The following is a 144,179-nucleotide window of genomic DNA, read 5'->3' on the forward strand; positions in this document are numbered from 1 at the left end:
CAAAGTGTTTGCCAATGGGGAAACTCGCAAAAGACAAATACAGCGAGCATACACATTGGTTGGGTATGCCAATCGCAGAGATACTGCGTAAGAGTTGTGGTATATACTTAGTAAAATCAGTAGTTACATGAATTATAACAGAATAAAAATGATATGAGATATAATATATGCTCTATATATATATATATATATATATATATATTTTTATTTTTTTTTTTTTTTATTTATTTATTTTTTTTTTCCAAAGGCTGGCCTGGCTTTGATGCTTGAAAGCTCTAAAGCATTTTGAATTTTGACCTTCACCATTTGATTATGAAATTATTATGAAATATCGAAATAAATGTAAAAAAGTAATGCATAGTTTTATCGAACTTCCAGTTCATTTGCTTATATACTTAATTTATTTATTAATTATTTAAAGATTTGTTGCAGGTTTGCATTATTCTATACTTTCTATACTTTTGAGCTATAACTAATCAACAACAAATATATGTAGCTCAGTGGCGAATCTTACATTGCTTCTTTTTATAACAGTCTCTTAGCCCATTACAATTCCAAGCATGTCCGTGCGCACAAAACATGTTCTCGTCCAGGGTATTTGCAGAATTGACCGGATGGCGTGGCTGAGGGTCAGCCGAGCGCATTGTATTCGACCCACTGCATCACCTGCCGTTGTAAAATTCGAGCTGAAAATGCATTTTTCATGCGTTAATTTTTCATTTTTAATTATTCGATTATAAAGACCTTACATAATTGAAAGGCTGGCAGGCAGCACGTGCCATTGGCAAGAAGAGGAAAAAAAAAACGGCTTCGAGATGCTTTAAAAAGATTTTTTTTTTTTTTTTTTTTTTTTTTTATAAAATCAACAATAATTCCTGTCTTTATGCGACATGTAAGGCATTTAAGTTATACATTGTATAAAATTTGTTATGAATGTTTTCATTAATCCATCACGATTTTAATAAAAGTGAAATTTCACAGAAAAAGTTGAATTATTGGCTGACCCAATCAGGGTGATATTTGTAGTAATTATATTTCATATATGTATGTAATGGAATCATTATACCCTGTTTTCATATGTAATGATTTTCTGATGATTTTTAAGCAAGTTTTGTTTGGTTTTAATGTATATATCACAGTGTATATTTATTCAGCAGCAAAAATATACATAAAAATGAAATATTTAATTTTTAATTTTTCGCATTCAAAGTCAAAGAGAATAAAATGCTACTCATTGCAACAAGTTAGTTACCAACTAAGTATTTATAACTATTTGCTGGTTAAATAAGTTTGCTTAAATATGGCAGCTATTTGTTAACGTTTATAAACTAAACTAAACTTCATGTTTGACTAAAGCCAAGCGAAAGCAAAGCGAAATGCTAACAAAAATGTAGTTGTAAACATTATTTTTATAAAAATGTTGCTAAAAATGCAGCACAAGGCAAAGCACACACTGTCTGGGTGTGTGTGCGTGTGTGGGTGAGTATGTCTGTGTGTGTGTATATGTGTGTGCTGTTGAGCTAAACTATGCTGTTGCCGTGGGCGCTTGCCTTGAATATGTTCTGGCTGCTGCCTGGCGCTGCTCTCATACAGAAATAGATGTCAGGGGAAATCTTGCGCCAATAACTTGCAACTGCTTATGACTCGAGCGCGAGTCGCATTGAGTTGATTCAGCGGTGCGACAAGCGCTGAGCACAGCCAAACACAATACATAGATATATGCTTATAGCATATATAGAATGTCGTCGAGTTTTAACCGAATTTTTATTTGTTTTTATTTTTTTTATTTTTTGCGCCACTATGTGCATTGTTTTGGGCGTTGTTTCAGCTGCCAGCGCAGCAGCTGCCAGAAAAGCGCAAGTTTTCTTAGTTTTTATTTATTTTTTTTTTTTGTGCTCGTGTTTATGCTACGTCGCACTGCATTTATAAGCCAAACGGCAAGCTCGTCCAATTGCCTAGCAGCATAGGAAGCGCTACAACTGCTACGCCAATTGGCCAAACGCTGTTGTAGCTCAACTGTCTGTCAGTCCGGCTGACCAAACGTTGCACTGAAATCTAACTGACAAAGCGCCAAAGCTGAGTCTGAGCTGCATTATGTATAAACTCACCGATGACAGATGAATAAAACTGAAACTGAGTTTGAGTGGTCATTTAGTAATTTTAAAGATTTAGATAACCAAATTAAAGCAATGTATTTTATAGAGTTTGTAGCTAATAAAGAACAATAGTTTTATGTACATTTCATTCCAAGCATGAAATAATATCCGTTTAAATCAAATTTGACAAATAAAAATCTTACATAGAGAGAAAGAGTAAGCGAGATAGTTAAAGAAGTGAAATATATAAAAATGACTTATTTTGATTTTGACAAATACCTTACAGCTCATATCCTCTTATCCTCCTACCCTCCTGAGCCTTGTTTTTCAAGGTGAATAGATTCTTGAAAGGATAATTGTACTGTACTTTGGAGTAGATAAATACGGTATGAGAGGAATAGCCGAACAAGATCGTAAAATAGGAATTTTTTGAAACGCTTTTTGGGAAAACGTTGAGCGTAAGAACTCTAATGAATCTGATGGAGAATACATTGAAACAAAAAATACATATATTCATGAATAAGAGAGAGGGGCAGAGAGTGGGGCAGAGAGAGGGTTAGTGACCTTGAGGGGTCAGATGGACAGACGGACAGACAGACTGGTCTAAATCGACTCTGCTCGTCACCCTGATTTAGAATATATATACCTTGGTGGCTCTGCCACGCCTCCTTCTGCCCGTTACATACTTTTAACAAAATCATTATACCCTGATTTCCCATTTTCAATAGGTTCAGGGTATTAACAAAAACAACGGCATATGGTAAATAAAAAATGCATGTCAAGTGAAGATTGGAGAACTTTGAGGGAAAATCAAAGAAAATCTAAGCATTTCATTAACATTTCATTGGCGCTGACTAAATGCGCCTTGATTGATTGTTTCGTGTACTTAATTTAATGAATTATTTAAGTAAATCTAAGGCAGCCAGCGAATGCTTATAAACTTTTTGTTTTGCCCGAATTTTTAGAGAATTTTTCGGAAAAAGTTTTGCCGGCTGCCGAGTCGAGTCGAGTTGAGCATTAAAAGAAAAATACCATTAATAAAATGTTTCATTCATTTATTTTGTGCTTCGGCTCCTTTTGCCTTTTATCTGCGCTCAAGTTGCGTGTCTCCGTTTTTCTGCTTGATTAACATAATCCACCATTTATTATAAGTTTTACGCTTCTTACCAAATGCCAACTGCGAATGTGTGTGTGTGTGTGTGTGCGTGTGAGCGTCTGTGATTTAATTATGTAATAGTTTGATTGAAGTGGACTTAATGCGGACTTTGGCCTAAGCCTAAGCTGCCATCTACTCTGCGCATGTGTGTGTGTGTGTGTGTGTGTGTGTTGTATGGCATTTTAATTGATTTGTTTTGCTCTGCGCCTCGTTTGGCCTTGGCTCCAATCGGGCAAGTTCAACGACGCCTCGCCTCGCCTCGCCTCGCCTCCCAGTGCAGACAGCTTAGTTGACTGATGCGGCCGCAGACGAATGGCATAATGAATGCTCCTTTAATAGGATATGACGGCGGTTGTGCTCCACTTAAGTTGTGGATGATATATGTACACATATTCTAAATAGTATCGATAATGAGTTGCCCTAATCGCCTTGATTTGCCCATTGAAGGGATTTGTAAGCAATTTATGCATTACATACGAATGTCCTTCCACTTCCACTTGAGCTTGCATTTAAATTACAATATAATATAATATATATACATATTTCTTAAAAAGTCACATAGAATATTTAAATTCAAATACACTCGCTCAGCTCTGCCAGGAAAGCAACCCTTTTTCTATTATTTATGCGGGAAATGCCTTAAAATGCAGCTCAACGGGAAACAATGTATTTCGAAACTTTTTATTTTACAATATTTCATTTGACAGTTGTGGCAAAAGCTCTTCCACTGCCTCTCGCCAAGGTCCTTGCGCAAAGTATAAATGAAAGTCACGAAGATTTCGTCCTAGTCTAAGGAGGGCCAACTGTCCAGACTCTCTAAATACTTTCGACTGCTCCTGCTGCTGCTGCCGTTTCTGCTGCTGCTTTCAACAAAAGAAACGTAAGGCAAAGAATAAACAATAAATAGAATAAATATGTAAGGCATTCAAAGAAATTAGCATATTGCGCCTGGGCAACGGGCCCAACTGCTCGCCGAGACTGAGTTCAAGTTTCTAACCTGATGCCAAGTACTTGTCCGGCACTTTAATGTCCGGTGTTTGAATTGCGCTCAAAGTTTTTGATTTTTCTTTTTCTTGTACTAACTTGGCACATAGCACACACACATACATATATATAGATATATATAAGTATCTTTGGTGCTGGCCAAAGTTTTCAGTTTGCTTATGGTCCCGACGCATAAGTCAAACACGTGCCCGAGCAGACAGACGGACAAAAGTTGCTGCAGATGGGACACCTGCTAACCGGGCTCGGTCAATTTGAATTCAACGCCTGCAACAGCGTCCAATGGGTGTAACAATTCACTTCACACACTCACTCACACTCACACACACAGCATTGGCAATTTGAGTGTAAGTCGTAGTGTTGTGCTTGCTCTGGTTACACTGAAATGAATAGCTAATCTTTAGAATAAATGAAATGAATTTTTCTTTGGCTCGTGCTATTGGCAGCGCAGTGTTTGCTCCCACACGCTGCCCGTATGACCACCCTCCCAGCCACGCCCACACCTTGCTCGCTCGCTGTGCGTGCAGTAAATCGCATTAATTTGGTATGCTGACCACAAAACTGGGATTTATTAAATAGTCAACTGAAACTCGCACCAACAAAGGCGCAGCGGCATGAGGCAAAGTGAAACGTGCGTGACACACACACAAATGCGATCGACACACTTACACACACGCGCACACACTCATAGAGCTGTACATTTATATTCTCTTACAGGGCAAATCAGGCATTCGAAAAAGTTAAGAACTCTCTCACACACACACACACACACACACACACATGGGCAACAACTACTATTCGACCCGACCTGACCCCTTGCCTTGTTCACAGTGTTCACAGTGCGTTCCTTGGCTCAGTTGGTGTGGCATTTGGCGTGCGCAGCGGATGGGGCGGGGCCTGCTGCACTGCGTGTGGCACATCCGTATCTGTGCTCACTTTTCCGCTTGCCATTCAATTCTACAATGACACTGTGTAATTCAAACAGTGGTAATCATGTCATGTTGTGTGAACTGAAATGCTAATAATATAATAATAATACAAATGATGTCAAATATACATATTGAGAGTTCATTCAGTGTCAAAAAGCAGCTAATTACTTATGTGCACTGTGTTTATAAAAATAAGGAAAATGGAAGAGAGTAGGTAAAAAAAGAGAAGGCAGGAGAAGGAAATCAGCAAGATTTCTCATACGCACTGTTGACGGAGTCTAAATCATAAGTTGGTGTATATGCGGGAAAAGATAAGAGAATGGTGCATAGAAAGAAGAAAACGGAAAGCTGAGAAAGAAAAAGAAGATAAGTAGATGGAAGAGTAACTTTGTATATGTAATAGATATATTTAACGATGCAGTACTTAGAAGAGAAAAGAACAGATGTGAGCTATACATTAAAGAAACCAAGGAAATGAAAATAAAAGAAGAGTTGATTTTTAAATATCGTTCACACTCTTTTCTACTATCATTGTCCATATTAGACTTTAATAGGTTTTACAGCTTCTTATTGAAATGCAACTCAAGGTAAAGTAAAGTAAGAGTAGAGAACCGAGGAGAACAGATAGGAGGAGCTCCCTTAGCTTCTAATCTGTTCTGCTTCCTTCCTCCGGTCATCTGTTCTCCTCTATCGGAGAAGAAAGATTCCCATCTGTTCTCCTCGTTCTATAGAGCCTTCTCAAGCCTTCTATAGAGCAAATAGAACAACAAATATATATAAAGAGTAAATTACGACTGTTTTGAGAAGTATATTTTTTATAGGATTTCTGAATTATGATTTACTCAGCTATCAATCGTAACTAGTGAGTGTCTTAATAATAAAAGCTCCTCAAATATTATAAATAATCTACTGCATATTGACCTGACAATTCAGCAGAAATCTCGTGCTCGTGCATTACAACATTTAACATTTGCTTGTGCGTAGTTCTAGTTATCCATTCAACGTCTTGCATTTACCTCTCATTATAATCTGAGCTTTGTGGCCACTGTGTCTATGGGAATAAAGCCTGAGTGCTGGCTGGCTGCACTCGCCTTTCATTATGCAGACTGAAGGCAAGTGCTTACACATCCGTTGCTGCCGTTGCTGCCGTTGCTGCCGTTGCTGCTGCTGCTGCTGTAAGGCAGTGAGTCAAAAATCTCTCAACTGGAATGCAAATGCCGCCCCGGCAAGTCAATAAATAAATTCAAACAATTTGACAACTTGCTCAATGGTGTCCCAAATTGTATTGGCACCCTGGGATTGCGGGCTGCTTCGGCTTCTGGGCTGTGATTGCAGGGTGATGGTTGTGGAGAGGGGGGGGCCGGGGGGGTGTCCTCAACAGTTGCTCAGTTCCTTTGATTGTCAACCGGCGACGACAGCTGGAAATCGAATGGGTCTGGGAGGAGGGACTGGGGCTAGTGCGTGCCCAGCAATTGCGTTTGAGCGAATTTAAATTAAAGTGTCATTGAAATTGGCATCCCTTCAAACGAAATAAAATTTATAGTTTCGGCAAAGCTCTGGCCGAGCTGTTTATTTCAGCATCTTACTGCTACTACTACACTCGCATGTCCTTTTCATTTTCATTTTCATTTCTCGGTTTTCGCATTTCAATTTCTATAAGTGTTGAGTGCCACACACACACACACACACACACACACACACACACACATTCACACGTCCAGTTTAGATTTATCACTTTTGATTTTGGGGCAAGCGACTCACACTCCTCAGTGAGAGGGAGTCCTCACCCATTCGCCCCCTTCGGGGCAAAGTCCTATTGATTTAATACATTTATTTGCTTTCGACCCGCCCGACTTTATGCGAATTCAATGTCTGTTTCGACTTTTGTTTGTGCCAAAAAAGTTTTAATTCAATTTTTGCCATTGCCGCTTTATCACATTAAAAACTTACCCACGCCCCCATTGCCAATGGCCCCAAGTAAACCAACCGCTCGCTCGGTTCACGTGTCATATCGTTTGAGCCAAAAATATTTGCTGTGTGATTTATGCAGAGTGGGCAAAAGTTTTCACAGTTCACGTGCTTCTAAAAAGGTGAGAGTGAGAATGAGAGAGGGAAATAGAGAGAGGAGAGAGAGAGAGAAAGAGATTGAGAAAGACTGAGTGGAGAGAAAATATTGGAAATATGGAGCACGACAAAATACTTTCCCTCGAAACAATTAAGAGAGAGAGAGAGAGTAGAGAGAGAGAGAGAGAGAGAGACAGTAAAAAGAACGCGATAGAGATAGAGAGAATCAAAGAGAAAGTGAGTTAAACGCAAAGAGTGAGATGCAGAAAGTGAAAAAGACAGAAACAGATAGACAGAGTGAGAGAGGGAGATTGACGAACAATAGACACAAAGTGATTAAAAGGATAGAGAGTTAAGAAATAAAGCAAGAAAGAAGGCGAGAGAGAGAGAGATAGATAAATTTCTATAAGTGATAAAGATATTGATATAAGATATTGAGAAGAGATGAAAAATAAAAGATTTAGAGAGGGAGCTGACGCGATAGAGATTTATAATATGATATATTGAGAGACCTAGAGAAGCATCAAAATTTGGATAAAGAAAAAATAAGTGAATGTGCGGGTATGTTGTTTGTTTATTGTTTATTTCTAACGTACTGTCCTTACTTAAAATATATTGCTAATTATTAATCTAAGTCATTCAACAGCTTCACCGCAAACGAAGCTCATGGAGATCATTTTTATTTGCTAACCAGACAAAGTCTTACTAACTCTTCGATGTTGTTTAAAATGCTGCATGCTGCAGTCGATATTAAAAGGAGATAATCACGTTTAGCGTAGCTGCTGAGCTTTATGTGCCATGAAACAAATCACATGCACTAAAAAAAAGCCATTGAAACGTATCTCATTACGAGCATGTGAACCGTACGAGTTCGTTCATGTTGACCAGCATTTCCATGGCCAATGCCATTCAACTCGTTGGTGTCCTCTCTCACTCTCTCTCTCTCTCTCTCTCTCTCTCTCTGTCTCTCTCTCTGTCTCTCGCTATGCACTTAATTCCATAAACCTTTCACACTCCACCTTTTGATTTCCCGGCAAAGCGGAGTACTTACAGGAGTCAACAGTTTGGAAAATGAACGCAGACAATGGAAGAAGCCAAAGCAGAAACTATTCTGCAAATGCTTCAATATAAACGCACTTTGCGTAGTATTTACGACTAATCCTAAATGATGTGTCTGACTTTCAGCTTTCAGGAGGAGGTATTTTCTCTCTACTGCATGCAATGACCGTTCGCATAGGTCGTCGTCGTTGTCCACTTTCATTTCACCTTCAAAATGAAAAGTTTTCGCACGTGTCTTTCATCGTTTGTAAATACAAAAAAAAAAACGCCTATTTTTCAAGGCGGAAGTCGTATATTTCATTTATGAGCTACAATAGCGGAAATGAAAATATTAAACCATAGAAGTGGGCGCCGACCAGGTTACAAAAAACTGGACCAAAAGCCAGCTGATTGCTCACCCTTCCTGGATTCACATGGCGCTCGTATTTGTGTAGCACTCGAAGGCCCGACTAAAAAAAAAAAAAAAAATAGGAGAAGTAAATAAACAAGTTAGAAAGCGCTAGTGGGGAATGCCTGACTAGGAGATGCCCTGAATCCAGATTGATAAATGGCAGCTCGAACGAGTTTGCAGCTGGTATAAAATTGATATTTAATGTAAACTTAAATTTAATTTGTAAATTTAAGTATTTGTACAATTTAATTTAATTTTTTTTTAACTTTTTATGAATTATTGAATGCAAGATTCATAGACTTCAGTTTAAATATAAAGCGGGATATAGTTTAATAACTGCATTTTAATTTAGCTTTGATGTTTCTTACAATTTTTAAATATAGAGTCAATAAAGATATATACATAAATTGATATCTAAGTTTTGATAAGGCTTTTAAGCAATAACATTCAAACGAAAATAGTTATTGATTTATTCAAATATACTCGATATACTGGCTTTATCGTAAATGATCGACAAATTATAATATATAAATTATAACTCATAGAAGCTCTGAGATCAACGAATTTTTCCATATAGATGCAGGCACAGACGGACAGACGGAGAGGGTTAAATCGCTTAGCCTCGTTTTAATCAAATACTTTATGGGAACTGCCACGCCTCCTTCTGCCTGTTACATATGCTTTAAACAAATCATCATACCCTGACTTCCAATTTTCAATGTTGTCAGGGTATCCTCAATTTATCTAGAGGAACACAAAGCACAATAACACACACCCACACACACACACACACACACACCAAGCCGGACACTCGCATGACCAGCCGTAATGTTTTTTACCTTTACCTTTAGCTTTGCCTTTACCTCTACTTTTACCTTTGCCTGTCTATAGTTTGCTTGAATGGTTCTCAATGAGTTGTTGTCGGTGCTTTTGCTTTGCTATTGTCGTTGTCGTTGTTGTTGTTGTTGTTGTTGTTGTGCTCCTCCTGCAATTTTCTTATAAAATTATAATGTCCAGCAAAAGACTTCTTTTTTTTTTTCATTCTCTGCTGCTTTTTTAATGCAACAAAAATTGAATAAGTCTCAGTTGTTGTCATTGGTGATTTTTTGCTTGTCTTCGTGTTGTTATTGTTGTGACGGTGCCGCTGCTCCTGCTCCAAGCTTTCAGTGTAATATGAAAGGTAAACGTGATTTGCCAGCTCTCTACCTGTCATCCTTACATCCTTTCATGATGCGATCTGCCGGAGTAACCCACACACTCTCACACACACACATACACACACACACATGGTCAACAGGCCTGCAGCCATCTTGGCAAAATTAAAATACCCATTTTTGCTCCCAGCCTTCGGCCACATACTTTCCATGAATGCCAATCAATGGTAATTTGCTCTATTGTCTTATAGTTTGTCCCTGTATGTGTATGTGTGTGTGTTTGTGTGTGTGCTTGTGTCTCTTCGAGTAGTTCCTTCCATTAATTTGTTTGCTTATTAAATTATGGCTTTTTATTACATTGACCATCGATGTGAACCTTGTTCCTGGCATTCCATAATTACTTCAACTCATCTAATTGAACTGCTTGGAATTCTTGCCCTCGGTCGTTGTACTGTAAACCATTATATGGTAGCTCAATCAATACGCAATTAACATTAAAATTAATATAATGTAATCAATAGAGAATTATTAAATCATAGCCAAGAATTTGCTTGGGGCTAATTTGCATTGTGTGACCCAATAAGAGCAGTAGGCAAACAAATTGTATCCCGTCTAAATAAGATTTAAGGTACAGTAGTGTCTGGCTACAAACTCATATGAGAAAACTTATATGGTTATAGGTATTCCGTATATGATGACGTGCTCTGAAGCTTCGTTATAAGCGGATTCTACTGTATTTTATTGTCACTGTATTTGGGCAGTCCAACCATGAAAGTATTGGCAGCACTTTGTTGAAAATGCTTGAAACTTCAGCTATTCGAATCAGCCTTTTCGACTTGCTCTCAATTCTAGTTGTCAATCTCTGACTGGATAAATCATTTTACATACAAATACTAAAAAGAAGTTGAGTATTATTATAAATTGAAATACAACATATATAATATCTATATATTAATAGATAAAATATATGTATATATTTGTAATTTTATTTTTTACTTATTTCAAATATTATATATAATATTTTACTTATTTACAATAATTTTATATATTATATTTATATATTATTATACATGTATGCATGTACATAGTTTTAATTTAATTTTTTACTTATTTAAAATAATTTTATATATTATATTTATAGATATTATTATTATATTTATATATTATTATACATGTATGTATGTACATAGTTTTAATTTAATTTTTTTCTGATTTAAAATAATTTTATAAATTATATTTATATATTATCAGACATTTTCATACATGTCTTTACATATATACACAAATATTTTCTTTATTTAATATACATACCTATATATTTAATACCTCTTCATATTGTGTATACGCCCTCAGCAACCTATCAATAAATGACACAAGCTTGACTCGGAACAACCTGCAAGCAGGTGTAATTATTATTTTGGACAACTATATTTCGGTTAGCAGCTGGAGATCGGGAGTGAAAATATCTCTATGGACTGCGCGCAGACATTTGCAATATTTTGGGCAGCAGAGGGCTGCAAACAAAAGCAAAACACAAAACGGCGTCACAGACAACAGACAACAGCAACAGCAGCAGCAGCAACTGAGCTCGGGCTGAGGGCAAACACACAAACGCCATTAGCTAGTTGGTAGCGACAACTTTTCACATTGTAGCCGCTGGGCGCACAGACACGGCTCGTAGGGCGCAGAGCGCAGCAGGCAGGTCCAGCAGGTGGGGCGCACACCTCAACGGCGCGCCGTAACGAGCGAGGCGGCAGCCACAACATAATAAACACCAAGCTGGGCATTCGCATCACCATCAACATCAGTAGAAGCAGCAGCAGGAGCAGGAGCAGGAGCAGGAGTTGCAGGAGCAGCACTGGCAGGAACTGGAACAGGAGCAGTGTGCTATTATCAACATCATCAGCTATTGTCAAAGTTTGGCGCATTTATTTGGTTGCTCAATCAGCGCCCAAAGCGCTTTCGCTTTCGCGTTCGCTTTTGCTTTTGCTTTTGGCTGCCTCTGCCGCTGCCGCTGCCGCTGCCTCTGCTGCTGGCTCATTTTTATCAAAGCATCGAAACTCCACCTGCGCCACAGCCGCCATTTACAATAATTACCATCAAATGAACAAACAAACTTTTGTCCCGTTTGTCCGGGACTAGCAAAGTGGTGAGCCCCAGCTCCAACAAAAAAAAATATGCTCACTCTTAACCTCCGCCGACTCCTGCCAGCCAGACACCAGCCAACAGCACACAAGTTGTGCGGTAACTAGCTAATGTCAGCAGGGATGCCTTAGATAAGTGAGAGCTGTAATTAAAATACAGAAATCGATTCTATGAAATTGAAATCAATTCCAATAAATTCAAATGAATTTAGCACTTTGTATATTGATGATCAGGTAGGAGCTACATTTATTATCGATAGCTATATTCGAAAAGTTGTTTAAATTCTTGGTAATATTTGATAAGATTTGCCATTTAAATATAAATTATATTATTGTTGTGGATCCTTTTGAAAGTTTATAGTTTATAATTTTAACTGAAATTATAGCTTCGTTGAACGGGAATCTCATTGGGTTCTTGGTGCTTATTATGGCTTCCATATCACATAGCAGAGATTAGGATTTAAGCATGGAAAGACTCTCTCAGATCTACATGCAGATAGCGATTGGCAAGGAGGAAAATATTAAAGCTGCCAAGGTAGAGGAAGAGTCGGAAATGTAAATCCCAAGCCCAATCATCATAGATAAGGCTTCAGAATAAAACAAAAAACAACACCATCACATCTCAAATCATTTTGGTTCAATGACAATCTCCAACCCCATTGCTCTTGCTGGGTCACCCCCATATAATGCATAAAATAAATAACTCCTGCTTCTATTACTCAGTCAATTACTGTAACTTCCCTCACTTTTGTTGCCCAGTGTAAAATGTAAAGAGGCAATGTCAAAGGCAAAAGAAGAAGAGAAAAAAAAAAACACACACACACACGCACAGACGACGCTTTGGGAGTTAGAGCCTCATAGCTGGAGCGCTTATCGCGCAGCAAGCATCACTCAAAAGTTTCCTTTTTATATTTCTTACCACATTGCCGCCCGCGCCTCCTGCCCACGCCGGGCTGTCGGCTCAATTTTCCAACATTTGAACATTAGGCCGCTGAGGATTAACAATATAAGTGGGCAGGGCAGGAGCTGGGTGTTGGCTGCTTTGCGTTTTAGCTGTAGGCTAAGTGAAGTTAATGATGTTGGGTGAGTGGGTGAGTGTGGTTGGGGGGGTTGGAAGGAGTGGTAGGTGCGGGAGTGACGTTTTAGTTGGGAGTACGGAAATGCTGCAGCTTGTCAACTCTGGTTAATGTTGAGCCATTGAGCAGCCACTTGGAAGTATTGCAGCCATTTGGAAGCAACTTGAAAACGCTCAAAAGCCGCAACAGTAGTGGAAATACAACAAACGAAATGCAAACTAATTAAATAATTAATACGTACATAACTGTGAAATATACTCTCATGCCGCTGGGGAATTGAAGTCAAGCCGCAAATTAATTAATAAATGCGCATGCAGCCACAACAAAAATCTTGGTAAACTCGAGGAGCGAGAGAGTTAACACACACACACAGACACATACTTTCTTCGATTGCAATTAAAAACCACAACAAAGTCAACTCGGCTTGACTGCGCCGCCCCCCCCCTCCCCCCCCAGTCCAGCTTAGCTGTATATACATATATATGTGTGTGTGTGTGTGTGTCTGTGTGACTTTGACTTCCTAATTACATCTTAAGATGCTGCGACTGCGAAATAGACAGTCGAACGGCTCACTGCGAACAGCTTGGTGCAATTAAAGCAGGCCAAACGCTGTTAAGTATATTTTCGTAGTTGGCAGTGCTACCTGCTGCTGTCAAGGTAACAACTTGCTTAATTAACGCGATTAGACCCAATGATAACTCATGTTGAAATTAAAATCTCAAAGGGGACACATGACGCCCCTTTTCCAACGACTTGCCACGGCAAGTGTTTGCCCCTCCATGGTGCACGTCGCATTGGTGCATTGCTGTAAGTCATATTCAGATGTGTGTGTCTGCGTGTGTGTGTGTGTGGATTTTATGTGCCTTGTAAATATTTATGCAGCCGTTAATGACGAGGCGAGAAAGCGCTACTCCAAGCAAGGTGCTAACTACCAACGAACTGCCAGCCGCCACCTGCCAACCGCCAAGAGGCTGTTTGAAGGTCGAAATTGTACGGAGCGATGCGAATTGCAGTGTACCTAAGGGCGTTCCGCCATATGTGTGTACGCTGGCATGGGTTGATTTAAGATCTTAAGTCGTTAGCTGCGCAGTAAAGTTTACGACTAAGAAATACATTTCAAAGTAGTTGCAAATATCTTGTTACATAGTTAAAAACGTATGTGAACTTTAAGACTTAAATACGAAAAACCTTAAATGTATTTCAACTATTAAAATAATAAAAACTGAAAAAGAAAAAGAAATAATTTTAAAAATCTCAAAATGGCCTCCCATGGCAATTGCATGTGAGAGCAAGCAAGGTAGCAACATATTAGTACTTTGCAATATAATTGCAAGAACAGATAAGTAGAACTTTATAAATAAAAGCTAAGCTATGGCTACTCACCAATGGAAGAGAGAGAGAGAGTGTGAAATATAGTAGAGGAGAAGTTTTACAATTATGTGCAATGCAATTGCGCACACGACTGAGAGAGCAAGAGCAATTGAGCTGTGCAAAAACTTTAAACTTACTCGCAATGCAATTACACTCACGATTGAAAGAAGCAGAACGATCAGCATAAATATAACTGTCTGCAGAAGTTGAGCGTAAGCGCTCAGTCGGTCTCGGGTGCGATGACCAATCACGATCCAGACTAATTATTGCATTGAGCATGTAACTTTCTTCTGATTGGTCTATACAAAGACGTCGAACAGGATGGAAGAGAGCAACTATCTAACTCACGATAGAAAGAAGAAGGGCGATCGATCAATGCTCATGATTGAAAGAAGAAGAACTCGCAGCAAATAAATAGAGCTGGCTTTGGAAGCTGAGCTCCAATTGCAATCGAGAAATGCATAAAGAGTGAAAGAGAAAGTAATTCATGTGAATACAACTGTATACAGGTTGTTGCTGTCAGCATGGTGCTGACTTTTGATTGGTCGGAGTGAGCACATATGTGAGTGAACATATATGTAAAGGTGCAAAGCATGAGGAAGAAGAGGTATCAATATTCATATATGTATGTTGAAGCTTTAATTTAAGCGGAGCTGTTAGAACTGTGATCAAAGGAAATATTTGTAAAACTCTTATATGTATATACTATATAGTAAATACGTATGTATATTTTTATGAGTTTATGTACATGTAAATTCGACTTCACACAAATGACTAAGCCCATATATATACATATAACAGTTTTACAAATATTTCCTTTGATTTTTCTTTGCTAATAAACTGTAAAACAAAATTGAAAAAAATATATATTAAATGACATAATAAACCACTTCATGATTGTTATTTATCAGCCTATTATTTTCTCATTGCCACAGTTCATTTGATTTCAAATTGTGTGCTAAGCTTTTCTTTCAGCTCAATGAGCACTTGTGCAATTCTATCGCCATCTGACTGAAGCATTGGTAAATTTAGACAACATTTTATTAACAAGTGGTCAATTAGGCACATTGTTGCCTGGCAGAGCATCAAAACGGATACACCCACAGCATACGTATTAATATTGAGAGAATGACACTCCAAAGGTAATTGAAACTCATAATCTTAAGTTGGCTTGTTTGCCAAGAAGTAAAGAAACAAGAAAAAAAGCGAGTGAAAAAAGTAGGAAAACTGTAAGCAGCCAGCCAGTCAGAGGAGGCAAAACATAAATTTGGCCGTAAAAGAGCATTTAAGATAAGCTTGCATTTATGGTCGTTAAAATTCAAAATGGCATTTAAAAAACAGCACGACGCAATCCCGTCTCTATGCAAACTGCATGAAAGCTACACTCCGGCTCCGGTTGCAGCGGATGCGCCAAGTAAAAAGCGCGCCATTTGGCTAATACGCTAAATATTCAAAATCACATTGCCAACAGTGTCATGAGAAGAAGAGGAGTGTGGAGGGGGGAGGGGAGAGCGTGAGAGCAGAACGAGTGACTGCACAGCGACAAGCGGACATTAAACAAAATTTTATGTTGGCAGCACCAACAGCAAGTGGAGGATTTGGCTCAGCTTCCACAGCATTGGAGCGCTCCACAATCCGCAATACCCGATACTCACACACACACGCACACACACACACACACACAGAGACAGGCTCACCTGTGCACTTTATGCGCTCTGCGATAGCAGTTTAACGTCGTTGACGTTAATTTGTGCCACCAGGAGGCTGGCAAAAAAGTATGTTCGGTATGTGACATTGAAGCGAACGAACATCATCATAACATCATAACGCTGCACATCATCAGAGGCAACCTCAATTTCAGCTGACTTCCTCCATCTCTCTCTCTCTCTCTCTCTCTCTCCCCCTCTCCCACTCATCGTTACGCACCATTGAGTGCACAATTTCATTAAGCGCTCATGCCTTGACAGGGTGCCAGTCGGGTCACTGTGAATGTGAATGCGAATGTGAATATGAAAACGAATAACCAAAACGAATACTCAAGCAATGCTCTCTGCCATCAAATGCAGTTGTTGACTTAGACAGCAACAGCTGCAGCTTTTCGTGTTGACAACTTTTGTGTGCTGTCTGTCTTGTTGGTCATATTGTTGGCTTAACTGTTAATGCCCTGTAAATGGTTGAGTGATGGGGAATGTTGATCACAGCTGAGCTTAGCTGAATGCTAGCAGACTGAATTTATGCCAAGTTTCTTGTTGACTTTTAGCTGACTTAAAAATTGTTTTGTTTTGTTTTGTTTTGATTTTAGCAATAGCCTTGGTAGCCAAGAGCAGACTCAATAGGTGCCAATATTTGATTACCTTTAAATATTAATACTTTTCCCATACATGTTAAATGAATTCACCTGTATAAGAGGCAGGTAAGCAGAATAATTTACCTCTGGAAAAAATATTCAGCATAATTGCTTTGCTCTCTCTAGGGCAATTTCAAGTCAAACACAATTTGATATGCAATCATGTTGCATTTGCTATGCGAACTAATTTTCAATTGCTCAATAGCCTAATGATAAAACTGATCAATTTTTCTTTGGCATTTTTGGCTTTTGTGTGCAGTTATGGAAATTTCTTTTTAATTAGTTTTTATGGGGTTCAATGCGCTCAGCAAATGTAGGAAGGAACATGAACTCTGTGTGTGTGTGTGTGTGTGTGCGTGTGTGCATTTCTCTGTCATTCACTTATCACACAAGTGCGAGAAGTCTAAAGCCGCCTGTTGGCGCCACCAATGGGCATTTCAATTTTTTTCTTTCGATTGCGCTCAAAAGTATGCCACACATAAAGCTATAAAATGCTTTTGAAGTGCTGGTGAGTAAGTGTGTGTGCGTGAGTGTTTGACTGTGTAGATGTGTGTGTGTGTGTGTGTGTGTGTTATTCATGACAGCAATGCTTTTGCTTTTTGCGGCTTTTGGCATGCCACAAAAGTTATGCACTAACCGATGCCACCACTTTACAAATTTATGTTATGGACCAACACGCCGTCTGTCCGTCCGTCTGTCCATCTCTCTAACTGTCTGTCTGCGCTGGTCTTGGCTGGTCTGGGCTGGCCGCGCTGTAAGTTCAACTGTCTGACTGGGCAGTCAGCGCTACTCGTTTTCTAGTATTTTTGGCAAGCAATTGAAAAGTTGTTTCAACCAGAGCCACTTGGCCAATAACTTTTTAAACGCTCTGGCAAACGCAATGGCAACAAATTTACGGCGACTCCAAGTGGAAATTCAAAATACATGTGTCCAAAATAAATAATCACCGACTTCACACACCCAGCGTGTGTGTATGTGTGAGTGTGTGTGTGTGTTCTGGTCTACATCAACACCATTTGTCCTTTGTCAAGTAACAATTGAATGCAATGACTTTTGCCAAATTGATTCTCAACAGCAGCAGCAGGAGCAGAGCAGCAGCAGGAGCAGCAGCAGCAGCATTCGAAGACGATGACAATGGAGGCAACTATCAAATGGCAAACAAATGCAAGGCGCTTGCCAGTCTGCAAAGTTTTACAGTCTATAAGGCACATCTAGTATATATATATATATGTATGTATATATATATGTATATATAACCTACAGAATGAATACATCTATACTATGTGCCGTATATGTATGTAAGTGCTTAGGTGTGTGAGTCGCATGTGCTCGAATGCGAATGCAATGCGTTTGCTTAGCCTTGGCCTGTGCCAAAATAAATGGCATATTAAGTATACGCTCAGCGGCACCTGTGACTGCAACATGGCTACCAAATTGAATGCTATCTGAGGTATATATTCTATATATACATATATGTATATTTATGCTGCACACATATGTTTCGTATCAAATTTCATTGTCAAATTCATTCAACTCAAAATGATTATGTGCGGATACCTTTTGGTTCGTATGTGTGATTAAATTGACTGAAAATTGTGGTAATACAATAAATTTGTGCTTTTGATTTATTATGCTGTGCATGGCCTTACAGGGTATTACGTTTTTGTTGAAATGCATGTAACAGGCATCAGCAGGCCTGGAGTGTGCCATAAATTCTAGATCGTAAGCCTTCTTAATATAGCTCTATTTGAGCAAGAGAGTTGTACATATAGGTGCTTAGCAAGCGCTCGTGATTTAATCTTGCTTTTATCAACCACTAACTTTATTTCAATGCTCGAGTTTACATATAATTTCATTAGTTATTGATATATTCATTTATTTATTTATTTATTTGACTATTTATTTATTAATTAATTTATTTTTTTAATTTACTTTCATTTTCATTAAATTTTGTTTTAATTAATTAATTAATTAATATTTTTATATATAATTTTATTGTTGTATATATATATATATTTTTATTATACCCTGAACCCATTGAAAATGGGAAATCAGGGTATAATGGTTTTGTTAAAAGTATGTAACAGGCAGAAGGAGGCGTGGCAGACCCCACAAAGTATATATATTCTTGATCAGCTGAGTCGATTTGGCCCTGTCCGTCTGTCCGTCCGTCCGTCCGTATGTATGAACGCGTCGATCTCAAAAGATATAAGATATAGAGACTTGAGACTTTTTTTCTAAGTCCATGTCTATCACGCGCATATCGAGATTTTCTCTAAATATCGATAACTATTACCGATATTTTATTATCGATTAAAAACCTTATATCTCCTACAACCTTTAGAGCGAGAGTCTCCAAATTTTAAATGTATACTTATATGCATTTTATACAATTCCCTATATTCACCTCCTCACCCTCACCTTTGTAAAAGACGTATTTCAAATACTAGAGAATTGTGCTTTGGCAAATGCTTGAATATCTATGTTATAAATCATAATCATAATAAGAAAGTACATCCACAAGAAAACTTATTGAACAATTAAGTTCCCATAGTAAGCCAGCACTGCAGCCAATGCGTATTTATGTGTGCGTGCGTATCTCTATGTGTGTATGATGTGTGTGTATATGTGTGTGTGTATAAGTGTGTGTGTGTGTGTCTTGTGTAAGCAAAAAGACGCGAAAAATGATTGAAACAGCTATTGCTTGAAGGGTTCAGGGGATCTCGTAGTCGAGCAGTCTCGACTAGAGCTTTCTTACTCGTTTTCTATATTCCTATACATATTTATAAGAAAGAAATCTTGAAGTGTATCTCTCAGTCGTTCCACCCAACTCGAGCACTTAAAATTCATTTTGTTATGAAACAAACACCAAGTGGTAAGCCATAGTTTATATTCACCTTTAAGTCGAATGCCGATTTGTGTTATTAATACGCTTTGTCTATGCATATATTACGCTTGAAGGTTAAGTGCAAAATGTGTGGGCCGAGAGGGGTGGGGCGGCAATAATTCTCATGAATTTATCAAGTCATAATTTTTGGAAAACGCGTTGGTAATTTTTCACCGAAATGTCAGAGACAGCGCGCTCAGAAATCGACAATCTATGAAGAGTTATGAAAGTGTTTACCTTCAGGCAAACGGCTTGGCCCAGTCGCTATCGCCGTGTCTTTATCTCGGCCGTAGCCGTAGCCGTCGCCGTAGTTCAGTGTCTGTCTGGGTTTTGGTTCGTTGTTCGGCTGTTGGGGCTGCATGACAAATGGCATTGCCTCCGTCTATTATTAATAGGAATGTATTAGACCGGCGCCTGTGCCATTTATCGCACATGTTAAATGCTTCAAACGGCACTCGGGGGAACTATATAGAAAAATGTAGTCACAAATAGACAGATATAGATATATGCATAGATACATATATCTGGGCATATATATATGGCTTTATCTCGGTCTATCAAGGACACGTGTCCTTTGTGGCATTGTCGTTGGCATTTTGGGTTTATTAATTACCGGCTTTGGCTATGGCTGCCATTGAATTGATGGCCCGAAGCATGCATTTGTCTATTAGCACATATTATTAAACAGTTTGGCTCCACAATTGTTGACGGTAATTTGTGTCGCGTGGCTTGAGAAACTTTCTCCCAAAATGGCCTCAGCATTTCCTGTACACGCACTTTCCAATTAAATTCATTACACCTTCTTCCGAGCAGCACTCTCACTCTCAGCTCGCAGCTCCCACTCTCAGCTCTCGGCTCTCTGTTAGCTGTCCCGTTTAATTTCCAGCAAACACTAAGTCATTTCCGGGCAAACGGCTCGACTGGGCCCGGCCCGGCTTGTCCATTACACAGATTATCATTTGAATTTCGCTGGCCATGGAAATTTCTGTCGGCGTGGCGGCACGTGCAGGTGCTGGAAATTTCTTTTCTTTACTCATTTTTTTTTTGTCCTCCGTAATTTTCTTTTCTTTATTATGCAGCGTTTTTTTTTTTTTTTTTTTTTTTTTTGCTCTACTTTTTTTTGTGTTTGAGTTATTTTGACTTGTGGACCACAACAAAAGTTGACAAAATAACGCGACAAGGGGCCATGGCCAGGATCTGAAAGGTGAATTTCCACACGGAACGCACAGGAAGTAGTCGTCGTCAGGCATAGGCTGAGCTACTGGAGCTGTTGGAGCTGTTGGAGCTGTTCGGGCAGCAGCTGCTGCGCCCAGTGAATTATTTTTCACGTAAATTGGGTGTGTTTTCTATTATTGCCAAAGACTTCCGGCGTGCCATGACGCAGCGGCTGTCAGCGTGGCAACAACAGCAACAACATTAACAACAACAACAAGTACCAGTCGCAAGTCACTTGCTTCAAGTCTTTTAAGTTATTTTAAATTTGAGACGTGGGTCACGGACAAAGTCGCAATTTTTATTTTTCTTAGTTTTTATTTTATATTTTGTTTATTTTTTTCAGCTGTTGTTTCTTGTAGTATTTTCTTTATTTTTATTATTTTTGATATTTTTTATTTGGTTTATATGCTGGTGTCCTGTGCGAAAAGTTAGCCGGCAGCGCGCGACATTGGCATGCAAAATATGACAGACACAGAGAGGGAAAGAGACAGACCGATGGGCAGACAGACAACTGACAAAGAGAGAGGGAGAAGAAGTAGAGAGAGAGAGAGAGCGAGCGTTGTCCAGCGTGCGAAGGATGCGCGGTTAGGTGCAGGATGTTGTCAAGGAAATTAAACGCATTGTAACAGCCGCTTAAGTTTCGCCTTCTTCTTCTTCCACTTTTCGCATTTAACGCCGAAGAGGTTGAGATGTTTAGCTGTTGAAATTTTGTGGTTTAGTCTCTGCATATTTGAGTCGAGCTAACAACTATTTGAATATTAAGATCAATTTTTAGTTTTACTATGGGCGGACCAGTCATAAGGCGGATCAAACTTTTTGCGGTTTTCAAAGTTTTTATTTAATTTTTTTAAATTTTTTTTTTAACTGTAATTATTTGGAAGCACCAGTGCATCTTTTTTACTCTATTATCTCCCCTGAGACATATTTACTATGGATATTTGCGATAGTAATATTTGCAAAAGCCATTGTATTGAACTTCTTTTTTTTATATTTATTTTTAATTTATTTATTTATTTATTTATTTTTTTTTTTTTGTAAATTCAATTCAATTCATTGAATGCACACGCTATGCTTCGGAGATAAACGGAAGTGTATACATGCTCACTATGAGCCAGATTAGTTGTATTCTATCCGTTTTCATCTTTGTGTGAGCGATTTGCTCTGGTTCTCTTTAAAGAGCTTCGTTTCGGGATTGAAATGATTAACGCTCGCTCAAACGAAAAAATCGAATCGTCGGAGCGCGATCGACTTCATTGACTTTTTTCTCAAAGTGTGGGTGAAAGTGCTGTAGGGGGTGGCCTTATATTGGCTATGCAATGGCAGCGAGAGTAAAGACGTTGTGACCGAGCCGAGTTAAAGGTTTAATAGAGAGTGAAAGTCAAAGCCGAGTGAAATGCGAGGGCTGCCAGACATGTTTGCATGATAAATTCCATTACATTTTCAGTATAAATAACTCATTTATGGACTTTGAGTAGCATTCGAGGGATTCCAGCGAGCTCTGTGTTTTTTTTTTTTTTTTTTTTTTATTAAATTTAGTTAGTGAATTAGTTTTATATAGTTACATATTTTATAAGTTGTTTACTTACATTTTTAATTGTACATTTATTTATTCACTTAACTACATGTTCGTTTTATTTATGCTTTCCATTATTTATTCATAAATTAAATTTATTCATTTATAAATCCAGTTGTCTTTATTTACTTAAATTACTTATCTGATTTGATATGGCATTTTTAATTTGTCAACAATTTAGTTGAGCTGGACTGAATTCAATGCAATTTCTCTTCAAATTGTTTAAAATATATCGATTTATAAATATGTAATTTATTAACCATTATTGTTGGCTCATAAATCTTCAATTAGAGTCAACATTTAGTTTGCTCAAGCAGTTCGTTACATCTTGTTTATGTTTTCCCAGTTCTGTCGAGTCGTATTGAATTGAATTCTATTGACACTTTTGACAGTTCATAAATTAAGATGAAACGCAAAGATGGCAGCAGCTTCTTGAAGATGATTGGTCGAAATGTGAAAAAAATGGAGTAGTGCATTGCAATTGGCTGAGTATGAAGGATGCGGATGAGGATGAGGCAGCGCTTGCCAGGTCGAGGGCCAACAATATCCAGCAATATCCATAGTCATGGCAATTTTGTTTAGAAACTTTTAATTAGTGTTGGCAAAGTTTTTCAATTAACACCACCTGCACAACTATTTATTTAGCTGGCACTCGCTGCCGAGACCGAGACCGAGCCGGAGCCCAAGCCGGGCGTTAGCCAGCTTCTTGTGAAATTGCGTCCCCTGTCGCATTGTTGCGGCCATTGTTGTAACTGTCAACTGTAAATTATAAAAATATTTCTGCACTTGCTTTGCTTTGCTTTGTGTTGGTGCTAAGTCGAAAATAATTCAGTGCATAAGCCGACGAGGAATCCATAAATACGGAAATTGTGGCCAGCCGCTTTATGGAATGTTTAATTATTTCTTTCTCTCTCCTTGTTTTTTTTTTTTTATTTTTTTTATTTTTTTTTTTCTAATTGATTTTCACTTGAAGTTGTTGCTCTGGCATCGGGGATTTCGCTCGTAATTAAATATAAATTGCACAACTTTCTGACAGCTCCAACAGTTGGCAGTTGTTTTTAATATAAATTAGCAACACTCGATATAATGCATAACGAGGCTAATGGAAATCAGAAATGGCAATCGAAATGGAATGGAAAGGGAAGTGTTCAGCATTTTAGAGGCGGAGAGCTGCGCCATCAGGCATTAACGTAACGCAACTACGCCAATCATCAAAATGACAATCAACTCACTCTGACAATTTCTCGATTAAAACACCGCCTGCGGCGAGTCCATAATTAACCTGGTCAAAAGGCAGCCCAAGGGCGGGAGCGGGGCGTGGCTGGGTTTTTAACTACTTACGTATATATACATATATATAATTAATGAAAGAATGTGACAGCCGTCCGCAATTGAGTGACGCATAATTATCACCATTTACGTAACTGATTTAAAGCGCCTACAAATCAAATTGCTTTAAATATTTGCAGAAAAATCGCGTGAAATTTCGTTTGTTCACTAATTGGAAAGCGTAAAAAGTTGAATTGGCCATATAATTAATTTAGAAAAAGCCATTAATTGTCTTGAGCATATTGTGATTGTTTACAATTGGGTTTGAACAGCTTTTCGTGTAATTGCTTAGTTTATAGTGCTTGTTCGTCAAGTGAAGAGGGTATATTGGTTTGGTTATGTGTTCCTATTAGTCGAGTGTGTAGGGCTTTGATGAGAGACTGAAGTCTCATTAGGTTTCAGATTAGATTAGAGAAGCTATTGAAGAAACAGACTAGGCAGAATGCAAAGCTAAAGCTACATACTTGAGAGAGTAGAGGGACTGTATACTAAAGACTAGACCATACAAAATCTACTTCTACTCTACTCTATTACCGTTACTACTCTACATGTATTACTGTATTACTATTACTGATACTATTAACATGTTTTCATTGAGCTGAATGTAGCGCTGTTAAACTTTCGTATCGCTAACATAATGCAATGTTAAATTTCAACATCAAAGGCGATGTCCGTTAACAGTTTACAGATTCTCTCCAAGTCTGTTGTGATTGGCTCTTGCTATTACAGTGAGAAATGTTAGCCGAGTGAGCTTGCGCTTTTGTTGCTTGCTACTCGCACTGAGAGAGAGCAGGACAAATATAGCTGTTGCTCACGATTGAATGATAGTGTCTTTTAACAGTGACTGTTGTTAAACCCTGGCTCTGGCGCTGCTGAGTGCGAGCGAGATGGCTACATATGGCCTTCACAGAGTGCCGACAGAATGAAGAGAAGTAGAACGATAAGCAAGGCAGCACAATTTGTGTTCGTTTATGGGCAAAGCTGCATATGTATAAAGCATAACATATAAATATATGCAACATTATATATGTCATATATACATAATTTTATTTTTAGCTTTGGCTTTAAGTCTCATAACTCAAGAGTCTCATAGTAAAAACCTACTTCACCTTCACAACTTTTAATGCTCCATTGCTGAATTGTTTTCATTTAGTTTTTTGCTACAAAATGCGGCCACTTCACTTGAAGACATAATATTATGCTGCATGAGCTGCAGCAAGTGCCATCACACACACACACAGCCACACAAACATACATATGCCTTTGGATGCACTTTAAGAATCTAAGCTTGTTGCTGATCTCGCTCTCGCTCTCGCACTCGACTTGAAGTGTGCAATTAGCAGACCCATTTGATGCTTTTCTCTTTGCTCCCCCCCAACTCCGTTCTCACCGAGGCACACCAGAATAACTAGAAAGTTAACTGGCTGAGCCAGAAATAAAATTGCAGCTAATTGCGAGCAATTGAGAAACTGCCACAGCAAAAGTGCAGCTTGTGAGGACTTCAAACTTTATGTTGTTGGCGTCGCAACAATAAATGTGGCAAAAACAATTTTTCAGCCATTTACAATCTAACTATATATATATATATAAAGAGATACTTGAGCGAATATAGAAAATTTGAAGATTTTCTCAAGGGGCCCACAACTGGCAAAAAAACATGAAGGTTAATTGCGATGCTCCATGGCCAAAAGCACACAATTCTCTATCTGCATCTGCATTTGAGTATCTTTAAGTGTGTGGGTGTGAGTGTGTGTGAGGGGGTATGCATATGTGTATATATGTGAGTGCCTTGCTAAATAAATTACATCTGTGCTGACTGCCAAGAAAATTGAAAAATTCTGCATAGATGGCGAACGTTTGTCCTGCAGCTGCAGTAGCAGTCGCAGTCGCAGTCGCAGTCACAATCGTTGTCGCAGTCACGGCCACAGTCACAGTTCTTGGATGCCGTACAAAATATTGCGTATACTATTTTAATATATATAGACACACGCGCACACACACACACGCTGATATGCACTAACACATAATAAATATGCGATTGCATTTAAGCGGCGGGACATCTCATTCACTCACATACACACACACCCACACACTCCCTCTCTCTCTCTCACACACTCACTTTAAACACTTTTTGAGTCTCCAAATTAATGCAATTTCAGCTGCAAAAACGTAAACTAGAAAAGGAAAATTCAATTGGGGAAAGTAATTGAGAACTGTCGATGCAAAGAAAAGTTTCTTCATTTTATTTAAATAAATCAATTAAACTGCTTTTTTGCATACACTACATGCATAGAGAATCAAATATATTTATTGAAAAAGTATTTAACGTGAACTAAATATTTCTTCCATTGAAAAGAGCTTTGCCATTGCCATTTTCAGCTTTTCTTTGTGGTTTGACACATTCATTTTCAGCCCTCAATATGATGTCCACTGATAAAGCAATGTCGTCTACTGCCTTTGCAGTTTTTGAGACGTTTGCAACAATTCAAAGCAATTGTTTGTCATCAATATGTAAATACTTTCTTCACTTTGTCAACTCAATGCAAAATGCCACAAATTGTTGATTCAATTAGTTTTGTGGTTATTTATCATATATTTTTCAAATTTTTATTTCGAGTAAATATAGAGATATTTAAAGTGAAGAGTTTTTAGTTGTATTCTCGAATTTCATGCGCCTGAAGCAAATGTAAAAATGTAATTCCTTTGCTGCAAGGAACTAAATTTTGCAGCGGATAGGAATATAAAACAAGTAAGAAAGCTCTAGTCGAGACTGCCCGACTACGAGATCCCCTGAACCCTTCGAGCAACTGATATTTCCATAATTATTCGCATATGCACACATACACGCACACACACAGACATACGTACGCACGCATAAAAACGCATTGGCTGCTGTGTTGTCTTACTATGGGAACTCAATTGCTTAATAACTTTTCTTGTGGATAAACTATCTTGATGAAACTTTTATATTATGAATATAACATAGATATGCATGTACTTGCCAAAGCACAGATCTCTAGTATTTGAAATACGCCTTTTACAAAGGTGAGGGTGAGGGGGTGAATTAGAGGTGAGTTGTAAAAACCGAAATTGTATCAATGCATATAGGTATACATAAAAAATTTGGAGACTCTAGCTTTAAAGATGTAGGAGATATAAATTTATTACTGGTTTTCGGTAATGTTTCTAATCGATAACAAAATAACAGGGCAAGTTATCGACATTTAAAACAAAACTCGATATGCGCGTGCTATACACGGACCTAGGAAAAAAATTTCAAGTCTCTAGCTCTTATATCTTCTGAAATCTTCTGAAACATACGGACAGACGGACACACCGATGGACGGACAGACGGACAGAGCTAAATCGACTCAGCTCGTCGCCCTGATCAAGAATATATATACTTTATGGGGTCTGCCACGCCTCCTTCTGCCTGTTACATACATTTCAACAAAACCATTATACCCTGATTTCCCATTGAAAATGGGTTCAGGGTATAAAAATGAGTTGTAAAGACAACCTGAAATGTTAGACAGGAACAGAAATTTAAATATGTGTAAGACAAAAAGGAACTTTCATAAAACAGTTATTTGAATTCAATAAATGTTACGCTTTTTATGCAGAAGCTTCAACTATATTTCAGTTACTTCCGGAAGTTGCTTATATATTCAATTAGTTGTTTGAGCGTATGTTTGTATTTGATTTTATAAGTCCAATAGAAGGCAGAGTGTAAATTAAACTTCAGCTCAGTTAGTAGAGATATAAAATAAAATACTTTTATAGAACTAGATGAAAAAAAAAACTAAAAGAATTTCACCCTTTCAATTTGATGAGATGATTGAGAAAAGTCCACTTTTACTGTCAGAATTTATTGTTTTGAAATCATTTGAATATTGGATTGGCAAAATTGAAGGTATAAAATTTTATCTTTATTTCAAGAACACAGAAACATTTTTGAAGGTTTTATATAAAATCTGCATAAAATATGCTCGATTTTATTTAATTTTTTTTATTTCTATCAAATAATAATATTATTTAGCATAGCGAAAAACATATTTGATACAAAAAACTTTCCAAGATTCAAAATAAAAGAAAAGATACCTGAAACGAAGTAAGAGGGCTCTAGTCGAGACTGCTCGACTAGGAGATACCCTGAACCATCTAAGCTAATATTCTACTCATTCATAAATACGCATCCACTTGCACATATAATCACACGCTCTGCTGACTGCGCAGTTAGCAGCGACTGCGCTTGGGCTGCGCTGCAATGTGGGCAATACTATGAGAATTTACTTGTTGAATAATTTCTTTTGTAGACGTACAATCTTAATGAAACTTGAAGAGCGTAATCATATGGTTGAAATGTGTGTTCATTCCAAAGTACAAGTCTCTAGTACTTGAAATACGTTTTTGTGGTCAAAAGGGGCGTGGTATCTAAAATCTGTAAATTACAAAATCTTCGTATATACACAGTAAATCTGAAATCTTAAGATCTAAAAGTGTTCAAAATAGGCTGAGAAAACAAAATAAATTTTTCGTTAATTCTCGATAAAAAAGTTATCGGATGAGTTATCGAAAAAAATATGATAAACTTGTACTGCGTATGGTACACACGAGTATTTCAGTATTTCAGCTCTCTAGCTCTTATAACTTCTGAGATCGACGCACTCATACGGACGGACAGACGGACAGACGGACAGGGCTATATCGACTCAGCTCGGCGAGCTGATCAAGAATATATATACTTTATGGGGTCTGCGATGATTCCTTCTGCCCGTTACATACTTTTTCACAAAACCATTATACCCTGATTTCCCATTTTCAATGGGTTCAGGGATAAATAGCCAGATCTGACGGGAAAAAAGCTGAAATGGCATCAGTGCTTGCAATCGCTACAATCTTCAGCTGCTGCTCTTAAGGAATAGAAAGCATGAAATGAGCATTTGTTCGCCGTCAGTTGCTGAATGTGTTTCATGTCACTGAGGGATCATTGCGAACAGAGACAGAGAGAGCGCAGAGCGAAAGAGAGAGAGAGAGAGAGAGAGAGCAGTAGTACTTCTGTTACATATTGTGAATGCTGGTGCATTATGTGTTTTGGCCAAAATGAAATGCATTGTTTTTTAAGACCCCATTCACATGCCACACATAAATTATACTTAACAGATACTTTGCGGGGTTCTTGGTGGGGCTAGTCAAAGCAACTTGCGGGTTACCCGTTGCAGGTTGCATGTTGCACGTGCCACGGCATGCCCACAATGGCCGGCAGAGGGCGCGTCAGAGGGCAACTATTCTGCACTTTGCACTTTGCACTGGGCGCCAAAGTTTTATGCCACTTTTATCTAGCAACGCGTAAATATTCGTTAAAAGTTGAAATTTAATTTTATACCCCAGAGCGAGTTGCACTCTGCTGCTGCAGCTGCTGCTGCAACTGTGGCTGCTGCCATTTCGTCAAGTGGAGCATCAAAAAAGAGAGAAGCAGATGCAGAAGGAGCCAACGAAAGCGAAGAAGCAGATAAAGATGCTGCAGCCAAATAAATTTCACGCGCACCTTGACGCTGCTTTGGCCAACTGTTGTAGGAGACGGGTGAGCGGGGAGGGGGGTCGGAGCACAGCTGCTGATGCTGCTGCTGCTGCTGCTGCTGCTGCTGCTGCTGCTGCTGCTGCTGCTGCTGCTGCTGCTGCTGCTGCTGCTGCTGCTGCTGCTGCTGCTGCTGCTGCTGCTGCTGCTACTGCTGCTGCTTCACGACTTGCTTGTTAGCATTAAATTTATGTCTTAACATAAATAAAGCTTTTTCTAAATAGTTTGCCCTTTACGTGTACTGCGTTACATATAAGCGACGTTAGCGGGATTAGTTTGTCCAAGCGAAGCATCTTCATTTGCTGAACTCGGCTTGGCCCGCTGTGAATTAGAAAAGCGCTAGGATTCATTGCGGGACACGCAATTGAATTCGGGATGATGTCGTTTAGATAATTTGAGCCACTGTAATGACATTTAATATTTATGATTATTATTAATCCGCATGCGCCAGCATTGCGTATTCCAAATTCCAGCTTCCTGCTTGCCTTTTGTTTAGCCAAGCAAGTCGTCAAAGCCCCCACCCAACGGACACGCCTTCTTTCGTCTCCTCCCTGGCTGGCAGTTCAATGACTTCATCTGCCGGCTCTGGCCAGCCTGTGGCCAAATAACATTTTATTATTGATGTCTTTATGTTGTTTATGTGTCAACAACAAGCGAATTCGCATAAGCACAAATTTCATTAAGTATATAATAAAAATTGCTAAGCACTATAACGGGCCCGGACCGAAATATTAACAAAAGCCCAAAAATTGGCCCGAACTTCAGTTCGAATGTGGCTTTAATGCCGAGCCGGCCGAGGCAGTATCGCAGGCTATTTGGCCAACAATTCGCAGTCGCAGCGCCGTTTGTACAGTTCCTCAAACTACTTAGTAGTTGTATTACGGCAGTTTTCTCTCTCTCTCTCTCTCTCTCTCTCTCTGTATGAGTGTTTGTGTATGTGTGTGTGTTGGCAAAGCCAACAAGAATTTTTGCTGTATTCAAAAGATGAAAGTTTTTATCGCAATTCATGAGATACTTGTGCAACCAACAAATGTTTCTCTTGAATACGCCTATGAAACGAGTGAAGATGATGAAATATCATCTTATATACTTGTTCGGATATGCACATAAATGTGAAGCATATATATTCATAGAAATTTCATTTCTGTTAAGATTAAAGCTGTTGAGCTTTATCAATAGCAAGCTGAGCCGAGAAACTATGCGCATTAACAATAAAAATAAAAAATTTATTCAAGCTGAAGTGCTGGTAAACTTTCCACTTTAATTATTTATCATAGAAACTTTTTAATTATTATTTTTATTTTTTATTTCTCATTATTTCTAATTTCTAATTATAAACATAAGATATAAAAATTTTATTTATTTTTTTTTAATGTAATTGAAAATGATGTATTAAAATCTTACTTATTAAAATTTTCAAGCCTTTAAAACCTTGGATAAAATTAATAATTTTTAAAAATAAAAAATATATATATATTTTTTAATATAATAATATTTCTTAAAATCTTAATATTGCAAAAAACATTACTTATTTCATATTAATTATTATTATTTTTTTTTAATATTACAAAATATTTCTATTTAGTATAATATTTATTTAAATTTTTATTTATTTTTTTATTTATTTATATGGCACACTTTATTTTTAATCAATTACTGCATACAAAAGTATTGTGTTTAACATTTTTTAGAATTTAAATTTATAAATATATATTATAAATATATAAATATATAAATATATAAATATATAAATATATATATATATATATATACGAAAGACGTTTTATATTGTGGCTTCAGTACATACCTACATACAGTACATACAGTATATATACATATATGAAAATTGCAAAATATTTAAGATCTCTTCTTTTTTTTTTCTACCAATAATAATATTTATTAAAATATTAATATGTCAATTTGGTATGGTTTGGTGAAAAATTTACGTACTGCAGCCCCAATATAAAACGTCTTTCGCCGCAATTCAAATTGCGAGTGACCAAAAAAAAAAAAATAAAATAAAATTAGCAAATATAATCCAATGGCACATCATATTAAATATAAAAATGTATTAGTGGTAGATAGCATTAACAGGTCGAAAATAGTATTACTTACTACTTATTTTGGCTGACTTAAATTTTCATCTTGTCCCAGAAATAATTTCAAATTGAAATTCGCCTAAGGCTAGCTATTAATATCAGCTCGTACGACAAATCCGTTTGAATGGATCTTTTGTTTCCTCTAACTCCGCCAATTTGACTTGCAAACGGTGCCAAAAAATCGCACAATTTTCTTCTTCTTTTTATCATTTTGGCTGCAGCCAGACAAATCTCAGGCTCAAGCTCCGTCTCGAGCTGACAGCGCTGCGTGTCTTCAGCATTAATAAGGAAATGAAAATGGTAAGGAAAATGTTGAGAACTGAGACATGGAGATACGCTTCCCAAGGAGTTTGCTGAAATAAATATTTAGGCATTGCCCAAAGAGTTAAAGCCAAAAACTTTGCCCATGAATTTAAAGCCTTAAAATCGCTCGTAAATCTTTTAACTAAATTAGTTTTCCCACGCGGCTATTGAGCTGCCTCGCCCCAAAAATCGTAGTGCATTGAAAGTTTTGGTAATCGAAAACTAAATTGCAAATACCAAAACAAAAGCCTTAAATAAATGTGGGCAGCTGCAATGGAAGGCTTTGCGCCATGGCTGCCTGCCAATGCGGCCAAAAAAAAAAAAAAATAGAGGGGCGTCAAAATCTCTCTCCCTCTCACACACTCTTTATGTATATATATAGATTTCACATAAAAAGTTGTTAACAACTGAAACAGAGCGTCAGAGCAAACAAATATTTGTGCAAAAAAAAAAAAATATATATATATATTTGAAGTGTTTTTAGAAAATTTAACATAAAAACTTTTCTTTTTCCATTTCCTTTGTTTTAGTTCACAAAAAAAAAAGAATAGAAAGCTTAGTGAAATCCAATGATTATCTAAGACAAGGTCAAAATTTGTGAGCTCGAGGCTTTCAATTAGAGTTTCGTCACAGGTAATTACAGGTGCCACGCCCACGCCCTCGCTCACACACGCATAAACACAAACACATAGTAGATGTAAATGCGAAATAGCTACGCCTCTCTCTATCTAGCTCTACTTCTATATCACACTACAGCTCACTCCCTCTCTCTCTCTCTCTATCTTTCTCTGTTCCTGTCTCTGTCTTAGATACACATAGACATAGTCTGACAAATTCTCAGTTAACTTCCTTGGCATGTTGGCCACGTGCGGAAATTAAAATTCCAGCTGCGTCAAAAGACTAAAAAGTAACAAGAAACAAGAGCAGAGCGAAAGATAGAGAGAGGCAGAGCGAAAGAGATGGCGTGAGTGAGACTTTGACTTGGCGCCAAATAAAAAACTGTTTGGCAAAATGAAGGAAGACTGCTTCTTCTTCATCTTCTTCTTCTTCAGCTTTGCTTTGCAATTGTCTAGACTAGAGTCAAAGGACTGCGCCAAATTGTATGCTACGCTTTGTTACACGTGCATCAAAGTGAAGCTCGAGCCGAGAGGCTAGATCATAGCTCACAGCTGTGGCACACACACTTGCATACTTATATATACATACACACATATACATAGATATACTCACATCTATATGTATATATATATATATATATATGTTATGTATACCTGTATCCATGACTTCAATTAGCTTGTTTTCCTTTCGTTCAGGCATTCAGAACTCAACCCACTCGCCTCGCTCGCAGCTCTCTCAGTTCTCTCGCTTCTCAGCTCACAGTTCGCCTAATTAAAGTCCACGAAAAGTTCGTGTATTTGAACAAGCGCCGTTGATACGGCAAAGGGTCAAGAAACTTGCCAAAAGGCAAAAGTTTGATATATATATTATACATGTGTATATATATATATATGATATATGACTTAAAGGGTTTTTCGATCACGTTTAAGTCTTTAACTAAATTTAAGTTTGGATGACTTTCAAAATGTGTGTCACGCATTGAAGACAATTTAGTCAGACAATTTAGTCGGTAAATAGATATTGAAAATTATAAAAAATAAAAATATATTAAAAAAAAAAATATATTAATAAAAATATTAATAATGCGAAACATAATAATAATCAATTAATTTATTATAACTATATAATAATAGCAATTACATTAATAACATTGCAATTAATATAAAATAATAATAATGACTTAATTCAATTTGACTTGGCTTCGACTTTGATATATTTATTAAATAAATAAATATAATATAAATAAGTTAAAACTGACTGTAAAATACCTATTCCAGCCCTGCCAGATTTTCCTCACAACTAAATTTTCAGCACTTCTGATGATATTTGACAAATTTATTTCGATGTGAAAATATATTTACAAATGATTTTTAAAACTATTTTTAACTATATTATATTAGCATTTCTGTTCCAGTCTCAAGGACCTTTAAACCCTTAACTGTTATCAATGCAATTGGCGTTCCGCACAAATATTTCGTGCGGTTGTGTTGAGCATCTGGTAAGTGCTCCACTTGGCCAAGGACCTCGGCATACGTGAGTCGTGCGAGGACTACACGCTGACGCGCCAACCTGCTGCAGGGCTGAAGTGCTGAGGCGCTGCGCTGGCTTTGGGCAATCCATTTAAGTCTGGCAAATGTTTATCAACATTTCACAGTTGCGTCGAGATATGCAAGGGCCAAAATCATTTCTCAGCCACGTTAGGATTGCAAACATACCGCACTCGCCCTGCCTCACACTTCCCCTCTCTCACACACACACACTTTCGCTATCTCTCTCTCTCTCTCTCTCTCTCTCTCTCTCTCTCTGTCTTTCGCTTTGGCTAAAACAAAAGAGCTTTTAACAGAGCTGCGTGTGTGCGTGCAACCTTTGGCCGATTAAACATAAATCCCTATAAAGCAACAAAGTAAAAAATTGCCAACGAGCCAAGCTAAAAACTTTGGCAAAGTGCTCAACGTCTTTTCCGACCGATACAGCCACGCCCGCACGCTGCACGTTCTTATCCTCAGCCTTGTCGCTGTCGTCGTCGTCGTTGACAACGACGTGCGAGGCCTTTGAAGTTGTGTTGCAGAGTGGCGGCAGCGGGGGGCGTGGCATGGTGTGGCGCGTAATTTATATGCCATGCACAAGATCATTGCTGTTGGGGCATTAAAAACTTAAATAGTTTTAATTCGCCTCAAATATGCAGCCAGGCAAAGGCAGCTTGCAGCACAGTGCGTATACTTAATGCTGCCGCAACTACTCTGATTACCCAATGAGCGAGAGAGAGAGAGAGAGAGAGAGGGAGACCTAGTGGGAGTCAGCTGTGTCCCCATCGCTTATTCCACATTAATAATATGCAATGCTGGTCTTAACTTAAAAAAAAAAAAAAAAAAAAAAAAGAACACGAAAGAAATGAAATTTAAATAAGGATAAGACAGAAGCTGCGGCGCGGCCAACGAATTGATTTGAATGGCCGCAGGGCCAACTGCCAAGAATAACAATAAACATTACTATCTGCTTCATTGGTTATTTGCGTTTGTTGTCGCTGTCGCTGAGTATCGAGGGCAACAACAACAACAACAAGAACAACAGCAACAACATTTTAAAAGGCAACCGCAGAGGGCAGGCGCAGCCAGACGCTGTTTATAAAGCAATATATACATACATATATACAGCAGCCTTGCGGAGGGAAGGTAGCCAAAAGCCAAGCCAAACCACGCCAAGACAACCAAAACCCAATCACAATCCCCACCCCACCCCACGCCACCCCATCCCAGCCCAGCACAACTCAACAACGAAATCGTATTGAATCAATATTTTTGGCCTGCAGTGTTTGAGCTCGGCTAGCGGATTTCTTTGGCGTCCGCGGCCCAAGCGCTGCCTTGGCTGCAGCTTCAGTTCTGCATTTGTGGTGAGTTTCTCTTCTACTTTGTCAGCAGTCAGCTGTGTGTTGAGTTTCCCACATTCAAACAGAGCGCCGACTCGCTGTATGTGAGAGCATTAGCACAGTTCGGTGCTGTTATATGTAGAAGCACGAAGCTATACTGGGAACAGTAAGCTCTTATAATTTCCGTTAACAGTTCAATTTGTGCAAGTGTATGTGTGTGCGTGAGTGTGTTTGTGTGTGTTTGGGGGAAACGGAAACAAAACATGTAAACAAAAAGCCATTGATAGTGCTTATCAAGACAGCAGCTGTAGCAAAATATACATTCGCCGAGTGGTAAGTGAGAAGCCAGTGATAACTGAATGTTAGCGGCTCGTATAAGACGAGCGACGAGCAGCGCTTGAGTGATGCAAGAGAGTTGAGATATAATTAACTATTTATATATATATTGTGGAATACAGCTTAAATATAAGTTAATTATATTAAATATTAAAATTATTAATAATGTTTAAAAATATTTTGTTTAGACTTTTAGTTATTTTGATTTGTAGTAAATAAATATTAATTTAAAAACTCAAAAAAATAAATATAATTTTTCTTTTATTAATTTGTGTTACATTACACATGAAAATGCAAAAATTTCAAGAAAATTAATTAAATGAATTTGTTAACTATTAAAAATAAATTTGTATTTTAAACGTTAAGATAAAAACTTCGTTTGCCATTTTGTTTATACTATATTTATTTTGATTAATTTTTTAATTTTTTATATTTTTTTAATTTTTTTTGTTTTGTTTTTTTTGTTACTAAAAAATTATAATAAATTATTTAAGAGTCTTAAACTATAAAAAAAAGCTATAAAAATATAACTAATAATTTTTTTTTTTTTTTTTTTAATATACAGTTTAATTATTCAATATATTGGAAAGATATAATATCTAAAATTCTGAAATGTACGTAAATTTAGTTCATATCAAGTAAATTAATGTTTTGTTCTTTGCTTAAGAAGTTAACAAAAATATTATACTTTTGCTTGACTTGTTCATAATTTTAGTCAATATCCTAAATAGATATATTTTCTCTTTTCCGTTAATACTGACAAATTACTTTCATATCAAATACTTAAATTTTGTTCTTTGCTACATTTAATATTGATATTTATCGTGGCTAACATCTTTATTTAGTTGCTTAATTTTAATTTGATAACCCGCATTTATTATGCATTTTTACGGCGACATATAAATCACATACCGCAAAGCACTAAAAATGAAAATCAAAATCCAAATAGAAATCAAAAAATAAAAGCCAACTCGAACTCTTTTCGCACTCGTTCGCGCTGAGCGTAAGCTACTATTTCAGCTCTCTGTCTCTCTCTTTTGCGCTCTCTCGAGCAGCGCCGCTGCAGCGCTTAGCACTGAATGCGCCTGCACGTATAACAGTTTTCGAAAAGACGACGACACGAGGAGTACAACGACGAGAAAGCCGACAGCACGATGCCGATGATAACGGCGACCACGACGACGACGACGACGACGACGCTGCTGACGCCGTAGCTCTGCCCGGCTGGCAGGCAGGCAGACGAACGCCTGCTGAAAGTCGTCGAAGCGTTGCGGCCAAGCAGTCTCATAGCGTACGCCGTTAACGACAGACACAGCGAACACAGCGTGAGCCCCATAAGCACGCAGACGGACGGGGTGTTGGCGTCGTGCGTGGTGCAGTTCAGTTGCAATTTAACCGTTACAAAGCGCAAATCCAAAACAGAGCAAACCCAAAAAAAAGGAAGTAAACAAAAAATAGAAAATCTAAAAGTAAACTAAAGAAAGTGAGCACAGTGAGTTGGCAACGCTTCGAATTTGCCTTTTAAAGTGGAAAAAAAAAAAAATAGCATAAATAAAAGTAGCGCAAGACACGTGCTAACTGTTAAACGGGTAACGGTAAACGCGCATTTGCCGGGCAGCAGACAACGCGAAAGCCGTAAATTTCGTGTGAGAGACTAGCGTGGGGAATGCATTTAGCACGTGAATTTCAAGCTCGCAAATTGAGCCAACAACGCGACAACAACTACAACAACAACAAGGAGAACGTCGACAACGACGACAAGATGAAACATGTGTAAATGCTAACGAGCGAGTAAATGGAAAGTGGGAAAGGAGCTTGACAAGTGTAACGAAATTTGATTGATTTTGATTGACATGGCACTCAGCAGCTGTGGCCACCCAGAAGTGAAATTCGAGTGAAAACCAAACACAAATTTAAAAGCGAGCAAACAACAAAACAAAACAAGAAACCGAAAAAAAAAAAAAACAAGAAAACTCGAAACTGAGAAAAACTTCAATTCAACAAGGGGGGAAGACCCATGGAGAATGATATATATATGTATATATATATATTTACAGTAATAAGTGCGAACAACAGAAACCAATAAAAGTACAGCGCTCGCATAAAGTAAGATTGCAATAAAATATATATATGTATATGTGTATATAGTTACTCTCTCTATATATATGTGTGTGTGTGAAGCTGGGCGCCGGCTAATCAAGCGCTGCGGCGCACAATAAAATCGTCGAGCTAAGCAACTTTTTTCTTGAGTTTTTCCCTTTTGCTGCGGCGGCTGTCGCTCACTTTTTTCATTGCCTGCCATCATTTTCCGCATGTGTACATGTGTGCATGTGCGTGTGCGTGTGTGTGTGTGTGTCAATGTGCGTGTGTGTGCGTAAGTCTGTCATATAGAAAGGATAAAATATTTGCGCATTGATTTTCGACCAACGCAACTGTGACAGCAACAAAGTGGATCAACAACAACAAGAACAACAACAACAACAAGAACAACAACAGCAACTTTAACAACAACAACAACAAGTTTTGGACAACCATTTTACTGGGGGTACGTTATATCTAATTTCTGCTGAACATTAATACTAATAGTCCCAGCTGTCTATCTGTCTCCCTCTCCATCTCTCTCTATCTATCTATCTCTCTCTTTCTGTGTGTGTGCATAAAACTGAACAATATTGCGAGAGTTTGGAACTTTTTATGCACCAGCTCTAGGATAATGTCACAAATTCGTCCCCAATCTACAGCTGTACAGTTATACAGTTAAACACACATACATAAATATACATATTTGTGTATAGCTATGTGTATTTGCATTTGTCTAATTATGTCAACTGGCATTGGCTATTTGCTTTTGGCTTTATTGAAAACATATTTCCAGTTTGTTCAACTTTGAACTGTTTGCGAAAAGTTTGGCAATAGGAAAACAAGTTTCGATGGCAATGAATGCTGGTCTGAGCAGCTGCTCATAAACTTGGCTAATTAAGTGAGCAAGTTGATTTATCTGGTCAATATATAAATATATTTCCTTCAAGAGTATGAGGCATATAACTTTGCTGTCTTTATAACTATATAAAGTTCTTGAATTATTATTGAGTAACGGTTGAAGATATAGAAGATCTATATTATAAATAATATTATTAAAATATTCATAAGTAGTACTTAATTTCAATATTCAGTATTCAGTATTCAGTATTCAATATTCAATATAAAATTATATTATTATACAATATTCGCCTTAGAACTTGCAGGGGCAACATGGGAATTATATAAAACCCTCTCTTTGTAGTAAAGTTGGAATAATTGAAAATATATGAATTATGATTTATACCAAATTTAATCAAATTATTCAGAAACTTAATTCAATTTTAATATGGTGAATATCGAAAGTTCAATATTCAATTTCGATTCATTCAATATTAGTTTTATAATAAGCCTAGGCAATGGGCCTCCCATCTACTGTTTTTTATAATATTAGTAATTGTGAATGAAAATCTTGGTAAATATTCATCATTATTTCGGAATTACCTCTGTCTCTTACCTATTCTTAAATCAACCTGTCAATTGGCTTTTTTATGTATATAGCATGAGCTTCATATATTTCATCTATTGTAAAATATAGGGAGTGTATTTCGCATGAATTAATATGTAAATGTATTCACATAATCAGTTTATATGTTTGTTTAATTTGTTTATATAGCAATTCTTCATATATTTGGTATAAAGAATTTCCCATACCAACATTCTTTATCTGCCTCATATTCCATACTCAATAACGATTGGCGCAATGTTTCTTAAGTTGATATACTCAGCTATTGAAAATATATTTTTGTCATGGAATTACAATTAAAAATTATAAAATGTTTCAGGAATCCGGAACTTGATTAGAGTTTTTTAACTGGTATAAATAATATTTTCATAATTCAAATTGCAATTGCCTCGTCAATAAAATACAAAAAAAATTAAACTAGAATAATTTTTGAAATGTAGAAGCAGAGCAAAATAATAATATATTTTTTAACTAGTGTACACAATTTCTATCATAATATGAATTTTAGGAATTTGTCCAAACAATTGAAATCAAAATAAAATAAACTAATTACTTTGGACTATTCACAAAAATCTTGATTAGAAACCATTTGATTTGAATGATTTGATCTAAAAATGTAGAAAATTTCATCGTCCATATATGCGCACATATTTCTTATTTTCTACCTAAAATATTCAATTTCCCAAAACATGTTTCGCCCATCTCAATATTTATTTAATGTAATATGCAAAATAATCCACCCAAATTAAACTTGATATTCGATTTCCCTAAAGTGCTTAACCCATTCAAATATTGTTTATTTAATAATCAAGCTTTAGCTTCACACAAATGGTTCAGCCTCGACCTTTTCAAATTTGCATATTCAATTAAAGTTTATTTTTGGCCAGAGTCATTCACATTTAATTGGGCGATTAATTAAGTTGAATATAAACGTATTTTTAGTGCTTATCTCTAATTGATAGTTTTTTTGTTGTTGCTTGCAAATAATTTTTCCGGGCCGGGGCACAAAACCTATATTTTCGAGTGTATTTGCGACCTTTCCCCCAGCTGAATGAACATTTTCGGGCTCCTTTTCATGCGCATTCCGACAAATTAAAATTCACCGGCCTCAGTCCAGTAAAAGGCAAACAAAACCCTTTTCATAGTAATTTTAATTAACAACAGGCCAAACATACATACATTGAAAACACAACAACAAAAGGAAACAACAACAAAAAATACTGAAAATAAGTTTAAAATATTTGCGCTGCGGCTCGGCAAATTTTTGAAGGTGAAGAAGGAGCCAAACCACAACAAAAGCAAGACGCGGATGGTTTTACCTGGCGGCCCGCGGCGGGGCTTTCGCCACCTGTAAATATTTGGTAATGCCCACGAAAAACTTATACGCCTAACAAGAAAAGCGCCTGCCTGGCTTTCCCGGGGCATTGGCTTTTCGGTATCAGCCTCAGCCTCAGCCCCCGCCTCCTCCGATTCAGCCTTCGTCTCAGCTGAGGCATCAACAACGGCATTGGCTGCTGGCGTGCAAATGAGAAAATTCATTATTTAACATTAATTAAGGCTTATTATGCACATTATCAACACACAGCGCAGCCAACACGCTCACACTCACACTCACACACACAGACACAGTCGCACCCACCCGCACACAGACACAGACATACCGCATTAAATGTCAGCGTGAGACAGCCGCAGACACCCACATAGTGAAAATGCGAGGGTGGACAACTATCACCCATGAAAATTCAGGCAAAAAAGCAAACGTTCATAATTCAGCATGGGAGAGGTGAGTGGCAAACAGGAAGTGTAATAGCAACAACAACAATGCCAGCAGCAGGAGCAGCAGCAGGAGAAGCAAGTCAGCCTATTTAAATTATTCAGTAAATTGTTAAGTAAATAACATGAGAGAGGCACGTTAAAAAGGCAACACAAACAACAACAACAACAACAACAATAACAAAGCCAAAATAGCTTCTCATCCTTGTCTATGGAGCAGACATTTAGTTCCCATATGAAAACACACGTTGCTGATGATGGGTGTTGATGGTGATGATGATGATGATGATGATGATACTAATGCTGATGATAATGACGTTGCCGCTGTACGCCAGGCGCTGCTCTTAATGTACTTGGTACAATAAAATCAACACAAGGTGTGCGTGTCTATATTTGTGTGTGTGTGGGTGAGTGTGTGAGTGTGTGTGTGAGTGAGTAAGCGAGCAGCTGCGACCACATAGTCAAAATGCTGCCAGTTATCGTTACAGTGAAAACTCTGCATATTTATGTGGAAAACTATGCCTTGGCCACCGAGAGCAGAGAGCAGAGAGCAGGGAGCAGGCAGCAGCAAACAGCCAGCAGACAGCTCAGTTATTTAAACAAGAAGCAAACATTTTGCAATTCCAAGTGTACGTCAATAGTAAGCGAACCTGAATTGAAGAATTGCGGTACGCATATGCTGTTAACAATGCTACACTGCACAAAAATGGGACCTTTTAAAACTCAAAAAGTTTTTATAAAATTTATATATATATAAAGGGGTATGAAAAATGAAATCAAAAAAAAAAAAAAAAAAAAACTAATTTATTATTAATAGTTAGTTCTCAAGTTCGATCAGTGCGGCTATAAATTTTATTATATTTTATTGCGATCATTTAAATTTGTATTATGATTGAATTTAATATTATTATTTTATATAAATTTTCATACTCATTTAAAATGGAAAATATTGTTATTTATAAGTATTTAAGACAACAAATATGTATATAGGAATTCAAATACTTGAAGTTACTTTTACATTCGGAAGGCTCAAAGCGGATAGATCCACTATAAGAGGATTTATTCGACAAATATATTCCTATAGTAGAGCTAAAAAGCAGCTAAAAAAGCAGTCTCGATTAGAGCTCTCTTAATTGTTTGTTATTTAATTATTATTTATTTACATTGTACTATTATAGTATTATTTTATTTTATTAATATTTTGTTTTTTTTTTGTTTTTTTGTTGTTTTTTTTTTTTTTTTTTTTATTTTTTTTTTTATTCTTATTTAACTATTTATTATTATTTGCTTCTTTTCACTCATATATTTTATTATTTATTTTGTTCACTTCTGTTAACTGATGCCATGAGCATCTATTGAGATACACCAACATTTCCCCTTTTATTCAAAATAAATTTTCATATTTGCCTAAAATGTCGTCAGAGTTAAAGCCCAACATGAAGCGACCTGCATACATTTCGGTCAAAACAAAACTTTTTATTTACTCAATAAACTCAAATATTTTGATAACAAAATAGCAGAAAATATTTGTCGTACTCTTTTTTTTTTTTTTTTTTTTTTTTTTGTTCTTGTTTTGTTTTCCAAAATTTGTTGAGAGTTTCCGGGGCTGTTGAATTCCCGCAGGCTATCAAATCACACAAATAAAAATAAACAAAAGTGAAACTATTATTTAAAGCATAAATTGGGTTGAAAAAGCACATGGAAGTACGCAGGCTAAAATTTATATTGTATAAATATATATATATATATATATATATATATATATATATATATATATATATATATATATATATATTTGAGAGAGTATAATGAGTATAAGTATAATGAAATGTAATATTTATATCATTTGAAATTATGTTTCAGGCATAAAAAATTGTGTTAAGGCATGCAATTTATGAATATGTGTATATGTGGGGTTCCTGCTTTAGAAAACATGCCTGGCAAATGAATTTCAGAGAATCGTTTGTAGTGAAGGGAAGTTTTAAGCTAACTTCCATTAATCGTTGTAGTTCGGCTTGGAAATTTATATGGTGAGGAAGGCCAATAAGAGATTAAAGGGAACAGCAGGTTGACTAACAATAGATATAAATTCTGTCGATCTAAACCATATCGATGGCTATGAGGCTGTCGACAGTGAGCGTGAGTGCGATGAGCGAGAATAACTTACGTAAGGAAAGAAGAAGAAGGAGAGCGTAATATTTTAAACAGAAAGCTAAAACGATTAGAATTAGAACTGTGGAAATTATATAGCTAAATAATTTTAAAAAAAATTATTATTTAAAATATTTTACTTAACATTTATTATTCTCAATTTATTTATTTTTATTTATTTTATTTTTTTTTTTTCAATTTGTATTCTATTTTGACAGCGTTTGCCATTGAAAGAGTCCTTATAAATGCGGTCCTTCACTATATTTCTCGTATTTTGTACATGTCAAATAGAATGAATTTCGAAGCTGCTGAAAAGCAGTTTTAAAAGGTTTCTTTTCTCAGTTCTCAGTATTCATAAATATAATTAATTCCAGGAATTCATATGGCGTTTGGGTCTTATGCTCAAATGGGGGAGGATTCAATGCTGTCTGGGATTCGTCCTTCTAATAAAATTTCATAATAAAAAGGCGAAAGAGATATCATAACATTCATTCTAATTTCCTAGTATTAATTATTATCTATGGCTTTGGCTTTATATAGGTTTATTCCATTAAAAAAAAAAAAGCCATAATATTTCTGCAATATATGTACATAGAAATATAGATGCTATATATACTGTATAAACATATACTTAGTAGTACTTACTGAAACATTTGCATTTAGGCACATCCACATTCATTGGAGTGCCTCAACCAGCTTTAAGCCACGCACACACACACACACACACACACTCACACACATGCAAATGACATGCAGAATAAACAGCGATTGTTGGGCCACTTTTTGTGGGCCACACCCTTTATATACGGTCTAATTTTATGGCCGAGACAGTGTTCCACAGCAGTGTGGCAAAGTGTTGAGAAACGCCATAATTTATGCGGGCGGGTAAAAATGTTTGCATAAACTACACATACATACATATATGCAAAAATATGCTATGGACACCGGCAGCACAGTCGACTCTGAGCAGAGGAGTCAGCGCAGCAGCAGCAGCAGCAGCAGCAGCAGCAGGAGTAGTAGCAGCAGGAATAGCAGCAGCAGCAGGAGTCGCTGCCAACGCATTCAGATTTGCCAAGCTAGATTTTTGGGCGACGCATCGACAGACTGACGAACGGACAGTCCTATGTGCGGGGGCGTCGTAGCTGCCACATGTGTGCGTGCCACAGGCTGTGTGTGTGGCCCCGCGCAGCCAGCAGCTAGCAGCTAGCAGAGAGCAGAAAGGAGAAAACAGCAAACTTGCCCGGGCACATTAACCAAAATTGATTTTCGATTTTTTTCGCTGGGACGTCGCAAGTTCTCTGGGTTAATATTCTAAAATATCAAGGAAGCGGCAGGCAGCCGCAGCAAATAGATGAGAAGCAGCATTAGAAAATAAAGCAATTTGTTACGAGTTGTTGCTGTTGTTGTTGTCAGTTCTGTTGCTGGCCAAAAGTTTGATAAGTTTGTTTTTGGCCAGGCTAATGTTATTAATGTTTTTATCTAAGCCCAACCGAGCCGACTTCGTTGATCGATCCCAATGGCCACATGGCTGTTGTCAACGTTCGTTGAGTTTGGGCCACAAAGTTTGTGGGGCCCAAAAACTTTTGGCCAAGCGCATGCAAGCCGTGCGAGTGCCGCCAGCCGCTAATGGAGCAGCCAGAATTTCCAGCTACTCACTGGCCCATTGCTAGCTGCTGCAGCTGCACTTTTGACAGCCGTCAAGGGTAAAGGTTGAGTGCTTAATAAGCCAAAAGTGCTCGCAAAGTGCTTCGGCTTAGCCTTAGACAATGGTTTTCGTGTGGCCAATTGGCCCGTCGATAATGTGGCAAAGTATTTGGCTCGAAACGTTTAATGGCCTGCTGCAGCATAATAATGGGCGATTGCCCCTGTTAATTGCGTGCTTTAAATAAAAACTCATCAATATATTTATTTAAAAAAAATTATAAAATTGATGTATTGCTTATTTTAAATATATATGCATTGTATTTATCAGTAATGGCAGCATAAATATTTTACAGCTGCCCCATTAAGTTGCAGCGAAATATTGCTGCAGCTTGCATACAATTCAGGGCCATATTTGCAAATGGCTGCGGACTAAATACCTCAGACATAATGAATTGTTTAAAGAGCATTTACAAATTGATTGAATTATAATTAAAATACTGGAGCTTTGGAGCTGTGGAGCACACTTTTAAATTGATGTGATGGCAATTTTGATGGAGTAATATAAATTTATTGAACATTTTCCAGTTTTGTATTTTGTATTTTAAAATACATATATATATTTAAAAAAATGTATTTCTAAAATATCAAAGATTTTTCAACAAGAATATTTCTAAATATTTTTTTTTATGTTTTTTAAATTTGTATTTATTTATTTATTATTATTATTATTATTATTATTATTATTATTATTATTATTTATTTATTCTTTTTTTTTTGAAATAATATATATTTTTTAATCATTATTATTTATTATTTCAATATTTATTGAAATTTTTTATTCAATATATATAAATATTTAATTTAATTCTCTTAAACCTCTTTTATTTTATTTACTTATTTATTATTACTATTCTTTTTTTTTACCTTAACTAAACCGATTATTATAATACGTAAAAATTTTTATCAAAATAACAAGAGCTCCCTAGATATTATAGACTACTGTTACCGCTTTTTCCCAATTTTCACAACATTTACAAGTCATCACTTGTGATCCCGTTTTTTCCTTTTTCTATCTACGCCGTATTTATTGTTATTACTTCAATTGTAGCACAACGCACGTCCTTTCATGGGCCTTCTCAATTTTGGGAGCCAGAAAAATTCACTGGCGCCAAGCGTTAACTACGGCATTATTAAAGTCTTGTTTTTGTCAAACAATTCGATTCAGATTATTTGCTTAATGTTTCGAAATAAAGAAAAACAACTTCGAAGCAAAATAAATCCCAGCACAGGAGCTGTTAATAATAAAAGGAGGGATCTGAGAATCCACTGTTATTTGAAGGATATATATATATTTATATTTATTATTTTATTTTTTGTATAACTATATAGAAACAAATTTCATTATATATTGTCCATAGAGACACATCTTGAGTTCCCTGAAAAATGAATATAAATAAATAAATATTCGAAATTGAGTAATACATATTTTGTATCTCTAATATTCAAATGCTCTAAGATATGACCTTAATTAGATTCTGCTTGAATTTAATAGATTTAATATGTATAACAAGCAGCTATATTTTAATTTGAATGCCATAAAGAAAATATATTCTTAGCTTAAAACTTTGGTACAAAAATAAAATTTTTATTTCATTATTATTCAGCAAAGTTGTTAATTCTTCACTTCTTCTGAAAAACATTTGTGTTTATGACACTTTAATTACTTTGACATAATTAAAGTCGAGCATATTAACAGCTACGCATCTCTTCTGGATTTTGAAAATTATGCGCATTTTAACATTTTAAGTATTTCACTTGAAAAGAGAATCATAAATACAGGGAATCATAAATATATATTATATATATATATATTTCTGTAGAAATTGTGGGACGGCAGCTTGTCAAATTTTTGTGCAGTTCCATTTCCCAGCTTTGGCCATGTCGAATTCCCAATGGGCTCAATCAACGCGCTGTGCCTCGTTCCTGTCTGCCTGGCCACATCCTGGCGGGTGAGCCTCAAGCTGACCATGACGAAAATAAATGGCCGTGCAAAATGCCAAACAAATCAGTCGCAATTACGCGCCCGCCTGGCCCCTGAAGTGAAAGAGAGAGAGAGAATGAGAGTGAGAGAGAGAGAAAGTGTGAACAATAAAAAGTAATGCACAAAAAATGAGGCCAAGGGTGAAGATATTCTGTGGTATTGCTGCTGGTGGTTCTGGGAGCCATCGAACAAATGTAAAACATTAAATAATTTCATTTTCTTTGACGTAATGCGACGCAATGAGCCACCAGCTCAATCAGAAAGTTAAGCAAACAAATTGCAAAATGAAAACACGCAGCAAAAAGCTGAATTTATATACAGAAAATTTTGTGTTTTGTTTTCTGGTTTTCTCTTTTTGTACAAATTTCGCTGTTGCTCTACGCCTTTGCGCCGACAACAATGGCCAAAGCGGTGGTGGGCAAGGGCAGGCGGAGAGGGTGGGCCAAGGGTATCGGTGCGTGGGAGAATGAGAACAATACTCAGCAAGAGCTTTTACTCCATTCTGAGGCAGCGAAAGCAATTTCCGTTCGTTAAACCTACATTTCGAAATTAAATTTCTTACACTTGAAAAGTTCGCAGCTTCAATATTGCGAGGCGTTTTTCATTTGCCTCGACGGCAGCGCAATTATGCCCTGTGTGGACCCCACCCCCACTCTCGCACACAAGTCAGACCGAGTGGGGGTGGCACACACACACACACACACACATACAGAAAACCACAGTGCACGAGCCAGCCAAGCGCCTAGCAAGTTGAGTTGTAATACGGCGTCGCCTTTCAAAGTTTGCCAAAGCAGGCCGACAGAGAAAAGTAAAAATAAAAACACCGGGAAGAAGTTGAAGACGAAGAAGAAGAAAATCATTAAAAAATATGTACAAGCTGCAAAATATACATGAAAATATTATGTAAACAGCGCAACACGCTGCCCAACACTCACAGACATACATATATGTATATGCAGTGTAGGATATATATATATATATATATATATATATATATATATATATATATATATATAATTATGTATACATATATATATATATATATATAGAGCCACTCATTGCGACCTTCGATCCGCAGCAACAGCAAGAGAAGTTCGACGCTGCTGCGGTGTTTCCCATAATTTTTTTTCGTATACCCTAAACTCATTTAAACTGAGATTTTGGGGTATACAGGTTTGTTAAGAAGGCATGTAACAGATAGCAGAATTCATGGCGTGGTTGATGAGCTTAGTCGATCTAGCCTTGTCCTGCTGGCCTTATGCCGTCCTCTGCTTTGGTATTTTCGTATGAATGCTAGTTGAAATACCACAAATAACGGTCTTTTGGTCATTGAAGATTATTTCCAGTTATGCGTACCTCGCTTTCTATGCATCTGAAATAGTGCACAATATTGCTGCGGTGTAAGGATAAAGACATACATAGATGTGCCATAGATGGGTATAGATAGATAGATAGATAGCTAGAGAGACATACATATAGATAGCTAGTTAGATATAGATAAGTCTATATAGATAGGTATACAGATAGAGAAATACATAGGTATAGTCGTCATTATTCAAAAATAGTCGCAATAGAACAGTAGTTACAGAACGAATCATTTCATTTCGATAAAGAAACCTATCAAAGCCTAAGAGCAGGATGTGCCTATGTGCCTGCATGTGTGTGTGTGTGCATGTTTTGTCTACTGTATATGTACAAAAGGAACTTAAAGTACTTGATATTAGAGTTCTCTGTAGTAGGCAGGGTATCTGGCAGTCGGGCTATCCAGCCTAGCACACGATTACTTGCTATTTCTGCAGAAATTACTGAGTATTAAATATCTATTGAGTCGAATATTGTGGCATAAATTGCGGCGCACTGAAAATACTCGACAAAATGTTGCTTGTTTTCCATTATGTTTTGCGCTCTACACAATTTTCGAATTGTGCTGCCCAAGCGTAATTTGGTTTCTTTGCTTTTCTTTTACTTTTTCATCATTTTTCATTTTTCTTTTTTGGGTTGGCTTAATTGAGGTATTATTTGTGTCATCGATTGCGGCGTCTTTTCAACGGCCCGTGTGCTCTTCTGAGTGCCTTTTAAAGTTACTTTCTTGATTTTGCAATCTGCTTTGCCAGTTTTTATACACACACACACTCACACACACACTGAGTGCTATCTGACTACATATAATCTGCTTAATTTATATGAAACAAAGGGAGACGAAATTGCGTTTCCCTTGCGCTCGATGGGCAAGTGGAGAGCAGATAAGCCCAAACAACAAGCCGGGCCACGAAATTAGAATAAAAAGGGCAAATGCTGCCGAACCAAACTCGAGGCCGTCAATAAAATCTCGTTTTTTATACATTTTATTTGCATGCTCCTGGCGGGGACATGAGAATTATAGCCGGGCTCGGCAATAAAATTGATATAATGCGAATGCAATTTGCTCGACTCACACTCTATCTCTAACTGTCCTCCTCTCTCTCTCTCTCTCTCTCTCTCTCTCTCTCTCTCTCTCTCTCTCTCTCTCTCTCTCTCTCTCTCTCTCTCTCTCTCTCTCTCTCTCTATGCGTATATCAAAGATAGGCGTGTTAAATTTAATACCTGCCAAAGGAGTCACACACGCCAGGATGAGTTACTCGAAGAGTTCCATGAAGCCAATTGATAGACTTAGTGTGAAACAAAAGTTACTCTTAGGACTTCAATTTCAAAGCGCAGAAAATTTACACGAGCCACGTCTACACGACTCCTTCAACTGTCCTTAGTTGGCATACGGCGAATGCCATTAAATAGAATATTTAATTTTATTGTCGTTCTTCTTCTTCTATTTTTTTTTGTGCTTTTGGTGCCGTGTCCTCAGCCCGAAATGCGTCATACAAAGGGTCAGCCTGGGCATATTTTGGGGCTTAGCTAAAAATTTAAATTCCGTTAGCATCCCGAGCACATATTTGCATATTGTTCACTTTACAATTCCAAAAATACAAAAAAAAAAAAAAAAAAAAACAACATTTTTTTTGTTCGCTTGCCGCTTTTGTCTCTTATGAAGCTGTGAATAAGGAAAAGTTATAAACATTTCTAATATGAAACCCGTTTTTTGTGCTCTGCATTTTTTCATTGCAGGTCGCAAACGGAACCCAACGCCGAGTCTGATTAAAGCGATAAAGGTATGTACGAATTTCTCTGCAGCAATTCGAAAGTTTAAATTAACAAGCTCTGTGAGATCAACTGTGAAATACCCCGTAAAAGGGGTGAATACTGCTTTTTTTTCAAAATATTTGCTGAAATACTAGAGTTTTCTTTCACTTCAAGCAGAATAAAATATATTTTAATAGAAATAAAATGTTTCGACTTTCGCCTTTATAATAATAAACGAGAACATGAGTGACCTATTCCGACGTGTAGTGCCTATTAAATTTATATTATTTTATTTTTTATAATATATATATTTTAATCTTTCCGAAAGAAAGAAATAAATTGCAAATTTAATGTGTTGATTTTATTGCCAAATAAATAAATGAATAAGATTAAAGATTATATAAACTAAATTAAAACTAAATTTATTATTTCTAAATGTGAAACTTTAAAAAATATGTATTTCAATTGTATTGAAAATTAAGAAAATTTAATAGTAGTATATTTTTAATATTCAAAATACAATTATTTATTTTAAATATATTTTTGAAAATAATTTATACATTATTGCCAAATTAAATTATTAGCTATTTATAATAAATTTGTATATGTAGTATTTATATATAATATTTTTTTTTCTTTTTTTATAATCATTTTTTTTTTATTTTATTTTATATATACATATTTATTTTTGTTTTTATCATAATTTTACTTAATATTTTGAATATACATTTTTATAAATATTTTGGTGTAGTAATTATATTTGATGTTTAATTACATTTATTCCAAAATTTGTTGTCATTTTATCTAATAATTATCTTAAGCTTATGCTAATTTATTTCGCCTTTTGAGCCATCTTGATCGAAACCTTTTAGAATTCCCATTTATTTAGCGAAAGGTGGCTAGGGTAGGGTATGGGGTGTTTGTTATGTTTGCTTTATGCAAATGGCATTAAATATGCAAATCAGAAGCTGCGTCTGTTGCTTTGAAGTGACTTTTAATTTTTTTGTTCCTTTTTTTTTTTTCGTGCATTTATTCCATTTTGGATCTGGTGCTGGTGTTGGCTTTCATTTGGGTCTGTCATAAATGGCCGTCTGTCTACTATTTGGCCTGCACCTGGCCCGTAGGCTGTGCTCTGTTCTACGTATTTTGGGGCATTTAATTCATTTATTTATTTATGAACATTCCGTATGCATATGTGCTGGGGCAGCGCATAGCCATTCGTCAAAGTTGTCTGGCCATATTTCATTGAGATTTACGAAAATAATATTTATGTACTGGCGCCTCGGCAGCGCAAGCCCAAACAGAATTTCGATTTTGGTTTATTTAATCAACGGCAATGGAAATTGCGGCTGAAAAGCGTTGACCATGTAAAAGGTGCACTGACAAATGGCCAGCACGATAAAAGCCAATTTGATTTATGAACAGCTTAAACATGGCTGCCATGTTAACGCCGCAATTGTGGCCATATCAAAATGAAGTACACACTTTTTGTCAACGCTCCTGACAACTGACTGCCAGAGTGCCACACGGCCAGACTACCAGACTGCCACTGGACAAAAGCTATGAGCCCACCTGCCTAACAAGAACAACAAACAAAACCATATCCAAGTGCCTGCGGGCACAGCAGGTGCTCAAATGTGGCCACATTTTATTAAAGCCAGGACAACGGCAATAAAAACCAACTTCAAATGATTTCCACCAACTTGTTTCACTCTGATATACTTCAGGCTCAGCTGGCCTAGAAACAGGCTCTGACTCTGCAAAATAATTTCATATTTTTATTTTATTTTATGGTAAACTTGTTTAATTTTTTTATTTTTTTTCTGTTTTAAGTTTTTAAATACAACAAATATTTTGTTCCTCTTTGGCTCATGAATTTAATTTTTATTGCTTAACATCAACGGCATTTGGGATTAACAGCAATAAGCAGGCTGAGCTAGGAGCCTCTATTTTCAGCAGACTTTGCATAAGCTGCCTCAACGGGTTTCTGTGTCTGAGACTATAAATAGAGAGCCTAAGTAAATGAAGCCAGCATGAGGGAGAGATGACTTATGAGATATGAATTTATAATCATAGATTTCTATGGACTCTACTAGACCTTTTATATGTTAAAGATTTAATTTAGATTATTGCTTTGAATTAAAGGCTCACATGGGCATCCCGAGCTACTTCCAGTCATTGAAAGCTTTTTATTATGTGTACACAAAATATTCCACCACTCGTGTTCTTCTCTTATGTTACTTGCGTTCTTTTGGCTATTTTTATGTTAGATACAATCATTGCCTGGGTCTCAATTTATTTCTATGCCCAAGTTTGGATAGCATTGTAAAAATAAATTTAGTTTTGAAACTTATTTTATATAAGCAACAGAGGTAAAGTGTTCATTGAAAGGATTAGCTTTTTCAATATATTTAAACTCAAATAAGTTTATTAGTGGAAGATAAAGATTTATCGTCTTAAGCTCAGCTCAGCTGCAAATTAATTATTTTTTGGTAATACCATATTTTTTGTTTAACTTTAATATTAAAAATAATTTTTATAAAAAAAAAAAAAATATTTGGTTTTGTATAATATTTATAGTTGTAAATTTATATACACAATTATTATTTTATTAATATTATTATTATTATTATTTTTTTTTTTTAATTTATTTATTTATTTATTTATTTTTTTGTAAAATCATTTATTATTTATTATTAAATATAAATACAATAAATTTTTTATATATAATACAAATATGTATAATTACTCTATTAAATGAATTATGTCTTTACCATTTAATTTTCTTTTATTTTTTATTTTATATAAAATTTGCATATAAAAATATGATTTTCATAGAGAACATCATTGCGTTTACCTCGAATTTTGATCAAAGTATTATGAAAACAAAAGCAGATTTTCGACATGAAGCATTTTCCTGGAAATCCTCATCTATTCCGGCATATCACATTCCTCAGCTGACAAAATTGTGATGCATTAAATTATTAAATCATTTTTGAATATTAAATTCTTTCCAAGAAATATTACTTATTTAATTTCGAGATAGAATAGAATTATTAAAAAAAGCTTAGTTAATATAGTAAATTTTCATAAACAGCAACAATTTAATTGCAGTAAAAAATCTTTGTTAATTTTGTATAGACAAAGGGAAAATAAAATCGATGGAGCTAGAGGAAAATGAGGATTTAAGTACTTGTGAGTAATTTGGCAAAGACTCTCGCCAAAGACAACAGCGGGACACATGAAGCTGGCTGACAAGGTTCACAGTGTGTGTCGCATATATACGTACATGCATAAGTAAATAGAAACATTCTAATTTATTTTTAATGAATAAAAAACTGAAGGTCTTAACTTGGGCGCAAACGGGCCAAAAAATTAATTATCGTTGGCAAACAGTGCGAGAGGAAAATCATTGCAGGTTCGTTCTATATAAAAAGTGTGAGATGTATATATGTGTGCATATATACATTGTATATGTATGTAATTGTATGCTTGTAAGCTGTCTGCTTAGGCCCGTCCGCGTATTTCATTACAGGCGGCGGCACTTGAGCGTTGTTAAGCTAAAAGTAAATTGCTTATTAAAAAGCAGCCTCAGCGTTTACACACACCATAGATAGAGAGTGATGGGTCGGGGTAGTGGTGGTGGGGGTAGGGTAGGGTGGGTAGTGAGCCACTCATTTACACTTCAAGTGGCAGCAAAAGCGAGAATTAAGTGAGTGGGAGCTGCAGACAACACATGAGCCGAAGTCTCTGGCAGGGGTTTTGTCTGCCAGAGGTAATGACAAAGCGCCAAGCTGAAGCTGAAGTCGGAGCAAGAGCTGGAGCAGGAGCTGGAGCTGGAGCTGTTGCTGGCAGGAATTGTGGGTGTGGAAGAGAGAGAGAGAGAGAGAGAGGGAGAGATTGGTGCGCGTTAAGGTCCTTGAAGCAATCGACTTAATGCTCAGCCTGTTGTGTATTTAGTTTGCATTTACATTACACACACTACCAAACACACACACAAACACACATACACAGACGCAGGCATAAAGAGCTCGAAGGACAGCCGCACACATGACTTGCTGCCCCGCTGGAGGGGCGCACATTTAATTTTCTACACATTGTGCCATGTCCTGATAGATTAACTGGGTATCGGCTTTGCCCACGTGCAAGTGTGTGTGCGTGTGCGTGTGCCAAAGTAAGTTGTGTCCTTGTTACACCAACACACATCCACCTAGAGCAGCATGACTCTATGCTACTTGATTGGATGACGGCGAAACAGTTCGAAAGTCAAGGTAGCTCGAATTGGGCAATGACTGTGCCTCTCCCTCTCCCCCTCCCTCCCTCTCTCACTCACTCTCCTCAATGTGTGTGTGCAGCACACTTCAATGAATTTTTGTCAACGTGATTCGCATTAGAATGTCTATTCAAATGAGTACATAATTTGTTTGTTTGTCTGTGTGTGCAGTTAGATATGCATAAATATCGAGGCGCTGAGCTGTTCGCATTTTATGAGTGCAATTATGAGAGCATGGGGAGTGTGCCTGCGTATGATTGTGATTGTCATTGTGTGTGTGAGTGTGTGTGTGAGTGGGCGTGTGTGTCTCTGAATGCCTTTGATATAAATTTCAAACAAATTGCAAATAAATTGGAGTTGTCTTGGCGTCGCCATTGTCAGCCCAGAGCCCCGAGTCTCTTTAGTGAGCCCCACAAGTTATTTAAAATATGTAAATTTGCTGTAGCTCCATAGTCAAGCCGCCCTCGCTCTGCATCACTTATATCCTTATTCCCACACACACACACACACACGCAATCGTAACAACCCCACAGCTTTTATTGCTGTTTGGCTGTGTGTCGCCAGTTTAAAGACAATTTTCATTGCTGCTGGGGCTGCCTTAAGTCGCTTAAGAGCACCAGCTCGGCATATTCCAAGGCATTTCATTTGCTTAAGTTTACTAAACCCAGCCCCAAATCAACCGCACCTCCTCTCTGCCCTCATCCTCTCCCGCTTGCAACCAGAACCAATCATTTAGCATTGCCTGTCAGTTTTTTAATTAAATTCGATTCAAGCTGCTGTCCATATATGAACCTTGGGTCCTTCTCTGCCCTTTTCTGCGGTTTGCCCAGCGGCCAGCGCAAGTCGAACTGAATTGATTTAAATGTTAAAAATGTAATTTGTTACTTATTTTATTTACACATGCGCATGCACATGCATATGCACATGCACATGCTGATTCTGACTCTGATGCAAATGGACAGCTGGAGGACATGCGCTTATTGCATGCAGTTGCACTGCCAAGCGGAAACAATAAATATGAATCGTTTCGAGTGTTTATGAATGGCTCGCAGCGTATGCAAATAAGAAATCAACAATGATACGGGAAGGCATTTTATTTAATTAAATTACACAGATATATACAAGATCGGAGTTTTATTAGTTATTCATCAATCAATGCAATGAATAAATTTACATGCAGATGATGCAAAAACTATATATATATATATATATATATATATACTTTTTTTTTTTAGTTTTTTTTTTTTTTTTTTTTGTTTTTTGTTTTGTTCAATTTGCAAAATATTTGTTTGCATATTCGATTTATTCATGTGCGTGCCAATAGCATTTCATTAAATTAATATTCATATAAAATAATATAATTGAATTGAATCAAATTGTTAAGGGAACATATTTGATATATTTTATAAAATTTATTTACCATGTATATATGTATGTATGTATATATATTTTTTATTTTATTTTTTTTTTTTTTATATTTATTTAATAAATTCATTCGATTTCAATTTGCAATCAAATAAATAGAAATTAAATCAAATATTTGAGGGGGCAAATATTTGTGCCGGCACTGTAAAAGGTTTTCCTTAATTTTTCGTATTTTCTGTAAACTGATTTCCCGCATGTGAAACATCGTATGATGACGCCTGATGTTCAGCGGGAGACTGAAAACTGAGCCAAGTTGAGCTGAAGCATTTACACGATTTATAGTAGGGGCTGGGGCTGCTGCCACGCCCACTCGTGGCTGCTTCAGCCTGCGAGCAGGCCTGCTTTATTTTCGCGCATTTGCTGTGTATATAAAACAATATTAATAAATTTGCTGGCAACTTAGATGGGAGCGAGCCTTTTGTTGCCATCGCCACTTTGACTTTGGCTATTGTCAGGCGAGGAGCGCCCCGCACAGAGTCCTGCGAGTGCTCGAAGGCGGCCCCAAATTTGTTTAGCCTGCGGCTTCACTTACTGCGCATTGTAAACTTTCAAGATTTCTCTATGTTGCTGTAGCTGCTGCTGCTTCTGCTGCCTCTTCTTCTTCATCTTGTAACTGTTTGTGTTTTGTGGAAAAGTTTTTGCTCTTTTTCGTACAATTTATTTGTTTGTTTGTTTTTGTTCGAGCTGCTGGCGAATTATTTGTGGCCCATTGAACCGGGTTGCCAAGCAGCGCTAATTATATATGTATGTATATACGTACTATAAATTTGAAGCACTATTCAATTGGATTTTGCATAAAGTCGAGTTTGCTTTAATATATGCTTAAACAGCATGATATGTCGCTTTTCTATTGCGACGTTTTCCTTAATCCTCTCTCTCTCTCTCTCTCTCTCTCACTGTCTCCCTTCTGTCTTGCTGAGGCTTTGCATTGATGGCCATTCGAGACGTTTGAGATTGAAGCACAAGATGCTGAGCGAAAGGCAAAAAGGACTCTGGCGCCATTTTGTATGCCAATCACACACACACACGCACACACGGGTGGGAGAATTTGTGTGCAAGTGTGTGTGGCAAAGTGACGATAAAACATTTGCTCCGATTGCTTAAGTATGCCATACCAGTTAGTCTGAGGCACGCAGGCAGCATTCGAATTTTTATACCCTGGCGATAAAGGGTACTCGCTTTCAATGGCTATGTTTCCATTACAAAACAGCTGCGTAAAACTGGGATCGCTTCCGCTTTAAGCCCATACACTCTGTACACTTTGCATACTTTATAAATAACAAATCTTAGCAAAAGCATTCACAATTGCTTTATTTAACCGGCCTAGTCTATTGAGACTGCAGCGCTCTTTTATCATAGTTAGGCATGAAATGGAATTGGCTGTTCGTAGCATCAATGGCAAATGAAATATTTTTGGGTTTGATTTTAATCACATTTACAAAAGTAAACAGATCTCCTGCCATTAACTGATTTGTTTCACTCAATCACAGAAATTTGAATGAAAATGCCATAAGCAAGGAGTGAGGGCTTGAATGGCAAAACTCGAATTCAATTTGAATGTAGAACGCATAAAGTGGGCATATAATAGCCATCAGGAGTCGAGCTTGAGAAAGTTTTTGGGAATTCAGGTCCATTGCATATGTTTAATATGAAAAGTTGCCTATGTACTACTTATGCATGTTTACATATACATATACATATACACATACATATACATATATGTCGTTTGCCAGCTCACATCTTATCTTATAGCTCACACTACTCCTCATGTTATGATACTTCTTACCGTTAAGCCAGCAAGAGCATATCAATTTCGATTTGCTTTCCTCTTTTTCTTCGGGTTTTTTTTTTCTGCTGGCATCTTGTGTATTTACTGGCGTGTATTTCATTGATTTTGCGCTTGGCGTTTCAATGCGTGAGCTTTGGCTGCACATACACACCCACACACATACACACATACACACATACACATACTCAAGTTAATGACTTGACGTTAGTTGAGCGCCCAAAATCGAAGCAAGCTGTTCCGTGTTGTTAATTTAAGTAAAAAGCATTTTAGCTGATGTGTTTATTTGCCACGCCTAGCACACACATACACACACATATGTATGTATACGCAGCGTTACGGTTAGCCTCTGCCCACCGTAGCTGCTTCATGTTAGTGATAATTTAGTTGGTCTCTAATGCTAGCAGCATACATTTATTGTAGCAAGTTTTTGGCCCCAGCACATACATATGTACCAGACCCGACTACATGTGTGTGTGTGCTCTCATTTTTGGCATTTTGCCAGCGCGCCACATTGGCGCTCCTTTAATGTGAAAATGAGTTGATGCTGAAGGCAAATGTGCTTGGTTGTCAGATACATACACAGCTATTTTTTTCCATTATGAAACGCTTCAATGAGCATGTTAATAGAACCACACACACGCACACACATAAGCATATATATATATATATATATATAAATATACAAATACATGCATACATAAATATATGCATAAATGCCCAACTCTAACTGAATTATGAATTGCAACGTGCGATTAAATTGCTGCCAAAAAGTGAAACATTTCTAGTGCTGTTGCCCATTGGCATGCGAAATGGTTTAGAGTTCGGGCAAAGTGGCTTAAATGATTGGAGAGGCTTTTAATATCACAAACGTGTTGGCAGCCCGTCCAAAATGTCAGAGTACATTTCATGTATTTCCTGGTTGGTTTTTCTTTCCTTTTAGGATTTTTTTTTTTTTTTTTTTTTGTGGATTTGATTTCAAAAATGTATGCGGCATAAATAAATAAGCAGACAAAGTCTGCAATCGAGCAGCTGCATATTTGTGCTGGCCATAAATTAAACAGCACTCGAATCGCATACATTTTGCACTGGCATTCAGTATAAATATATTATGGCCATGCGAAATTCGCGTCAGTTGCTAATACGAAATATTAAAAGCCAATTGCGCGACTAACACAGGCGCTATGTACATGTGTGTGTGTGTGTGTGTGTGTGTGTATGGCATATGTAAATGTAGACATGTAAATAAATGCTGCATGTGGCATGCTCGGCGCAAACATTTTTCTAAAACAAGAGAATTACAACTTTGAAGGCGAATAGAAAAAAATCGCACCGCACATAAATTATGGCAAAGCATGCGCCGACAAACATTGTGCGCTCCGACGACAATTGCCCAGCAAACAAACAAACAAACAAACAGACTGCAACAACAACAACAACGACGACGATGAGAATTGCTTGCTGCTGGCCTAGAAAAATTTCCATAGCATACTTTTCTGGGCGTGGCCACACAAATGGCTGGCCATTAATTAGCGGCACGCGCCTGCAGCATCGCCGCACTAATGTCATTTAAAGCCACGATGTTGCTTTAAGAATGTGTTTGCTTTAAAGCTGTTAACAACAAACAATCAACAAAAACATGTATATAATATCGATATGTTTATCTGCCGAGTCGAACTGGAATTTAATATATATATATATTTCATATGTATATTCGCGTTGCGGCTTACGACTTTACTGTGTGAATTGAGTTGCTGGCATTGTGCGCGGCAATTAACCGGCATTGTGCGGTCATAAATAACTGTACATTATGCATAACTCTGTAAGTTACAGCAGGGCCGTAAGATAAACGCAAGTTATTCAATAACAATAAATTGCATTTTGTTCAGTAAGAGATTTCTTTCAATTCGTAATAATTTCAATTGCGTAACATAAAACTGAAATTTCATTTTATTTGTTAAAGTGTATGCATATATTTATATATATTTATATTTAATAATTTGCTTCGTTTATACCTGCGCTTTTGTGGTAGCCATCTGTCATGACATTTAAGTGATAATAAAGTCCATTTGTTGCCAACAGCAGCAACAGCAGGCCGTTAAATTGGCCTGATTAATTGATCTGCAGCTGGCGTTGGCAATTTTCATATATGATTTGTATATGAAAATATTATGATCAAAACAATTCGGCTCTGCACTCGCTATAATTGCCTAGAGTCAGCCTATTGTAGTTGGTCTGCTATGATATAGGCTATAGGCTGACTGGGCTATATATAACATTTTTTGTTTATGAGCCAATGCTTAAGTTACTGATGAGGTATAACCTTTGGAATTGTAAAAATAATTTATGATTGTTTATATACAGTTGTTAAAAAGTGTGATTATTTATAATATCATAATTTTTTTTTTTTTAGGTATGTCAAATATATAAATGATATATACATCATCTAAAAGGTATTCTTACAATCTTTACAATATTTTACCAGTTACACATTCTTAATTTCAATGAACATTATTTGTTTTATTTGCGCTTGAAGTTGAAAAATAAAAAAAAACCGAACATTAATGTTAGACACTGTATATCAATATTTTTTCTCTAGTCATCCTTATGTAGACTGACTGCAGAGTTACTCAAACTAATTCAAGTTTTTTTTTATGTATTTTGTACTTCGTATTATCACTTCGTATTTGCTTGTCTTCGTCTCTCTAGTCCCGAGCAACGAAAATAAGGCACGAGCGCTATTCTGTTCGTTACTCTCGCTTTCTCTCTTCCTCTCTCTTTCTCTCTCTCTCTATCTCTCTCTCTCTCTCTCTCCCTTTATCTCTCCCTCTATCTATCTCTCTCTCTTACACTCCCACTCTCTCTCTATAATATTTTTGCTATGGCATTAGCTCAACTAGAGCAAATATATATGATCAAAGCAGAAAATCTCTCCTGCTCCAGGTGATTAGCTAAATGTGGATTCATTTTGCAGCTTTTGCCAGAATAAAAACAAAACGAGAAACACGCAAAAATAAAAGCATCAATTATTTATTCTCTGCTGTTTTATGAGCGCATTTTCAACATTAAATCGCCAAACAGAGTGAAAGAGAGAGAGAGAGAGAGAGAATGAGAGAGAGAAGAGAGAGCGAGAGGGGGCATGGCGAAATTACCGCAAATCCAATGCCCCCTGCTACTGGCTGACATTTAATCAAGGTACAGCGTAAAGGTAAACAAACGGAAATAAGCGCAACTTCCTGTTTGCTGTCGCTGCTTGTTGTTGTTGTTGTTGTTGTTGTTGTTATTATTGTTGTTGTTGTTGCTGTTGTGTTCGCATACGAAACGGAAATACAATCAAAATTTTGTAATGTTTGCTTGCCAACAGCGAGTGTGTCGATGGCTGGGTGTGTACAGGGGAAGTGGGTGGTGGAGGGGCGACAGCAGCGTGGTATTTGTATTTGTGTATTAGTTTTCCCGTCGGCTGTCAGGCATTTCGGCAGCTCTGTCGCCTTGTGGGCTGCTCAGTTTTGATGTTGGTTTCCTCTCTCTTTCTGTCTCTCTCACTCTCTGTTTCCCACTTCCTCTCCCTTTTTTCGCTTTTTTATTTCCCTGACAGCGACAGCTTGTAACAGTTGGCTGTCTAACGTGCTGCTAATGAATTTTGCGCCCAATAAATGATTAGCATTATGCCATTGAATATTTAACGCGTCCATTCGCACAAGCGCATTTATTGGCAATATTTGTACAAATTCAATATGCAGACGGCAGGTGGGCGGGCCAGGCCAGGTAGGTATGGGGGTAGCTGGAAATTACGCCTGTGGTTAAACGTAACAGGCAACTTACATTTAAGCTTATTGCTTCGCTTTGTAAATGCAAATGGCTTTGCCGGCACTGAAGCTGTAGCAGGAGCTGGAGCTGAAGCAGGAGATGAAGCTGGAGCAGGAGCTGTCAGTTATAATTGATGCTCTGACAAGTCAATTGTCAGTCAATTGAGCGGGCGCATGGCAAGTCGCAGTCACATTTCGCATATGGGGCTGGGCAAATTAATGCGAAACATGCGCCAAAGTGCGAAATTGAAATCAACACCGTGCCTCCTGCTCCAGGTTCTGCTGCCGCTGCTCCTGCTGATGCTGCTGCTGGGTAATGTGATTTCCAAGCAATCTTATTTAATAATTTAAGCAGACTTGAAAGCATTGCAGGGCAGAGTGTCCCCCGTTTAAGCTGAAAAAATGTATATATACAATATATATATATATATATATATATATATATATATATATATATATATATATATATATATATATATTTATTTGTATTTAATATCAAAAGCATCTTTCAGTTGCGACACTCGAAAACAGCTTTAGAGTATTGTCGCGACTGTCAATTGGCTTTGCATAAATTTGCCAAAAGCAGTTCCCAGTATTGTTGACTAGACTAGATATAAAAGCAATTTTAGATCAAGTCCAAGTTATGTGATACTGAATTTTTTATTTGTATTATTTTGACTCATTTTGTATGTTGAAATAAACAAAATCATTTTCAGTGCTCTTCTATCAATCCATCTGAATCATCTGCGACTGCTATACAACTGAGTGAATATTCTTATAATTTTTCATTCATTAGAAACTATGTATATAAGCTTATTTGGAATTTTATTGATATTCTTTTTTATTTTATTTTTTTAGCAAAATAAATATGGCAACTGGGACAAGTTATGGGAGCTCAAAAATTTATAAAGAAAAAAAAAAAAAAAAAAAAATAAAACTTTACATAAATCTAATTTTGCACATATCATACAAATTACAAAACTATGCAATTTTTAATATTTTTTTTGCCATAAACTTTTATTAGTGATAATTCTAAAATATATTTTATTTATTTATTTTATTTTATGTATTTATTTTTTTTTTTACGATTTCTACAAAGTTCAGCATAACTTCTATATATACAAACTTATATTTATGATGATGATAAGCTGTAAAACTAGACTGGCCAATTTGTATAATTTCGACTTTTTAGAATTTATAATTTAATTATAATTTAGACTTTTTAATTGCACTTCAATATGGAAATATTTTAAAATGAAACTTTGAGTATGGCTGAGTCTTTTTGGGAGAGCAAGTTAATCATTATACCACTGCTTATTGCTTGCGTCTTATGTTTCCGATTAAGGTTGGCAGCAAATATATTACAGATCTTACATGTAAAAAAAAAAAAATACTATGATATCTGTTTTTCTTCCGTACTGAATTCCGTACCCAATTTGAAACCTGCCGCATAACTCGATATTTATTGACTCAATATTTATTGTGTCGTGGGACATCCCATTTATTCTGGTCTGGCAATCAAATCTAGCTAAACTATCATATTCTCGGACTAAAAATAGCTTATGCTTAGCCCATGCAGTCGTTGCATTTGTTACATTGGGCATATAAATCGTATATGATTTGTATATGGGCACTGCAATCACAAGAATTTCACATCCATCAACACATTTTCGCAAGTGGTCTTCATCGTTCATGTCAGATAACTGGGAGCGGCACTAGGGGTGTTGCTGGGGGTGTGCGGGCGTGTGGGTGTGGGTGGCACAATTGTCCACATTGTCCATGTGGATGTCAACGGAGCCAACGCCTTTTTATATGCTGCAAAACAATTTTCAAAGTCATATTTTATGCCATCAAAGGCATTTGTCATTTATGCGCAAAATGTTTGGCAATTCCATCCACCCGTTTTCCCCACGCCCCGTTCCGGTCACAGAGCCGCAGGGAGCCAAATGTTCATGCTCAAGCCAAACAAACTATGTGAGGAACGTTTGAAAACATGATGTGAGTGCTTGTCGTAAAAGCATAGGCAAAGGGTAAAACATACTCGTAAAGCGTTGGACATGCTATGCCACTATACATCTAAATATATATATATATATATATATATATATATATGAGAGGCAAAAACGAGGCCAGCGCAGATGACAATTTAGCAAACTTCTGTTATTTGTCTCGGCTATGCAAAATAATATAAAAAGAAATTGTTACGCAAAAAACTTGACAGGACAGGAGCAATTTGATTTTGGCATTAGTTGCCTGACGGCCCGCCCGGCCCAGCTATCCGGCCAGTCGGACTGGCGGACTGACAAATTTTTGTTTTTGCCTTGCCTAATAATAATAAAAAAAAAAAATATGCGCGCGTCAACTTCGACGCAGTCTGTGACAGCTTTCCAGATTGCTATGAATATATAACACTCTGCATATGTGTTTCTTATGTATATATGTTTATATGGATGGCATATATTTGTGTGTCGTTCGATGCTGGGCAACAGCAGAAATACTAAAATGACAATTCATATTTACTGCATGCCCTGTAAATGTTGCGAACATTGTGGCAGATGGAGATAAATGTATATAGATTTCATTCGTTTATGAATTATTGAAATATTGATTTAGATGAATTGCTCGAAAATTTTAAAAATGAATACGAGGTAACAGAGCGCTTGAATATCAATTCATTTGAATAGATGGAGTATACAAATAATTATTTTTTGTTTATAAAAGTAACTTAAATATCAATTTAATTTTCACTTTTTTTTTAATTTATTTTTATTTCTTTATTTTATTGAAATTGTTAAAATTGGAAAATTATATTTTTCTGTAAAGTGTAAGATAGAATTAATATTTTATATTTACTAAAGTTAGGAATTAAATAATTAATTATTAAATATGTAATATATTATTTTTTAAGAACTTATATTATACTAATAATTTTTGAATAAATTATATTATTTACTTAAATTTTTAATTAACTATTTGTATCCATATTATTAAAACATTGAATTCAATTTAATAAATATTTTTAATTTCTATAAGAAATAATTTTAATATATGGTCATTTGCTCCATCCAAATGTTGGACTAGAGGCGTCACTGATAAGTAGAAAAATTTTGGAATTGTGAGTTTCATCTCCTTTTTCGATGAAGCCGCAAGACGCCAAGTAGAATAACTGGAATGGAAGTTGGGCTATTAACAGCTCATAATGCTGTTAATAACATAACACTCCGATGTGGGGGAGGCGCAGTTCTTGTTAATGAAATCTGAAATTTATACTATTTTTAGCTAAAAATATTTAATACTTTCTTATTAATTACAATTGGTTGAATTAGTTTATAGTTTCTAGTACTGACATATTTTTTCTGTTTGCTGGACGTGCAGCAACCCTAGTTACTTTTTTACAGGGTATAAGCATGTCATCCATTTGATTACAGAAATATGTGTTACATTTTGTATTTTTTGGCCAGAGCCTCCCACTGACTCTCTCTCTCTCTCTCTGTTCTACGCCAACTTCCTATTGCCTTTACCATTTTTATCTGCTTCTGTTGTGTTTGTTGGGTTTTCGTTGTCATTGAGGCCCGTCAAAAAGGCTGTCATTGTAAATGTTGCTGTTGAACTGTTGTTGCTGCTGCTGCTGCTTGTCCTGGTTGTTGGTAGAGAGCCAAGCCTGGTCGCACAGCCAGCTAGTCAGGCGTCATGGCAGCCCGGCAGCCCGGCAGAGATACTCGCACTCGCATGCAGTTCGCGTTTATTGTTTGGCAATAAATTTGCTGGATAATAATTTCAGTCTGGCGTCATAGCAATGATAAACTGTAGATGATATATTATTGCGTTCTTAGTCGAGTCGAGTTGAGTAAATACATAACTGCTCCCGCACAGGCAGCCAGCCCGGATTTTGAGCTCTTGCTACACTTTCTTCTTTCCTGCCTTCTGTTTGTGTAGGCAGCCGGAAGAGCAACGCTTAAGTGCGTGGTCGGATTTGTGAGACGCCCGTTGTTAGCCGCCAAGCCGGCTTAAGCATTCAGCTGGGGACCTTTACCACATTGCCACGCCCCCTCTGCCACTGCTCTGCCTCATTGGCTAAATCCTTTCCGCATGCAAAATGCTGCCTTGTGTGTTTCTCGAGCCAAAATGCTGCTTTATAGATGTCATTTTTATGAGTTAGTGCGACGAGTGCTCATAAATTTGATGACTCAACGAGCGCCTCGAGCTTTCCACACATATTTAGGTGAAATTTCTTTAAAAATTCACAAGTATTTTCAGGCTTGCTTATAAATGGGTCGCCTGAAAGGTTTGTGACTGCACGAAATGATAGATGGAACCCAAACTCTAAGAGACTGATTCGCCACGTAGTGGAGTAGGCCAGCAGGCAACGTTTGATGAATGGGCTGTGAAGTATGCGAAGAGTTTTGGTTGGGCTGTTTATATAGCGGGCATAAATCATGTCCAATCTATTATTTATAATTGAAGAATTGTTTAAGATAAACAAAATCTGACTGAAGATAAAAATGCAATTGTGTACAGAATTTTAGTATCTATGTATATTTATAATATGCCCAATCAATTGTGGCTCATTTATGATGCAGCGCCATATCGCTTCATCTCTCCTTCTATTTGCAGTAAAATAAATGCAGCATCAGAAAAAAAAACAACAACAAAATGTTTAAAGCCGGTCAAAGTGCTTTGGCTACTTTGGGTATATTAAATTCGCGGTGTAGTAAAAGCAGCGGGCGCCGAGCTGTTTTATATTTGGCACTTAAAAATGCTGAAATCATGAAATTTGAAGTATTTCATACAGATTGCCTGATAGCGGTATACCCTGCATCAATTTCTGGTATCTGAAATAATTTACTAAGAAAGTGAAAGTGAAAAGAATAAGTATATTTGAAATATGTTTTATATCTCAATTTGAGTTTATATTAGCCGACTTTGTCAATCAGCAGTTGAGTTTAGTCTTCCTGCTTAATAAATACACTGATTTTTAAATACATTTAAAGATTATTTATGTATATTTGATCTGTGCCTTCAAAGTACTCGTCAATAAATATTATAGATATATTGCATAAAATTTTATTAAAATTCGCGAAATCCTCTTGAAAATAATTGAGTAAGTTGATTTTTTCTGCTTATAAATTTAGTTGTAAAAATAAGCATAAAAAATAAGTTAATTAATTAATTACAAATATTCCATAAAAGTTTTATAAAAAATAAAATAAATAAATGAATAAATAAATGATAAAAAATAATAATAAATAAAACACCTAAAAATGTATAATGAATAAAGATTCAAAATAAATAATAAAAATATAAAATATTCATAAAATGACGAAGTACTTATAACGTAAATAATACTTATAATGAAAATAAATTTTTGATAATCGAGTCAGTTGATTTTTTCTGCTTATAAATTTAGTTGTAAAAATAAGCATAAAAAATAAGTTAATTAATTAAATAAAACACCTAAAAATGTAAAATGAATAAAGATTCAAAATAAAGAATAAATATATAAAATATTAATAAAAGTGACAAGAGACTTATAAAGTAAATTTCAGTATTTACATCAAATCCGTTTGTGCCCGCTGTTACATCAATTCTTTTTATCAATTGCTGAAGTTCCTATCTGTATATACCTCTATATATTTGTACATATAATATATTTGTTGTTGTTGTATGCACAAGTGCATTTAAAATAGCGACTCAAAGAGCTGTCTGCAAAATCATTCTGTGGCAACAACAAAGGATATAATTTCTTGGTCCTTTGAACGCATCTCAAAGGGGAGCTCATGTGGGTATTTTCACCTACGTCACACACGCACACACACTAACACACTAACAGGAAAAAAGAAGAAGAAGGCAGCAGCCAGGGGAAACCGCAATACAATGCAAAAACCATCGAAAGACGCATAAGGCATGAGGCTGACAGCGAAATTTGCTGGCTGTCAATTTCAGGAGCCCCAAGAAAAGAGAAAAATAAAAATAAACCGAATATATTTCGTTGAATATGCATTACGCAATTCAATGACTGGGAGGGAGGGAGGCAGGGCAGGAGCTCAATATGCGTGGGCTATTGATTTTCGCTGCGGGGCGGCCGCATCCTTTCGCCGTCGCAGTTGCGTGAGACACGCGTGTGTCTTGAGGATGCGAGAGTTCTGTGATTTCTTTGCGCCATCTCGTCTCAGATTTCGACTTTAAGCTGTGTGTGGCACACATACACACACACACACACACACACTGACACACAGAGAATAAGTAAGAGAGAGGGAGTAAGTTGTATGCCCGCAACGTAAAAAATTAAAAAGCCCAGCGCTGTAAATAAGCAGCGTTTTACCCGCAGTGGGCGTGGCACTGATGGGCCCTGGTCAATGGACCGTGCACGCCGTGTGCGCTGCGACTTATCCGTACTGGACGTTGCTCCTGCCGCTGCCAATGCCGTAACGTGAAATGAAAGCACGTAGCATTTTCATTTCGGCCAGCGTGCGGAATGCCAATTACAAGTTCGGGTGGCCACACGGCCAGAGCGACGGAACAACAAACATCGAAAGAATGCTTAAGGGATAAAGGCATCGAGGGAGTGGCAGAGGGAGAGCGCAAGGGAAAGAGAGAGCGCGAGAGCGAGACAAAGAGTGAAACTGAGACAAGGCAAGGAAAAACACGAAACTCATTGAAATGAGTCGCGCACTGTCTGCGCGGGCTCGCCTCATAACTGATAGATGCCTTTTGGCGAAATTTTTAATAAACTTGTGTGGCTCCTTGCAGCACACACACACACACACGCACATACACAAAAGCACAGACGCACTCATACAGTCATACCGGTCTGGCTCTGGCAAAAATGTTGAGGCCTGGCGCCTACGACGACGATTGGCGACGTTGGCCTCGTCGCTACCTTTTTCTTTATTTTTTCCTTTCGGTTTCCTTATATATATATATTTTCTTCTTTTATTTTATTTTTTTTTTTTTGCTCAGGCTATGTCTGCGGCAGCGACGGCACTTAAAAGTGTTTTATTATTGAGGTTTGCAATTGGAATTTTAATTTTTATTTTATAAGTTATGCGTGCTGAATCTTAAACATGCCACATAGAGATCTCACTCGCTCGCCATTCACTCCCTCTCTCTCTCTCTCTCTCTCTCTCGCATTCTGTGTTGCTCTAAATGTCCTCTTAGCTCCGAGTCTGCCAGGCTCTTGATTTCTTAAGCTGCCATCGAGTTGCTGTTGTTGTTGTTGCGGTTACTCTTGCTGGTTATTTATTATGTTTGTACGTGTGTGTGCCGAGTGTATGTGTGCTCGTATTTTGGTCGCTGCTAATAGCATGCCTCACAGACACACACACGCACACGCAGCAGAGCGCGTCACATGTGACGGCTACTTAATATGCGCACCTGAGCAAACAGAACGCCCAGTCCGAGCCTTAAGGCCCACCACGCACTCGAGTTGCACTGGGTAACCAAAGTAAAAACAAGCTAGCCAGAAAGTAAATGAAACATAACACAGAATCTTGTTACACTTTCAAATTTAGAAGGAGGTTTTAAGACTAGACAGTAAATTTAGAATGAAAAATTAAAGTTCTAATATATATTTGTATTAATTATAATTTTAATTGAAGTCAATATTGTTTGCTTATTAATATAAGTCAAAGGCATTCTTACAATTTCTTCGGATTTCCAAATAATAATTAATTTTAATAATATATATTTTGTAATATTATTAATATAATTAATATAATTTATCATAGAGTAAAATTAAAATTATGAAAATAAGAAATATATAATTAAAAATAATAAATATATATTTTATATGTATGTAAATAAAGTGTAAAATAATAAGTTAATAAATATTTAGATAAATAAAATATGTTTATATATCCCAAGAAACCAAAATTCATCAATTTTAATAATTAAACATTTTTCGTATAATTAATTTAATTTTTATGATTTGCATAATTTATTTTCAAAAGAACTTTCAAGCTTTTTTTTTTTTTATTGTTTTTTTTTTTTTTAGAAAAATATTTAAATATATAATTTGGATAAATGTAAAATAATAATAATAATAAAATCGTTCTTATATAACATAAATATATATATATATATATATATATATATATATTTTTTTTGTTTTTTTGTTTAGGCCTGTGTAAATAATGGATAAATAATACAATGCTAAAGAAAAATTAATTTAGAAGAAAGCTGGTTTTATTTTATTTATTTATTTTGTTATTTGTTTTTTAATTTATTTATTTTTTTTTATTTCCATTTTAATTTTTTATTAAAATCCGACTTTTAAACATTGCCCAATTAATGTTTTATAAGAGAAGTAGTTTGAGTAGCGCAGCATCCACTTGATCCAATATTCTTGGCGCTCTTAGTCAAGCTTGTTTAGCTGGTGTCGAAGCTCCGGCAGTGAGGGTAGAAAAAACTATATATCACAATGTCAGCGCACTTAACATAGTTTATATGTGCGTATCGCTGGTTTAGAGCTCACAGCTCTCAGCTCACAGCTTGCACTCCCAGCTCCCATCTCGCAGCTCGCGCTGAGCTGCTGCTACTCTTGGCCATTATGCACACGTCGCGCATAACCATAACGATTATGCTAATGCTCTGTGAGGTAGTTGGGGCGGATGCAGGTGTTGGGTCTGATAATAGGAATGGGGTTAGCTACTCGCTGGCTGCTTATGATTTGCCTTGGCTTATTTTGAGCGCTCGCGTTATTTACATACCTTAAGTAGTTGTAATGGGCTGCTGCTGTGGTGTGGGTGGGCGTGGCTGCTGTTTTTAGCCCCAAATGTGCGACAAAGTGTTGGCAATGAAGGCAGCTGGCAGCGCGTCCTTGGCTGAAAGACGAATATGCGAGTTGTCTCACAGCCAAGAGTGGCCATAGAAAATGTGAATGTGAATCTCAATCTGAATGTGAATGTGAATGTGACTGTGAATGTGAATAAGATGAGCTAGTTTTTATTATGAGCCCATTTGGTCTTGGCTTACTTTAGCCGGCTTGTGTTTAATGCGAGGATTACTTGGATTAGAGCAAGTTCTACTTGTATTCAGTTGCGTGCCTGGCTTTGTGGCTATAAAAATATGAGAACTTGAGTAGAATTTGCTGCGGCTTCTTCAATCAATTCCATGTGCTATTTTTAGAGTCAACTTTTAAGTCAGACTGCCTAGCCCGTGCTACGGCTCATTGCTCTGGGCCATAAACTGCAGACGATACACAAATATCAATGGTGAGCGTTCGTTGACCCACGTTTGTGGCCCGAACAAACTTTTGGCATATTAGTTTGTGAACATTGACAAGTCAATGGCCCAGTGGCGCCATGCGGCTGGCCAAACATTTACAGCGTGTACTTATTCATTTTTATGTAAAATGCGATTCAGACAGGGCAGCTGCTGCCCTCGGCAATGCCCAAAGTTCTCGGCTGATATCAAACTCAAATTTGTCTTCATCAAAAGTTAGTCGAGGACTTTGATTAGTTTTTCAACTGATATTTGCATGTGATTACAGGAAACGGAAACAATTTCGTATTAATTATATATATATATATATTTTTTTTTTTAATATTATTATGCCAAGTTTTGAGTACTATTGAAGTTTAGTTGCAAAATAAATCAATTTGTTGAAGCTGAAGAGAAAGCAAATCAAATCAATTGCAGACGTTGTTGAGTAGCAGCAGCCAGATGTAAAAACAAACTACAAACAAAAAAAAAAAAAAAAATGGAAGAAAAAGGAAGCAAACAACACAAATAACAAAAGCAAATTAATAGAAAACAATAACAATTCCCTTTATTATTATTACTGCAGAGAGACTGGGCAGAGAGCAGACAAAAGCGAACACTTAACGACTCACAGATCCAAAAGAGTTTCCAAGTGCCCAAGTTTGTGTGCTTTATTTTATTCGACTGTGCTTGGCAGCAAGTGTGTGTGTATAAATTTGTGTGTGTGTGTGTGTGTGTGTGTGTGCATGTAATTTACACAACAAAATGCAAGTAAAACACACAAAATGTTGCTCGAAGGCGCTGGCATTGCCTTAAAGTATGCCACACTTCGACGCCTTCTCAGGGGACTTTGGGGCCAGATGCTTCAGCTCTGAAGTGACATTATACCCTGGACAGGGTATTAGGGCAAGACTAAGCCGAAAGAGACAACATTTATATATATCATATAGGATTTATAAATATATATCCATATAGAGCTAATCGGAAGTCAAGTTGCTGTTGCCTCTATGGCCAATTGCTCGCAAGGGTATTAAATATTCGTCTTGCTGTCAACTTCTTTCTGTTTTTTTTTTTCTTACAACTTCTGATAAACATGCCACAGAACAAGGAATCGCTCAAAGTGCGAACAAACTGTGTGCAGAAGCTCAAGAAATCAGGCCAAACCAAAAACAGAGAAGTAAAAAAAAAACAAAAAAATTTAAGATACGAGCAAGAAAGAAGAAACAAGCGCATTGAATGCGTCTATCACATCCAACTTTAGCCAGGTGTAGGTCCCAGCTCTGCTCTGCTCTGCGCTGTGAGTGTGTTGAGCCGTGTACGTGCATTGCATGTCGAATATGTTTGCTAAAAACCCAACAACAACAACAACAGCAGCAGCAGCAACTTTATCTAAAGTACAACTTTTTGAGCTCAGAGTTGGTCGGCAAAGCGTTTTCCTGTTTTTTGCCTGATTTGTTGCCACGCCCCAAGGGGCGAGTGGGGGGCGCGCCACACGGCTTTGCTGTTGGTGAATTTGTGTTGTTTTGGCAAGTTTTTGCCCGCTTTAAACTGAAAATGAAACTGTTGTTGTTTATTTTACGTACGTCGTAGTTTTCCTTCTTCCCTTCAGAGCGCACGCCTTTGCCTGTGGCTTCGCCTCCGCCCCCTGCCACCTGCCACCTGCCTTCTGCCTGTGTACCTTCGCAGCATGTGCCAATGATTTTTAATGCGATTTAAGAATATCGCAAAAAAACAGCCATTGCACGTTGATGCTTGTGCTTTTTTCCGTATTTATTTATTTATTTTTATTTTTTTTTTATTTTTTTTTTTTGCCTTTCCAGAGGCTTAAGTCTGGCAGTGCAACCTTTTATTTTTGTATTTTTACTTTTAAGTGGCCAGCCAATGAAAATGTTTTCAAAGGTGAAACCAAGCAACATAATGTTTTTTAGGCCCTGCTGATAGTGTCTGTGTGTGTGTGTGTGTGTGTGGGTGTCTCTGTGCGGGTGACTTTATTTAATGCCATTAACGCAAATTGAATGTTATACGCACTTAAGCCCTTTGAGCCATTGCATGCGCAATTGAGTTTTTGTGTGGGCCTCGTAATGCCAACTCACGGTCCTTGAACATGCTCGCATTAAGGCCGAATAAGTGGCCCAGGAGATTGGCCAAGCATTATAAGTTCCATAAATTTTAACTGCTACTGAAAGTATATTGAATTCACTTGCGCTGCAATTTGAGAAAACTATTTGTTGGCCACGATATCTACGTTTAATACGTTTATTCATTTCAGCTGCTGTTGGCTGCTGCCACGAACAGTTCCATCATCTGCCCAATAAACGCTGAACAAACTCGCAGATTCCAAGCAGCTGAACAACAATAATACACAACTCCTTTGCCATTTCATTGGCAGAGTGCAGCCAGCTGTGGGTGGGGCGTGGGGTTGAGTGCTTAGCATAAGCTCGTTTTGGCCTGGCCTATTTCAGCAATAATAAAGGCGAAATGCTTGTGCTGCTGCAGCAATTGCGAACTATTTCTCATGAAATTCCGCGCTTACATAAATATTTAAACTGAGGCATTGGCACGAACGGCATTTGGCTCAGAGTCTCTCTCGGTTCCTCTCTCTCTCTCTCTCTCGTTCACTCTCTGTGTAGATGGAACATAAAAGCCCAGCGAACTGCCAGAGGCCATGATGAAAGTCTCAATTTAAGCCAACTTCTCTGCATATTGCATAGACGAGTAGCTAGCGAAACTAAACAGCTGTCGAATGAGTGCGTGAGTAACTGTGCTGTGTGTGTGTGTGTGAGTATGTCCTTGGGCCAGAAAAGCGCTTTTCAATACACTACAAACATGCACACACATATATGTATATGTGTATGCGTATATGTGAAGGACCAACTGCAAGTATAGAAAACTTCAGAGCTGTTTCAATGAGCGCACAGAACTCGGGCTCATCTACACCTCGGCAGCGCATACTTTCACGACAGACTGTCATTTGTTGTTTGCTTGTACAGTTGGAAAACAGAGCCATAAGCTGAGTATCTATCTTGCATCTTGTTGCTGTCATTTCAGGCTAATGTCTTCGCTCCAGTTTCCTTTTTCGTGTTCAATGTCTGGCTGCTGTCATTGCTCGCAGTGCCATCACTCAAACCACCCACAGCAACCCACTCGCCCGAGTCTGATTCGAGTCTCTTGTCCTACCGCCTGCACGTCAGCCCCGCTTAATGTGGCATCTCTTTTTTCTGCTTTTAACAACTTTCCTTGGCACTAAAACTATTTCCACAATACGACGAGCTTATTCTGTTCTGAGTCTATATATTAAGTCTTATTATTAATTGAATTTATATAAACATTTGCTAATGGAACTTTCTCTTCCTCTATTTGCAGCTTTTACTTGCGAAGCACACAACATTTAGAAGGTAAATATAGAAAATCTATAATCTATGATATTATTTTTAAAATATTAATTTTCTTATATATATAAAATATATCAAATATTGGTCCAAAATATATTTTCAAATTATTTTGGCTTTTTGTATGGCAACATGTGACACGAGTCTCAGTTTTTGATATGAGTAGACAAAGCTTTATTTATATCTGGCTCTATGTGGGCGCCTTGTAACATGCTCATACGCAAGTCCATACAAAGAGCAGCTAATTTGTTCGAGTGTCCGGAGCTTGGCCAATACCAGGAATTGCCAAGCGGCTTTAGGGTGCTGTCACTCCCTCTCTCTATCTCTCTCCCTCAGTCAGCAGTCGGCCCACCGATAAGCGGCTTATGCTGTTCGCTTGAAGTGCCAACGAGCTGAGAGTCATAAATACGATACAGCAACTGCAATCGAGCGAGCGGCTAGGCCGTAGACTCAAGTCTGAGGTTTCCTTTGCTACTCAGCCAAGAGAAATTGTATCAATTATGAAATTCCATTGCCTAGCTGGAGACTAGTGAAGTCCCGAGAAAGAGCCAATGCGAGTCTATTAAGGCTACACCTATGGCAGCAGCCTGGCTGCAATTAAAAACTCTTAATTGCTTATTAATGCGCAACTCCAAGAGAACGGCGTGAAAAAATAAATTAATTTGCTGCTGCTTTAAATATGGCGCAGACGATTTAGCATGTCGCGCCTGCCTGGCATTGGTATTGGGAATGGGATTGGAATTGGAAGGGGGGATTGGGAGTCTGCGTCTGTGGCTGATAAAAATAAACTCCCCTCGGCGACTATTTCGTATGGGGCGGCGCGTGAGACTTTGCCTAATCGATGCGTGTCCCCTCCGGGTGGGTCCCGAACGAGCTGCTCTTTGATTTATGCGCTCTGCACTTGTTCCAAAAAAAGAGGGAGTTGCCGCTGCTGCTGCTGTTGTTGCTGTTGTTGCTGTTGCTGCTGCTGTTGCTTTTAGTTGCATTGAATTTAATTGCCTGCTGGATTTTGGATTTTCATACTAAGTTCATGTTTCCTGCGTCAGCACCAAAATATAAAATAATAAAAATAACACGAACGACATGTAGACTGATGATTAATGCGACAATTTTTATGTCAGAGCTACAGTGGATAAATAATTAATTTAGATCATTAAACATTAGAATTTATGCACGAAGAATTTAAATTAATAGCTTCAGAATTTTATTTATTTTTTCTTCAATTTTCGACAATTTATAATTTTTTTTCCACAAAATCTTTATTAGAGATTTTATTTAATTAAAAAAATATAAATTTTTCTTTAAAGTGAAACTTAATTTTTTTTATTTATTAATAATAAAGAATAGAAAATTTCATAATTTTTAATGTGTCCATATCTTTCCAAAAATTTTTTCTTTAAATATATTTAAAAAAAATAAAAATAATTTATTTTTTCTTCTTTAAAAATTCTTTTAAAAATATTTTGTCTGCTGACCTGTTTTTAGTATTCGTATTAAATATAACATTTTGATTGAGAATTCTAATTGATGGACTGATTTCAGTTTTAGTGATAAATACTATATTATGGAGAATTTTATTTGAGATTAGAATCCTTTTACTCTCCCATCTTCTAATTTACATATTTTACTTGATCAGAACTTAATTTTATTTTGTAAATATATATAATAGAAAATTTAGTTGAAAAGTTAATAATAATTAATAAAAATTTCTAAATACTTCAGACCGTTTATATTTTAGGTTTATTTTCCTGTCTGAGCTGAACCTTGTACAGATTATAGTTGATATAATCAAATTTAATAATAAATAATTAATATTAAATAAATAAATAATATTTATTTTCATAAATTCTTATGTAAAAATCCTTGTTTTTTCTTCAAAAATTTAAATAAAAATTGTTTCAATTTGAATTTGAAGATTTCAATCTTCATGAGTTCTGACACCACTGTGCACAGCAGTCGTCAGTCTTCCGCTACAGCGCTTTGAGAGTGAGAAAGATTTCGTCTTGACGCGAGCGCGTGAATAACACGAATTGCGTTATGAAAAATGCATAACAGACATGGAATTGGGTTGGGGTTGGCCTTTGGCGCTGAGGGTTGGGGCTCCGCTGGCAAGCAGATGGGATTATTGTAGGGGGCTGTCGCGGAACTGTTGCAATCATTACAAAGATGAGCGATAAGCGACGTTGCATGCGGTGACACAACTGACGATTGCAATATGATGTGTGCCCGCTATATGTCATGTTCTCAATCTTAGCATGCAGATGCGCGTGTGTGTGTGTGTGGGTGTCTGCTGCGCTGTTTGTGTTGTGTGTATTGTGGCTGACAAGCACGCGAATTGATGTGCCACTTGGGCAAAATGCCGTTGACTTTTGAGGGATTTATGTGGCGCTCTGCTGACAGCTGCCAAAAATTAGCTGCCTTTCGAGCCAAACTAACTAACTGTCTGGCAACCAAACGGAGAGTTTCTGGTCCGGGCGGCATAATTAGCATTGGATTGCAAACTTTTGTTCCCAGCTCCAAGCTGAACAAAACAGAACAAAGCAAAACAGAACCTAAGCTGACTTAGCAGCTGTGCTCGCTCTCTGCTGCCGTCGCTGCCGCCGCTGCTGTTGCTGTTGCTGCTACAACTATTGTGGTTGCTGTAAACTGCAACTGCATGCTTAAACTAAAACTCAAATTTGCGCACAAAATCCCAAAATGTCAGTGACCAAAAACAGAGCCAGCTGTGCCTCAGCCCCAGCGCCCGCCTGGTTGCCAAGGGACAATGCCAGCCGAACTGCTTTGCTCCAGACTCATTATTCAAATGTGTTTTGCTGCATTTTGTAATATGCTAAAATGGGCGTGCCCCGCTTACCATACTGTGCTACACATTTGCATTCGCCTGCTTTCATTCCCATTGCAATTTTTTTATTTCTTTGCTTGTTTATCTAACACAAGATTTCCTACAGAAATTATCAGATTCGATGGCAGCTATGGCATTCCTCTGTTTCCATTATGCAATCATTCGTTTCATTTTTTTTTTTTTTTCAGCTCAGCTTAGCTGCTCTCTTGAGTTTTTACTGAATTTAATGTGAATATATTATTAAACATGTTAAACATATATATATATATATATATATATATATATATATATATATATATATATATATATATATATATATATATATATTTCTTTTTTTTTCATTTATATAATAATGTTAAGAAATACACACATTTTTTGTAAAGTTAAAAAATTAAATGCAAAAATCGAATAGATTTTTGCCTCTGGCATGTAAGTGATTTCTCCAAGAAGAGCAGAATGCAATGAGTTTATTAAGAGAAGAGAGAATCTGAGAAGGGGCCATTATACAAGCTAGTAGCAAAGATAATAATATTATACTATAATATATTGTTGTGAATAATCTAAATGCATACATAACTGAGCGTACAGTAAAATCCGATTATTACAACACCCAAGAACCATTTTACGTCGCTATATCCGGAGGACATTATAACCAAGCGGAGGCACTCAATAGCCGGTCGAACCGGATTCTACTGTATTTCATTTGTATATATTTTTTATAAATTAAGATTTTCTTGTGAATTATTTTTATTGATTTTAAAAGATGATTTTCATTGACAACACAATTCCAATGCGTCGCAGCTTGGCCATGGTGGACAGTGTATTTTGTATTTGCTGGTAGTTACCACGGCTACTATAACTATAAAAGCGTTAAGCAAGGCACTCGACGACAATATCATTGTAGCTCCAAGAAACAACTAAAGTGTAGATCTGCAAAGAGTATAGAATAGAATGCAATATATATAATTGATGGCTAGCTTTTAATCACATAAAACAAATACGAATATTTACTTAAAATGTTACTGAGTTCGCCTAACTTTTCTTATAAAATATAATAACTCATCTCTCAATCAGCATATTAAATAACAATTAAGCTATGAATATACTCATTCTTTATATAAAAAATCTTTACTTTAGCGAGGTAACTTTGCGTCGATGCCATTTCTGCTTAGTATCACATTAGCTACACATTAATTATAAATTTTCCTCTTTTTTTTTTTTTTTTTTGCAAGATCAATTTGTTTCGCAGAGCATTGCAAGTGTAACAAAGAATTTGTATTATAAAATAAAGGCAAATTCATTTGCCCCATGCTGAATGGGAGATGCTCCCCAAAGGCGGGGCCACACAATGCTTTGATCTCAGCGCGACGCGTGTAATATGATTTCGACTGAAAAGGCGAGGCGACTGAAAGGTCGCTAAAAACTGTTGCACGCCTCACTTACAGCACTTGGGACTGCCAAAGGACCGGCCCAGTCTCTAGGGGAAGTTGAAAAAAAAAAGTCAGGGACAAGCTAATAAAAAGAGAGAACTGAAAGGGAATTGCAAAGCGTTTGATCTGTGCCCCAGGCGATTGTCAAGCATGTTGGCGAACCTGGACGCTGAGACTAATTAGCGACAGATTGTATGCAAAAGTCAATCCCCGAAGAACCTTGGGCATCCATGTAGTATATTGCACATGCGTTTAATTACACAGACGTGGAAATTTGATTTTCACTTGATCGAATTTGAATTTAATGCGTCTCCGATTCGTTAACCAAAACTCACAGTTATTCCAAATTTCCGCATGCTGTAAAAGTGTTTCACCTGCTCCGCTGTTTCATTTTGTTTGCACAAAAATGTATTTCCGCTGCTGTCGTTTATATTTGGCTGCTGTTGCTGTTGCTGTTGTTGTTGTTGTCAGCGTGGCTTGTTTACATGGCAGCCAGAGAGTTTCATTCTGCGGTCTGCGCTCTAATTGCGACTTGGCAATATATCAACGCGCATATAGCCAGATACCTAAATGTATGTATATGTATGTGTGTGCACAAGTACTTAGATACAATGTATGTCAGTGTGAGTGTGTGTGTGTGTGTGTGCTTATGCAGGTATCTTGGGCTGGAGCTTTGCTCTAGCCAGCAGCCGTTTTGACATTTGCTTACGCGTTAAAGCTGACAGGTAAAATGGATTTGTTACGGCAATAGAACAAGCAAAAACGCGTTGCTTTTAGTTCAGGCAGGAGCTCAACCAGGGCCGAGTGAGAAAGAGAGAGGGCGTGAGTAAGGGACAGAAGGAGGTGCACTTATGCCTGTGACACGTGAGCAGATAACACCCCAGCTGCCGGAAACGTAAATTCCTCTTTTATATCACAAAAATTACTTTGAAAGCAAGCTGCTGCTGTGGCACAGAAAACTCCACCTAACTACAGCAAATTATTTATTTATAAAGCAGAAATATTCCTACAATAATCTTTACATCTAAGGGCAATTAACGTAATTGCATTTGTAATAAATTAAAAAAAAAAAATAAAAATAAAAATAATAATAATAAAATAAAATAAGTAATATACTTGCACGTTTAAGAAATAATTAATTTCTTGGAATGCTCATTCATTCTGTTATTTTCCGTAAAATGCTGCATCAATCCCCCATTTGCTATTCAACTTGTTTAATTTACTCTCTGGATTTTCCTTTACCTATTGAGGCAGAGAAATGAAAAAGGTTCTCGTTCGAGGAAAATATTGAGGCAAAGGTTGAGGCAGCACTTGAGAATCGATTTAAAAGAAAATCGCCAGCAGATTGGCCATTGTAGTAGTTGAGAAAGCGGTCTAAATGGCATTTCATAATAGAAACGAGCAGAGCAGAGTGGAGTAGAGTATAGCAGGGTCAGAGTGAATCCATTAAAAGGATATTGCAGCAGAGAGCCAACAGTAATTATCAATGGCAAAATAATTGAGCGAACACTTATCATGCGCAGGCAGCAGTAAAAAATGCGAGAATCGAGCAAAAAGGGCGATGGAGCCGAAGGGAGACAAGACTTTATCTCCTTGTCTGTGTTGGCTCAAAGGGCAGGCCAGAGGACTTAATTGCGTTGACGGTAAGCCCATAGTAAAAGCACTTTAAATGCTAAGCAGTCCGCATAACACTCGCCTTGACCTTAAAGACGTGCTTCAAAATTTAATAATATGCTGGCAAATGAAATTTGCAAAAACTCAGCCTAATTTGATTAGTTTATAAAATCCATTTTGAAGCCTGGTGCTTCAGTGGTCTAGCTGAAAGAAAATTAAGTTATATCGAAAGGTCAAAAGCCAAATGGCAATTCAGCTTCAGCCTCAGCTCTTCAGCTGAACAGTTGAACAGTTGAACAGCCAAAAGGTAAGCGAAGAGCAGTCGAAAAATTCACTTTACAAGGCGCAAGCTTCATACAAAGGCTCAAAGCTTCAGGGGTCCGTGACACAAACGTCCATTCACAGTTTATATGCCAGGTCCTATTTTTTATTTCTTGCCAAGTTTACGCACTAAGCAGCTGTCCGACCGGCCCAGTCACGTGTACGGGTCTAGGCTGGCAGAGGAATACTGCAGGGTAAGCTGGCAGGCGCACTTCAAAGGCTCACAAAGGCACTTCAGCCTAAGAGTGAGCCAGCAAATGTTATTTTAATCAACATTTCTTCAAGCGCACAAATTTCAATACAATGCAAAATTGGAATAGAAATTAAATTCATGCAATTTGAATAGAACCAACAATTGTTGGTAAAGAAAAATATTGACGGCGTGTAAAGTAAATATGTAAATAAATATGATTGCCAGATAGGTAAATATAGTAAAATATATTTAGTAATAAATATATATGAGTAAAATATAAAATAATGTTATTTAATAATATATCAGTAAATATGAATTAAATACTTTTATGTGAAAAAAAACAACAAAAATATTAATATAACAAGATAGATATATCTGAAAATATTTTTAAATATATTATAGCCAAAAAAAAAAAAATAAATAAATAAATAAATAAAAAATAAATAAAATAAAAAAAATCTGAGTAAAATATACCTAATTTATATATAATAATATATTTACACTTGTTTGACTATTTAGCGAAAAATAAAATAAAAATATTTAAGTAATCCGAATTATTAATTACCGAAAAATAAAATAAAAACATTTAAGTAATTCAAATTAACGTAATATGCAAAATATATTCTAATATTACATTTTTAATATGTATAATTGTAATTTTCGTTGCTAAGTTGTTTAATTTGCCTCATTTTAATTATAACTAAAATACGTTTAATTAAAACAAACACGTCTCTCGCAAATATATTATGGTTTTCATTTAATGTAAACAATAGATATTTAAGCATATATTCGCTTGGCACAATCGTTACGTCTGTGTGCACAGACACGGAGGAATTCATTTTTAATGCTGCCCTTACGGCAGATCAGCGTCGCACAGAGAATTTACCCCACCCTCTCCCCCTCCGCTAGACAGGGCCCAGGCAAACGAGTGCAACTGGCACTGCTAATTGCACTCATTCACACGACGAGCGCCAACAAAGGCGGCCAGAAGTGGCCTCTAACAACAACAGCAACAACAACAACAATAACAACAACAACAACAACAACAGAAGCAACAAGAGCAACAATAATAAGTGCAACAACAAGCAGCAAAAGTCGAAGAGTTGTCGCCTTGACGGCGCGGAAACGGAAGCGTTAGTTGCAAGGATATGTTGCACTAGTGCACAATAGTCAGTCCACCCACGCCTTCCTGCTACCCTTCCGCTCTTCCTCTTCCACTCTTCCACTCATCCATTCAGCATACGCAATTCAGACAACTCCCGGCAGCAGCCCATCGCGCGTCTCTCTGTTGTCTGTATCTCTCTCTCCTTCTCCCTCTCTCTCTCTCTCTCACCCTCTCTCTTTCTCTATGTGTGTATGTACAGCAATTATGTGCCATTGAAGTTTCATTGTCAGCATTGCAGATTGCACGTGAAGTCCGTCCGGAACCGGAGGGAGCATGCTTCTTCTTCTGCTTCTGCTTCGACTCTATAAAGCTGCGTCCGACACACATTGTCCGTTTCCGGCGTAATTGTTATGCCAATTTTTAAGAGCGCGGCGTCGCCTGCCTCGCACAAATTAAATGAAAATCAAATAGAGCCCGACATCCAAAATACATAAATGCGGTTAAATTTGTAGCGTTAAATGTTAACAGTCGATTTACAGACACACACACACACACATGAGCACTCAGACACCCACACACATAGCTATAAAAATATCAGCGCGTATTTGCGTGCTACAGCTAGAGCTCTCCTCTCTCTCTCTCCCCCCCTCTCTCTCTCTCTCTTTGGGTCTGCCTCGTTCGACGAGCGATGTCGTTTGGCTTAGACTTACGAGCTTGGGGCGCAAATTGACAATTTCTCAGAAATTGCACAAATACTTATGAGGCTGTGCTCCATTTTTTTTATGGCAAATTACACAGCCGCATAGGAGTGTAAATGTACATATGTGTGTGTGTGTGGCGTCATATAATAAAAACGTTTGGCAGCCTGCTTTGCCAGAGGGTTTTATGATTGGTTTTTCAGCAAAGGGGCAAAAGGAAAGCAAAAAAAAAAAAAAAAAAAGCGAAAGTAACATAAAATAAATAAAATATAAACTGCGTTATGTTTATGCGTCAAAGAGGGAGCAAGCCAGTGGGAGATGGAAAGGGCAAAAGAAAAACCCATCAGACATCATCAGCCTGCGCATAATTAAACATTAGACGACGATAATAAAATTGAAATCATTGAAGATTATTGCCAAGCATGAGCCAAACTGAGTTAAAGGCTGTCATTATCCAAGTGCTGCAGAGTTTCGCTCTCAAAGAAACTTTTCTTAATGCCTTTGGGTTTTCCTTGAGTTGCCATAAATTTAAATGTGCTTTAATGATGCTGCACCATTTCAAAATACTGAAGATATTTACAGCCTGAGAATAAGAGAGAATTTTTTTTAATAATATAAAAATAATAATATAATATAATATAAAAATAATAATTATTATAAAAATAAATAAATATAAATATATATACATGTTTCATATAATAATAGATATAATAAATAATAAAATAACATAATGAATTTTAAAAGTAAAATAATAATTTAAATTAAAATAATTAATTTTAAATCGGTTATTCCAAAATACAATTTTTAATACATAATAATTATAATAAGAGAGAATACTAATTTTACAAAAAAAAAAAAAAAAAAAAAACAAACAAAATAAATAATAAATAATAATAAAAATAATTTATTTAATAATTCATAAATATTAAATATACATATCTATTATTATTTATTGTATGAATAGTTTTTAAATTTTGTGAATTTTTATGAACTTAATTTTAATACAAAAAATTATGTATGAAATTATATGATAACTAATTTAGCTTGCGAATCTGTATTATTACGCTTTATTTATTTCAAAACAAACAAAAAATTAAAGCAATCTTAAAAAAAAAAAATCGTATGTTAATTTAAAAAGTTTCAATATATTTTTCTTAGACTTATTATATTTATTTAAAATACATTCAAACTAAAAGAATATTTTTAATATACAACAAGAGTTTTCATTATATTCGCCCAGCTCAAACTCGTATTAATATTATACAAATAAGCTGACACAGATTAGTTTGAAACTTTTTGCATGATAATCAACTCTTATTTGCTGTCGAAAAACTCATCTGCATTGCTCTTGACTCAGATTTCAACGGCCAAACGGCGCTTAGAATCAGCTTGTTTAACTAATACAGCTGCTTTGGTCAGCCGAACATGATTTGAATATCAGGCGAAAGGTAAACTTATAAAGCAATTAAAAAGTTTTTCCTGTTGTATTTTTTTTTTTTTTTTTAGATTGTTATGATTTTGATATTTTGTTGTGTTCTATGAAAAAAGTTTTCGTGAGCGGAGCACGGCTTGGGCAAAAAAAAAAAAGCAGAGAAATTTAAAGCGGCAGGTGCAAAGCAAATGGATAGCAACATTAGTAGAGCAACATAGACCTGAGCTTGTGTGTGTGTGGGTTCGTTTGTGTAGTTAATGATAATCATAATAAGACGCTGAGTGCCTAAAATTATGCTTAATTTGCTGCAACTTAAAGGCACTAAAGCTGCACAAAGGACAACTGAGGCTGGCCCATCGGACGCTGGCAAACTTGGCAGGGAACTTTTTCCTTCAAGTGGTGCCTTGCTCTTTCTCTCTAACAACATAAGCTGCTAGGCAAATAAAAATGTGTGTATACACCCACACACATACATATATATTTGCCCCCGCCCACTACAGCACACACATCAAATGCTTGCCGAAAGCAAGCTCAAATTGCCTTTGAGAGAGTCGCTAGCGAAATGGCAGCTGCCTCGACGAAGACGAAGACGACGTTTGCCGTTTATTTGCGTTTATAATGTGTGAGCTATTAAAATTTTAGAGGTTGTGCCCATTTCGCTCAGTGTACTGCGTATGTGCTTACGACTAAAATATATGTATGTACTATATGTATTTCTGTATAGCATTTGCTTTGCTTTTTACATACATTTGCGTCATCTGCCTCAGCCTTTGGCTTCGCTTTTCGCACAGCATAAAATATGTACAAAAAATTAGCCGATTTTCTTTTAAAGGCGGCGGCAGAGATGCGAGCGGTTTTTTTAAAGTGCACAGCAGCTGCTCCTGCTCCCGCTCCTGCTGCTGCTGCTGCTGCCGTGGCGCCCAGTAAGCATCTTTTTAAGTGAAAACGCGAGCGACGTGTTTTGCACTTTGTCCAAATGCTTGTGGCGTTGCGCAATGCATTCAGTTAAATTCATATTCGTGTGCAGCAGCCAGAAATTAACATAAAAATGAATTGCGAAGCATTTTTAATGTCAACGTTTCGTTGACGTTTCGTAGGCCATGCATACCCTACAATAGATTGCTAAAGGGTAGGTACATTTCAGAGAGAGAGAAGGGGGGAGAGAGAGAGAGAGAGAGAGTGTGTGAGAGGTAGAGAGAGAGAGAGAGAGAGAGAGTGTGGGAGGTAGAGAGAGAGAGAGAGAGAGAGAGTGAGAGGTATAGAGAGAGAGAGAGAGAGAGAGAGTGAGAGGTTAGAGAGAGAGAAAGAGAGAGTGAGAGGTATATAGAGAGAGAGAGAGTGTGTGTGAGAGGTAGAGAGAGGTAGAGAGAGAGAGAGAGTGTGTGTGTGAGAGGTAGAGAGAGGTAGAGAGAGAGAGAGAGTGTGTGTGAGAGGTAGAGAGAGGTAGAGAGAGAGAGAGAAATAGAACAGAGGTGGTTTGCATTTCATACTTTCTTGCTTTTTCAAGTCCTGTTCTTGTATGCCCCTTTCTTTAACTTTTCTTGCTCAGAATGAAGAACTCAAGTGCCTCATCAGATCTTTTTCCTCATATAAACCTTCAACTCGATCAGTTTCCAATAAAATTCGATGACTTAATATGGTTCAATTCGTTGTAAAAATTTGATACAGAAATTACATTCTTACACTTCAACAACTTAAAAGATACTGAAGAAGAAAATCTTATGATTGATTGAAAAATGCGATAAAGATGCTGAAGAAGAATATAATTAATTTGGTGTTAGATCAAACAATTAACTACATGACTACTATCGCCTTACACTTATTGCTTCTTTATAAGGCCTTACACCTGAAACTCAACCACCTAATGTTCTTCTTTACTTACTAACTGCAATGCACTTATATTTAAATTTCAGCTCGTTTTTACTTCCAGAAATTCCTCTGGTCATTTTGTCTAAATCACAATTTCATTATATACAAATTTATATTTAAGCAAGTTTTTCTCTCTTTTTAACTGCATTTTCTCACACTACAAAATATTTGTGGAATTTATTGCAGGGCATCTGGCAGTCTGTTGAGTTGCGTATTTATGGTTGTTTATATTTTATTTTTAATTTTTTGTTACATCGCTTCGTTTTTTCATTGTGGCATTTGGGTTTGCCTTTTTGTCGACCAGATTCAGCAGCAGCTTATTTTTCTTTTTTTTTATGCATATTTTATTGTTTAGCCAGTGCATGCGTAATTTTATTTGCCGCCTCGCCCTGTTGCAATGTCCACCTTTTTTTTCTTTAGTATTATTTATTTTTTGCAGTTACTAGGTAGCAGCCACTAGGAGTATAAGTTGTATGGGTTGTAAAAAATGCATGCATGCTAGAGAATGGCACTCGTTTGTTGTGCTTGTGGTTGTCCTGCTCAGCCCGTTGTTGTCCTGCCGCCACTCCGGCTGCACCTGCGTTCATTTATTGTTGTTGTTGTTGTTGTTGTTGTTGTCACGCTACCTTGTCCAGCACACACACTCACACACACACACACACAGACACACAGTCAGGGCAACATGCCAAATTAAGTGCTCCTGCTGTTGTGTAGAGCTCTGCCCCTCCACTTTTTGCCCTGCCTCCCGTATGTGCCGCACCTTGTGAATGCCAGCAGCAGAACACAGAACGCAGAATGCCGCTTAAGTTGTCATGTACATTTTAATTTTCGCATGTTATGACATGTTTGCAACGTCACTTTGAAGTTGCAGCAGCACAAATTGCAGCCGCATTCGCCTTGCCCTGTCACACACGCGTGTCTGAGCGCCCTAATAAATATTTATAAATCCAAAGCAAATTAACTTTTTGCCACCACTCACCTGCTCGTCAATCAAATTTCCTTTTTCGATATGAACTTCATTTGCATCTGTGGTGTCATTAGAATTTGTTTGCAATTACTGAAAACAGTTTCATGCTGTTAGAATGAACTATAGGAGAGCATATGAGCTTTAACTAGACGTGAGTATATAAGTATATATATTTATCTATATATACTTAAGTCTACATAGACTCAAGTGTAGTCAAAGCTCACAAAGTAAAAATTTGCTTCCTTTAAAGCTGCGAGGGTTGCCTTTGGTATAAAAGTAGCTAAATTGGAATGAAAATGTGAGCGTGTGTGTGTGTATCTTATCCCCGCTTTTAAAACATTTAAAAACCCAGAGCTGGTATTTTACTTTTGATGTTTGGATACAAATAGGAATTGTTAAATGCTAAATTCGGTCTCAAAAAGTTCTTTTTTGTGAGTCCATATGCGAAAACTCACATTGAAAGTGAAGGGTAAGGATGAATTAGAAAAACTTTAGGTTTCATAATCTTTCTGAAATGTATCAATGTCTCATTAAAATTTGTTAGGTATGCTTGCTCAATTGGGAGAGTGTTTTATTATTATTCTGAAGTGAGAGACCTTTAAAGGTCGTTAATTGAAATTTTGTTAAGGCACTCTATTGATGGATACATATGCCACTATATAAGAGGAACTGCATATGGAGGTAAAAGAAATGGGAAATAATCTATTTTAGTCAGTCATTTTAGAGTCAGCATTTATTGCAAATATTATACATATATAGTATATATTTATTATATACGATATACTATATAGGTTTTATTATATATGGCATGTCCATAGACATATACTACTATAATAATATTTAATTTATAAGCTACTAAGTGTGCTTATCCCATAGTATATCAATTAATAACTGTTGTTTCATTTCGAGTCTAAGATAGATTGCACATGTAATTTTCATTTAAAATCCAACACTGGGACCTTCTACAGATTCTTTTACACATTATTTAACTAATTAATAGACACAAGTCGACAATTGTGTTTAGCAACTGAAGCACTCTCAAAGCTTAATTATTTCTTAGACTTGCTCAAGGACTGGCCCCTTGGCAATTGAATGAATTGAATAGGTATTGCAGCCTTTGGCATTTGCTAATTGCTTGACACATTTACTTTATGTAAAACAAATCCAATTTTGGCTGAGCTTAGAGCAGCTTAGTTTTCTTTAAGAAGCAATTGATTTAGATGGTTTCCCTGATGATTTTGTCATATCTTTTTGGGTGGCGATAAGTTGTCACGTTGCTTGGTTTACTTTGGCTTGAAGTTGTGGTTGCAACAGTTTGGGGCCGGGTTGCCAGAGGCAACACGACTGGAGACAGCCAAATTGTTTACCGCAGCTGTTGATAAGTTTTTAATTAAGTTTAAGCGTATTAGCTGGCACTTTAGCCGGCTGTGCAGCTCGCCAATCTATAAAAGCCACAAGAACTCGGGATTACATAAGCGCTGCTCCAGTCCCATAATGCTAGCAGGAAAATTAAGTGTTTGGTCTGAAGTCGCAGCGGCTTTTGAATAAAGAGAATAAAAAAACCAAAAACGAAGTAAAAAATAATTGAAATACGCAGACAGTCGCTGGGTGCGTGGCCAAAGTCGCGACACGTGCCGTTGGCGTTGCCGTTGCCGTTGCCGTTGCCACAGACACTTGGCGCGCATTAAGCATACGCCGCGTGTTACCAGAACGCGTTGCCTATTAACGAGCAATGAAAACCCCCTGCCCATGCCCACTGCCCCGAAAGAAGGGCAAGAAACAATTGCTTATGTCTGCTGGCAAATGCCAATTCGGTGCGAATGTCTGACAGCCAGAAATTGAAATTATTTTCAATGACAGCAGTTTAGAAGATATCTAAGACATGCCAATGGGCTCAATGAAATGCTATGAGAGATGGAAATAAAATGCTCAAAATGTTTATTTATTAGTGAAGCAGTTGCTTTGCCTAGCTGAGTGATGGAAGGTACAAATCTGTATGATTTACCCAATGTCTCGATCCAACATCAACCCCCACTCACTCACTCTCTCACTCTTTGCTTCTATTGTAACACAAGTGAAGTTTTTAAGGCACGACATGAGATGCGGACATTCAGTTCAACTGCTGGCTTGCTCTTGATTGTCAAAACATTTTGTGATAAGGATATAAGGACAACACGAGCACACAAGGACAACAGCAGAAGCTTAGACATTCGCCCACGCACAGTTCCGTAGTAGAATGAGCACGCGTGTGTGTGTGTGTGTGTGTGTGTGTGTGTGTGTGTGTGTGCGTGTGTGTTTCTCTGTTTCATAGCCGACAAATGAAAATGTCAAAAATGTGTGCAAACTGCTGCCAAATGAGAAATGTCTTGTATTTGTGCGAGCATAAATTAAATTAGAGTTTCGTTCAGCATAAACTCACACGAAATGTCCTTTCTGAACAACAACCCGACAACAAGCAACAGAAATATTTTTGTCTATTTTCAAATTGATATTTTCCTTCATTTTCTTTCATTTTCATTCCGTTTCACAAGCAATTTTCACATCGAAATTCATGCATATTTAAAGAGCGGCCCCATTTACGTTCGTTTGTGAAAAGTAATTTAAAATCAACTATGAGAATGCTCAATATGGATATATTCCGATATATATATATGTATATGTATATATCTCTCTTAATTTATACATTTATATTTCATGCGCAAATTGTTTCTAGTCCAAAAATGTTTTTAATCGCATTTTGTCAAAAGAATAAAAAGCAAGGGAGGAAGTTGAGTAAAGCTCTTTTGTGAGAATGGCAAATGTGGAATGAATTACAAATGACCTAAAAGAAAAATAAATATATATATGTATATATGTAAGCGATTAAATAAAAATAATAATAATAATAATAAATAAAGCAATATCCATTTAAATCTGGTAAATTATTGACAAGCATTAAAGCATATAAATTTACAACAATTTTTTGTGTTTCCTTGCGTAACTGATTGACGTGATTTGGCCGCTTAGAATTGTTTTCCAAGTGGTTGCTGCGCAGCGCTGATATGCAACAATAACTCATTAATTAAACAGTTCATGAATTTTTCGAGCCTGCTCGGCTTTACCTTGAATCTGGGCAACAATTACAAGCTAAGCGCCAAGCATTTTGGCCAAAAGCCAGCCCGGGCCAAGGCAGCTGCTGCGCATAGACAACGACGAGGCCCAGATTAATGCCTGGTTATTAATAATGCTGGAAAGGCTCAGTTCAGGTGAAAGCCGTTGCCAAGGCGAAAGCAAATCAAGTCAATTTGTTAGCCCAGGAAATGATGGCACTGCCAAGTATCCATTACGCATTTGCATTGGCGCCAGCCAACATTCACTCCTGGCAGTCACTCTGTCAGTTCATCAGTCAGTCAGTTCGTCCGTCAGTCTGTCTGCTAGTCAGTTAGCCAGTTCCGCTTGTTGTGGGTGGCTAATGAAGCGCGTGGCTTGCTGAAATTCTTTGCCTCCGCTGGATCGAATAACACAATTGCTGTTTGCCTTGTTTTTCGAACAATTTCCTTTGAGGGCGTCTGACTGCGCTGTCTCTCTCACTCTTTCTCTCCCTCTCTCTCTTCTTCACACTCTCTCTCTCTCTCTCTGTCTGGTTATCTACTTGCAGTGTAATTTATATGTTATTTACCTAAATTGGCTACACTGCAATATGTTGCATGATTTATAGCTGCCATCTTCATTCGATTGTCTGGGCATTTGCTTATTTACATTTTGGTTTACGTCGCCTTTGCCTTTGCCTTGTCCTTTGTCTTCTGCCACTTGAATGTCCTTTGATTAATTTGCGCAAATATAAATGTCAGCTTGTTGCCATTGCCAAAGGTAATTTAAAGGCCAGCCCACAGCTGTGCCCTTGTCAAATCATATCAAGGCCAATAATGAGCAAGCAATCAGCACAATGAGATATAATAATAATATGCCCCAAAGCCCCCGTTCTCCCAGCTCAAGCTGGAAAATTAACAGCTATGTACGGGCAGTGCGCTGGATCGCGGCATTAACAAAACATGAAATGCAATTAAAGGCAACAAATTGAATGGAATTGGTTTTTACAGCTGGATGATTTCCAGCTGATATTTTCGTTTTCGGTTTCGTTCTCGTTTTGGATTTCATTTTCATTTGCGCGCATTTGCATATTTGCTATATGGGATATGGAATATAATTTTATCCGGCTCATGTTTTTGCATTTTCGCTTTCAAGTTGAAAGCGATACGCCGGATTCATTATGGACAGGCGCACGCACTCCGCATCGAGTGCTCGAAATGAAAGTACATTAATAATCGAGTGCAGCTCGATGAAATATTTGCCAACTGTCAGCGAAAAGTTATTAAAAATAAATCACCTGAAATAAAGTACGCAAATAAACAAGCTCACATACGCCTCTACACATGTGTGTGTGTGTGTGTGCGTATTGACACGCGAATAAAAAAAATGTAATTATTGCAATAACAGCGCCAAATAATGGCAACCATAAACAAAATAATATTGAAGCATATATTAAATATTCAATCAAACATTACGAACTTATCATTTATCATGCAATTGGATGTCTGTAAAAAACACGCTTCAAAGGAGGCAACAAATATTACGCTGAAAAGTCGTAATTGCAATTTGTTATTTCACTTTGCTCTTGTATCTCACAAATATTGTGCGCAATAAAATAAAATTATTTATAATTATACTTGCAAATGACTTCTTTTGAAATGTCAAATTTAAATTGACTTTGCGCATAATATATAATAGAAAGAAATTTACAGAGATTCTGCTAATAAGATATATCAAAGAACATGAATATTATTTAATGTTTGGATATAATAACCGCATAAGGGTAATAGATAATGAAAATGTTAAGGGGATTCCACTACTTTTAAAATGTTATATTATTTATTTATTTTTTGTTTACATATAATGATACAAATTATATTATTTTATTATATACATATATATTTATATTTATATTTATATTTATATTTATATTTATATTTATATTTATATTTATATTTATATTTATATTTATATTTATATTTATATTTATATTTATATTTATATTTATATTTATATTTATATTTATATTTATATTTATATTTATATTTATATTTATATTTATATTTATATTTATATTTATATTTATATTTATATTTATATTTATATTTATATTTATATTTATATTTATATTTATATTTATATTTATATTTATATTTATATTTATATTTATATTTATATTTATATTTATATTTATATTTATATTTATATTTATATTTATATTTATATTTATATTTATATTTATATTTATATTTATATTTATATTTATATTTATATTTATATTTATATTTATATTTATATTTATATTTATATTTATATTTATATTTATATTTATATTTATATTTATATTTATATTTATATTTATATTTATATTTATATTTATATTTATATTTATATTTATATTTATATTTATATTTATATTTATATTTATATTTATATTTATATTTATATTTATATTTATATTTATATTTATATTTATATTTATATTTATATTTATATTTATATTTATATTTATATTTATATTTATATTTATATTTATATTTATATTTATATTTATATTTATATTTATATTTATATTTATATTTATATTTATATTTATATTTATATTTATATTTATATTTATATTTATATTTATATTTATATTTATATTTATATTTATATTTATATTTATATTTATATTTATATTTATATTTATATTTATATTTATATTTATATTTATATTTATATTTATATTTATATTTATATTTATATTTATATTTATATTTATATTTATATTTATATTTATATTTATATTTATATTTATATTTATATTTATATTTATATTTATATTTATATTTATATTTATATTTATATTTATATTTATATTTATATTTATATTTATATTTATATTTATATTTATATTTATATTTATATTTATATTTATATTTATATTTATATTTATATTTATATTTATATTTATATTTATATTTATATTTATATTTATATTTAGTAATTTTGTAATACATAATATTATATAATCTATTTTTTTTTTTAACTTCAAGAAAATCTTTTACAATATTAAATTATTTTTTATTACATTGCATATAATACTTGAATTTTATTATTAATTTAATAAATATTTTTTTATATATAATAAAATATAATTTTTTTTGTTTTTAAATATTTCAAATATTTCAAAATATTGAAATTATATTGCATATAATATGCAATTTTAATATTTTCGTTCGTGTATTTAATATATATTAAAAAAAAAAATCTATTGGTTTTTAACTTCATTAAAATATTGTACAATATGAAAAAAAATATATATTTTTTTTAATTGCTTTTAATTGCATCAAATTTAAATTTAAGTTAGCTTTCATAAATTTAATATATATAAATATTTTTATATAATATTTTAAATTAAGTAGACTTAAGCTCATACAAAAACCCAATCCATATCAAACTTATATATTTTTCATAACACACATACATATATTAGTCAACAGCAATATATTTCTATACATACAATATATATAATTATAATGGAATATTTTTACTGAATTTTGAAGAAAATATTTGAGCTTAATTAAAAACTGGCTATAAAAACTAACGTTTACTTTGCTTGCCTCCGTTTACTTGCAGCTTAACGGTAAAACCCAACGCTAACCAGCGGCAGAGCAACGAAAACAATAGCACAAATCAGTACACGTGTCGCATACACAATGCGAAGCATGCGGCAAGGCATCGACAACAACAACAACAACAGCAATAGCAGCAATATCAGCAACAGCAACAATAAGAACAGCAGCCACAGCCGCAGCCGCAGCCGCAGAGACAGCAGCAGCAACAACAGCAGCAAGTGAATTGCGTTATAATTTCATTAAGGACAAAAACCTTTTCAGTCAACGGCTATAATGCGAAGGGCTAAGCCAGCAAAGGAGAAGAGCGCTAGAGTAGAATAAAGTTGAGTAAAAGCAAAGCGGAGCAAAGCCGCAGGACCCAAGAGGCAGCACTAACAAAAGCATTGCCTACTTACAGGCGCTGCCAAGCAAAAATCAAGCGACTGGCATTTTTATGAAATTAATACAAAAGACGCCAGCTAGAGATAGAGTGAGAGTGACAGAGAAAGGGAGAGGGAGAGGAAGAGTGGGACTTGGAGTCTGCAATGACAGCAACGTGGACGTGGACACAATGATGAGCACTCGCACTCTGATTATAATGGCGGCCCAGCCTCACGAGCAGCAGCAGCAGCAGACGCAGCAGAAGCAGCAACGGGCTAGCGGGAAACGTTTTTTTTATTGCCTGACACTCGAGTAGGCAACGTGATTCTGCTGCCAAGTCGAGACGACAGCGACTGAGTGGCTAAAGCAGACGCTGTAGCTGTAGCTGTAGCTGTAGCCAGATCAACGTTATATTCCAGCGACTGCGCTAATGTTATTTGCGTGACGCGGAAGAGGAAGAGCAAAAGGAAGAGGACGAGGAGCTCGAAAAACGTCACCTTCATTTACTAATTTGACATGCAAACGTGACCAAGTGTCGCACATAGACTCCAAATAGAAGCGAAAGCCAAGACAAAGCCAATTCAATAGAGGAATGTATAAGAAAATGCCACGCCTACTGCAATTACTATTGCCCCAGCTGCTGCTGCTGCTGCTGCTGCTGCACTGCATCGTCGCCTGTCCGCCGGAAGTGTGCGTCTGCAAGTGGAAGGGCGGCAAGCAGACAGTCGAGTGCGGCGGACAGCAGCTGTCCGCGCTGCCGGAGGGCATGGATCCGGGCACACAGGTGCTCAACTTCAGCGGCAACGGGCTGCAGGTGCTGCAGAGCGAGCGCTTCCTGCGCATGGATCTGCTCAATCTGCAGAAGATCTACTTGTCGCGCAACCAACTGATACGCATACACGAGAAGGCCTTCCGGGGCCTGACCAACCTGGTGGAGCTGGACCTCAGCGAGAATGCGCTGCAGCATGTGCCCAGCGAGACCTTTCAGGACTACAGCTCACTGATGCGGCTCTCGCTCAGCGGCAATCCGATACGGGAGCTGAAGACGTCGGCGTTCCGCCACCTGTCCTTCCTGACCACACTGGAGCTGTCCAACTGCCAGGTGGAGCGCATCGAGAACGAGGCCTTCGTGGGCATGGACAACCTCGAGTGGCTGCGCCTCGACGGCAATCGCATCGCCTTCATTCAGGGCGCACACATTCTGCCCAAATCTCTGCATGGGATTAGCTTGCACAGCAATCGCTGGAACTGCGACTGCCGGCTGCTCGACGTCTATGGGTGGCTGGTCAGCCACAATACGCCGCTGGCCGAGGAGCCCAAGTGCATGGAGCCGGCACGGCTGAAGGGCCAGCCGATCAAGGGACTGCAGCGGCAGCAGCTCGCCTGCCTGCCCGAGGTGAGTCCGCAGTCGAGCTACACGGAGGTGAGCGAGGGCCGGAACATGTCCATCACGTGCCTGGTGCGCGCCATACCCGAGCCGAAGGTGCTGTGGCTCTTCAACGGCCAGGTGATGAGCAACGACAGCCTGCTGGACAATCTCCACATGTACTACTACATTGACGAGAGCGGCGGCAGCGGCGCCGAGGAGAAGCGCAGCGAGATCTTCATTTACAACGTGGGCGCCGAGGACAATGGCACCTTCTCCTGCGTGGGCCAGAACATTGCCGGGACGACGTTCAGCAACTACACGCTGCGCGTGATCATCAAGGAGCCGCCGGTGGTGAATGAGGTGTCCTTTCCGCGCGACTACATGAACTACATTGTGGCCAGCAGCGCCGGCGGCGCCATCATCTTCGTCGTCCTGCTCTGCACGATTGTGGTCAAGTGCAAGCGCAGCGCCGAGCCGGCCAAGCGCAAGAAGTGCGACCAGGTGACGAGCATTGCCGGCGCCACGGACTCGACGAACGGCAGCAGCCAGGACACCGGCATGATGAAGTGCGCCTCCATACTGAACGACGGCGACAGCCTCAATGGCGGCGCCGGCCTCATGCTCGCCGACAATCTCACGCCCACCAAGGCCGGCAATGGCAGCGCCGGCGGACCCGGCACCATTGGCGTCGGCAGCGCAGGCGGACTCATTCTGGGCGGTCAAATGAAGCAGAATCTGTTGCTGTACGCCACGCCCAACACGCACTCGCAGCAGCAGCAGCAGCAGCAGCAGCACCAACAGCAGCAGCAACATCAGCAGCAGCAACAGCAACAGTTGCAGCTGAACGTCAACATGATGAATGCCGCAGCAGCAGCAGCTGCCGCTGCCGGCTCGCCGCCGCTGCTGCTGAGCAATGGCCTGGCTGCCGCCTACTGCTCGCCGCCAGCATCGTTGCGCAACTACCCGGAAAAGAATCCCGACCTGGTCAACGATGCGGAAAGTGTCAAGCACAAGCTGAAGACGGCCGTCTCGCTCGACGGCGCCGCGGACTACGAAACGGCCAGCGATTGCGGACAGTACGAGGGCTGCTATCAGCTGACGGCGGCCTCGCCCCATGCCCATGCCCACGCCCATGCCATGCTGGGGGGCATGGGCTCGCGGTTCGCTGCCGCGATGACAACGCTGCCGCGCGGCATGCAACTGAAGTCGGTGCTGAGCTCGGCGTCAGCTGCGGCGGCAGCCACATCGCCGCATCAGGTGGATGTGCACCTGAATCCGGTTTGCTTTTTGGGCCAGGATGGCTATGCCTACGACTACAGCAGTGCGCATCTGGTGCAGCAGGTGGCCGCCGCACCGCAGCAGCACCAGCAGCAGCAGCAACAGCAACAGCAGCAACAGCAGCAGCAGAACTTTTACCGCACGCTGCCCCATAATCGCGCCCATAAGCAGCAGCAGCAGCAGCAGCAATTTGCAGCCGCACAGAATGCCAGCCTTCGGTACAGCATGGAGGCGGAGTTTGTGCAGCGCGCGCCCGCCGTAGCCTACGAGAAGTATCAGCTGCCGAATGTGCGCTTCACGGCCGAGGGCTATCCGCAGCAACAGTTGCAGCTGCAGCAGCAGCAGCAGCAGCAGCAGTTCCCCTCGCCACCCGAGGGCTACAAGAGCAGCGATCTGCCGCTGCCAGCCTTTCAGCAGTGGCCCAGCTGCTTGCCCGGCTATCATGCGCAGCCGCTGCGCTACGGCCTCGGCCAGCCATCGCCAGTGCTAACAGCAGCAGCAGCAGCAGCAGCCGCAGGAGGAGCAGCAGCGGCAGCAGGAGCAGCAGCGACAACAGCAACAGGAGCAGCAGCAGCAGCAACGCCCGCGCCCACGCTGGAGAGCAACACCACCATACCCGAGCTGGACGAGACTGAGACGTCGCCCAGCGGCTCGAATGCAGCCATGGCCGAGTCCGAGTGTGTGGCCAGCAGTAGCGCTGAGGCGACGGACGCAGCTAAGCTAAAGCAGCTGAATGGTCCCCTGGCGGACAGTCCGGACGAGGGCTATGTGGGTGATGCGCAGGAGACGAGCGACATTTGACAACGCGGCGCTGCTGCCGGCCAGGATGCTGCCTTAGACGATTCTGTGGCTCTGTAAACACACACACGCATATACACCCACACACACACACACACAGACAGAGACACATCCACACTCATACTCGCACAGAAATAGAATTAGTCTTGTGTTCGTATACGTGTATCCGTATCCTTTGTTGCCCACAGCAAGCAAACAAAAGACCAGGATAACCCCACATCCCAATCCAAGAAGAAGAAAAATGGAAAAAATATTATATATATATATATATATATATATATATATATATATATATATATATATAAAATGTGAAAAGAATTTAGCAAACCGAATAAAATATGCCCTAACAGAGATCAGAAACGAAAAGCAAAAAGCTAGCACAATTAAATAATTTCTTCTCCTGCTCGATTTGCATATTGTTGCCGAAATGGATTTTTAGTGCAATTAGAAACCCATTTGCTGCTGCACCACATCGGCAAATGCAAATTGAAGGCTAATCCAGATGACCTCAGACATATACTTTGCCTTCTGGGCCAGTTCAAAGTTGTTGACAAAGTTGTCTGGGCCCACGGCAAAGGGTATGGCAAAAGGGCAGAGAGCTGGCCTAACCTAATAAAGCCGAAAAACAAAGACGCGCAGCTAAACAAAAGACTAGAGCTTCGTCCCTAGCTCTGACTTCATCTTTGGCAGTTGTTATTGTTGTCGTCGTAGTTGTTGTTGCTGTTGTGGCTGTTGTTGGGGCAGACTCCTTTTTCTTTGCTGCCGTGTCTATGCGTGCCTCGAGTGGCAAGCTGGCAGCATTTTATTTCCGTTGATGTAATTGAAAAAGTTTTTCATTTAATATAAACTTTTCAGCGTCTTGCTCTCTCTCTCTCTCTGTCTTCTCTTTCGCTCACTCAAGCCATAAAAAAGCCAAGCAAAAGAAAAAATGCCTAAAAACAAGCAGCAAGGCAGGAGAATTGCCAGGCCGGGCCAGACCAGGCCAGACCAGGCCTATGCCTACATTTTGTCACTGTTTTGTGGGGCTTTTGTTGGTTTGTTTGCCTGCCGATTGAGTTGCTTTTGGCGCCGTTGTTAGCTGACAATTGACTCGGCGGTGCCCACATGTCGCATGCTGGCAACCATTGCCATTGCCCGGGCAGGCGGCAACTCAGCGTGCTCCACACTCAAGTGGCTCCAGGCGCTGTGTGTTGGCATGGCGACACCTGCTCGGCGACACAAAGGATTTCGAGCGCGGGGAACGGGCTCAAGTGGATGGGCGATGCAGCGTCTTAGCTGGAGTGCCAAGTGCTCCGGCCGAGTCGCGAGTGGCATTGAGGGTTTGGCATCCCTTTGGCATTCTGCTCTAGTTTATGAAATTTTAATTTGGGACACAGCAGCGCCTGGCTGCATTTAAATAATTTAATCTGTTTGTTATTCGACTTTGACATATAAACTTGTTCCTCTTCTTCCCCTTTCCTATTGCTGTTTTTTTATTGGCGTGTGAACATCTCATCTTATATCAATACGACAAGGTGTACTGGCACTCGACTAGCACAGGTATTTCCGGGTAACAGAGCAGCGTAGATATCGTAAATAAGTAGGACTAAAGCATATATTAAATAGACACTAAGAACTGCTTAATTTTAACAAAACTAATCTTTAAATACTCCAAATTGGGTATGGCAACAGCGAGTGTTCATGATGGCAAAGTGAAGGATTCGAGCATTTAAAGCTTTAAATGATTTTCAAAAATTCTAAAGAGATGAATAATAATTTTTTTTTTTAATAATACCTGCTATGAATAATATGCATTACAAACAAAATAAATAAAACCATTTGAATATAAATATATATATATATTACGGTAAAGCAATATACATATATATATATATATATTTTTTTTAATCACTTAAAGTTTGCGAATTGTATTTACTATTTATTTGAACTTGAGTTAAACTACAAATATGGACAAAAATAATGTTAACTAAATGAAACTTAAAATTACCCAAAATTATATAATGTTTAGTTACTTTAAATTATTAAATTATATAAATTACCTTTTTTCATTTTTTATTTTTTCTCAGTTAATAAAAGAGATAAAGAGATATCTTTGTAAAAAATGCATTAGTTAAAAAGATTGTTCGCTTGATCCAAATACTTTGCTAGTTATTTGTACTTATAGTCAAAAGAAAATTAGCTATAGAAGTGCAAGAAAAAAATCACTAAAAAATACATTCTCTTTACATTCAACTATAAATATTTGGCTACAAAGAAACATTAATTTTATTTAACTTTAACCACACAATTTTATTTAAATTTGATAACAAAATAGATTTGTAGTCAGCCAAAAATATCAATATTTTGCTTGCTTTTGAATTTATAAATTTCATAACTTTCAGTTACTCTCAAATACGCATAACTTTTTACTTTTTACATTATTTTGCTTTACACTTTTGCACTAGCTTTTCAGTTAATAGGAATTCTCTCAAATTTTCAAAATATTTTCTGTGTACATAAAGGAATTCAAGATTGAAACAAATAGCGATGAAGGTGAAAAGTTGAGCCGAAAATGGAAAGCAAATTTCGAATGTTGTAAGAGTTAAAATCGAGTAGCAAAAAGAAAAACAGAATTAATAAACTGCATTGAGCTGAGAGAAATGCAGAAGCAATCATTTAAGCACACTACTGATTACTGTAAATGAAATAAATATATAGTATATAGGAAATCATAGCTGTAAAAAAACACACACACATACACGTACACATACACAGGTATACACACTTACAGTTGCGTATATAGCAAATTATTTAGTTTTAATTTCACCAAGTGAGTTAGTTGGCAAAATGCACCGAAAATTTAAATGGAAATCGAAATACTGAAATATATATAAATAAAAAATAAAAAAATAAAATAAAATAAAAACATTTAAAAAGTAAATTTTAGCATTGTAAAACTGAATCTAATATTATAAACACTCTAAAGGCAAAAACAAACAAAAATATTCAAAAAACATTTTAAAATACGCCCATAATTTACAAGAACTATTTTAGCTGTATAAATAAAAACGATATATTAAGTTAGAATTAGGTAATGGAAAACGGTTATGAATAAATAAATATATAAAGCGCCATAAACGCGACAACAAAACATTTAAACAACAATGAGCATTAATAATTGAGAGAGAACACAATAAACAATACACACACAGAGACACAGACACCGACACCGACACACACACACACACACACACCTAACATAAATTAAGATAAATATATATAGATATATTAATTTGCTAAGTTAAATGATAAAAAAAAAAAAAGATTACGAATGAAGCAAATTGTAAAAAGCATAAAAAGAAATGAAACCAAATAAAAAACGCATTAAACTGAAGAATTTAATAAAAATTAAAAAAAAAAAAAAATAAATAGAAATTTCAATTTAAATATTCCAGCTACTGTGGCTGCATTTTCTTGTTGCTTGATTTGAATGCAGTTAGAGAAAAGGCGGCACAAAAAATTCCTAATGGCGCATGACGGTGAAAATGCAAAATGCAAATGGCAAATGGAAAGTGGAGGAGCAGAAAAACGCAATGGAGCATGGAAAAGTGCGGAGTGATTTGTGTGATTCATCAAGAGTTGGCGGCGAGCGGAGGACAAATGAAAATTCTTGGATAATGCCTGGAATTGAATCAATTTAACTATGTCAACAATAAGCAGAGCTGGCCGAGGCTACCCACAGCTGGTAAATCAATTTCAGGCATGCAGCATAATAATATCATATTATTTGTATGCACTAAAAGCTCTCCCATAATGTATAGTAGATAGTTGCTGCATATTTCCAAGCCAGATTTTAAGGGCCAGTGCAGTAATGCAATAAATACAGATTTATATTAAGACTTAATAATGTATGTATGTATACATTGATAGCGGTTGCCAAAAGGAATCTGTAAGTAGTGCGAGAGCATTTCATACATATATATATGTATGGGACACACGCATCACGCATACGCAGCGTCTGCCAAAAAGTGCACACACACACACAAACCGGGCCGAGATAGCAGCAGCTGCAGAAACTGCAACTTCTTGCCAAGAGCTCAAAGCAGCTGCAAAACGCAGAGAGTGTCGAGGCTGACGCATTATACGTTTCACTGCGCAATAATCCCATTAAAAGGCACTCGTGGACACGAAATGGGGCGTGGAGGAGGCGGAGGGGCAGGGGCCAAGCCATAGGATAGAGCTCAACTGGGTCAGTTAATGCAGCTCGACCTGGCTGACATTTATGACCACAGCAGCGGAGCGGTTGAGTGTGAGAGGCAGAGAGGAGGGAGGAGAGAGAGTAGAGTACTGCAACAGCAACTTGAACGGCATCCAATTAAGTTGCCGAGTTGCCGAGTTGCCGAGTTGCCACCGGCACATACCACAGACATGAGTGCCAAAATTTATTGAAGAATCCTCAAGCCAGGGCTTTAAAGTAAGAAAAAATATGACCAGATCAAGTCGGAGTGGAGCCGTGTTGACAACCAAGCGCCAAAGCACACACAAACACAGCCAGAAGCAGCAGCAGCAGCAGCAGAACCACAGAACCAGAGCAGAGCACAGAGCAGAGCGCCACCAAAAGCCAAAGCCTGCCTGGAATTATGGCAATGGCATCAAAATCAAAGACAAGCCAAGAGAAAGTTGCCCGAAAAACCAAGGCAAAAGGCAAAAGCGCGCATAATTAATGTAGGCATAAAAACAAGTGACTTGTAAATATTGCCAAGGCAATGCTGTGGCAGAGCCGTTGCTCCTTCTGAGTGTGTAAGTGTGTGCTAGAGTGTCTGTCTCTGTGTGTGTGTGTGTGTGTGGGCGAGAGCTGTGAGACAGCCAGGCATTGTCTAAGTTTCACTTTGCTAATAAAGCGCCCAAGTGGGCGAGTAGTGCCCACTTAAAAGCCCACACAAAAGCCAGCAACAGCAGCAGCAGGACGAGCGCCATATGCATAAGTGTGTGTGTGTGTGTGTTGTTTACGCCCCCTCTGCATGTGTGTGTGTGTGCTGTCTTCGCCACTTGCTGTGCAGCCTTGTTTGCTTGCGTTTATATGGTCTAGTGATTGTGACATTGTAACTACAATTACATGCGGAAGTGAGGCACACATCAGCGCACGCACAAACACACACACACACACACACACACACACACACACACACACACACACACACAGACACATAGTCAGCTTATTTGGCGGCTATCTTTGCTTTATGTATGGCTAATGCGCTACTAAAGCTGCGCACAAATTGAGCTTATCGTATGGTTATTTCAATTCTATTTTATGCCTAACGGCTGCAAAGGCCCACTGTCTTAGGCTAGGCTCCGGGTCTTAGGCGTTCTGTGCGTCTGTGTGTGTGTGTGTGTGTGAAAAATGGTAAGCCTATAGCTTGTTCTCTCACTCTCTATCTCTATGGGCAAGCGGATGCGTGCACAAGTGTTTGATTTGCTTATGTGTGTGAGTTAGCTAGGCCAGGCCATGCCCATGGCTTGGCGTTGCCTTTATAAAGTTATTAACCAAAATTAATGCTTGTTATAAAATGTTCGTATGTGTTTAGGAAGTGAGCCTGGCATTAGATGAAGACTTTAGCAGCTGGGCCAACAACGAGTTGGATTAGCCGAGCATGAGCTGAGGTCAGAGGTCAGCCCAAATAGATTTGCATTATTCAAATCGAAATTTTAACAAGTTTCCGCTACACTTTCTGAAATTCATGGCCAAGCTGCGTGCCACAAATGGGCATCATAATTGCCTGGGCCACCGGTGAGCTACTTATGCTAAGCTCTCTAAACTTATCCAATTATGCGAAACACTCTGAGCAGCATGCGTACTTATCTAGTTAAACAAGGCTTTGTGAAAAAAAAAAAACTTCAAAGTCCTGAACCCTCCAGTGCCATTCGAGGCAAAGTTCATTCCTGAGGAGAGAAATAAATAAACGTGAATGGTCGGCCGAAGCGTAGAGAATTTATTAAAAATTAAATATGCACACACGTCCATTCACGCATGGACGCACATTAATTTGCATAACTAATAAAATGGGCCAAAAAGGCGATAGTGAGAGGCAGAGAGAGAGAGAGAGAGAGAGAGAGTGAGAGAGAAAGGCGGCGAGGGCTGGGAAGCTGTTGCCAAAAAAGTTTTCCAGCTGGCAGCAAAAGAATGCGCAAAATATGTCAAACTAGAAAAGTTAAATGGCAATGAAAGTGTGAGATCGGAGCCGAGATTGCCGTCAGCTGTCGAAATGTTTTAAAATTAATTCAGACTCATAAAATATTGACAATAAAGTGACTCTCACTCTCTCGCTCACTCTCACTCTATGTTGCTTTGTTTGTCCCAGAGTCCATAGAAAATGAAAAATTGGGGAATAAAGGTTTTCTTGAAATCTATGTGACGGGCAATGAGGAGTGGCAGAGTTAAAAAAATAAATAAATAAAATTTTAAAAAAGGAGAAAAGAAACAATATATATTTTTCTAAATATATATAGAATATAAAATAAATAAATATATAAAAATTCCGATAAAAGAAACGTATGTTTTTTAAATAAAAATATAAATATTCTTGAGCAATATTGTTAGCTCCTTACCAAAGTCGATCCAGCTATAGATATATATGTATATCCTGTCTATCCATATACAACATGAGAAAGCCTCGCAGCACCTATTTAGGCTGTCGGTCTTCAGCTAATAAACGATATCTCTTACTTCATTTCAGTTGGTGTCACTAAATTTTCCAATTAGTTGCAAAATATTTTATAGAATTTTGAACATTAACATTTTTTAGTAAATACTAGCTCAATATTTGAACAAGTTTTATTAATAGAGGTTTAGTTGTAAATGTAGGGAATATATGAAAGGGTTTGCAATACCAAAAAATCACATATATTCAATATATATATAGATGTGCGTGTGTAGGTATGAGTGTGTGCCTATATGAATTTTAATCTGTATTTAGATATCCCACACGCTCTGGAGTAGAACTTCGCCTCGACTCTCAGAGTATCTCCTAGTCGATCACTTCCATTCAGACTGTGCTTAGCTGTCTTGTAAGGGACAGTTCTATGCTGTCGGGCTCTAACATACTCCTGCCATGTCTCCAATGAATATACACGTGTTGTGTCATCTGCAATTTGTTGGGTTGTCAATTTTTAATGTGGCTCTGTTTGCTGTTTCTGCTTGATAAATCAATTTGCTGACTGGCGACAAGTTTTGCAGCTCAAACAGCGCTACAAAATGCGCTGCAGCATAGACTGGGCATATCTATACAATAGTATATATAATTTGATTGGATTTGCACTATTTGGTCATCATCAGCAGCGGCAAATTGATAGGATTTTCAATGTGCCCTGCATGGCTTGAATCATTTGCAGCTGTTGGTGGCACACAGTTTCGCGTTCGGCTGAGCCATTTGTGTTAGTCTAGAATATTTCGCCAGGTATTAAGCAAACCCATACACAGAGACTGAGAGAGAGAGAAGGCGAGAGAGAGAGAGGGTGTGAGAGAGACGAGAGACAACATCTGCTACATGAGTTCCACAAATAAACAAGCTGTCAGTTTCTTGTGGCTGCTGCACACAAATGTCCAAACAGTTTTCTGGTCACACAATTAAACACGCACACACACACACATACACGCACACCTTTGGCTTGGGTATTAAGTGTAATTAACTTGGCCAACACATACAAACATATATCTAAACATCAGTCGTGGCCTGTGTGCACTTGCCACGCTCCCCCCGGTATAATTCGCCCGGATTTTGCGGTTATTTTAAAGATAACCATTCCAGACTTATCTTATCTCAGCCATAATAAGTCTAAGCTGCCTGGCTTTGCCATGTTTTTCCGGTAAACGTATTACACTTGATACAATTTCCAGTTGACCTAGTTGCAGCAAGGCAGACCTAACACAGCCGACCAGGCTAAAAGGATTTCCAGCCCAGAACATCAGCAACAGAGCCACAGAAGGCAGCCAGAGCTGCATCCTATAAGCTGCACAAATGAAATCCAATCATAAAATTGCTGGAATTTCTATAAAGTCGGCCGATCGCTGAATGCATCAAAGCTCTTCGTGCTTTAATTTTTTTTTTTTTTTTTTTTTTTTTTCTGCAGCTAAGCTATGCATATTTTGTCACGCTGTAATTGACCCAAAGTCGACATAGTTTTTAAGATGCACACGGAACATGGAAATGCAATTTGAGGCCTGCCTGAGTGCTCCTCTGCCCCTCTCGGCCACGCCCTCTGCTCAGCTAACCGCATTGACAATCCACAACAGCTCAACACTTTACTGTGCAAAATCAATTTATATGTTAATTTGTGTGTAAAGTACACACACACAGAGGCACTGGACCGACGCTATGCTAACCCCTCAATTTACTGCCCCGCCCAATTCGTTTTGATTTTAGCTTGGCAAACAAAAATATGCGCAGGCCAAAACAAAACAAAAGCGTTGTAGGTGCCAAAACTGACATTGGTTAAGGTTAGGGCAATTCGAGTGTGTGTGTGAGTGCTTGCACTAGTATGAGTGTGAGTGTGTGAGTGTATCATCATTGATGCGAGGGCGGCACAACTTTTCAGCTGGCATCTGGCAGCCTTCAGCTGGCAACAACGCAACATGACAGCTAGGAACGGCATCTGAATCAGCCAAGTGCTTAGTGAGGGGGAGAGAGAGAGAGAGGGCTAGTGAAAAGGAGAGATAGTGAGTGAAGTGCCTGCATTCTTCTAGCAACTATCGCTGCCATAACAACCCAGGCAGTCGGGCAAGACGAGACAAAAACAAAAACAAAGCATCTGAACACGTTAAGGCATCTGGAGAGTTGCTTGACAACAAAATACCCTGTATGAGTGTAGCCAAACAAATAGCCAGAGGTTCGCAAGTATTTTGAGCCAAAGCCGCGTGTAGAGCCATAATTCAAGATGGTCAAAGACCCGGAGGGGGCAGGGGGCACCTTTAATACTGCAGCTATCACTTTGATGCTGAATTGAAAAACAATAAAGACCAGGAGAGGAAAAAAAAAACACATCTAGCTGAAAGCATTTGGCAAAATGATATCGTGCAAGGGGGCAACAAAAAAGGACGCTCATAAATCTCGCACGCAACAAAGAAATAAAATAAAAACAAAAATGAAATAAAAACATTACATTCTTGTATTGTTTTCTAACTTTTAACTTTGGTATTAAAGTGAGCCGCCCACGCGGCAGTCGTGTCCACAATTTAAGCCATGTCGAGTTAGCCTTAGCCGGGTAAACAACTCAAACCGTCTGCAGGAGGCAGCAGGAGCAGCAGGAGCAGCAGCAGCCAGTCAGCCAGCACATTCGCACAAAGTTCAAGATTTAGATGCGTTAAGCGTTATTTATGGCCAGCAAATAAATAAGGCTTATACCACATGCAATGGCTCATTGTGGCGTTGAAAGTTTTCGACATTTATTGTATTTTCGGTGTGCGAAAGTCAGTCCCAAAAGGCCAAAACCGAGCGACAGGCGGCAGGAAGTCAACATTGTTCGGCTCATTAACGAATCTGTATATCTCGCAATTATTTCATTAAGCTAAACGGGCCTGCTCGTCCGCATGTCACGCATTTCCTCATAAAATATTCATAAAACTCTTAAGCTCTACATCAGTTTGTATTACATAATAAACCCAAAGCATGTCAAATGCAATTATATCATTACATTATTATTTTTTATTGATTTTCGTTAACTATTTTTACTGTTAGTCCAGGCACGCAATGCACTTTGTCATTGATAAATATTTAATTAGACATAGTCAATGCTGACACGCTAGCTAAATAAATTATTCAGTTGGTACTTTTTTATATATACATATATATTTTTTTTATCAATAAAAAGTGTATATAAAGCACTCTAAAAACATGCACGACAAGCGCATTAAATCGCTCATAATTAGCAGCAGATAACATTATGTTGCATACGTATTTACTGCTTGGGGACGAGCTCTGGCAGTGGCACGTTATGAATACATAAACAAACCGCAGCAGTCTTGTTTGCACTAATTAAATTTCAAAATAAAACGCGTGCCAGACTAATTATAAATATATATTATTGCAGAGGAAAACGGAAAAATACAAAACAGAATTGATAATAAATTAAGGAACAAAATAATAGAGAAGAAGGCAAATCACGCGCTAATTGAAATTGGATAATTAGCTGCGAGTGCCGCACAGTCAATAAAACCGAATAAAATTCTTAATTAAATTTCGAGTGAGCCGGAAATGCGACTTGCAATCAAATTTTGGCTTTTGCGACAAATCCCAGTGGGTGTGTGTACGGTAAATCGTGGACGATCTGCTAAATTTACCATGTGCAAATTTTTTGACAAAATGCCAGCCGAAAATCTGACGAATGCGATTGTCCGTGCAATTCTGTTGACGAAATTACCATAAATAAATTTTTAAGCCCAACGCGCGCAAGCCCAGCTCTAACCAAAAATTTGTCAATCTCTATGGGCGAATATATATGTGTGTATGTGTGTGTGTGTGTTTGTGTGTTTGTAAAGAGTAGGCGCACTGCACGCGACTCCTGCTATAAATTTTGCAACATTTTGCGACTGTGCGGAAATTGCAATTAGATTCGCGCGACGCATAAATAACTGGAACCAATGTTGTCGCTGTGTGTGTGTATGTGTGTGTGTTCTGGGAACTCGCGGCCAGCTGTGAACTAGGCATACATATACATATATACACATTTATATATATTCGGATATGGACAAGCTAGATACATAAATTATAGACGCGAAATTGTTGGCAATGCTCGGGCAGCCAAAGCAACAAAATGAAAATGAAAATGAAAATCCTAGCGGCCCTTGTCAGCATGATTAATGATGACGTTTATAAAGGCAACGAAACTTTCGTCCTTTTCCTCAAGTGTCCGTGCTAATCCACATCATGACTGCAAATAATAGAACTTAATCTATTTTCAATATGGCAGCAGCAACTTTGGCAGCGGCAGCAGCAGCAGCGGCAGCGCAACACAAATTAAGAACTCATCAATTTTTAATGCTTACTCAGTGAAGAGGCTGGGGCCCTGGGCCTGGACCCCGGGCCTGGCTCGGGCTGCTGGTCCACTTCTAGCGCCTAGCTGCTAGCAGCTCTTCAAAATACACCCCAGGGAATCAACCAGGGAATAGTCCCCGCTACTGCTGCTGCCATTGGCTGTGGGTGTGGGCGTGGGTGTGGGCGTGGACGGTGGGCAAATGGGGCTTTCGGTAATGTTTGCTCAAGACATAAAAGATTCACACTATAAGCCGAGTTTCTGTTGTTGTTGTTGTTGTTGTTATTGTTGTTGTTGTTGTGGTTGTGCTTGACGTGGGCCACCTTTAGGTGTTACGAGTTGAGCAGCCTTTGATAAAGCTTTATAAATTTAGTTCCAAACTGTTGTTAATATTCTGTTTAATTTAAGAAACTTACGCAATGACTCAAGAGGAAAAGTTCCTCAATAGATGTGGGCATATGAAAGTCTTTCCATATAATACTGTTTGCTTAAATTTATTTATTGTATGTTCAACTATTTAACTTAACTAGTTTTCAGCAGTTAGGAAACAAAATAATGCTGTATGAGCGCAGCTGTATTGATCTTAAAGCACAGCAAAAATCCTTTAGTGCACAGCTGAAGAATATCAGGCTTATAGATATATCTATCTCTCGCGGTTTGAGCCTAAATTAGTGCAGTTTTTTTTTCTCTCTATGCTAGCTTAAATCATATATCCACATAGGGAACTATTGTAATCGGTTTATTAATTAATAAATTCATTCAAGTATTACAATTTCGCTTACTTTGAGCAAACCTGTTTTGCAAAAGGTACAATATTATTAAGTTTAAGGCTATCAAGTTTATTGGCATAAAGCTCGATCGTTAACTAATACTCATAGGAAATATGCAGTAATGGATACTGCTACATATATAATCTGTATAACCAGTTTTGTATAAGTGCTCCCAGTTTATCTTTCTCTTTCTGTCTTTCACAACTTTGAATTCAGCTGTTCTCCACTCTCTCTTACTCTCTCTCTCTCTCTCTCTCTTTCACTGTCTATTTTACACGTTCTCACTGTAGGCCTCGTATCTTTTCTCACCATTTTTGTTACTTTCATTTTCTGTCTCTCTTTCTCTATATTTTTTCTCTCTCTGCCCATCTCTCTTGTTCTCTGTCTATCTCCGATCTGTTTATTTCTCTCTCTCTCTCTCTCTATATATATATATATACATATATTTTTTTTCTCTCTATATCTAATTCACTTTCTATCTTGCACTTTCTCACTCTAGGACTCTTATCTTTTCTCTCCCTCTCAGTCTATCTGTTACTTTCACTTTCTGTCTCTCATTCTCTTTCTTTTACCTCTCTCTGTCTGTCTTTCTCTCTCTCCCTCTCGCTTTAATAAATTTATCTTTTCCCTTACAAAGCTTTTTCTATTCCTCCGACTTCTTGACTCGCTTGCCATTTCCATTGCTTAATGTATATATATATTTTATATAGAGCCTCATCCTGCTTAATAAACAAATTAAATAAATGTATATCTAGTCAAGTTTCTTTACATATTAATATGAATATCTAAGGAATGTAGCAAATATATAATATATATCGAAAAGTCTGTCCATACAGACATACTCACATATATCGTATCTGTAAATATATAAACATTTTCAAAGCTTTCTCTTTCGACTGTTTGCAATCTGTGTGTGCTCATCGCTTTCCCTTGGCTGTTTGGGGACGTCTGTTCAGTTCGGCGAGTGTCAGACACTCTTGCGGCCTTTGGGCTGCCGGTTAGAATGCGCCCCATGCTAATTAGCCCTGCCGGTCGACACTCGAAGCAAATCTATTCGCGGCGCTTACGCGATGCGTGCCAGCTAAGCGGCTTTAAAGTCCAGTGTGTGTGGGGTCCTTAGCAAATAATGGGGCAGCTGTTGGGTTTTGTACTGTAGCCACTGTCGGCTGGCGGCATTTGCTTCGCTGTAATTGAAGCGCCCATTTGGCCAGCTGGGCTCCAAACTGCGAGGCGGATGCTGATGCTGATGCTGATGCGTTGCTGACAGCAAACACACGCAATGCGAAAGGACTAAAGCCTGCAAAGCCGCCAAAAACTGGTATGCCAAATGACAGACATGCCACTGCCAAAGGCATGACAACACACACACACACACACACACACATGTACACACACGCACATCCACACAAAGTGCTGCTAAACTAATTAACTAAGCGCAGCTCTGGCCATGTCGGTGACGCGTTCTGTCCACTGCCATTGCTGAGGGTCAGGATTTTTTCCGCGCTGCTGCAGAAATGCGAATTGCAGCACTATATGATCTCTCTCGCTCTCTCACTCTATATATATCTGTGTGTGTGTGTGTGTAGGGGGTATTAGGCCTCGACTGAGTGTGATGGCTGGGACAGCAATTTCCAGTTGCCAACTCTGCACTCACTTGTTTGGCAATTAATTTGCCGGCGTCTGTTATTTCTTTCCCTGGCATGAGTGTTTGCAATCTAAACACGGTTATTCGCTAATTAGCAAAAACAAGCACACACACACACACACACACATACACACAAACAAACACAAGTGGAGTGAGCTTACATTTCCTTGTGGTTCGCTGTGTTTGTTTGCTTTGGAGGTGCTTGGCCCCGTTGCCATTTATTGGCGCCCCGTTCAAACTTGCTTTTCCAACATTTTTGCGTTTCCATGTTTTCGTCTCTTTTTTTTCGCACTTTGCCATAAAATTAGGTCGCCCATGTAATTAGCTGTTGTTGCCTACAGTTTAGGCTCTTCAAGTCGGGCTGCTGCTGCTTTTTGTGTTATTTTTATTTACTTTAAATGTGCTTTGGCACAATTCTATCTTTCTCTCTCTTTCTATCTCTCGCTCCCTCTAAATTAAACAGGCAATGTAAAGCAGTTGAATTAGTTTGGATTTAACAGAAATCCTTTTAACAGTGAATTTAATTTAATTTAATTATTGGTAAAGATAAAATTTGGTACATATTTTTGAAAATAATTTAATAGTACATAAAAAAAAAATGTATATATATTAAATTAAATTTGTCATTTATAATTTACTAAAAATGTTTATTAAACAGGAAATATTTTTGTATAATTTATTTTATTTTATTTTTTTAAAAGTGATTTAAGTGGAGCATCTTCATATCGCTCGACATATGTGGATTAAACATAAAATATATATCTATATTTTTTTAATTATTATGAAAATTATTATTACACTGAAATTTCTGCTCAGCTGCCATGCCGTGGCGGTTCAGTCAATTCCTTTGCAAAACTCTTTTCAATTGATCATCTCCATTATGCAGATAGGTACTCCTCCATAATAATTGTATTTCTTTATTTATGTGCAGTTAACTGACAATGTAAAATTATATAGCTAACTTAATTATAGAGTGTTGGCTGCTGAGGCCTTCGGCTCTCTTGTCGTGATTATATTTTGATCACAATTTATGTTTGGGTTAGGACCTTGAGGATAATATTTACATTATTTGGTGTTGGTTGGGATAGGAGTTCAAGATTTTTGAAATTTGTATTATAAGAGGTTTTTAGGGATTGACATTCTTTTCGTATATGGTGGTAGTGTTATTACCGTTTTATTGCAGAATGGACATGCGGCATTTAATGTTGGGTCGAGGTAGTGTTGGTGGGTGATGTTGGTGTGGTCAAGTCTAAGTCTTGGGATTTTAATTTGTTGGGATCTTGGTGTGTTTTTTGGGGCTATGTATTCCTGCGGGTCGAGAGTTTGGTACCAGTTTGATGTGTTGTGTATAATAATAATAAAATACATTTATCTCATTGCACACTGTTTTACTTTATTGTAATTTCTTTTCATAGTTCTCCTATTTGATCTGCCTATAAAAATTACTCACAATATTCTCAACCACACTCATGTTGCTCATAAGCAATGCATGCTACTCCTATTCTAATCTCTGATTGTTTTCCATTTTAAGTTCGAATTTAACATTTACTCAGCTTATCCGCAAAGCACAAAACACACATTCATACATGTCGATTCACCTCTTGAACTGCTTTTGCTATCTGACATTTATTTTTACGTTCTCGAAATGGAATATGCGAAGCACTTGGCAATTTATTAAAAACAAAACGATATAGGAATATTTTGCAGAATATTTTTTCAGTTCATGTTGTTTATTAAAATGCCGAGAATAATTTCTATTCGAGTTTCTTAGTCGTTTTACTAGTTGTTGCTGTTGTTGTTGTGCTTTGTTTAACTTTTGTTCTGAGGTGTGCTCTGACTTAAGCTAAGTTTCTGGCCAAGTTTCGTTTCGTTCGCACACATGGATTATATGTAAATATTTGCTTTGGTATTTTCGGGTAGGAAGTTTTATGCTGTCAGCGGACTTAGCAGGTACCAAAGTCACACACGCACACACACCCACTAGCACACACGCACATACACAGACTAAGAGCGCATAGTTCTTAAGTTTCTGCTCAGCTATGCTGCCATATAGTTGCTTTTCGATGTGTGTATGTGTGTGTGTGTGTCTGTGTGTGCTTGAATGTGAATATTTAAAATGCCAGAACTCATGGAGCAATAACTTTTTGCACACATCCCTTGCATAGTGGGCTGCTTGATGGCCAGCATATAATTTATGGATGGACAATTTATGCCGTCATTTGCTTAGCTACATTTCGAATTGCCTAATAGGCCCGCCCGCGAGCCCTTTTCAATTTGCGAAAAATCGCTACTGCTTATGTGGCCATAAATCTCATTGAAATCAATTTAATTATGTGCCAGCCCAGCTCAGGCCAGCCCAGCTCAGATTGAGCTGGGATCGCAGTCTTATGACTGCTTAAGCAACTTAATGTTTATTTTATGGTACTGGAAATCTATTGAACTGCATTTTGAATATGCTCGAGCAGCGAGCCGAGTGTGTGCGCTGAGAAAGTTGCCTCCTGCTGAAATTCATACGGCTCGAGCCGAATGTCATGAATAACGATGTAATAAAATACGTGATATGAAAACCAAATGTTCGACATGATGAACTATGAGCGACGTCTGCTTCCATAGATACATAAGTTGGGGCTCTCTCGCTCACTCTCTCTAACATATGATGGCATTTCTTTTGAATTAGCATCCACAGCTCGGGCAGACGCTGCCACAATTTGAGCTCTGACATACTACAATTTGGAGTGCAGCTAGCATTTATTTGCATGTTTGTAGCCTCTGGCCATGGGCCATGGACCACGCCAGCAATTGCAGCTTCAAATATGACGAGATAATTTCAGCAAAATATTAGCTCTGCCTGCTGCCAACGACGCAACGACCACTGACCACCAAAGCCAGAGTCAGAGCCAGAACCAGAGCCAGCTCCGACTGTGACAGGCACCGCAATGCAAAGCTAGGCCTTCATCTGCCTCTCTCCAGTTCTGTGGCAGTTGCATTCAGTCGGAAAAAGACATAGTTTGGGGCTAGAAATGTATCTATGGGAGCCATGTGCAAAAGTTATAGTAGCATTTTAAATCGTCCTGCACTGCATGCTAAAGCCTTGCACAGGAGTCTGCACGCCTAACAATTGTTATATATGACTTACATACGATTTTAATGAATGCCAATTAGTTAAAAGGGATTTGCAGCTTACGCTGAGCTTTTTACTTGAGCAAAAGCTGCAATTGGAGCAAACTAAACTAAGTAAAGTAGAATTTCGCTCTGCTTGGGGTTTACGTTAAAACTTTCTGTAAAAGTCAATATTGAAATAAGAATCGAGGAGCTGTTAGAAATATTTCTATTTGTGTAAGCTATTTCCATATTAATGATGATACACCACACAGACCTTAGGCCAGAAGTAGAAAGAGAACGGGAGTGAGAGAGAGAGAGGGAGAATTTGTACTACTTTATGTTTTTCTACAAAATGGCAAACAAAATACAGTAGAATACGGCTATAACGACTCCGCTTACGGTTATTGCGATGATGTAGCTGGTTTCCAGATAAACTAATAAGGCAAGTTTAGCGATTCTACTGTAATTGCAATATATCATTTATGCGGAATAAATTAAATGAAATTTAGCTTAAATGAAATTTAGCTTAAATGAAACAAAAAATTATACAGTTTCGCAAAATATATAACGCTGCCTACTTAAAGTGTATATGAAAATTTTTAAATATTTTTATATAATACTCGTTTATAGAATTGTAAATATTATTATTATTTACTCTCAAGACCTTCAAGCGGCGTTCAAAATTTATTAGCATGCCCGACGTCATAATTCAAATTCATACAAAAAGAGATAAAACAATAAATTTTTTTATTTTCCTTGCATTTTTTTATAAACTTTCATTTGAGCAACAGCATACAAAATAATTTTAATTAAAATGTTTTTGTTTTTTCTTTTAATTTAAATTGAAATGTCAATAATTAATCAATGCATTTTAATATAATAAATTGTGGTAATTCAAATTACTAAAACGTGCATATGAACTCCAAATACCAGTAAAGAGTAGCAGAATTTAAGTCTTGATGTCTGCTGCTCTTTAAAGTGACACAAACAGTAGCAGAGATAGGAGTAGAATCCCTGCGACTCTGGTGCTGTCAACTGGCCAGTTGTCTTCCTAGAATTTTGGTAATTCATCTCCCTGTAAGTGGCGAGGCAGCTTAAAGCCTGCAGAGGACAACATAATGCTCTGGTTACAATGACAGCCAGATGAGCACACACAGAAAGACAGTGAGAGAGAGAGAGAGAGAGAGAGAGAGAGAGAGAGAGAGAGAGAGAGAGAGAGAGAGATAGAGAGAGAGAGACAGTGAGAGAGAGAGAGAAAATTAGAGTGAGCGGGATACAGAGGCGAACACACTTACAAATCAATAAAGTGTAAATTGTAACATTAAATAGTCATTAGTGTCTCTGGCCATTTGACCGGAAATTAATCAAGCAATAACCGCAGTGACGTTTTATATTTGACCAGGGAGTAGGACGCTGTCTCTGCCGCCCTCGCACACAGAGCGAACACAGCTGCACGTGGCAGAGCGAGAGAGTGGGAGGGAGGGTGAGGGTTGCTGGCAAAAGGGTTCGTGTTTGCTCTAGGTTTATACATATCATTAAGCTCACAAACTGATTTCAGCTTGTGGATATGTCAAACAAGTGACGGAAACTGTTTATTATTGCCTCAAACGGAAAAGGATACGGATGTGTGAATCTGACAGACGCAGACGCGCTGCCACACGAGCGGAAGTCCCAAAAGGTGTCCGGCTTCGAATTTCAATATCAATTCAAAATTTGCAATGGCCTTAAAGTTTTTTCTAAGAGCTCAATCGAGTTTGGATAGCATGTATATATTTATAAATTCAATTAAAGATAAATTAAATTATGTTAAATAAATGTAATAATAAATGTGTAATAAATAAATGTATAAATTAAATTAAAGATAAATTAAATTATGTTAAATAAATGTATATATTTATAAATTAAATTAAAGATAAATTAAATTATGTTAAAAAAAAAAATAAACTAAAATTAATTTTCAGCTGAAGCATTTTTAAAATTTGTTACGAATAAATAAAAAGTTGGGCTGTCATTTAAATACTTCTGCTCAAGTGTGAACAAAAAAATACTCAAAGCACACACACACACACACTCGTGAACTCAAGAGATCCACTCTCACTTCCGGTTGCCAACATCCGTGTATCAAGAAGCGCTCGAGCATTAATTTATGAATTTTTATTATATTATTTACCCAGCTGGCTGGCCGTTTCATACACCTGAGCTACCTGTTGTTGTTGTTGTGTGGCAGACAAAGTGAAAGCCTGGGCTGACAGCTATTGTGCCGTCTTGAGATCAAAGATAGATGGATAGTTTGCTCGGGCGACGAGTCGTCAAGGTTCGAGTGTAAACAAATGTCATTCCACATGCAATTAAATTCCCGGAAATCGTCGATGCCAAATCCGATTTTAATTAAAATCGTTTTTGTGCTGTGCCATGTGGCCATGTCACTCACAGGACGGAAACAAGCTGGCCAGCCAGGTAAACAAACACAGACCGGCAACACTCAAATAGCCGAAGTGCCAGCCGCCCTCCACACTGGGGCCAAGACCCAAGCCTCCCACATCCCTCCAGTTTTCCCAAAAACTTATTGAACCTTTTTTGACATGCGAATCAAGAGCTGACCTTAAAGTTTATAGACTCCATATATAGTATTTTATGTTCGGCATGTTTTGCTGTCTCTATTTATGTTGAGTATGTGTAGGAGGCGACGAACCTGTTAGCCAAACTAAACAACTCGCTTAATTGGATTCTGGGTGAGCTTAAACTTCTACTCGAAACTAGATTCATTTAAATTCTGCATAATTTTGAAGATTTTACGCAGCTTTAAGCGCTCAGCTCTGTGCTCAATAAACCGAATTGGAATTTCGTGTATTACTAAATCAAATCACACAATCTGCAGTTGAATAACAATGAATAGCGCCTTATACCCTGTAATTAAGCATATGGCAGTGGACTTTTTAAATAGAAAATGATAACCAGATTTATTAGATATTTATCAAGAAATATTCTGCTTACTCTGCCAACATCTAGTACATTAACATATGTAAATTAACATTTGCAGGGTAACCCGAGGTCGTGCAGCTTGAGAGTTGCTCGAGAGCAAAATTTGCATCAGTGCCTGCATCAAAAGCAATTGATATTCATATATGAGCACGAACAGTTGGCAGCTGAATAGCGTTAAGTAAACATATACAACTGCCACATACAGACAGAGGGAGAGAGAGAGAGAGCCAAAGAGAGTGAGAGAGGGAGAGGGAGAGTGAGAGAGACACCCATACATACAGTTGCGCGTTGATTGCTCAAAACCAAAGTCATCCAAGCGTGAGCCCAACAACTAGCAACAATCCAGGACAAGGAAGCACATGAAGGGGGGGGTCGAGCACCAAAGTGGCAACATTTTGTGGCAGGCGACGCATGCCCATCGTATGTCACTGCTGCTGCCAGTGTGAGAAGTGCAGACCCCGACAGCACACTCATCTACAGCCATAAATATGAATGGTGGGACGACTACCACGACTACCACGACTACCCACAGTGGCCCCTCCCACCTCAGCCAACCTCGCTGCTGTCCGGTCTGGCTTGTTATTTACAGCCAGTTTTGAGATCTTGTGGCATAATTTAAGCACCTTGTTTAGCCACTGTTTATGGTTTTGTCATGTCACTGGACCAGCTTGTCTACTATAAATGTTGAATGTGTGCGAGCGCCCTTTTGGGGTCATGAGGTCAATGATGCACACACACACACACACACACACACACATGCATAAAGGCAGAAACAGATGCATACATCAACTCAACGCATACACAGAGGCAGAGAGACACAACGCTGACTAACTGGCTGAAGCGGTGAGCAGCGAGGGCAGCGAGGCAGAGGGCGACACTTTAAATAATTTATAAATGCGACAAATGAAAAACTTGGCCATAACGTTGCGACCTGGCATACGGCAAAGGGATTTGCTGTTTACGTTTGCTTAACGCGACTTTACGCCTGCTGTTGCAGCAGCAGCGGCGGCAGCAGCGGCAGCACCGGCAGCAGCAGCCGCCTTTACGCAAATCAACGAACAAATCAACGCAAAAAGCGTTCACAACAACAGCGAAAATCCTTTTTGCTTACCAAAACGATTTCGCTGCTGTCAGCATAAAATTCCTTGCCTGAGCAAAAGTACAACGTATGGAATTGTAAAATAAAAACCGCAGCATTTTTATGTCACAATTGTGGGCGGCTGGGTGTGCCTGTCTGTCTGCCACTGTATGAGTGTGTGTGTGTGTGTGTGTGTGGTATGAGTTGGTTTTTGTGTGTGCGCTGGCTGTTGACTGCTTCGCATTATGCAAACAAGCCAGACTCGTTCCTCAATTCACCAGCTTCACCCTTTCTTTGCCTGGGCTCCTCCACTCGCATTTTTGACGCTGAACACTTGCAGAGCTCTGACAGCAGGAGGACGCGGGCAGGTGGCGGCGGAGTGCAAACGGCGCTTAGAGTTTTTGACGCTTTGGCGTTTTGACAAACATAAAGGCGTCAGGTTAAGGCGAACAATACTTCTGCATTAGGGCAAAAATAAAACTCAAATAATGGAAGGCGCAAAGGGCGTGGATAACTGCTTCAGCATAGGGAAAAGAATATTTTTGGTTGAAATTAATTGACTAAAATGAAAATGTATGTTAAAAACAAGTTTAGAGTTCTTTAATAACCAAAATCAGAAAATTTTGGGTGAAATATGTTTTTAAAACAGAGAAAAATAAATAAATACAAGTAAGACTTAAATATTGATTGAAAGTATAAATTATTACAATATAACCAACTTGACTAAATAATACAAAATATGATGTTATCGATAACTACTGTATATCTGCCTCTTAGATCTAGCTACTGATATTAGTATCAGCCTTTCTTGCTCACGATATGAAATACATATATACATATTCAAAAATTTATATTTGAGTATTTCGATGGATAATTCTAATTAAGACTGCAAATTTTACAGAATATTTTTTAAATTGTTTATTATCGATAGCGATAACTGCTGCTTAAATATAGTTATTGTAATTAGAATCAGTCTCGCTTGGTCAGCATCTATTGTGCCCAGCTTACTTGGACCTATTCGAAATAATTCAAATTGAATCTTCTCAAGCCTTGTATCAATATTTTTTAATATTTCTTTATTCTTTAATATCAATCGATATTTTCTAGCTATGCATTACAAATTGTCTCCGTTTCAGAAAGTAAAATCGAACCAGCTTTCGCTTCTAATATTACACACAAATCAACTCATTAGATTTTCTCGATTTAATTGCATTGAGTTACGGCGCTTTGAGAGCCATTAAATTTTGGGGCTAAAAGCATATCGCCACAGATAATTCGCATCTCGCATTGCTCATACGCCGCGTAAGCCATTAAATATGCATTTGCTGATATCACCAAAAGCCGTAACGAAAACAGCTTACGTGGCATTTGTGGGCCAGCCCCGCCCCTCGGCCCGCCAGCTCGTGTGTCTGGGCGAGACAAAAATGAAAACAGAAAAAAAAGAGGAGGATGAAGAAAAATGGGGATATAAAATAAAAACAATGCATATGTGAAACGAAAGGAAAAACAATAGAATTTAAATGATTTTAATGCGTACATTGGATTTTATTGAAGCCAACGAGGCAATTTGGAGTTTGGCTATGAGCTGCACGGCCATCATATGAATACCAAGCCGTGTTGCCTGATGCCTGATGTCTGCTACCAACTGCCAGTTGCCAGTTGCCAGTTGCCAGTTGCCGGCTGGCTTTGGTGCGGTGCGGCTCTTCACTTCGCACTGAGCAATAATAATAATTGTCAATTGCAGCAGCTGTCGTCGAGCGTCGAGCGCCGCTTTTTCCATATTCAATTTCAAATGAAATTTTCATGCCGCCAGCAGCCGAAAAACCTGAACAGCCCCAGCCTCGACCCGGCCAAGTTTCGCAGCCGGTGTAAATTTAACGTTAGCTTTGTTAAATTCATTTGCCGTATGGCAGCTGCAAAATCTTTTGCATACTTTCGGGCAAGGCCGCAGCGGCACAGCGACAAAGGCGGAGCGGCACAGCTGTTAGTTTTTTTGTTGTGAAATTTTTTACCACATATTTCGCACATTTTTTTTTTTTTTTTTTTTTTTCTTTGCAAAAACCTCCACTGCACACGTGTATGTGTGTGAGTGTGCGTATATGATTAGCTTTCAGCGTTGAGTTATGTGCGGTTTTTGCGGCTTCTGTTTTCGCTGAGCTCAGCTATTTTGGTATTAACTTGATCTGCTTTGAACAGATTTGCTGGCATTTTCACATAAGCTGCTGCGCTCACGTTTACTAACAGATTTTGATTAGAAATTGCTTGAGGTTGCACTTGCTTTGCTGCTGCTGAAGCCAAGTTGATTGTTTGCATCGGTAGGGCTGCAGCTGGCCAGAGTTTATGGTTTACTCCAGAAACTGGGTCAGCGCATGGCAGAGTTTTTAAATGAAACTTGCTTGTGCTTCAATGCATGATATATGTCAAGGCAGCAGGGAAAACTTTAAGAAATCTATAAATAGAGAGCGAGAGAGAGAGAGAGCGAGAGCAGATGTGCAGTCCGTGAGCAGCTTTTGCATTAAGATGCAAATGAATGCCGCTCAGCCTCCAGCTGCCCCGGCAGGGAAACCAGAGAGACAACAACGATAATAGGCACATAACAACATTATCATTAGCAGGCAATGGCAGCACATTAAATTGCAATTGTTGTTCTGCTGGCCGTGTTGTGCAGCTGCAAATGCCTCGCATGCAGGTGTCTAATTGATTTTGTTGCGTCAGGTGCAAAGGCTCTGCCGCATGGCGTATGCGTGATGAAGCTAGGGCAAAGCATTGATTTGCATACGAGCCACATTAAGCGAGTGCTGCAACTAAAAGCGCATTTTAAAGCCTTTCAGCTTGATGCGTACCTGCCAAGTACTTTTACGTTATATGTTTGCTAGCAAATTTCATTTTGATGAAGCCAATGTGTGTGTGTGTGTGGTTGTGTGGCTGTGTGTTTGTGTGGGTGAGTGTTGTAGCTGCCCAGTTGGCCTTAAACTAGCTGAAAGCCTCCAGCTGAGTGGCCTGCTACAGTACCCAGGCCTCCAACTGTGACGGCACCAACACTGGCAGCAGAGTCATTAGCATATGTTGCTTGGAGTTCCAACAAAATAGTAAACAAGCAGCCAAACAGCTCACACACGCACACGCCTACAAACACGCTCACACACACACATGCATACATACCGCACCACAGGCGACCGTTTTGGTTGGGCTCAGCTGACAGGCGAGCTGTCAAAGCGGATTTTAGAGCACTCGCCACCTGGCAAACAAAACATACAAAAACAAACAGCCATAAGAGCGAAAGCTCAGACGACTTTAGTATGCCCTATTTATATATAATGCAAATTTAACTGATGTAGAAATAAAAAAATCTAAAAATATATCTAATGAGTTGGTTATTAAATATATATAAATATATATAATTTAAACAATATAAATATAAACATCAAATACAAAGCTTTAAATTTATATAAATATATATAAATTCAAAATTATATATCAATTTAATATATATTAGCAATTATATATAATTATGAATAGTAAATAATAACTGATAATTAAATAAAAATAAAATAAATTTTAATTTGAACGAACTATAATTATATAAAAATATAAGCTTAGCTAAATTAAATAAATAACTAAATGGAAAAATAATTAAATATTGTAAAATATTATATAGCTAAAATAATTTTGAAATGAAAAGGTTGCCACACAATGATTAAACATAAACTTACAAATGAATTAAAATAAAATAAAATAAAACAAGTAAGAAAGCTCTAGTCGAGACTGCTCGACTACGAGATCCCCTGAACCCTTGGAGCAATAGATATTTCAATACTTTTTCGCGACTTTCAGCTTACACAAGAAACACGCACACACACACACACACACGTACGTACGCACACACAGGTAAACATACACACACACGCATAAAGACACACATACACACACACACGCATACAGACACAAACGCATACACACACACACACACATACAAGCAACCACGCATAAACACGCATGGGCTGCAGTGTGCGCTTACTATGAGAACTTAATTGTTTAATAACTTTTTTTATGGACGTACGATCTTCATGAAACTTTTAGATTATGATTATAACATGAATATGCATGTAATTGCCAAAGCACAAGTCTCTAGTATTTGAAATACGCTTTTTACAAAAGTGAGGGTGAGGGGGTGAATTTAGAGGTGGGGGGTAAATTTTAATAAAAACCGAAATTGTATAAATTGCATATAAGCATACATTAAAAATTTGGAGACTCTAGCAATAAAGGTGTAGAAGATATAATTTTATAACTGGGTTTCGATAAGGTTTTTTATCGATAAAAAAGATCGGGATGAGTTATCGATTTTTAATGATAAACTTGATATGCGCGCTGTAATTACGGACATTTTAAAAAAAATTTGAAGTCTCTAGCTCTTATATCTTCTGAAATCGACGCGTTCATACATACGGACAGACGGACAGACGGACAGACGGACAGACGGACAGACAGACGGACAGGGCCAAATCAACTCAGCTCGTCACCCTGATCAAGAATATATATACTTTGTGGGGTCTGCCACGCCTCCTTCTCCCTGTTACATACATTTCAACAAAACCATTATACCCTGATTTCCCATTGAAAATGGGTTCAGGGTATAAATAGAAAACAATTAATCAAACATATATAAATTTTAAAAATTTCTAAAATATATTTACATTCTATTACTTTATAATTGCTAAATAATTTTTAAATTAGAAATTAAATACATATAGATTATAAATATTGTAGTTAAAATAAGTAATTATTATAATGATAGTTATTAACAGATTATTTTTTAGGTGGTAAAGTATTCAAACATTAAATATATTTATTTTTGTATAAGACATAAATTTAAAATGTTTGGTTTCATTTCAACAAGACTACTGTTGAAATATATTTACAAATTTTAAATTAAATATATATAAATTATATAAATTTATAAATGAAAATATGCTGCTGCTATGAGCATATTTAGTATAGCTGTTAAAACTAAAAACATGAAAACTAAAATAAAATTGGATTATCTATTCAAAACAGGATTGTGCAACATATATGGTAGATACAGCTATATAGTTTCAGTTTTCATGCTAGCTAATTCTGATGCTGTCACAACATGTTTCATATAGCTGGAATACCTTGCGTATGGTAATGATGAGAACTACAACTACAAACACCTGTCGAGAGTTGAGTGTTGGACAAAAAGGTTCAAGTACGTGTCTAGGTTGTTGTTGTTGTTGCTGTTGCTGTTGTTGCCGGTTGTGTTGCTGATGCTGCTTTTGGCTTGGCCTTGGCCAAAATGCATTGTCGCAATCTTGTTGTTGTTGTTGTTGTCGTTGTACGTGCTGTTGATGTTGCTGTTTTGTGGTTACATTTTTGACAAGTGCGTGCTCGACGTGTAAGCGAGAGAGTAAGAGCCGACCTTATATAATGCCTAAACACATTATATATATATATATATATATAAAGACCAAGACCGAGTAGGTGTGAGTATGTTTAAATATTTAATTTTCATTACGCAGATCGCAAGATGTAAGAAAAATGTGGGCATCTGTTACAGATTTATAGACCTGAACCTATGGAAAGTGTTTCTGGATGAAGCCGAAAAAGTTTTGTTACACAGTACACACAGAAAATGAGCTCATACTTGTAGGACCTGGTTATCAATAGATTGAGAGAACTGGAATCACTCCGTATAATAATTTGATCAAGGCCAACAAATGGAGTCTCGCAAATCGGGTAAAGCGCAGCCAAAGCGCAAGTCGAAGCGCTCGCAGCTCGGGAGCAAGCGCTCGATAGTGACAGCTCGTCTGGACGAAAAGGCCTTCCCGCAACGGGTCTTCCTCTATCTGCAGCTGAAGGAAATAGTGAACATGCCGGTGGTTTCGTATCCCTTGGAGCTGCATCTGCACCATGCGAAGAACACGCTGCAGAAGATGTGCGATCACTACACCCAGGAGACGATCATCTACGAGAGCGAATTCGCGCTGGGCAGGCCGGCCTTTGCGATGGGCATCATGCAGGACAATCTGGAGGACATGAATACGTTCAGTGATAATCCGCTGGTGGTCACGCTGTACCAGCGCATTCCGCGCCATCGCAAGGACGAGTTGATCACTGTGAACACGGTGCGAGGCGACGCCTCGGCGTGGCTCTTCAAGTCGGATAAGAAGCCAGGCGATGCAGCTGGCGGGGACTCGGCCCCAGCCATTGTGAATGACACCGTTGACACTGAGGCCGAGGGCGAGGACAAAGTCCACGGCGAGGCCGAGGCCGATGTGGAGGAAGAGGACGATGAAGGCGAATATGTTGAGGAATCCCTTGAGTTTGTGTCGCGCGGCCACTGCGATCTGCTGCAGCTGTTCCAGCGCAAACGCTTCATTCACAATGTGCAGATCATGCTCTACCCGGAATACCACAGTAAGCTCCAGACGGAAACGACCCAGAAGATAACCACCACCAGCAGCTGGCACATGTACTCCATACTGCCGATACTGAAGCACATCCACTTCTCCAATGTGTTCTTCATTACGCTCGAGTCCGTCTACAATGCGCCCGACGAGCTGCACTTTCGAGCCGCCGACCTGGGCATGAGCATCTCCTTACGCTCCGTGAGAGTCGGGGACGAGGAGCCCGTCGAGGTGCTGCCACTGTGCGACTTTTTCAGCTTCAACTCCCAGATCATCAGCGATCAGTGCACCGTCGTTGTGTGGGAGAGCATTAAGCGCGACCTCTTGAAGAAAGGGGAGCCCGGCCTGGTCAGTGTCCAAATGGAAACGAGCCTGCGCGTTCCCGTTCAGCGCATACTGCAGCGCCTGCTCAAAACCCAAGGCGTCGACTTCCAGCTGGAGAAGATCAATCCCTTCGTGGACAGTGCGCTGGTGTGCAACTCGATGCATCGCTATGTCCTCACCGGAGAGATGCAGGACATTCTCGAGGCGGCCGTCGTGAACAATGACTACGAGCTGCTGCTCCAGCTCTACGATACAGATCCAGCCAAGGTCCTGTATGAGGGCGCCATAAATCTAAGCGTCTTTGGATATCCAAATGGTATGTAAGCAAATGCTTGATATGCCAAATGTACTTGATGCCACCTGTGCATCATATTATATTTAATACTCATTTACGAATTGAAAGGGGTATATTAGTTTGCTGCTCTGTCCGTCTGTCTATTCGTAGCTAGAGACTGAAAATTGCAATATATATTCCTATAAACTTGTCTATTCTCATTTGCTATCTATATTCCCTATATAACTTATTTATTTCATTTATTTTATTCAATATACCTAAGTTTTCTTATTCCATCCTCAGTGAACGCCTGCCGCTTCGCCTTTATGCTCCATTCGGCGGAAAGGCGTAGCACCAGAAAGACATTCCGAATGACTAGTGTGGGGGCTCCTGCCCTGCCCATGTTTGCCATTGTGAAGCTGTGCTTCTTCCAAACGCTGAGCATGCGCGATGCGGCGCTGGATACCTATAATGAGAGCAAACTGAAGGCGGGTCAGCTGTGTCGCTGCTTCACAATTAATCCGTGTGTGGAGACGAATAGTCGAGATGTCTTGAAAGAGCTCTATCGACGCTTTGACGAGCTCATCAAAGACGTGATCAGCTACATCATCAAGAACGATCTGACGGACGTGGACGAGCGACGCAACTACTTCTGCTGCACCGTGGGCAATCTGAGCAATCTACTCATCAACATCTGCGGCAACGACTTCAATGTGCGCATGCCTACCAAGACGAACATAGAGTTTCGGGTAAGTAAACCGAACGCTCTATCTCTATCTCACTTTATCATTATTGAGAATGGAGCTTCTATTAAGTAAACCTTTCTTTCTCTCTCTTTCTGCTCTTTCTCTCTCTCTCTCTCTCTCTCTCTCTCTCTCTCTCTCTCTCTCTCTCTCTCACTATCTATATATATCTCTATTATACTGAACATAGAGTAAGCCCTTCTCAACCTCAACTTTTTTTCTATCACCTTCTTTTCTATTACTATTATAATGAATATAGTAAATAAGTCCTATCTCTCCTACACTTTACCTGTCTATCCCTCTCTCTCTCTCTCTCTCTCTCTCTCTCTCTTTCTATATCGATCTATCTAGCTATTTAAACGTCTAGTGTATATCCATTGTATATTGTATTGTAAATCTATTGCAATGAAGACTATAGAATAAACCCACCATCTTTCTATCTGCCTGTCTCTCTCTCCTTCTCCTTCTCCTTATTTTTTCCCTCTTCTCTCCTTCTCTCCCTCCCTTTGTTGTTCTCTATGGTAATCTCTTCGCTCTGCCAATCCAGGAAATGTTGACGCACATGCACAAAGATCTCATGGATCGCATTGTTCGAATCCTGAACGACTGTGGCTGGGAGGCTCTCGGCAACTGTGTGCTCAACAAGGATCGCGATCTTCAGCGCATGCGTCGCCTCTTGGACGAGCATCACAACATGTGCATGGTCGGCGACTGTGTGCTGGCAAAGCAGCTATTCGCCGAGCTGAAGTCGGCTTGTACCTGCAAAATGATGTTTAACTTTTATGTGTTCCTCAACTCCGTGCAAACTCTCAACTTTAAGCACGCCACGGCCTACTTGCTCAACCAGATGGAGTACAATTGGGATGGCGAATACTTTGTGTGGGTATTTGAAGGTTCGCACAATGGTCCACGGAAATAACTTTTCTCTTTGCAGCAACTTGCTGAAGCTCTACATCGATTATCAAATTGAGATAAAGGCTGAGCTGGAGCAGGAGAGGGAAATGGAGGAGATGCCGCCAGATTTGCAGCTGGAGCTGGAGCTGGAGGCGGAGACGGAAGCCACAGAGCTAAAGAAGCCGCGCCAGGCCTACAGCAATATGATTGCCAATCTCTGCGCCTTCGCCACTGCCAACAACTTGGACTGCGAGGCCTGGATACTGCTCCACTGCTATTACAAGGAGAAGAACTATTTGCCGGGCATGGAGTATACGCGCTGGCGATACGAAAGCCTGTATTATGTGCCCAGAAGGTCAATGCCCTTGACGCCACGGCCGCTCTACGAGACATTCATGCCCATGAAATTCGATCTGACGGACAAGAGTGTGCATGTTATCAAGTTCTATGAGGTTTTCAAGAAATTCGCCAATTTGGGCGCCTACGCCTTCGCCGAGACCGTTTACAGCCAGATCGCAGCCGAGTTTCCGCCCATCGAAACCTATTTGGTGACCACCACGCTGATGATGCTGCAGGGTCAAATCGACGAGCTGTTCCAAGTGCGCCAGCTGCCCACAGACAACAGTGAACGCGGCCTGATGATGGTGAGTATTGGATGTGCCCCTTGAGGCATTGCTGCCAGAGTTTCTTCAGTGTCGGCCAACAGAAATATTATCAAGCGCACATCAATGGCAACGTGGAGTACTCACGCCAACGCTACCTGAACGCCATCGAGTGCTTTAAAGAGCTGCTCACGATCGATAAGGAGGACACGTCTACCTTGGCCATGTTCTACCTGAGTTATCTGCGGCTAGCCCGCCTGAGCTTCGAGTGCGAGGACTTTGAGCTCGCCCTGCAGGCCTACGAGCTGTGCGTGCCCACTGCCAAGACGGAAAAGAACTTCATGGCCAACTATGGCATGGGATTGACTTTGTATTATGTGAGTGAAGTGTTGCTATATAAGTATTATATATTATATATTTTATATTACTATTATTATATTATACTTATATACATATAATTATTCATAAATCGTCTTCATTTAATATTGAATATTGCAGTTGAATCGCCTTGAGGATGCCATTGTCTATCTGGCGCGCAGCACAGAGGTTGACATCTATATGCCCGATTCGTGGGGATTTTTGGCGACGATTAACTTGCGACTAGGTCGCAATAAGACGGCTCTAAATTGCTGGAAAGTGGCCAAAATGGTATGGCATATAAACATCTACTTATATACTATAAGTGATATCAAATTGAGTTTCTCACAGTATCCCGAAATACCCATGTGCAAGCGAGTCTACACTGAACTCGATAAAATCAATTATTCCGACGTTAATTTGCTGGTGGATGACGATAATCAACGAACTTTGGAATAATCTCTGTGAATATATGTATATATTAGTTGGAAAATATATTAAAGACATTTCTCATTGCGTACATGCAACGCTATTTGATTAGCTAGAATGCAAACCCATTTAGAGTTGATATTTTTACTTTAATTGGAGCAACATGATCCGAAAATTTAAGCAATAGTCGAAAAGAGAATATCTATTATGTATACATTTATTTTGCAAATTTCAGAGCTGAATAGACTATTCAGTTGATGTTTCAAGCGTGCCTTTGCATGAACCCTTTTTATCAAATTCATGTCAAAAGACATAAAACAATATTTAAAGGAGAACACGGCAGAGGCGGGCTCTGCGCTTGGTTTATGCTCAGTAGCTAGATAAAGCTTGATGAGTTTGCTCTCAGTTTAGCTATTTGCAATGGAAAGTTTATTTGGGGGAAGTGTTTTATGCATTTGGATGGCAACACGGCGGGATCTCAAACAGTAAACACTTCAACAAGTCGACTCTGCTGGGTTAAGCAAAGCCCTGCTGAAGACCGCATTTATGTGAGTGTGTATATAAGTCGTTTATGGCTCTCAAACACACACATACACGCATACACACACATAAGTTTTATTAGGCATGGCATGCGTCGGTAAGTGGTTAAAAAGCACGCTTCACACTTGAAAGCGGGCATCTTAAGTATTATATGGATTCTTAAAGATGAAATCGCCAAAATGTTTATGGCTGCCTCAGCTGCAGAGCCAGCCGTGTGCAATAATCCTTAAGAGCTGCTGCTAATTTCAGCCGTGCTCCAAGCGAAAGTGCTCAAAATGCAAATTACAAGCAAAATGCGAACTGTGAAATGTGAAATGCAAAAGGCAAAACAATTAAAAGCAATGTTCAGCGGCGCGAGAGTAATTAAATGCAGTCGTTCAATTCTTGACCAAGTGCCTATAAACCGAGTGAGCCAAACGCAAAACTAACAGCAGAAGAAATGCAATTTATTTGAATTCATTTTTCGTGCAGCTCTTTTCATATTTGACCGTTCGCCTTTTGTTTTTTTCCTGCTTTGTAAATTTAAAAAACTTCCAGCAAAGTTTGCCCATAAAAATGCGCACACGTTAAAAATGTATAACGTCAGAGTGAGACAGCAGAGAGAGAGAGAGAGAGAGAGAGAGAGAGAGAGAGAGAAATAAAAGAAAATTAAGAGAAGGACAGGTATAAAAATGAATACTTGACCTGTAACTTCACGCAGAATGCACCACCACGGGTCATCGGCGGTTGCTGCCGAGAACCTGTATATAAAAGAAAAATTCGCTGACGATAGCCGAAGAGCAAACACTCTGCAGATGGTTCAAGGAAACAGGGGTAGAAAAAGGAGACATACAGACGTTAACGAGTTATTTAAGATGAGCAATATGAGAAGAAATGCTAGGAGATAGATATTGGTAGACAGATTTGAGGAGAGTTATAAAACATATATAGGACACATATAAGAAAGATAGCCGAGAAGAAATATGAGAAGAAAAACATGAAAAACGAAATAGCAAAAAAAGTGAGATGAAAAAAATGATGTATATATGGGAAGAAAGATAAGATAATAAGAGAGAAGGAATACTTAAAAAAATATAAGAGTTATATGTATAAGAGATGATATATAAGATAGAGACTATAAACTATAGACTATATGACATATGTATGGGAAGGGAGAGACAGATTATTTTCAAAATATAAGAGAGACGTAGATGATATATAAGATAGACACCAGGCAGACTACATATAAAAGATTTAATAATATACTAAATAGTCTTATATCCCTCTTATTCTATACTGTTTACCACTCTTCTAATATAATTCTTCTTCTATCTAAAGAATTATTTTGAAAATTAATAGAAAAAGCTAGAATTTGTGAAGTAAACAAACAACTCTAGTCAATATTATATATATCCTGAATCAAAAATCCAAAATATAAATAACTGAAAATCGTTTATCCTAATCCAATATGCAGTAAAGAGAGCAAAAAATGCTGGCAACAAGATTTCAAAGGCTTGCGATATATGAGCTGCTCTGCTTTATACTCTTTCTACCTTTTAAGAATACTGTATAAATTTTATAAATTTATTATACCACAAAGTAAAAGCAGGCGAATGAAAGTGCGGCAGGAGCCGAAAGCTGTGGCTGCGGCGCTGCCAGCGCTCCGGGGAAATTCCATGCCAGTGTGGAAATTGTTGTCATATTTCGGACTTGAGTCTGTCGGGTAAATATGTGCCGAGTTATTCTTATTACTATTACTGTTATTCTTACTATTATAATTATTATTATTATTATTATTATTATTATTATTATTATTATTGGCATTAAATTTGCATGGCATGCTCTTTGGCTGCTTCAACTTGGAGCTTGGCTGCAACGCACTTATTGACGCCATTTCGCATTCACCATAAGCCAAAAGTGTCAAAGGCACAAAAGCAGCCACTGGCTCAGCCACAGGGCCACAGCGTGCAAAACTTAGTTAAAATGCAACGTTCACAACTTTAATATAACTTAATCCTTTTGCGGTGCGCATGTGTGTGTGTGTGTGTGCAAGTTTGTGTGTGTGAATGTGTATATTGTAACTTACGAATTATGGCGTTAATACCATTGTGTGCTTATGAGCAGCGCAGTAGCCGTGTCTATAAGCTTATCTCTGTGTGTGTGTGTGTGCTTATGTGTGCTTGTGTGCGTGCGTTTGTGAGCTCTTGTTACTTTAGCAAGTTGACTTTAGGGATCATCATTAGACAAAGTTGCGTCGTCTGTGCGCCGCAGCAGCGTTTGAGCCGCTCTTTCAACTTTCGCTTCGAGTCCTTTTAAGTGGAGCACTTGACAGCTTAGACATTGCTGTGACACAAGAAGCTGAATAAGCCGAAGACATCGGGCGTATGCTATTAATTATTAGATAATCTGCTATGCTCAGCTTGGTTTATTTATGTAAATGAGTTGGGGGCCAAAGTTTTAATTGATTTCTGTGTGCAAGTGAAAAGGATTTCCCAAATTTTCATTTCATTTATACTTGAAATACATTTGGCTATTTTCAGTTATTCACACGCAATTGTTCAATAATTAAATATGTTTTTGTATATCTAAATATTTTTACAATTTTATATCTAAATGTATATATTGCAAAAAATTATATATATATTTTAAATTCTAAAATGAAGTACTTTAATTACCTCAAATTTAAACATATATGTTTATACATAGACTGCAAACATATTTCTATTTAGAATTAAATATTTTCTATTTTTAATTCCTTTTGCACATGTGTGTATTGATTGGTTTAAATTAAGGTTTATTGGACTTTAATTTGAAATTAATTGGATTTTAAATTTCTCTGCTGCTCAGAGTTAACAATAAAAATAATTGAATTCAATTAAGAATGGGATTTCCTGGTTTATTGAATTTGTTTTTACTTCGACTTCAAAGGCGAAATGAAAGGTAAAAGTCTTTCAATTATTTGCAAAGTGCTCAACGAATATTAAAAATAACTGCGCAGAGGGAAAATAATTAGAAAAATCTATAGATGGGAAAATGTCAGAGACAGACACTGGCACACGTGGCCACAGCAAAAACCACTAGAAGGTGCCTGTCTAACGGCTGTCCGTATTCAGATATGCCATTTTCAATTCCACACACACACACTTCAATATATATATATAAGTGTATATATGTATGTGGCTCGATTAAGGAATGCTAAAAACAGAATTTGAAAAATGTCACGTATGGCATTCGTTGGCAACTAAGACGGAAATTCACCACTAAATGACACTCGCTCAGCCATCACACGCCCGAATCCTGCTGTGAGGATGATGTGTAAACGGTAGGTAAGGGTTACACGAAATTCTGTCGAGGCTTGCGGCAATGCTATACATATATGTATAGATGATTTGAATTATGGTCAATCTTGGAAATATAATGAAAGAGACAGAAGTTTACTCAATTCTATGGAGAGAAAACGTTGCAGTAAAACTCATTTAGTTAAATAGACCGAAAGCACCGCATAAATATATTTAACTTAAAGAATGGTATTACTGATTTCATTAACATCTGTGGGACCTAAGGCGAAAGGTATACTCGAATCTGGGGATGTGATCATAGTGTAGCCAGGCCAAAAACTTGAGCTGAGTGGATTCGTTCCGTAATTGTAGACTTGCGACAATGGATTGTTGGGAAAGGCTTGTGAATTGCTGCACCAGCTACCGTACATTTGTTGTTGTTGTTGTTGCTGTTGTAGCTGCTGCTGTAGCTGCTGCTGTCGCTGCTGCTGCTGCTGGAACTGAAGAAGCTGTTGCTGCAGCTGTAGCTGTTGTTGCTGCAGTGTTGGCAGTTGCTGTTGCTGTTGCTGTTGCTGCTGTTGCTCTTGTTGTTCCTGCTGTTGTTGCTGTTCCTGTTGTTGCTGCCGCTGCAGCTGCTGCTCTTGTCGCATCGGCGTCTGCTGCTGCTGCTGCCGTTTCTGGTGCACATACGGGGACTGGGACTGGGACGGGAAGCGGGACATGGCGTGTGGAGCCTGAGCTGTTCGAGGCTGTGGCATCCGCCGTTCTCGCCGTATTGCTGCCCTGGAGATGGTCTGCCGGGGCAAGTCCGGCTGGGACTTGTACTGAGAGACGCTAACTGTTGGCGGTTGCATTGACATCCTATCCACCTGGAAAGGATATCTCTGGTTACCAAAGACCAGTCCATTGCCGTAGATACCGGTGCCAATGCAGTCGCCCGATGCCTGCTGAAATGAATTCGTTGGATTAGGTCTCTGGTATTTAGCCATTATTTCAAGTTTTCGAAGTTAATGCCGAATTTGTAATTACACCAACTGATTTAGCATCTAAATAAAATAAAAGCCTGCATGTGGCAATAGCTTGATGAATATTTTTCAACTGGCATTTGCTTGCCTTGAATACCTTTCAAAACAATGTGACGAAGTTAATGGCAATGCCTATTATATATACATATATATGTATATAGAAACTTGACAAATACTTGACAGAGATGAAACAACAAAAGAGTTACACACACACACACGCACACGCACACACTCGCACATCCACTCATTAATTTGTCGCATGCAGCAAGTAAATTGTCAAGAGCCTCCTGCCAGCCAGAGACAGTGGCTGCCTTTTGTCTGGCAACTGCCTTATCAGCACGTACATTCGAAGACTTGGCAACATTGATTACAATATGTGCGGCTCAAATGTCGGTGTTTTGGCTTCTTTAATTAAAATATACCCAAGGAGGAGTCGGCTGACGACAGCAGAGCGTAGGCGCCTCGAGAAGGCGTTTAGTCTAGTGAATTAAATTGTATTTTTGTCTTGCCTAATGCCAAAGAGCTTACACTGGCAGCCATTATCATTCCGTATTCATAATATACCAATAAGTGAAGCTGTTTCATGACAAAGCATTCCATGTAAAAGACGTTAATACTCACATTCAACTTTCGAATGGAACATTTTGAGGGCAATTGAATTCAGTTCGTTTTTGACTTTGGCACTGAACACAGTAAAAATCCAGGGCTATGAAATTCAATCAAAGTTTAGTTGTTTAGATATTATTTTGGCCATACCTTTCAGAGATAAATCGTGAGTGTAACTGTTTCCCTGGATTAAACTGTGAGTGCACAACGTGCTAGTATTTGCCGTAGACTAACTTCGAGTTTTAATAAAGTTAATATGATTGATAACAAGGTACTCTTCAATTCGTTCAATATTCGTGCTACCTCGGAAATGAGTTCACGCAAAAAGAGTACGATGCTCAGGCGACGGGCATCGGCGGGCGGCAGGCTAGAAGCGCCAAGAGCTTCGGCCACATCGTTGAGAACTAGGGAGATTTTGAGGGATCAGCATAATGACCTATATGCAAAGTTAGTCGAATTGAAGTCGAGTCAAGCTGCAGAGGGCGGTCAGCATTCGAAAATGATCTCGAATGAGGAGACTTCAGGTCACCCATCAGTTTCCACGGCAAAAAGCCAGGGAATGCATCATCATGAAGTGAATGCTCCTCAGCTCGAGCACCCAGAATCGAATGTAGAGGAAAAGCCTTCGGGCCACGCATCAAGGACTACAAGAAGAGGCCCAGATTCAATGAACTGCCCTGATCTCGAGCTCACAGAATCCTACCATACAATAGGGTCTGCAACAGACATTCATGCGGAAACTAATTCCCCTGTCCTCGAGCAGAGTGAATCGAACTTAGAGGTTAAGACTTCAGGTCACTCAGGCTCTCTAGGGACTCATCGACGCTCGCGCAGAACTCCGAAACGATCCGATATGCTGAAAGCAGTCGTTGTTTCGATAAGGAAGCAGCTAGAGGACTCGATAAGGACGGCAGAGTCGGTCGTCTCGTGCCACATTTTAAGGTCGGCCACTAGAAGCCAAGTTTCCATAAGGAAGCATCGCAAGGCGCGCAAAGCTATCCGCCAGTTTCCAGCTCAAATGAATCTCTATGTGAAAGGCGCCACATCAGACAGTGGCAATGCCCAACCCGTGCTAAAGGTTGTCCTTGCTTCTATCAGGAAGGAGCTAACTCAGTCCATAAAGACAGCAGAGTCGCTAATCCTGAAGGCGACGAAGCTATGCAATCGCCTCGAGGCCTACAACAACATCACATAGTCTCAATGAGGCACTCTACGCTGACGAATGCCTAACTGACCGATCTGAGCTGTACCTATATATGATATATCTATGAAAATCTTGTGCAAGTCTATTTTCTGGACTTGCCAATAAAAATAAAAATTCTAAATAATAGAAAAACTTAAATTGAAATAATATTTATTTAACTTAGTTTTGATAGACGGAAGGTATTTCCTTTTGTTATTCGATGGTAGTAAAGAATCTGTCTTATATCGAGTATAATTCCTTTGATAATTCTGTTCAGCATGCCATGAGAGATTTGTCGTTTCCACTTTCATAGTCGTCTCTCATTTGCGACTTTCTATTCAGTTTATTTTAAATTTTCAGTGGAATAGTAGTGTAAACGAGTTTATCGAAATCCGGGTCGATAAAAATGCACTAAAATATAAACACGAAATAAATTAAATTTTGGCTAGTTAACACGCAGAAAACGGACTTGTGCCTCCAGCATTTTGTCCTGGATTCATTGTAAATGTGCGAAAGTCGATTAATTTCGTAAAATTGTATCCAAAGCAAAAGGAAAGTATTTTGAAGCTAGCCAAAATGTTTCTAATGGACGAGGACTATGAACCTTTCGATCCCTTCAACATTGGTCCAATCGATACCAAAGCGTCGTATAACTACACGGCCCCCGACACCCCATCCTTTCCGCCACCTGTGCACGCCACCTGGCCGAAGCCGAAGGAGCACACCAACAGATCCGTATCGCAGGCCACCATGACCAAGTCGAGCGCCGACGTTCTCCACAAAACCGAATCGAAACTGGGCAAAGTCGCGGTCTCGCAGGCGATCAACAGGGAGATGAGCGCTTCCAAAAGGCAAATACCTGAGGGATCACACTATCACATAGGAGGCAAGCCGAAGAGTTCACGTGCATCGGTCAGATCGAACACCAGATCGATCGACCAGCCCAGAAGTGAGCCCAAGCATTCGTCCTCACGCACCAGCAGGCGTGAGCATGCCGGAGGCCATGCGAGCTATGTGAGTGCTTCGCAGCGGTCTCAGGAGAGCCGATCGAGTTACCAGCCTGAGCTGACATCCAATGGCCGATCTCGATCAACGCTAAAGGTTAAAGAGTCCCGCGAGTCGAGGACATCGCACACACTCAACAGGGTAACGCCATCGCTGAAGAAAGTGGCCGAGTCGCTGCGAAGGGATCTGAGGGAAACCCTAAGGATATCAAAAACTCTCTTCGACAAGGCGGCTGAGCTGACCAAGCGCCTGAAAGCGAATTACGACTGAACACACAACAACAAGCGCCGAGTCGTGTGTCTGCAAGTTTTTAATAGGATATATGCTATACACATATACATACACAAATTCTGCATTCCAAAGTGCCAAAGAGGAAACGCTGAATGATTTACTCCAGATTTTAACCACAATAAACTAATAATAGAGAACGTCGGTTGCTGTTTGCTCTTTTCAGTGTGAGCTTCTACCATTTGTGTAAATTTAGATGCAGCTCTTTCTTAGGCAGTCAATCGGCGGAAGTGTATCTAACGTCGTTGATCATTTGTGCAGGCTATAGAGATTTGCTGCATACGAGTACATACTATGTCACAGTCCGAAGAATGTGGTGGTGTGGTGGTGTGGATCAAAACAGAAGCTGAGCTCATCCAGGCATGTCCCTCTGTCTGGCGGCTAACGGACCTGCACCATCAGTTTATATATTGGTTTGATAACTAGTATTAGGGGAAAGTATATACATCTATTCTTTTCTGAAATAAACTTTATTGTTCCCGTCTGTCCGTCTATCCGTCCACGGAAGCATAGCCATATTGTTAGCCACAGTTAAGATACATTAAATCTAAAATATATCCCTCATATATATCAAGCGCAGTAGCAGCAAATTTATATTATTTTTATTTTAGTTCTTTATGACCATTAACCCATAGTCCGAAGCCTTAATGGAATTAAAAAAAAAAAAAATTAAATTAAATTAAAACAAACTGAGGATTTAAGAGAATTTATTTTATGCTTTTTAATTTAATTTCTTTTATGTTTGTTCATTTATTTATTTTGTTTTCATTTGTTTTGAGAGGTTTTTAAATAAAATAGGATTTTTTTATACTGTCCTTGCTTTCTCATCTCTACGATTAATGAATTGACTGCAATCACAGCTCTTACGTCCTCTTATATTTACTATATTGATTATTATAAAAATAATTGAATGACCAGGTGCTTGCACAGAGATCAGAATAACCTGAGAAACTGTCCTGGAACAATGCAGATAACTATATCAATATATTACAGGGTATATTTAGAGTATATATGAGTATATATGCAAACATTGCAAACATTTGAAGTATGCAGCTCGGACTACTAAAACAGTTCGGTATATTTACAACACGTTTTATTCGAATTGATTTGAAACTCCTTCCATTTAGTTCCCTAAAAAATTTCCAATTGTGTAGACATTTTGTCTGGCCTCAGAAAAATAAAATGCGCTAAAGCATAGATAATACGGAATTGATTATTTTTGGTATTCGAAACACATAGAAGGAGATCCGCACAAGCCTCCCCAACAATATTTTAACAGCTAGTTTGTAAGTAAGCCTGTATCAAAATCAAAGCGAAAACACTTAATAAATCTAGAGCAGTTTATTAAGCACATAGCCAACATGTTTGTGGATGACGAGGGCATACTCTTCAATCCGTTCAGCGTGGGGCCGCCCGAGAGCCAGGGCCAGCGCTATGATTATAAGATGCCCAGGAGCACCACATATCCGGAGCCAGTGTATGCGACCTGGCCGCCACCAAAGCAGCATACCAACAGATCAGTCTCGCAGGACTCGCTCGTTAGGCCAGGCGATGTTAAGGCAGCCAAGTCGCAGAGGGGCGAAGTCTCCATATCGAAGGCCATCAATGAGGAGATGGCGGCGGCCAAACATTTCGCTACTGAGGACGGCCGCATTAACGCCGGCCGCCAGTCCAGGCCGGACCTGTCTGACAAGGGGCGTGGCGGAAACTCGATGACCGTTATAATGCCCGTCCGCAAAGGCGATGCAGCCTCGCGAGTCAGCAGCGTGTCCGTTCTCGCTGTCGAGCCATCAGTAGCCCCATCGAGTAAGAGTAGAGCCAAGTCGAAGGCTGGCCAGCATGAGGATAATGAGAGCGGGTCCTCGCACGACCGCAAACGCACCGAGTCGAACATCACGCTGACGGCGAAGCCCAATTTCAATACATCGAGGCAAAGCAACGGGGCAGACAATGCCTCTCAGGGATACCATCGGTCGGGTGCCGGGGGCCAGCATCAGGACGACAGATCCGTTCAAAGTAGCTTTAGAGCTGAGAGTGACTCCTTCGGCTCGGGCAGGTCCAGAGCGGACAACCTCTCTCGTGTTTCGACGAGATCTAGAGCCAGTGAACATCAAGCAGATAATATATCGCGTGCTTCGGTGAGGTCCAAGGCGGCTGATCGGGATGGAGATATTATATCACGTGTTTCCGTGAGGCGCGCCAAGAACTACGATGATGATAATATATCGCGCGTGTCAGCCAAGTCAAGAGCTAATGCAGATAATATATCTCATGTTTCCGTTAGGTCCAAGGCGGCTGATCGTGATGCAGATAGCATCTCCCGTGCTTCGGTTAGATCCAAGGCGAATGATCCCAATGCAGATAACATCTCCCGTGCTTCGGTTAGATCTAAGGCGAATGATCCCAATGCAGATAACATATCCCGTGCTTCGGTTAGAGCCAAGGCCAAAGATCCCAATGCAGATAACATCTCTCGTGCTTCGGTTAGATCCAAAACGAATGATCCCAATGCAGATAACATATCCCGTGCTTCTGCCAGATCCAGGACCAAAGAGCACAATGAAGATAATATATCTCGTATTTCTGCCATATCCAAGGCAAAGGTGAACAATGAGGATAACATATCGCGTGCTTCGGTCAAGTCCAAGTCTAAAGATCATGAAGAGGATAATGTTTCCCGTGTTTCGGGCAAGTCGAAGGCCACCGATCGCGGCGGAGATAATATTTCCGTAAAGTCCAAGGGGAAAGATGAGACCGACAATCCAATACACTTCGACGGAAGCAAAGCCTCCATAAAACAGGTGGCCGACTACGTGAAGAAAGAGCTGCAGATGTCGATGACTACTTCAAAGGAGCTGGGCGAAAAGGCGGCGCTGCTCAGCGATCGCCTCAGAGCCGGCAATGAGTTCAAGCACAATCGCTTTCACTCCCTGGTGCGCATGTACACTCAGAATGAGCCACTCAAGCGCTTTCGCGATGATCGCATGTCTCTCTGGTTCAAGGATGCAGTTCTTTCCTAGGTCGACCCACCGTACAACTATAGCTTTTTTCTAGGCCCCATTTCTGCCCCAACCATAATCCTCTCTGAGTTGAAGCAAGCAAAAACAAGTAAAAGACAAAAAAAAAAAAATTATATATATATAATTGAAGACTGAAGCAAATATCCAAAAACAGCACAAAAAATTTTGCGATTTGCGGTTGAGCATTTTGCTGACATTTCGTATCATTCATTTAAATGCGCAAAATTCTGTGGTCGGCTGCGAATCGTGCAGTTTGCACACTGCGCTGGACCATAAAATATGCGAAAACATTTGTTTAATTTGCGCACGAAAAACCGTTTTAAAAAATTAAATCCTTTTGTTAAGCTTCGCAGCAAATAAGCTATCCAGGCAACTATATAATGGATATAGCTACACGAGTTCGTGCCTTCCTTCTATCAATATTTCGAATATCTCTGACAACATTAAATCTGCACTCGCTAGTAAGATTTAATCGATGGAAAACTATGTTTAGGAAAACCTAAGAAAATAATTATTACAACCAAAATTCAAGCTAAATTTTTGTATTATTTTTGAATTATTTCCATATAATGATGAATCTGATTGGGGCAATACAAAACTTTGCTCGCTGCTAACGAGGCTTTACTGTAGTTTGACCATGTTGTTTGTAACATTGCGGTTAATTTTATTTATGGCAGTGCTACATGCTAATTACAGCAACAACAACAATAACAACAATTGCTGGCTGGCTAATCAGCGTAAAATTTGTTGGACTGGGGCTGCCTCAGTGAATAGCGCTGGGCGTTGGGCGCTGGGCTTGTGGCAATTAAAACAAATTGCATTGTAATTCAGCTGAAAGGTTCAGCTCTTTAACTACTCTTAAGTATGTCAGAGAAGCTGCATAATGCAGGTACATATAAATATTTCTATATATATATATATATTTAATATATTTATATGCAAATGCAAATGCTTGCTAGAGCAATAAAGGAAACAACTGCAATAATGGCAACGGGCGCACCGAAATAATAGCCACAAACAACTTTGCAAAAGTGCAAAAACCAACAACAACAGCAACAACAACAATAGCGACAGCAACAACAATCGAAATGAAACAATCGCAGCGCGCGGCCTGCGAAACAAAACAGAGAAAAATATATTTAATACGAAAAGTTTTGCAATAACGGAAATGAAATGGAAATGGACGCGCGCCAATAGACATAAATGTGTGCGAGGTGCCACAGCCGACAGGATACAAATAGGACACGGCAGCAACAGCAACAGCAACAGCAACGGGAGCAACAGCAGCCAAGCATCGTCAACAATAACAACAGCAACATGGATAATAACAACGAAAGCAATCTGAATGCAGGCCGTGCAGCAAAACAAAAGAACCATAAAATGCAAACAAAAACGCCAAATGCAAACTCCAAAGTAAAAACTAACAACAATATCCGGGAAAAGCAATTGCACAAAGCTCAGCGGCAGTCGCTAGCCTAGCCTAGCCGAGCCTAGCCAGGCCTCGCCACGGCCCTAAAATATTAAAAATCCAAAATAAGTAAGCGCTTTCAAAGCGCTGCACTTCATGTTGTGTACTCCGAAAAATGAGTTCGATTAAATATGAAAAAGTTCAATAGATCAAAAAATATTTTAAAATTTAATGCAGTTTTTAAAAGGAGAAATATTTAGCACACTGCTCTGTAAACTGATAATTGATATGTAGAGGAAATACATTAAATTGATTCTCATACTTTTGTGACAACTAAATTCAACTGCTGAAATATTTCATAACAAGAGAGCGTAGGCCAATCGATCGCTCCTTGAGATTTTCTTCTTCTTTCTCAGACTGTGAGCAAATGACGTTTCTTTACAGACACCGATAAATGGCGAACAATTATTGGCGAGTTGTAAGTAAGATTAGATATAGGTAATATTTAAATTTCAATAATATAAGTACAATAATGAAAATTCAATTTCGGTATTTAAGTAAGCTGAAAATAAGTCAAAATGTAATTAAAATTTTTTTTGGATATCCGGAAGAATAAGGATCAAGAAAACGTACTAGGCGACACCCGTTACTAATTGCGCAAAAATATTAAGAAACCAGCAAAAGCTCAACCGCTTGTACAGCTTTGGCCTCACATGTGGCCGAATCTATGTCAGCGATGACTGTTTGGCGAGTACTTAAGAGCTCCGGAATCATAAATAGGTCTAAACTGACCAAAGCATCCATAGTGCTAAGTCGCCACAAGGTTGCCCGACTTGATTTTGCCGAAAGACATACTGCGACCGCGCGCTACTACGCGCGTTTGAATCATCGTCTTTTGGCTTACAGTATATTTATAAATTTTTACCCTAACAGTTCATATTTTCTGATGGAAAGAAGTTTAACCTGGATGGTCCTGATGGGTTTGATACTTTGTAGCATGATTTGAGGAAGGATCCTATGTTTTTTTCAAGGACAGACTTTGGAGGATAGACTCTGGATAGTAGTCTCATTCCATATTTAAGGAAATTACGTGAGAGACCAATGGTTTTCCAACAGGATAATACCAGAATCCATGTGAGCAGACGTACAAAGGAGTGTTTGGAGGAATTTCATGTTGATGTCCTTGACTGGCCAGCCTGTTTTTCAGATCTCATCCCGATAGAAAATGTCTGGGGTAATCTAACAAGATGTGTGTATGCCAAAAATCGCCAATTGGAGACAGTTGGATATCTTAAAACACAAATTCTAAATGAATGACCAAGTTTCGAAAAGGACCTTTTATTAAATTTAGTGGTTTCAATGAGGAAGAGAATTTTTGAGTTAACTAAGGCAAATGGAAGCCGGACTAAGTATTAATATTAGTTTTTCCATCAATCCGCAACGAATTCGTTTTTTTTTTTTTTACCAAAATATGAATATGGGCTATAATTTTGATACAGCAATTGGTGCTGTTTTTCTTTGTTTTTACTTCTTTTTCAGAAATCGTTATTAAATCGTTAATTTGAAGTGAAAAAGTTTTTTGCCATTCATAAATGAAATATTGAACTACTCATTTTTGAAGATTTTGAGAAAATATGCCATTTGGGAAAAATTTTCAGCCGATTCGTTTAAGTGGATTAAAAGTGGGCTATAATTATGATAAGCACTGTATATACTTTGTGGGGTCTGCCAAGCCTCCTTCTGCCTGTTACATACATTTCAACAAAACCATTATACCCCGATTTTCCATTGAAAATGGGTTCAGGGTATACAAATAATGCTACTGTAATATTATATAATAATATATACTTATGAATTATATTAATATAATTCAATAAATACTCTAGAATTCAATCAAAATTTAGCAATTCTCTAGAATATTAAAGATAATTACTAAATTGCCTATCGAAGTTGAGCTCTCTGCTCCTAATGAACACTAATTCAAGGTATTACTATAAATGTTTCTATGCCTCGCGAGAGTCAACTGAAGTGCACATCTAATAGGCCAAACAATCAAAGCAGTACGCTAATGAATTGCTGCAGCAGCAGGAGAAGTGGGCGTGTCTCGATTGCAGGTGGGCGGTGAACAATTCAAGCTGCTGCATTGCAGGCATACACACTGAGTGAATGCAAGTGCACTCTAGTGCATCTTGTATTTACTCGATGTCATTCTGTGCGACGCACGCTGCGTATGCGTAATAAAATTGAATTAATACCAGGCCGAGCAAACATTTTGTGGCACATTTTCGCCTACGGCTTGTGCATCAGTAAATAATGCTCAACGTTGGTGTGTCAGTGTGTGTGTGTGTGTGTGTGGCTTTATTGACCTTAAATGAAAACATAAATTTCGAGAGAAAACTCGATAAGCAAGCAAGCCGGAGCCCAGAAGTGCCTTAGAGCCTTTCGAAGTTGTCTGCCGATGTGCTTTGGCAATTATTATTAGCCAATTTATTATTGGCCTGATGTGATTTACAAATCGCAGGGCCGTGCACAATGCACAAATATTGACAGGCGCTTGCTTAGCGGCAAATGGCGTAATATTATCTTAATTTATGGCTAACAAGTTTATGCACGCTCTCTCTCTTTCTCTCTCTTTCTATCTGTTTATTTCTGTTTCTGATCTGGCGAAACTAAGCCAGCTTTATTTGGCTTACTCTTAAGATTTTAGCCACTTGTTTGCCTTTTAGCCAATGCAACCAAGGGCTGACAATTGTCCAAGCTATTAATTCCTTTTTTCGTGCTAATCAGCAACAAATGAAATGCAATGAATGCAAATTCTGCATATTTTTATCATAATTTAGTATTAGCCACATTCATGTATTGATAAAAGATGACATACTCCATTCACATTAATTATAATGGAAACAAAATTGAGCTGAAACAAAATCTATTTATATACATCAAGAGGGAGTGAAAAAGAGTATATTGGCTCGTCTGGCTGTTTTGTCCATCCATACGCCCATCGATACACTCATCAATGAATAAAGAGTAAAAATCTTGGAATATTATGTGTTATAAAGAACAAAAATCTATACTTTCAAAATAATTTGTTTATTTTAAATGTCCCGTAATTTGCAGTGAACTTAACATTTGCAGCTATGTTACACTAGATTAGAAATATTCTTTTTCTTGCCTCTCCTAAAACATAACAACAGAAACATTTTTTGGAGCACGAGTATTATGCAGTCGGCAATGCCCGACTGCAAAATTCTTAGTTAATTTTAGCTGTATATATTTTGGTTTTCAATTTATCACAAATATAAAATAGATTTAAATGCGCTTTGTAAATATAAAATTACATGCCTTATTATCAGCCATGGGAAATTATTATTATGCAATTTTCAATTTATCGTACGCAGCGTGTGATAAGGCCAGCTTTAACTTTAATATTAAACCGTATATGCAGTGCGATAAGTTTTTTGTTTCCCCTTATTCAATTTACTCTAAATGCAGTTGATTAACAAATTGCAATTTGCATAAATTTTTTCAGCCAGTGCAGCGACTTTGCTGCGCGTCGTAATTATTTGCCATGCATAAAGGCGCCCACATTATGCGTAATTAATTTTTTCTCTACATCTATGAAAATCTATGTATGTACATTTATATAAAATTAATTAACAATTTGCATAATGATAAATAAGCGCACGCTTTAAAAATTTGCTGTGCAGCCCAAGTGGCAAAAGTGAAAAAGTGAAATGCGAAAATGGAAATGGAAATGGCAATGGAAATGAAAATGAAAATGAGAATGAAAATCAACAGAAGCAGTAGGAGAAATATGATTCATAGTCCCATTGTGGCAGACGACAACGAGAGCCGAGAGCTCTGATTTCCACTAGTGAAAGTCAACTGAGTCATTTGTCGTCATAACTTTTGTCATTAAATGGGCAGCCTGGCGGGCCTGATGCCGTCTGATAGAAGCCTCAGCTAGGCCGACACCAGCACCAGCACCCGCACCATCTCCTGCTCCAGCTCCTGCTCATGCTGGCTGCTGTTGGGACGTGCTAGACAAACAAAGGCGTTGCATTCGAGACACCAGACCTATTTGAGCCGGCCTCTGTATACATTTTTCATAACATGCTAAATATGTATAGACGCATAAGCCAACACACACACACAGGCACTTGAGTCCATATGTACTTAGCAGCAGGCTGGCAAGTCACGTTTCTTAATATGTCTGTGTGTCTGTGTGTGTGGCCGTACAAGTGTGCGTCTATGTGTCTGTGTGTCCGTGTGTATATTTGTCATTGTGTGCTAAGCTTCACACATTTTTAATTTATTTTCATGCCACTGTCTATGTATATACGTATTTGTTTAGCTTTGCTGCAGCTTTAGCCACAGCCTCAAGCAGCGGGTTAAGAGCCCTTTTTGAACTTTTGAGTTATGGTCAAGCGGGCGCCTTAGCCATCTCAGTGACTGTGGTTCAATTTATGGCAGTCTGTTTGCTCTTTAAAAGCGAAAGAAACGATGCTCA

At 38.2% G+C, this 144,179-nt stretch overlaps 5 protein-coding genes and 1 long non-coding RNA gene across 10 annotated transcripts; 5 read left to right on the plus strand and 1 right to left on the minus strand.

Annotated features, from left to right (window-relative positions):
- Window positions 1-36,862: 36,862 nt before the first annotated feature.
- On the plus strand, window positions 36,863-96,949 carry LOC26527530. Of its 2 annotated transcripts, none has more exons than XM_044009169.1 (4): window positions 36,863-38,138; window positions 49,846-49,889; window positions 73,715-73,746; window positions 92,902-96,949. In XM_044009169.1, the coding sequence occupies exon 4, from the start codon at window positions 93,853-93,855 to the stop codon at window positions 96,706-96,708; it is 2,856 nt and encodes a 951-aa protein (XP_043865104.1). In that variant the 5' UTR covers window positions 36,863-38,138; window positions 49,846-49,889; window positions 73,715-73,746; window positions 92,902-93,852; the 3' UTR covers window positions 96,709-96,949. The 2 variants fall into 2 exon arrangements, with proteins under 2 accessions (XP_043865104.1, XP_043865105.1); XM_044009170.1 differs by having other exon boundaries at window positions 36,863-37,699.
- LOC122757332 lies at window positions 77,333-78,466 on the minus strand. The gene is made up of 2 exons (XR_006357332.1): window positions 78,348-78,466; window positions 77,333-77,512 (listed from the first exon to the last, which is right to left on the minus strand). It is a non-coding gene; the product is annotated as an uncharacterized LOC122757332 (long non-coding RNA).
- A 25,964-nt stretch (window positions 96,950-122,913) lies between the features above and the next one.
- Window positions 122,914-127,428, plus strand: LOC6577796. The gene is made up of 7 exons (XM_002003693.4): window positions 122,914-124,354; window positions 124,616-125,061; window positions 125,603-125,934; window positions 125,990-126,593; window positions 126,656-126,928; window positions 127,050-127,199; window positions 127,260-127,428. The coding sequence occupies exons 1-7, from the start codon at window positions 123,025-123,027 to the stop codon at window positions 127,365-127,367; spliced, it is 3,243 nt and encodes a 1,080-aa protein (XP_002003729.1). The 5' UTR covers window positions 122,914-123,024; the 3' UTR covers window positions 127,368-127,428.
- A 5,376-nt stretch (window positions 127,429-132,804) lies between these two features.
- Window positions 132,805-134,107, plus strand: LOC6577798. Of its 2 annotated transcripts, none has more exons than XM_002003695.4 (2): window positions 132,805-132,961; window positions 133,017-134,107. In XM_002003695.4, the coding sequence occupies exon 2, from the start codon at window positions 133,022-133,024 to the stop codon at window positions 133,958-133,960; it is 939 nt and encodes a 312-aa protein (XP_002003731.1). In that variant the 5' UTR covers window positions 132,805-132,961; window positions 133,017-133,021; the 3' UTR covers window positions 133,961-134,107. The 2 variants fall into 2 exon arrangements, with proteins under 2 accessions (XP_002003731.1, XP_015021303.1); XM_015165817.3 differs by having other exon boundaries at window positions 133,037-134,107.
- Window positions 134,108-134,524: 417 nt separating this feature from the next.
- On the plus strand, window positions 134,525-135,223 carry LOC6577799. The gene has a single exon (XM_002003696.1). It carries the CDS (start codon window positions 134,525-134,527, stop codon window positions 135,221-135,223), a length of 699 nt encoding a protein of 232 aa, XP_002003732.1.
- Window positions 135,224-136,325: 1,102 nt separating this feature from the next.
- Window positions 136,326-138,890, plus strand: LOC6577800 (transcription initiation factor TFIID subunit 1). 3 transcript variants are annotated; one of them, XM_032729142.2, is made up of 3 exons: window positions 136,326-136,527; window positions 136,582-137,658; window positions 137,761-138,890. In XM_032729142.2, exons 2-3 carry the CDS (start codon window positions 136,603-136,605, stop codon window positions 138,259-138,261), a joined length of 1,557 nt encoding a protein of 518 aa, XP_032585033.1. In that variant the 5' UTR covers window positions 136,326-136,527; window positions 136,582-136,602; the 3' UTR covers window positions 138,262-138,890. The 3 variants fall into 3 exon arrangements, with proteins under 3 accessions (XP_032585033.1, XP_015021304.1, XP_002003733.1); XM_015165818.3 differs by having other exon boundaries at window positions 136,327-136,531; window positions 136,582-138,890; XM_002003697.4 differs by having other exon boundaries at window positions 136,328-136,527; window positions 136,582-138,890.
- The last annotated feature ends 5,289 nt before the right edge of the window (window positions 138,891-144,179 follow it).

The sequence above is a fragment of the Drosophila mojavensis genome, unplaced genomic scaffold, assembly GCF_018153725.1.
Source record: "Drosophila mojavensis isolate 15081-1352.22 unplaced genomic scaffold, ASM1815372v1 contig_49, whole genome shotgun sequence".
Lineage (NCBI taxonomy): Eukaryota > Metazoa > Arthropoda > Insecta > Diptera > Drosophilidae > Drosophila > Drosophila mojavensis.

Excerpts from the sequence above, each read along its gene's own strand:
- LOC26527530 (XM_044009169.1), top strand. The coding sequence starts at position 93,853 with ATGTATAAGAAAATGCCACGCCTACTGCAATTACTATTGCCCCAGCTG.
- LOC6577796 (XM_002003693.4), top strand. The coding sequence starts at position 123,025 with ATGGAGTCTCGCAAATCGGGTAAAGCGCAGCCAAAGCGCAAGTCGAAG. Across the intron at positions 125,935-125,989 it reads TGGGATGGCGAATACTTTGT|CAACTTGCTGAAGCTCTACA; the intron begins GTGGGTATTTGA and ends TTCTCTTTGCAG. Across the intron at positions 127,200-127,259 it reads GCTGGAAAGTGGCCAAAATG|TATCCCGAAATACCCATGTG; the intron begins GTATGGCATATA and ends AGTTTCTCACAG.
- LOC6577798 (XM_002003695.4), top strand. The coding sequence starts at position 133,022 with ATGATTGATAACAAGGTACTCTTCAATTCGTTCAATATTCGTGCTACC.
- LOC6577799 (XM_002003696.1), top strand. The coding sequence starts at position 134,525 with ATGTTTCTAATGGACGAGGACTATGAACCTTTCGATCCCTTCAACATT.
- LOC6577800 (XM_015165818.3), top strand. The coding sequence starts at position 136,603 with ATGTTTGTGGATGACGAGGGCATACTCTTCAATCCGTTCAGCGTGGGG.